The 121,896-nt window shown below is 37.4% G+C and overlaps 1 protein-coding gene and 2 pseudogenes across 1 annotated transcript; all 3 read left to right on the forward strand.

Moving 5' to 3' along the window:
* The first annotated feature begins 39,618 nt into the window (after window positions 1–39,618).
* On the forward strand, window positions 39,619–40,405 carry LOC101606530 (annotated as a pseudogene).
* Window positions 40,406–61,057: 20,652 nt separating this feature from the next.
* Window positions 61,058–61,527, forward strand: LOC101599425 (annotated as a pseudogene).
* Window positions 61,528–90,459: 28,932 nt separating this feature from the next.
* Window positions 90,460–110,164, forward strand: Cylc1 (cylicin 1). The gene is made up of 5 exons (XM_045139891.1): window positions 90,460–90,552; window positions 98,651–98,662; window positions 105,269–106,034; window positions 106,161–107,104; window positions 110,132–110,164. Exons 1-5 carry the CDS (start codon window positions 90,460–90,462, stop codon window positions 110,162–110,164), a joined length of 1,848 nt encoding a protein of 615 aa, XP_044995826.1.
* Window positions 110,165–121,896: the final 11,732 nt, after the last annotated feature.

Genomic DNA, 121,896 nt, shown 5'->3' on the forward strand with positions numbered 1-121,896 from the left:
TTTGGGGTTAAAGGTGTGTGCCACCATGTCTGGCGGTTGTTGGACTTTTTATTCTTTAGGTTTTTGAGTTCTTTGTAGGTTCTAAAAATTAGACAACTGTCTGATATGTATCAGGCAAAATTTTTCTCCCATTCTGTGGGTAATCTATTGGCTCTGCTTATGATATGTTTGTCTGTGACAAAGCTTTTCCACATCCTGAGATCCCAATGGCTGAGTGATTGTTTAATTTCTTGAGCTACTGGGGTTTTGTTCAGGAAGTCTTTTCCCACTCCTATATCATGGAAAGTTCCTCCTAATTTTTTCTTCCAGTAGAAGCAGAGTTTCTGGTATTATATTGAGGTCTTTGATCCATATGGACTTGATGTTTGTGCGTGGTGAAATGTGTGGATTTTCATTTTTCTGAATAATGTTATCCATTTTTTTCCAGCACCATTTGTTGAAGATGTTGTTTTTTCCAGTCTATGTTGTTAGGACCTTTTTCATATATCAAGTAGCTATAGTTACTTAACCCAAAGACCAGGTTCTTGACTCTGTTGCATTGGTCTATGTTTCTGTTTTTATGCCAGTAACATTTTGTTTTGTTTTGTTTTACTATGGTATTGTAGTATAGCTTTAGATCAGGTATGATGATACCTCCAGATTTGTTTCTTTTGCTGAGGATATGCTTGTATATCTGAGGCCCTCTGCCATTCCATATGAATTTTGAGATCATTTTTTTTCTATCTCTGTAAAGAAAGATATTGGGATTTTATTGGTATTGCATTAAATCTATATATTGCTTTTGGTAAGATTGCCATTTTCCCAATGTTAATTCTGCAAGTAGAGGAGCATGGGAGGTATCTCCATTTTCTCAAGTGTGCCTCAATTTCTTTCTTGAATATTTTTGTTTTCACTCTAAAGGACTTTCAGGTCCTTGGTTAGTGTCATTCAAATGTATTTTTATGGTATTAAAAATGGAAAAATGTCACTTATTTCTTTCTCTCTATCATTGTATTTTGCATATAGAAAGGCTGCTGAATTTTGTGCATTGATTGTGTATCCTGCTACTTTACTAAAGGAGTTAATCACCTAAAGGTGATTTAGTAAAGAGTTTTGAGATGGAGGTTCTCAGGTCACTTATGTATAGAAACATGTACTCTGCAAATAGGGCTAACTTAACTTCTCCTTTGCAATTTGTATCCATTTTATTTCTTTCTCTTGTATTATTGCTTGAGCCAGTATTTCAAGTACTATGCTGAAGAGCAGAGGTGAGAGTGGTTACCTTTCTCTTGTTCCTGATCTCAATGGGGATTTCTTCAATCTCTCCCCATTAAGTATTATTTGGGCTTTAGGATCTTTCTATATAGCCTTTATTATGTTGACATATAGACCAACCATGCCTATTCTCTCCAATGTTTTGATCATGAAGTGATGTTGTGTTTTGTCAAAGGCCTTTTCTGTATCTATCAAGATGATCATGTGGTTTTTGTGTTTAAGATTACTTATGTGGTATATGAAATTGGCAGATTTCCATATTTTGAACCATCCCTGTGTTCCTGGGATGAGGCCTACTTGATTCAGTTAGATAATGCTTTTTTTTTCTTTTTTTTTTAAATATTTTATTTATTTATTTATTTGAGAGCGACAGACACAGAGAGAAAGACAGATAGAGGGAGAGAGAGAGAATGGGCGCGCCAGGGCTTCCAGCCTCTGCAAACGAACTCCAGACGCGTGCGCCCCTTTGTGCATCTGGCTAACGTGGGACCTGGGGAACCGAGCCTCGAACCGGGGTCCTTAGGCTTCACAGGCAAGCGCTTAACCGCCAAGCCATCTCTCCAGCCCAGATAATGCTTTTGATGTGATGTTGAATTCAATTTGCAAGGATTATGTTCAGGATGTTTACATCTAAGTTTATCAGGGAAATAGGTCTGTAGTTTTCTTTTCTTGTGGCATCTCTGCCTGTTTTTGGTATTAGAATGATACAAGCCTCATAAAAGGAGATGGGGAGCTTTCCCTATTTTCTGATTGTGTGACACAATTTAACAAAAAATGGTTTCATTTCTTCCATGAAGTTTTGAGAGAATTCAGCTGAGAAGCCATTTGGTCCTGTACTCTTCTTTTTTTTTTTTTTTTTTTAAATATTTATTTGAGAGCGACAGACACAGAGAGAAAGACAGATAGAGGGAGAGGGAGAGAATGGGCGTGCCAGGGCTTCCAGCCGCTGCAAACGAACTCCAGACACGTGTGCCCCCTTGTGCATCTGACTAACATGGGACCTGGGGAACCGAGCCTCGAACCAGGGTCCTTAGGCTTCACAGGCAAGTGCTTAACCGCTAAGCCATCTCTCCAGCCCTGTACTCTTCTTTTTAGGGAGGTTTTGATTATCCTTTCAATCTTGGTTGTTATAGGTTTCTTTAGGAGATTAATCTGCTCTGAGCTTAGCTTTGGTAGGTGGTTTGTATCCAGGAATTTATCCGTTTCCTCCATATTATTTAATTTTGTGGAGTAGAGGTTTTTGAAGTAAGCCCTGATGATTCTCCCAATTTGACTTAGGTATTTTGTGATCTCTCCTTTTCCATTTCTAATTTTGTTAATTTGAAGCATCTCTTTTTTATTTTTTGCTTGATCAAATTTTCCAGGGGGTTATCAATCTTGTTTATTTTTTCAAAAGGCCAGATCTTTGCTTCATCAATTTTCTTAATTGTTTTCTTAGTTTCCAGTTCATTTATTTCCTCTCTGATCTTAATTATTTCTTTCTATCTGGAGTTTTTTGGGTCGGACACTTCTGATTTTTCCAGTGTTTTATGTGGGTGGTTTGGGTATTGATTTGGGGTCTTTCTGTCTTTGATATCAAGGCATTTAGCACAGTGAATTTTCCATTGAGGACTGCCTTAATTCTGTACCATAAGATTTGGTACTTTGTGTTCTCATTGTCATTCCTTTCTAAAAATTTTGCAATTTCAGTTTTAATTTCTTCCACTACCAATTTATTGTTTAAGAGTGTGTTCTTCAGTTTCTAGGAGTTGGTTGGGAACCAGGTTCATCTTTTGTTGTCATTTTCTACCAATACAGCATTGTGATCTGATATCATGCAGGAAATTATTTCGATCCTCCTAAATATATGGAGGCAGGCTTTATGAATCAGTATGTGATATATTTTAGAGAAGTTTCCATGGGCTGCTGAGAAGAAAATCTAATCTGTGGATTTGGGATAGAATGTTCTGTCGATGTCTGATAGGTCTAATTGATCTATGATGCTGTTGAGCTCTCTTGCTTTCTTGTTAATTTTCTGTTTGGATGATCTATCTATTGCTGATAGTTGAGTATTGAAGTTCCCAACTATGATGGTGTTGGTGTTTGTTGCAGTCATGTTCACATTGCTGGTAGAAATCACCCAACCAAGAGCAGCTTCTGGGGAAAAGAGGTTTATTTTGGCTTACATAGGGGGAAGCTCTATGTTGGCAGGGAAAATGATGGCACGAAAAGAGGGTAGACATCACCCCTGGCCAACATCAGGTGGACAATAGCAATAGGAGAGTGTGCCAAACACTGGTGAGAGAAACTGGCTATAAGACCCATAAGACTGCCCAAACAATATACTCCATACAGGAGGTAATAATTCCCAAATCTCCATCAGCTGGGAATGTAGCATTCAGCATACCTACATTTATGGGGGACACATGAAGCAAACCACCATATTCTGCCCCTGGCCCCCATAAACTGGTAACCATATGTAATGTAAAATGCAATACATTCATCCAACTTTAAAAGTCCCCATATTTTTAAAATCAATTCCAATGATGTTTATACATCCTCATAATCCAAGGTCTTTTAACTGATCTAAAATACCAAAAAAAAAAAAAAAAAAAAAAAAACCTTCAAAACCCATAATGACACAGAATAAACATTAACACTGCAAAAGATGGCATTGGGCATATCAAAGAAATACTCAAGCAATACATGATTTAAAGAGGGCAAAAACATATCTCTGTAGCTACACGTCCAACAAATCTAGCCAGTGATAAGTCTCCAAGTCCGTCAATTCTAACCAGATAGTCTATGGAGCTCCAATTCAGCCCCTCCAGCTAGGCTACTCAGAGACCTGGAAAACTTCATCTGTGGATGGCAACTTTCCTTGGTAGCCATCTCATAGTCCCAGCATCTCTACTGAGTCTCCACTGCAAACCACATATTATCCTCATGGACACATGGGGTCTCCATGCAGGCAACCATGCTTCACACTGCCCATGGCCATTTCCAAAAAGCAAGACCATGTTTCAAACTCAATGAATCACCCTTTCCTGCATTTCTTATACTCCACAATACCAGGTAGGGTGCCAGTTTGTTAATCCAGGGGGGTGTGGGTGGGGGGATAAAGCACACTTTGAAGAATAGGACACTCCTTGAGCAATCAGGTACTTCAAAAGAGTATACATTATTCCTGCGGCCCCAGAGCAGGTTATCTGGCTGAATCTCAATGACTGTAACCTCCCAAGCAATTTTCAAGTGAATGGGCAGCAGTTTAGGCCCAAAAATTTCATTTTCTTCTGTTCCCTCTCCCTCTGCTCACCTCAGTTCATTCATATGGGAAGCAACCCTGCACAACTTCTCAGGACATGGATATAACTGAAAGCTCATCACACAAACTTTCTCTAGCCCAGTCCAAGCAAAGCTGTTTCTCACCTTCATAAGGTAAACTTCACAGTCCATAGTTCTTACTGTATTCAGGTCTTTCAACTCTGGTCAAAATAATCCATCAAGCTGTACCTATAGCACTGTAAGGCATCTCGTAGGCCAAGGTTTCAAGTCCTTCCAAATTCCTCTTGAAAATCAGCTCCAAAAGGCCAAAGTCACACAGGTGTCTTGCAGTAATCCCACTCCTTGGTACCATTTTACTATTGCAGTCAGGTTTGCATTGCTGGCAGAAATCACCCAACCAAGAGCACCTTGTAGGAAAAAAAAAAAAAAAAAGAGGTTTATTTTAGCTTACAGGTTCTAGGGGGAAGCTCCATGATGGCAGGGAAAATGATCAGAGGGTGGACATCACCTCCTGACCAACATCAGGTGGACAATAGTAACAGGAGATTGTGCCAAACACTGACAAGGGAAAACTTGCTATACACCCATAAATCTGCCCCCAACAATACACTGCCTCCAGGAGGCATTAATTCCCAAATCTCTTTCAGCTTGGAACCTAGCGTTCAGAACACCTAAGTTTATTAGGAACACCTTAATCAAACCACCACAGTGGTTATGTCTGTTTCATTGTCAAGTAGGTTTTGTTTTATGAATTGAAGTGCACCTGTGTTTGGTACATAGATTAATGATTATGATATCTTCTTTTTGGATCATTCCTATGATAAGTAAGAAGTAGCCTTCTTTGCCATTTTTTATTAATTTTGGTTTAAAATCTATTTTATCTGATAAAAGTATTTCTACACCTGCTTTCTTCTTATTTATGTTTGCTTGGAATATCGTTTTCCACCCTGTCACCCTAAGGAGGTATCCATCTTTAGTGGTGAGGTGGGTTTCTTGAAAACAGCAGATTGAGGGATCTAATTTTCTGATCCACCCTGTTATCTTATGGCTCTAGATGGATGAATTAAGCCCATTAATATTTAGGGTAATAATTGTGGGGTTTGATTTAATACCTACCATTTTGTAATAATTTATGTGGTTTGGTGCTATATTTGTCTTTGTAGTTTTTGTGCCTTCTCTGAGTTTTGTTATTGTGATCTGCTTCCCATAGGCACTTGAAGTTGGTTATTTAAATATTGTGTGTGGAGTATTCCCTGAAGGAGTCTCTAGAGGTTTGGCTTTGTGTTCATGTAGTTGTAAAGCTTAGTTTTATTGTAGAAAGTTTTTCTTTCACCATCTATTATGAGGGATACTTTTGCTGGGTAGAGTAGTTTGGGTTGTAAGCCATAATTTCTTAGAGTTTGCGGTGTTCCATTCCAGGCCCTTCTGGCTTTTAGGGTTTCCATTGAGAAATCTGATGTAATTCTGATAGGGTTTCTTTTATATGTGACATATTGTCTCTCCCTAGCTGCTTTTAGGACTTTCTCTTTGTGATTCATGTTTAGAGTCTTAATAATAATATGTTATTTGGAGAATTTCTGCTTTGGTCCAGTCTTTTTGGAGTTCTGCTAGCTTCTTGTAACTTGATGGGACTTTCTTTTGAGAGAGTGGGATTGTATTCTTCAATAATTCTGTTGGGTAAGTTTTCCATGACACTTTGTTTTGTATTTCTCCCCTTCTTGTGGACTCACAGTTTCTTTTGTTTTGTCTTCATTTCTAATTCTAAGTTTTTATCCTCTGGGTGTGTGTGTGTTTCTATCTATCTATCTAGCTAGCTAGCTAGCTCTATATATTTGACAACTTCTTTACTTACATACAACAAACCATGGTATTTCCCTCCCCTCCCCCACTTTCCCATTCATAACTGCTTTTCATCATATCCACTCCCTCTCCCCATTAGCCTCTCTTTTAATTTGTTGTCATTATTTTTTCTCTTATTATGAGGGCCGTGTGTAGGTATTGCTAGGCACTGCAAGGTCATGGACATCGAGGCCAATTTCTGTCCAGACAGTTGTTTTAAGGAATGGTACCCTTCTTTTGGCTCTTACATTCTTTCCACCACCTCTTCCACAATGGACCCTGAGCCTTGGAGGGTGTGAGGTGTTTCAGTGCTGGACATTCCTCTGTCCCTTCTTCTCAGCAATATGTTGCCTTTTGGGTCATTCCAGTGGTCATTACTATCTGAAAAGAGAAGCTTCTCTAACCAGAAGTGAGATTACCTTCAGTATATGAATATGAACATTAAGTGTAGTGCATTCAGGGGAATTTGGTGAGAGTAATATATGCATTTATCCAGACAAGAGCAGACTTTATATTCCTAAGACTCATGACCTCCATTGCCATAGGTTATTCATCAGGTTTTCAGTACCAGGCATGTATTCCCTCCCATAGAGTGGGCCTACAGTCCAATTAGAGAGAAGATGGTTTCCCCCAGAGAAGACATGCCACTGTTGCACTCATTCAGTCATTTGGCATGTCTGGCCAAATTTGAGGCTTCAGTGTCCACTGTTTTCACTGCTGATGACTTCTGTCTCTCAGAAGATTGCATGCAGTACAGCTTTTTCCAGATTTCAGTTGGCTGGTCTACAGGGAGAAAGTTTTCTCCTCAGCACCAGCTTGATTTCTCAGTGACTTTGCCACTCAGGCATGTGAAGTCTTCAGCAATAGGGTGTTACTTCTCTTTGTCCTGGGAAACCAAGGGCCTTGGAAATAGCCTATAATGTTTTGGAGGCAATATAGAACTCCTTGGGCAACAACTCACTGGAAGGTATCCCATCTCTGGCACTGAAAATTTTCTAGTAAATTCTATGGCTTCTGGATGTGCCATTATTTAAAGAAAGTAGATTTTCATATGTCTTATTCAGAATATCTTGAAATTTGATTGACCCTCCCGCATACCCTTCTTTATACAATCTTTCCCCCTGACCTATCTTAGGCCTTTTCCCTCCATGTAATCTGTTCTTCTACTAATACATATACAATACCATCACCTTAAATATTTCCCTCTCCTCCCTCTATTATGGATTTTTTTCTAGCTTATGGGACTCTGCTACTGGCTTTTTGGTTCCAGCTCACACACAAGTCTATACATTTGCAGCTAGGAGCTACATATGGGAGAGAACATGCAATGTTTTCCTTTCTGGGCCTGGGTTACCTCATTTAGTAAAATCTTTCCAGATCCAACCATTTCCCTGTGAAGTTCATTTTTCTTTACTGCTGAATAAAACTCCATTGTATGAATGCACCATATCTTTATTATCATTTTTTTCTGTCGAGGGACATCTAGGCTGGTTCCATTTCCTAGCTATTGCGAATAAAGAAGCAAAAAGCATGGTTGTGTAAGCATCTCTAAGGTAGTGAGAAGAGTCATAAGGACATATGCCTAGGTGTGCTAATAGCTGGATCATACATTAAATCTATATTTAGCTCTCCCAATAACACGCACACTGATTTCCACAATGGGTGTACCAGATTACATTCCCACCAACAGTGGAGAAGGGTTCCCCATTTATCACATCCTTGCCATCACTTATTGTCATTTGTTTTCTTGATGTTATCCGTTCTGACAGAAGAGAGATGGAATCACAAGATAGTTTTAATTTGCATTTCCCTGATAACTAAGGATGTAGAATGTTTTTTTTTTTATATGTTTATATGCCATCTGTATTTCTTCCAGTGAGAACTCTCTATTTAGTTCCATAGCCCATTTTTTAATTGGGTTGTTTGATTTCTTATTGTTCTGTTTATTGAATTATTTGTATATTCTGGACATTAATCCCTGTCAAATGTGTAGCTGGCAAAGATTTTCTACCATTCTGTAGGTTGTGTTTGCTCTATTCATGTTGTCCTTTGCTGTACAAAAGCTTTGTAATTTCATGAGATCCCAGTAGTTGATTAGTGGTTTTATTTTCTGAGCAAAATTGGGGTTATATTCAGAAAGTCATTACATAAGCCAATATGTTGAAGGGTTTCTGCTACCTTTTCCTGTAGCAATTTCAGACTTTCAGGCCTGATATTAATAAGGTCCCTGATCCACTTGGATTTGATTCTTGTGCATGGGGAAAGATAAGGATCTATTTTCATCTTTCTACATATAGATATCCACTTTTCCCAGTACCACTTGTTGAAGAGGCTGTCTTTTCTCCAATGAATACTTTTGGTATTTTTGTCAATATTCAGATGGCTGTAGCTGCCTGGATTAACATCTAGGTCCTCTATTATGTTCTATTGATCTATATGTCTGTCTTTGTGCCAATACCATGCTGTTTTATCTTTTACAATGGCTTTATAGTATAGCTTAAAATCAGGTATGGCAATACCACTAGTCTTATTTTTGTTGGATACTGGGGGGGGGGGTTGCTTCCAAATGAATTTTATGGTTGTTTTTTCTATTTCTGTGAAAAATGCCATTGGAGCTTTAATGGGGATTGCATTAAATGTGTAGATTGCTTTTGGTAAGATTGACATTTTCACCATATTGATTTTTCCAATCAAAGAACATGGAATGTGTTTCCATTTCTTTGTGTCTTCTGTAATTTCTCACTTTAGTGCTTTAAAGTTCTCATTGTAGAGATCCTTCACTTCCTTGGTTAAGTTTATTCAAAGGTACTTTATTTATTTATTTTTTTTAGGCAATTGTGAATGGGAGAGATTTCCTGATTTCATCCTCTGCATGTTTGTTGTTAGTATACAGGAAAGCTACTTATTTCTTTGGATTTATTTTGTATCCTCCTACATTGCTAAAATTGTTTACTTCACTTAGAAATTGTCTTAAAGGTTCATCTGTGTTGTAATATGTAAAACTTTATTTCCTTTATAAGATTGAAGAACACCCCAATATACTTCATTCCTTGATGGTTGTTTGAATTCTTTCTACATTTTAAAGTATTGTACATGATTTTTATATGAACATTTATGTAAACTTTTTTTGAATTTCTGTCTTGAATTCTTTAAAAATTTTTATTTTTGTTTTAAATTATCAAATAATTATTATATGCAATGATATGTATGGTTTGAATGTAACTGGTTCCATAGTCTCAGGTAAGTACAATAGTGATGTTTCACTTCATATGCAGAATGTAGTCAAATCAATCAAGGTAAATGGTATTTTCATCTCCATGCCATTTCTTTATGTTTTGAATATGTGCACTATCATTTTCTAATTACTTATAAAATATACAACAATTTGTGTGAACTAAAGCTCCCAGAAAGAAGACACACCTGTGTTAAGCATTCAAGGCCAATTGATTAATTTAAATTTAAATGATTGTGTATATGTTGGTGTGCTCAAAGTCCATATCCCAATGATCTTTATGAAATGACCTAATAATGGGTTTACCAAAATGTATTATTACTAAGTGATTCATAACATTATAAACTGATTTGGTATTTGTACATTTTCCAAAAGGAGCTAAATTACTTCCTGGGAAATATTCTCAAATATTATGAGTTCTGGGGGACTCAAATGCTGCCAAAGTAATGCATAAACCCCAAAACAGTTTTTATCATTTAAAAACAAATTGTATTTATGTGAATAATATAGGAAAAATCATTCTTGCATTGTGGTACACAAACATGCATTTAATTATTTCCTTATAAAAGTAACTGTATTTTTAAAGAGTTAAATTTTTTTCTACCAAAGGAAAGGAATTATATTTCATTTGGTTAATATTTCATTATTGATTAGTTTCCTGAATGTAACACTACTATTTTAGAATGTATTTGTATCTATGCAGCTTGACGTGTAGAGGGAGATAACTTTCTATGAGAAAATGTATCTTAATTCATTTTCTTAAGTTTTGTATCTGTGTATTTTGTAAAGATGCTTAAGATCTCTATGTCTTGCCAATTTATCTATAAACTAATATAAGAGTAATAATAACACTTTCTTCATTGACTTGACAAAATAATTAGATAAGCTAATCCATATATAAGAAGTGATATTTTGCTACAAAATAAAAATGCACAGTACATGTTTATTATAATGCTCTCAGTGTTAAGTAGCTTATATGAGGACCTCTGATGTTTCCTGATCCAAGCAATTATACTCTAAAATAAAATTTCCTTTTGAATATGGTTGATTCTAGTAATTTACTTTTTATCCAACAGAATTTGTATTACAAACTACTATTTTTGTGCCATAATTACTTGGTCACTTATAGATAATATAGTCTCCATTCTCAGAAAGGAGGAAATACTGTATTGCCAAGATATGGCAGATATTGAACAAACACCTTATTCTTCTGCAAGCAAAACTCTGTGCTATGTTAATTTGCATCCATCATCTAGAATGAAAGCAAAAGGCTTTGAATTTAAAGTCTTCAAAGTTTCAAAGGTAGTGTCAGAATTATAGTTGAGATAGTTATCTTTAGTTGGATGTGATAGTGCATGCCTAAGATATCAACAATGGAGAGACAGACACAGGAGAATTGCTGTGAGATTGATGCCAGTCTGATTTACTTAGCAATATAATAATAGCCTGTCTCAAAACAACAACAAAAAAATGAAAAAGACTTTAAAGACTTTTTATTTCTTTTCACTATATGACATCTTTCAGTCTTCATTAACTAAACTATCAAGGCTAATGTATTGGTGTGAGTTGTATTTGTGGCAATTTTGTCTTAGAAGACAATTGTTTACTATTTCATTTTGTGTTGCCATACACTAGCATCTTTATTTATTCAACAAATGTTGAGATCATACTATGTAAGCAGTATTCCATAGTGAGTACAACAAAATATAAATATATACAACTATGAGGAAGAGAAAGATTTGTACACATGCACATCCATATATATAAGCTTGTTGTTATAAATGACATCAATATATTATATCAATAATATGTTTTAAAAATATATTAATTTATTAGTATGTGATCTGTGCATGAATGTTCTTATGTGTGTTCATGAATGTGTACATGCATAAATATCAGTATAGAGGGCAGAGTTCTGGTATTGAGTATCTTCTTAAATTCTCTCCATTTTACTTTTTCAGAAGCATCTCTTGCTGAACTGGAAGTTACCAATTTCGCTAGACTAGTGAGCCACCAAGCCTCAGGAGCCTTCCTGTGTTTGTCTCCCCAGGACTGAGATTACAGACACATGCCACTAGGCCTGGATTTTACATCAGTGCTAGAGATCATAACTCAAGTTTTTATGCTTGTGCAGTAAGCACTTTAACAATTGAGTCATACTTTTGGCTGCTTAATAATATGCTAATGTTGATTATATTTATTAATAAATTAAATTAAATATGCATGCACTAAATAATTTTTAATAGTTGTTCAATTTTGGTCTTTAATTGAGAAAGTTTTCTGGAATCTATTTTCTCTTGCTTGTGTTACTTTTATTCTCTTTAAATCAGTGTAGGTATATGCAGACACTTAAGACACATGTCCTACACTACACGACATTAAAATTCTACTATGTGCGTGTGCGTGTGTGTGTGTGTGCACGTGTGCGCGCATGCTCGCGCATGTGCCAGAATCTCCTGTAGCAACAGATGCTTGCATCACATTTTGCTTTTTTTCCATCTGACCCCTGTGGGTAACTTAGGAATTGAAGCCTGGACTGGCAGCTTTTGCAAGCAAGTACCTTTACCACTGAGCCGACTTTGAACCCTAAAACCTACTTTCAAAATGTGGTCTCTATGTTGCTTTGGTGATTGTTTTAGAAAATTTTTTAAGTTTTGAAACTTAATTTTCTAAGAAATGTACTTCCTATACTTGCCTTACCATACCTTAAACTACTAGAATTATATAGTACATTTTATTTAATACTTTTGTTATCATTAAATATCAATGTGTCTATACTGTAGTCAGTACAGAGGTATGAGTGACAGTTCATAACTTGTTCCTCAGATGCCCAATAGTGTACTAATTTAATCAAAGCAGATGTATCTCAGGAAGTCTTTTCTTCCTGTATTTAACACTGTCATAATCAACAAAGATATAAACAACAAAAATATATGAGCAGCTTTCTAAAGTTACAAGAACATTCCCAGCTGTTAAATACCTCCCCTTTTGCTTTGTAACTATTCAAGCTTAATCTCTTACTAATTTTAAATAATTATGTTTCCTCAGAACCATAGTGTTACTACATACACAGTTTAAGCACATTTTAAGTATCAAAATGGGTTTATTAAGTTGTTATAATTTTAATTATTATTGTCACCTTCTGAAGGCTTGTATTTGCTAAGTAATGAAGGAAAAAAGTAACATTAGGAAGATTTTTGTGAAGAATTTTTCTTGCCATCTCTTCTCTTTCCATAGTGCTAAAACAGAATGGGATAACTAAAAAAAAAAAAAAAACTTATTAGCTCCATGCTAATATGTATGGACAGAAACAGAATCCAAAAGCACACAACTTCCATTTTAAATTGAGTAGTTTTATACAACACACACACAAAATATTTCTAGATGTGGACTACAGTCTAGCCAATCAAAGGTAAATCAAGAAATATCAATGATAAAACATTAGCACAGTAAACCAAATTGTAGATCTGATCAATAGTAGTCATAACTAGTGAGTTAAAATGAAAATATACTTGGCAAAATAGTCATATCAGGGCTGGAAAGATGGTTCAGTGGGTAAAGTGCTTGCTGTACAAGCATGAGGACCTGAGTTTGGATCTCTTAGTATTTATGTAAAAATACCAAATGTGGTGGCATATACATGTAATCTCATCCCCAGTGAAGTAGAGAAAGGAGGATTCCTAAGGCTCATTGGCTAAGTAGTATACCCAACTTTTAGAACTCTAGAATAATCAAGAAAACCTTATCTCAAATAATAAAGTTAATAATGAATGGAAGACACACATATGCAAACCTGTAAACACACTTGTTCCCCAATGCACATACATACTATACAAACATACAGAAGATAAATATTCAGATCTAATACGGGCTAGAAACAATATTTTCAAGAAATTCTTCCAAAACTTGTTGGGAGCCACAGCTGCTCTTTTGACCTTGAGAGCTAAGGGTGTTCTCTTATTTCTTACAAAGGAGATCTCGTGATCTGCAGGTGCTCTTTGACCTTGGGAGCTAAGGGTGATCTCTAATCTCCTAATCCTAACCATTGTTTAGTATACAGCCTAGATAGAGTAAGCACCTGATCCTAACCATTGTTTAGCATAGAGCCTAGGTGGAGTGGGCGCCTGATACAGGGATTAACCTGGATTAACCCTGGTGAAACTGACCTTAGGAATGTATGCATTGTCAAAAAAGTTCTATCTTCTATATATAAGCGATGTTTGCCTGAATAAAGCCGAGCCTTGATCAGAACTTGTCTTGGCTCCATTCCTTGTGTTCTCATCTCAGGTTCATTCCCACTCCTACCTTTGAGGCCCGTTTCGAACTTTGTTCTGCAGGCCGGCACAAAAATTAAAATAAATAAGGGTTAAAGAAAAACAAAGAATGCCCATTAATATTTAAAAAAAAAAAAAACTTGCCTGACTTTGTAGATCATTTTGGGTAGAAAGGACATTGATTTTTCCAACCCATTGTACACAGGATGTCTTTCCATTTTTTTGTGTTCCACCTTTAAATTTTTCATGAATTTTTTATAATTTTATTAAAGAAAATTTATTCCTTGTCATATTTGGGTAGGTATTGCAACAATGTTGTTTTCTAATTGTATTTCAAATGAATTGCTAATAATATTTAGCAATACTGGTGATCTTTGTATTTTTATTTTATATCCTGTTGATTTGATAAATTTGTTTATAAGAGATAACAAATTTTGGTGTACTCTGTGGGTTTCTATGTATAAAATCATGCCTTCTGTAAACAGTGTCTAACTTGATGACTCTTATTTATTTTTCTTTTTTTCAAAGTATTTTTATTTTTATTTATTTATTTGAGAACGACAGACAGAGAAAGAGAGAGAGAGAGAGAGAATGGGTGTGCCAGGGCCTCTAGCCACTGCAAATGAACTAGAGACGCATGCACCCCCTTGTGCATCTGGCTAAGGTGGGTCATGGGGAATTGAGCCTCGAAGCAGGGTCCGTAGGCTTCACAGGCAAGTGCTTAACCACTAAGCCATCTCTCCAGCCCTCTTATTTCTTTTTCTTATTTGCTTGTTCTAGATAAAATATCCAATATTGTGTTAGATTAAAAAAAAGGTTTTAAAAAAAGCACATTTCTCTTAGTTATAAACTTTCCATCATTCTACATAATGTATAGCATTTCTTGTTGCCTTATTTTTTTAAAAAAAAATAGTTTCTATGTGCAGGTAACTTATTTGTATAACTTGCTCAATATTTTTATCATAAAATATTTAATTTTTCAAAGTTCATTCCTTTATCATTATAGTTAACATGATAACATTGGTTCCATATTTTGTTCTGTTTGTTTTACATTTATTCATTTGCATATGCTGAACCATACTTACTTCTCTGGCATTAATCCTTCTTGATTTATGGTAAATAAACTTTTTATTCTTTATTTATATGAGGGAGGGATAGAGAGAGAAAGCAAGAGATTATGATCATGCCAGGGACTCAGCCACTTAAACGAACTGCAGACATATGCACCACCTTGTGCATCTGGCTTATATGGGTCCTGGGGAATTGAACCTGAATCCTTTGGCTTTGCAGGCAAGTGCCTTAACACTAAGCCATTTCTACAGCCCAATAATCTTTTAACTGTGTTGTTGGATTCAGTATGCTAAATATTTAGTGCGTTATATTTGACATCTACATTCATCAAGATTATTGCCCTGTGGGTTTTTTGTTTTTGTGTTGTACTGTGTTTTGTTGTTTTGTATTTGTCCAGTTTCAATGTTAGTTGTCAGAGTGGTGCTGGTGTTAAAGAATGCAAATAGAAAAATTCATTCTTCTGTTTGTTTAGGAAGCAATTTAAGAAAAAATGATATTTGTTCTTTTGTAATATTTGGAAAAGCTCAACAATAAGGCTGTTAGATTTATGGCTTCTCTTTGATGGAAGAAAGTTTATTACAGAATCAAATCTCACCATATAACACTGCTTTATTCAGATTTTCTACCTTTTCATGATTCATTGTTGATTAATTTATATGTATAGGAATTTATGTTTTCATTCAAGAGTATGAAATTATGATGTATGTCCATTAAAACAATATCACAATTTTAATGTCTCCCTTTTCAGGTCTGGTTTTATTTATTTTATTCTTCATAGTTATTTCTTGTTAAGTCTCTTTTAAAGTATTTTCTGCTTTATGCAATGCTATCTTCATAAATAATTCTGTATTTCATAGATGTTTTTATATTACTTAGCTTTTATCTTGTTTAATTTCTTTCTTAGGTTGATTTTTCCACATATTTTGATATAGTTGCTACTTTCTTCTAGTCCATTTAGATGATATGATAAGTTAGGTATGTTATAATTTTCACAAAACTATAAACACATATGTAACAACATAATTTATAATAATAACACAAGAAAGCTGAAATGCCTGGAGAAAATATAAAAAGCAAAAGTTATTGCAATAGCTATCTTCAAAATATGCTACAAAACAATTGTTATCAAAACAGCATGGTTTGTGCATTAAAAAAGATACATAATCACTGGACTAGATTAGATAACCTAGAAGTAAGTACATGTGTCTAAAGCTACATGCCTTGTGATAAAGGCACTGTTGAATAGCAAATTTCTCTGAATTGAAATAATTATCCTAAAAGGAGGAAAGAGGTTAAGGTGACAGGAGATAAATTCTTGGAGAACTGAAACTGAAAATGTCACAAGACCACTCCCCAAGGTTATACAGCCAGTAAACAACTGTTGAAGGACAGGCTTTGACCAGTGCTGCATAACAATTTTCTCTCTCATGGGGATATGAGGACAGAGATTCAGGTCAACAAATCTGGGGAAATGTTTATAATACCCCTCCCTAAGTTTATATAAAGATGAAAGAACTGTATGGGAGAAGAATCTCTGAACATCTGAACAGCCTATAAGTGTGCTCCAGAAACGCAACTTCCCTGAGTTATCATCTATGCTATGGTGAGCTTTTTGGTGATAAACCTGCCTTTATGTTACTCATTGTTCTTCTATAAGTAAACCCATTAGACGAGTAGGTTCACCAAAGCTGGTTTTGGGGCATTTGCACTTTGGTCTGTAATATGTGCAATATATGGGGTGTATAGACACGTGTTCACAGCCCCTCAAAGGAAAAGTTTCATGAGACTGGCACTAACAACATACTCTGAATAAAGGGAACACTTTTCAATTAATTTTGCTGGGAAAACTAAGTTTTCATATGTAGAATGATACCAGACTCCTATTTCTCCATGTTACAAAAATAAGCTGAAAATGAATTACAGACATAAATGTAAGACTTAAATTAAAAACGTGCTAGAATAAAACATAGAAAGTGGTTCAGGGTGTTGACATGGGTTAGGATTTTCTGGAGAATATATAAAACACTAAGAAAATCAAAGTAAAAATAGGCAAATGGGATGTAATACTACAATATCTAGATAAAAGAAAATATTGCTCTTCTGGCCAAGATGGTGACTGTCTAATTGCACCGCACATCCCTGGGAAAGAAAGGGAAGGCACTAAAGGTTCACTGGGTCTTTTAGGGTAGAGCAATCTCTAATAGATCTCCAATGGGAGGGCACATAGGGGGAACAAAGGAATCCCTGATTCCCTCACTAGCGGGTAGCCCACCAGTTCCCCAAACCCCCAAAGCAGCCTCCGTACCCACAGTCCCAGTTACTCTTGCACTTCAGGTAGGAAAGTGGTCCTAGGCCAACATAGTTCCACTTGCCTCACAGCACAGGGGCGATCACCCTGCAACCCCTGCCCATGAGTGACCATGGGCAGGCTTCACCCACTGGCCTGCTGGAGCTCAGGCTTCTTCGGTCCATTTGCCTGCCACACGTGTGCTGCCGATCCTCGCTTGTGCAAGCTTAGCCTGCTCTTCCCATTTGTCCACTTACTGCTCCAGCCACCACCTGTCCATGCACGAGATCAGGCCCATTCCACCTGCCCATGCGAGCTCAGGCAAACTCTGCCTGTCCTCATGTTCAAGCTGAGGCACAATCCCCTGCCTGTCTGCCATGCAGTATGCCTGTAAATGTCCCAGGGTCCTGTAATACGAGTTTAGCCTGCTTTGGTGTTTGGTGCTTCAGCGCCCCTCCAAGCTTGAGCTAAGGCAGCTTTGGCGCATCACCACATGAGAGCTTAGGCAACTTTGGCACCCGTGCCATGGAGGAGATCAGGATGCTTTGGCATTCCACCAAGTGATAGCTCAGACTGCTTCAGCATCCAGCCTCAGGTTGCTTCAGCTTTCCACTGTGCTTGAGCTCAGGCTGATCCACCCACCCATGTGTTAGCTCAGGAACACTCAGCCCATCTGCATGCCTGCTAGCTAACTCAGGGCAGCTCACCCAAGAGGCACCACTTCCCCTGCCCATGGAGACCACAGACCTACTCTCCCTGCCCATACACTGTGATGGCCAGACCACAGCTTAAAAGAAATAACATGAAAAGTCAAATACAAGTAAATCCAGTTAGATCATCCAGTCCTGCAATGAACATCTCTAATTAAAACATAGAAGAGATATTAGGATCAGAACATCAAAATGAAGCTATGAGCAGAGCAACCCTGACCAAGCTAATGGTAGAACTTGCAGAAAAGCAACAAAGGACTGATAATCGTGTTGATGCTGTCATCACTAGGCTAGACTGAATAGATAAGAAAATGGAAGGGGTTCAAAGACAGTTAAGAGATATAAGGAGATTGAATAAAAAAAGATGACCTCAAAATCAGCTGGAAATGCTAAATGAAGACATAAAGACATACAAGGATGAATTCCAAGAAGGATCAAGAAAATCAGAAAATGATGTGAAAAGGGAACTTGACAGAGGGATGGAAACAATACACAAAAAAGTAGTAGAAAATTTAAACCTAATTGAACAGGTCCAAAACTCTCAAGAAGCTCTCAAGAATAGAGCCAGCCATGTGGAGGATAGAAACTCTGATCTGGAAGACAAGATGGAATGTGCCGACCCGTGGCACAGAGTCGAACAGTACCCGAGGGAAGGAGCGGGAATGAACCTGGGACAAGAACACAAGGAATGGAGCCAAGACAAGTTCTGATCAAGGCTCAAGTTTATTCAGGCAGCTGCAAGCTTTTAAGCATAAGCACCACCTCTTACAGACAATACCAGCAGTCATGCAATAGTCACAAGACATCCTTATCATAGCTAAAACTTTCCAAACAAGAACTTTATCACAGCCCAGGGCCATAGAGGACATACTGTGCCAGGAACATTGTATACATCAGCGCTTATGCATCTCTGGGCCTCAACCTTGAAGGCCAGCAGTCAAATATCAGTCACAGCTCCCAACAATGGAAGAAACAGTTCGAGAGTTCAAAAGTTTCAATAAGTTAAAAAAATTTTGTGAACAGAACATGAGGGAATTGGGGGATACCCTTAAACTTCCTAATACCCAGATCATTGGAATACTAGAAGGAGAAGAAATTCAGACCAAAGGCATGGGAACTTATTTAACAAAATAATCAAAGAAAACTTCCCAACACTTTCAAAAGAAAGGCTGCATGATATCAGATCACAATGCTATCATGTTAGAAATTAACAACAAAAGACCCACCAAAAATCCCATTGGCTCTTGGAAACTGAACAGCACACTTTTAAACAATAAACGGATAGTGGACAAAATAAAAAATGAAATTGCAAAATATTTAGACATGAATGACGAAGGGAACACATCATACCAAAACTTATGGGACACAATGAAGGTGATCCTCAGGGGAAAATTCATACCACTCAATGCCTTCATAAAAAAGACAGAAAGATCCCAAATCAATAACCTAGCCATACACCTAAAGGTACTGGCAAAACAAGAAAAATCCAACCCAGATAGCTCCACAAGGAAAGAAATAATTAAGATCAGAGCAGAAATTAATGAATTGGAAACTAAGAAAACAATTAAGAAAATTGACAAAACAAAGAGCTGGTTCTTTGAAAAACTAAACAAGATTAACAAACCCCTGTCCAATTTGATCAAACAAACAAACAAAAAAAAAGAGACACTTAAAATTAAAAAAAAAGTTGAAATGAAAAGGAGATCACAATGGACATAAATGACTTATTTCAAAAACCTCTAATACATATAACTGGGTAACGTGAAGAAAATGATTCAATTCCTGCACAAATAGCAACTATCAAAGCTAAACTCAAAAACAGATTAATCTCTGAAACAAACCTATCACTCTCATTGAGATTGAAAAAGTAATAAAAAATTCTCAGAAAGAAGAGTCCAGCACTAGATAGCTTCTCAGATGAATTCTATCAAACCTTTGTGGAAGAACTCAAACCAATCTTTCTCAAACTGTGTCACACAATTGGAGAACAGGGAAAGGTCCCCGAACTCCTTCTATTAATCTAGTATCACCCTAATTCCAAAACCAGGCAGAGATGCCACAAGAAAAGGAAACTACCAGCCTATTTCCCTGATGAACTTAGATGGAAAGATCCTAAACAAAATACTCGCAAACCGAATCCAACAACGCATCAAATGCATTATCCATCTTGATCAAATGGGATTTATCCAAGAAACACAGGGGTGGTTCAACATAAGGAAATCTGTCAATGTAATACACCACATAAACAAGGTTAAACACAAAAAAACACATAATCATTTCAATAGATGCAGAAAAAGGCCCTTGAAAAAATACAACATCACTTCATGATCAAAATATTGGAGAGAATTGGAATGGTTGGTTCATATCTTAACATAATAAAGGCAATATACAAAACTCCTAAGGCCCAAATAATGAAGGAATTCCCATTGATATCAGGAACAAGACAGGGTTGTCCACTCTCACCTCTGCTCTTCAATACAGTACTTGCAGTCCTAGCTCAAGCAATAAGACGGGAGAAAGAAATAAAAGGGATACAATTTGGAAAGGAAGTAGTTATTTGAGTTCTATTCGCTGATGACATGATTGTATACATGAGACCCAAGAGACTCCATCCCAAAACTCTTGAAGGTGATTGATTCCTATATCAAAGTAGCAGGATACAAAATCAATGTGCAAAAATCAGTAGCCTTTCTATATGCAAATGACAAAGACAGTGAGAAAGAAGGGACATGGTCCCATTTTCAATAGCAACAACAACTAAAAAAATGCATTGGAATAATGTTATCCAAGGAAGTGAAAGATTTATACAATGAAAACAAATAAACAAACAAACAAAAAAAACACTCAAAAAAGAAATTGAGGAGGACTTGATAAAATGGAATGACCTTCAATGCTCTTGGATAGGCAGAATTAACATTGTGAAGATGGCAATCCTACCAAAGGTAATATACAGATTTAATACAATTCCAATTAAAATCCCAACAGTGTTCTTCACAGAAATACAAAAAAAAAAAAAAATGATCTCAAATTTCATATGGAAAGGAAGAAGGCCTCGGATACCCAGACATAACTGCAGCAAAAGAAATACCTCTGCATGCATCACCATACCTGATCTAAAGCTATATTACAAAGCCATTGTAATAAAATCGGCATGGTACTGGCATAGAAATAGGAGTATAGACCAACGGAATAGACTTGAGGACCCAACTTTGGGTCAAGCAACTACAGCTACTTGATATTTGACAAAGGCCCTAACAATATAGGCTGGAATAAAAGACAGCATCTTCAACAAATGGACAAACTGGATAACCATATGCAGGAAATTGAAACATGATCCATATATCTCACCATGCACAACAATCATGTCCACATGGATCAAACACCTCAATATAAGACCAGAAACTGGGCTACTAAGGGAAGAAAATATAGGAGAAACTTTCTATGATATAGGAATGGAAAAAGACTTCCTGAACAAAACCCCAGTAGCACAGGATCTTAAACAGTCACTCAACCAAAGGGATCACATGAAGCTGGAGAGTTTCTGAACAGACAAGTCTACAATAAGCAAAGCCAATAGATTACCCACAGAATGGGAGAAAATATTTGCTGATTATCCAACTGACAGAGGCCTAATCCCTAGAATCTACAAAGGACTCAAAAACCTAAAGAAAGAAAAATTCAAATACCCAACTCGCAAAATTGGGCAAAGAGCTGGACAGGCAAATCACAAAGGAAGAAGTACAAATGGCAAAAACATATTTAACAAAATGTTCATCATGCCTAAACATCAGGGAAATGCAAGTTAAAACAACTATGAGATTCCACCTTATCCCAGTAAGGATAGCAAGCACAAAAAATCAAATGAAAATAAATGTTTGTGATGATGTGAAGAAATAGGAACCCTCATCCACTGTTGGTAGGAACATAATATGGTACAACCACTCTGGAAAATAGCTGACTATAGAGTTACTAACTGACCCAGTTATTCCCTTACTTGGCAGGTACCCTAAAACCTTTAAACCTCAGTTCAGAGAGATTTGTTTAACCATGTTTATAGTGGCTCAATTTGTAATAACTAAGAGCTGGAATCAACCCCCATGTCCATCATTAGAAGAATTGATAACTAAGATGTGGTAAAACTACTCAATGGAATTCTACACAACAGTAAGAAAAAAAATGACACAATGAAATTTGAAGAAAAATGGTTGAGCCTGGAAGAGATCACTCTTAGTGAACTTATCCAATCACAGAAAGATAATCGCCGCATATTCTCACTCGTCTACAGCACCTAACCTGAATCTACCCAAGGTGCCTTACATACGCAGCAAGCATCTTGAGGACTGGACAATATGGTGGGTTGGGAGGGATGGGAGGGCAAGGGATATGGTGGGAGGCATAAATCTAGACCCAAATGGCAATGGTATCATAACATTCTACTTACTATAAGACAGGCCAAATGTTTGAACTATCACCAGGTCCTTCGAAGGAACACCAGGTCCTTAGAAGGAACACCTGAGCTGCAAGGCACAGGAAAGGGTACAATAAACACTGACCTTAATCTTCTATAGCTTCTTTCTCTTTCTCTTTTTTTCTCTCTCTCTTTATTCTCTCTAACTCTTTTGTATTAGTTATGTTTTTCTTCCTTCTCTTAGTGGGCACTGACCTGTAACTCCCAGTACCAGCATGTGGCTACCATCCATAATGATCTTTTGATCAGAGAGACCTACGAGGATTGCAAAAAGAAAGACAGATTTCTGTCAGAGTACTTGATGACCCAGAAAAGGTTAGTTGTAAGACCTACTGCTTAAGACACCATATGCAGTTGACACATAAAATGGAATGGCATGGCTGGAAGCTGGAAGAGAGTCAATCCCCAGAAAGTCAGCACATCTAGTGTCAGAAGATACTACATGGGTGACTGAGGGAAATGACCAATATCTGTCCAAGCAACTCATGGTCTAACCTACTTAGCAGTACATAATCTGTAGTAATGCTCACACAAGTGCAATAGTGGTGCACAGCCATGGTAGGAAACCAACTGCTCATGATTTGGCTAACTGATCCACTCAGTGGAATGGGACCCATAGCTGGACCTGGGAAACAAGTCAGAATCATGTCCAAACATGAGCCCACTCTCCATTATCAAACAACCACCAATCATGGGCTACAAGAAGGCTGACACCTATTAAATTGTCTATAATAAAATGAGGGTTATCCCATTTGTCTGGTGCTAACTTTACTCTCCATTAGAAAATCTGCTTCACTTTTTCAGATAGACACAGATCCTAAGAAGAGAACCACTCCATCATACCTCAAAAGGGCCCCAGCTGAAACTAAGAATAATTGGCAAAACATGCAAGGGTGCTATTTTCTTGGTGAACTGGGTACTAGCACAAGGGTGAAGGAGATAAACAAAGAGAACAATGAGCTCCTACCAAATCAGATATCTAGAAACACAGATGCTCCCAATACTTCATCACTGAAGCAGACCAAAAATGAACCCAACATGGCTCAGGGAAATTTTGCAGAAAAGGGTGCAGAAAGAAGGTCAGAGCCACATGTTGGGTTATGATATGCAGAGGCATTTCTCCTACCCATAACTGTGGGCTAACTCTACAGTGCATGACCCATATACCTCAACAATAAGTGGCCAGGAGGAAAGGGTAGGACATGGATGAGCCTAACAATGGTACCAACTTGACTGTATTCACTGAGTACAAAACTAATTAGTAAAAATAAATAAATAAAGGAAAGAAAATATCAGCCAGGCGTGGTGGTGTACGCCTTTAATCCCAGCTCTCAGGAGGCAGAGGTAGAAGGATTGCCATGAGTTCGAGGCCACCCTGAGACTCCACAGTGAATTCCAGGTCAGCCTGGGCTAGGCTAGAGTGAGACCCCACCTCGAAAAAACAAAAAAAAAAAAGGAAAAGAAAATATCAACAGAGTGAAGTTCCAACCTAGAGAATAGGAAAAAAAAAAAAGCATATTTTCAATTTATACATCTGACTAGAGGATTAAGACCTATAAGATACAAGGGACTCCAAAAACTTAGTAACAATATAGCTATTTTATAAAGGGAAAGAGGGGCTTGAGTGATGGATTACCAGTTAAAATTCTTGCATGCAAAGCCAAAGAACCCAGGTTCAATTCCCCAGGACCCATGTTAGCAAGATGCACAAGGTGGCACATGTATGTAGAGTTCACCTGCAGCAGCTAAAGGCCCTGACATGCCCTCTCTTTCTCTCCATCTGCCTCTTTCTCTCTCCCTTTATCTTTTTTGTTTTCTTGCATAAATAAACAAAAATAAAATTTAAAAAGAGGTCTAAATGGACTTGTTTTTCAATTAAAGACATACATGTTGCAAACAGTTACTTAAAATACTTGGTACTACTACTAACCTGGGAAATTTAAATAAAAATTGAAACTTTAAAAAAAGTACCATTATACAAAAGATAAATATGTGTTGGCAAGGTTGTGAAGAAAGGGGAACTCAAGGACACTATTGGACAGAACATAAATTAATTTACAGTAAAGCCTATCTGTGAAACATGCCTAATACAATCTACATTTACTGCAAATGAATAGTGGGCATTTGAAAACTAAGATATAAAAGGACCCATAAATTTTCATATTGTTTTTATATGATGACAACTACATGATGAAGCTAGGTATAGAGTACAGAAAACCAACACAAAAATTATCTACCTATGTTCCAACACTATACTCAGAGACTGCGCAAGTCAGCTATTTTATGGAATCTACTGATGCCATATACCATTACTAACACAGGTCCCATCGTCTTTATAAAGCTCAACACTGTTCACAAGTGCAACATTTTTAGGTGTCTTGTGGCGGGAGGGGTACATAGGCATATAGGAAATGGTTTAGAGGAACACACAGTCTCTTTATATAATTCACCACAACACAAGGGCAAAAGATCATAAAAGCAGAGGCTGGGAAAGAAAAAGAAACAAAAAATTTTAAAAGTCTATCAGTCTTTTGTTTTGTGTGGGGGGTGGGCTTAATGGTGTGATCTGAACCCCTAGCCCTTATTACCATGGTAGGAGAGGGAGTAAGGAGACCAAACCCTATAAAACCTAGTCCCAGAGCCTTCTTAGCTGGACTGCCAGCTCTGGGCCACCTTCCATCCCAAAGGGAGCTTTTTGCTTTGCAATAATGTTTGCTAATTCTGCTTTTACTTTATGTCTAGGTTTGTCTTAATTTCTGGACCTTCCAAATCTTTGTGTCAAGAAAAAATGATAGCCCCAGACCATCTGACCATGGGGGGCAAAGGGTGGCATTTTTCTTGCAACATTTTGATGGCCTTTGGGGGGAGCTAAAGACCATTCCTCAAAGTAGGTACTACAGGCTGAACATCAAAAAAAGAGGGCTGAGGGCTGGAGAGACAGTTTAGCAATTAAGGCGCTTGCCTGTGAAGCCTAAGGACCCAGGTTCAATTCTACAGGTCCCACGTAAGCCAGATGCACATGGTGGAGCATTCATCTGGAGTTCGTTTGCAGTGGCTAGAGGCCTTGGTGGGCCCATTCTCTCTCTCTCTCTGTTTCTGTCTCTACTAAATAAATAAAAATAAATTTAAAAAAAAAAGAGGGCTGAAGCCTGACTGTGAGCATCCAGGACCTTGGGAAACCTCACAGAGTGAAGGGAACCCCAGCCACAAATAGCATGGAGAAATACCTCTGCCAGTACCTATCAGTCATTTCTTTGGGTGTTAGGAAGTATAGAGGGATTGATCTAAGGGGAACGGACACTTTAGACCTCATAGAGCTTGACAGAAAATTCTCTCCTATAATAGGGAAGGACCAGGGATGGGTTTTATACTGCTAGTCATAAGCTAAGAGGTAGAGTCTGTTCTCCCCTGAAGAAAGGGTAATAAACGAGGGAAGTAATATTCAGTCCTTTTTTTCTGTCCGTGCAGTTAATGGGACATCTTTTTTGTAAAGGTCTGCTCTGAGTCTATGCAAGAGATTCAGCTCCTCATGTGTCTCCTAGGATGCCAGGCTAATCCTTACCATTTCCCCTTTTACAGTTCTTTATATTCTTGGCTCATCTACCCTATACCTTTCTACCTCTTTCCTATATTTGTGCACCATCTTAGTTGTCACCTCCTGTGGTGGTTTATGCCCCCCATAGCCTCAGGTATTTTTTGATCAAGGTTAAACTGTCTGCCTAAGTCTCCATCATCCTGGCGGGAGGGGGCATGTCACTTAATGTGGATCTGATTCCAGCCAAAAAGATGTATGGAAAGCAGGTTTGAGTTCTGGGGGTTCCTGTCTGCTCTTTGTTGGTGTTTGCTTATTCCAGTTGTTCATTCTGTTTACTTGTATTGAAGTAAGCATCTTCTTCTATCATTGATGGAATTTCTCCTGGATCTGCAATCTTGAAATAAGTTCCTTTCTACTATAAACTGTGTTTGGTTGGATGTTTGTCCCAGAAACATGGAGCTGAATACAACACCCCTTAAAACTCAACTTTCTCTTTAAACACTTTCTCTTATAACTTCGTGACTTCTGGCAAAAGAAAGATATAATCACCATGGTATCCAACAGCTTTCTGGGCAATATACACCAGCTCTGCTAAGGACCCAATTTTCTTCCCAGATCATGGACATTTCATTTCCCAACTGTGTTTCAGATCTATCTCTTCAAGGCCAAAATACACTCCCTACCTCCTTGGAACTCTTTTGTCTCTTGATTATCTCTGAAGCCCTGAGAAAAATCAAATTGCATCTTTTCTATTTTGAAGAGTTGGAATCTCAAAGATATCTGGGGTATACAAAAAGTTATGGAAGACCCAGACCCAGGCTCCTGTGGGAAGGAGAGGGGGGGGGGGACCTCTCATTAAATAGGCAGAAAGAAAATAGGGAGTAGGAGATTGCCAAGCCACACTGAACCATTTTCTATGTTTTATTCTAGCAATTTTATAATTTCAGTCTTACATTTAAGCTACAGAAATCCCTACCTGGGTCTGTCTTATTCTGTGTTATTTATGTTATTAATTTGCCTTTACTTTCTTCATATTAATCTTTGATCCTTGTATCCTAATGTGTCTCACTGACTTCATCATGAGATGATTAGAGGTCTCCAAATTTCAGATGGTGGTCCAGATGGAACCACCTATGTCAATTCCCTCAAGCTTTTACTGCAGCCAGACTGTCCAGCACTCCTTTTCAAAGAGGATCCACTGGTGAAAGCTCCTTTTCTGCCGCCCTGTCAGCCTGAAAATGCTAGAACAGTCACCAACTTTACCCCTTCAGACAGAGGTCTGCTATTTTTTGAGAAGGGGGAAATGACCAGAGTTAGGAGGAAGCTTAGGACATAGGAAATGGGTAAGGAGAGTGTAGGCAGTCCATTTATACAATCAACCAATTCTACTAATCATTTAAAATTTTTATTATTAAAACAGTGAAATTACACGTGGTATTTTTCCCTTGATTTTGTTAGAGACTGGCCTACTACTTATTTTTGTTTTTAAAAATATTTTATTTATTTATTTATTTATTTATTTATTTATTTATTTATTACTGTGTGAAAGAAAGAGGCAGATAGAGAAAATGGGAATACCAGGGCCTCTAGCCACTGCAAATGAAATCCAGACACATGTACCACCTTGTGCATCTGGAGTATGTGGATACTGGGGAATCAAACCTGGGTCCTTAGGCTTTGCATGTGAGGCCTTCAACCACTAAGCCATCTCTCCAGCCCTAATTCAATTTTTGAACATTTTTAAACTTTAGTTATTTATTTATTCGTTTGAGAGAGAGAGAGAGAAAGAAAGAAAGAGAGGGAGGGAGGGAGGGAGGGAGGGAGGGAGGGAGGGAGGGAGGGAGGAAGGAAGGAAGGAAGGAAGGAAGGAAGGAAGGAAGGAAGGAAGGAAGGAGGAAAGAAAGGAAGAAAGAAAGAAAGAGGCAGAGAGAGGGAGAGAGAGAATGGGCAGGCCAGGGCCTCTAGCCACTACAAACGAACTCCAGATGCATGTACCCCCTTGTACATCTGGCTTACATGGGTCCTGGAGAATCGAACCGAGATCCTTTGGTTTTGCAGGCAAATGCTTTAACCATTAAGCCATCTCTCCAGCTGGAAAACAGTGTAAAGTTTACTGAAGATAAGTATTATTAATATAGTTAAATGGGATAACAGGCCAGCAATGTAATTTTAGCAATCTACTCTTTTTTGTTTGTTTGTTTTAAGGTAGGGTCTCACTCTAGCCCAGGCTGACCTGGAATTCACTATGGAATCTTGGGGTGGACTCAAACTCATGACAATCCCCCTACCACTGCCTCCCAAATTCTGGGATTAAAGGCATGCACCCCCACACCAGGCTCCAATCTACTTCTTAACTGATATTAATATTAATTACTTTCTACTCATTTTACATTATGTTCTGATATCTTTTATTTTGAAGAACTTCAAAAATTAAGAATGTTTTCCTTTTTCTTGGACATTCACTTTAAATGAAGCTATATCCACAGAAGCTTTTAGAATCAGAGAATTTTCTCCAGTTATGATAATCTTGCTAAAGGCACCATTTCTAAATGTTGTACTACATTCCCTAAAGGGGGAAAAACTTACCAAGTAAAGTACAGGAGAAAACAAGGCAATTTTGCCTAGATGTATCTCTTCTTTGCTCACTCATGAGATCTTATCACAGATAAACTAGGAATAATTCTGACGAATGCTCTCTTTAATAAAAGGGATAATCCCATGAATTTAACAACTGAAGAAATAAAAACTGAGTAGTAGAACAGGATCCAGTGTTCTCTTTACCTTTCACTTTGAGGGGAAAATAAAACAACAGTCCCTGACTAGCCATGTTTCAAATGAGTTGCTTTAGAAAAGTGAATTCCAAACCTCAAACCCTTGCTAACATCTATTAGAGAATTTCTGAATTATGAATGGAAGATAATCATTTCAATTATTTCACTTAAAATAGAATGGAACACAAAAAAATAGTGTTTTTCCCTTTTCCCAAGACATCAAAATGTTGTTTTGCTAATAAAAATGACAAGCTTAAAATTATGAATGAGAATCTTCATGAAAAGGATATTTTGAATACTTATTATTCAGAGGTTAGGGGTAAGTATGCCCCCTTCTTTGTGAACACAGGCCAATGTTTTATAAATTGCACATTGGGAATAATCTCTAAGACACAGTTTCACAATATTTTGCATTCACTTAAAAGTGAAGTGTATTTTATTTGTCTCCTTGCCAACATTTTGAAGTCTCCCTCCCAGGCTCCTCTCCTTTTACTAAGAGCCCCTTAGGACTGCTTTTGATGCTCCTCAAATGAAAAATTCTACACCCCAGAACACGTGAGTTTGTCAGAATTGGACTATTTCCCAGAATAACTTTGGATAAGTAACTTATTCCAGGTGAGTTTCAGTTTCAGGCTGTAAAATGAGGGTACTAACATATGCAATGTCAATCATATGGTTTGCTATTAGGATTCAATGTGAATGTGTTTATCTAATATATAAGTAATTATTATTATTTATATAGGAAACAAATTGTTTGATTTATGATGGCACATTAGATTTGTTCAAATGCTTTAACAAAATCAACTGAAATGGAGGAAATGTCTCTTTGAAATCAAATAATAAATTCTACCCAATTATCAGTTATTTTGGTATCTTGTCTATCTCAATGTATAACTGTTATTTACCCATTGGGCTACTCTGTATCATTTTAATCACCTGTACAACAGGGGATGTTTATCATCTGATTCACGAGTTGTGAAATGGTTTTTCTGAGGACATTACATGATTGATACCTAGGGATCAATTTGAAAAGTGAAAACTTTAAGTAAATCAACTAGAGATTTTGTTAATATGTCACTAGTGACAACAGGTTAGAGATTTGATGAAACTGATCACTTAATTGTTACTCTATAGAACATGGCGGGTAACATAGAGAAAGTATAAATATTAATTGTAATGACTAAATTTGTATTTTAGTTCTTATGCTCACTAGTAAATGTAAGACTGCCCTCTACTGTCTTCAAAGTAGGATCACATTCACTTTGGTTGAAGCAAGAAAAATTTCAGTTGTTGAAAAATCAATTATAAATTGAGATACTAGGAAACTTTTATGGTTCACATTTTAACCATTAGTTTTTAAATGTAAAACTTGTATTTAATTTTTATATTTAATACCTCAAACATTTTCATAATATATCTATTCACAAGTTTAGCATTTAATGCCAATTGCCCAATTTTCAGATGTAAAGAATTTTTAACCTTTATTTTTTAAACCAACGTTCATCTCACAAAATTTGAAACATCTTGATATCCTGTATGTTCCATCACATCCTGTTATTTGTTTAATTTATTCCTTTTCCTTGTAATTCATTTATTACTGACCCACAAAGTTTTACCTCCTATCAAAAATTTATCTATTTATTAGTACCTATTTCAAATTTCACATGCTCTCTAATATCTTCCTAGTCATTAGCATATATTTTTCTATAATTCCAGAGTTCTTTGAATATTGCCATACATTGATTTTAATTTCATTCGTATTATATGTAGGCATAAACACTTATCTCCTCTAAACTGTCAGCCTCTAGATAGAAAAGATAATGAAATATGACTTTCTGAAATTTTCACACTGAATCATACTCTAAGCTTCTAACACTGGTGAATTAAATTGTTGACTGAATATTGTAACTAGGTAAGTTTCTACATCCTTTTATTTAAATGACAGCCTAAATTTCTTTTTTGTAACCCAGGGTGACAGAGGCTACATACTATGGATTCATGGTGTTTGTTGTTGTTGTTGTGTTTCAAGATAGGATCTTACTCTAGCCCAAACTGATCTGGAATTCACTATGTAATTTTATGGTGGCCTTGTATTTATTATTGGATAAATGGATAGCCAAGATGTGTTATATCTACAAGATGGAATTCTACTGAGCAGTAAGAAAAAAAAGGACAATGAAATTTCTAGAGTAATGATTGAACTTGAAACAAATCATAGCGAGCACACACAATCACAGAAAGGCAATCATCACATGGTTTCATTCATCTGTGGTTCCTAACCTGGATCAGCCCGAGTTGCTGACATACCTGATAGGCATCTTGAGGCCTGGAAAATAGGGAGAGTAGGGCTTGGGGTAAGGGGAAATGTGGGGGGCACACAAAACTGAACGTAAATTCAACTGGTACCATTGAAACCTATATCCTGGAAGATAGAATAAAGGGTTGAGCCCTCAACAGGACTTTGGGAGAGTACCTGAATCAAAGGGCCCTGGAGAGAGTGTGATGAAGTCTAACCTTAAATTTCTCTTGTTCCTCTCTCTCATTTTTTATTTCTCTTTTATTGTTTCCCTTGGTGTTGGCCTATAACTCCCAGTACCAGGATGTAGTTAACACCCACAATGAGCTGTTGATTAGAGACACATACAAGGTCTCCCAAAATAAGACAGACTTCTGTCATAGCAATTGATTATCCAGCAGAGTTTAATGGGAATACCCCACTACTGAAGACAACATATGGTGTTGGCAGAGAGCATTGAGAGACCTGGCTGGAATCCGGGAGAGAGCCAGTCCCCACAGTTAGCTCTTCGGGTGCTAGAAAGTGCAACATGAGCTACTGGGAATACGTTGCCAACATCTGTCTAAGCAACTCGAGGTCTAAGCTATTTGGAAGCAAACAATGTGATGTGGTGCTCACACAAGTACAATAGTGGCACACAGCCATGGTGGGTAACCAACTGCTCTTGGATCGGCTAGCCGATCTGCTCAGTGGAAACAACTATATCTGGAATTTGGAAACATGTCAGAATCATATCCAGATAATGATTTTGCTTTCCAATATAAAGCTGGCACTAATGTTGGGCTTAAAGAGGGTCTACATCCATTACATTCTGTATAAATTAATAATGCTCATCCCATTTAACCCATGCTGCCTTCACTGTCCATTTGAGAATCTGCTTCTCTTTTTCAGATGGGATTGCAACCTGAGGAGATAAATGAACCATCTCACTTCATCCCAGCCCTAGCTGAAACTATAGAGGAATTGTGGAAATGAGCAAGAGTGCTGCTTTCTTGGTCAACCTGATATTAGCACAAAGGTGAATGAGATAGACACTGAGGTCACTCATCACCTACCAAAACAGAGATCCAGAGGCTTCTAATTGCCCATCACTGAAGTAGAGGTAAAGCACACACCCAACATGGTTCAGGGAATTTTGCAGATGAGGGGTCAGATAGATTGCTAGAGCCACAAGTTAGGACATTATGCACAGAGACATTGCCTCTTCCCCATAACTGGCTTCTGCCCTCACAATGCATGACTCATAATCCCCACTGGGATAACCTGCATCCCCAATGAGGCGGGCCCCTTTGGCAAAGAGCAGGGATGAAGGAAAGGATGGTACCAACATGTGTTGTTCACATACTAAGTATGTCCATAACTAATAAAAACAAATTTAAAAAAGAAAATAAGGTGTATATATATATATATATATATATATATATATATATATATATATATATGTGCAATAGATAGATTCAGCTTTTAAAAATCAAGGGCATCATGTCATTTATGACAATGTGAATAAAACCATTGACCATTTGTGATGTGAAATAAGATAGATTTACAAAGACAAATGTAACATTCAAAAATGTTTAAAAGAAGTAGACATGTAAGTTAGTTACCTGACGTGTTTCAGGATTAATTTGCTAAGAGAATTTTAGTTAAAAGATACAAATTTTCTATCTCTTTCACCATTGTGCTGATATAAGATTCACTAAGAAAGCAGCCCTCTTGTTCATTGCCCCAATTCATCTGTGGTTTCAGCTGGGGTGGGGTGTGCTGGGTCATTTACCTCCTCAGGTCACAATCCCATCTGAAAAAGAGAAGCAGATTCTCCAGCGGAGAATGCAGTCAGCACCATTTAAATGGGATAACCATTATTAATTTAGAAAGAATTTAAAGGGTGCAGATCTTCTTTCAGCCCAAGATTAGTGGGAGCTTGACAATGGAAAACAGAATCATTATCAGGATGTGATCCTGACTTGTTTCCCAGTTCCAGATATGGTTTCCTTTCCACTGCGTGGATCTGTTAGCCAATCAATCATCAGTTGGTTACCCACCATGGCTGTGTGCCACTATTGCACTTGTGTGAGCATCAGGTCAGGTTGTTTGCTTCTGAGTCACTTAGGCTTTGAGTTGCTTGGAGAGATGTGAGCTTCTTTCCCCTGGTAGCTCATGTAATGCCTTCCAGCACTAGATGGACTAATTTTCCTGGCACTGGCTCTCCTCTGGTTTCCAACCAGGTTTCTCCGTGGTCCAAGCCAATAGTGTTTAGTGTCTTCAGCAGTAGGGTCTTACTATTAACCTCTGGGGAGTAATTAAGTGCTTTGACAGAAGTCTGTCTTGTTTTTCTTTGGGGGGTGGGGGAAGATCTAGTAGGTGTCTCTGATCAACAGCTTACATTGTTTGAGGTGGCAGAAGAGACCCAGGAAAAGATATAAACTTTCTAATAGATAGATGAAATAATACCCAAGCTTCTTATTATATTCTGAAAAAGATTTAAAATGTTAAATGTTCTCACTAGAAATAATAATTTTGTGAAGCAATGTGTACATTACTACAGTTTGCCATTCTATGATTATGAATTTCAAAATATAATGGATGTGAAAAATATATGCAATTTTATTTAAAACCAGTTAAAATGGGGAAAATATTGATTTTTCAGGGTTAGTTGGAAAAATTCAAAACAAAGTGTAAAACAAATAATCAAAGCAAAACAATTAGCATATTTTAAAACTTTAAATCACATATTATCAACAATTTTGAACCTAAAAGTAGATGAGCCCATTAATATTGGCTGCAAGCAGATATATTTTGTAACATCATTGAAATGATACAACCACCTTATAGGAATTTGTTCCAATCACAGTCTGAAATTAACTAATTTGTTCCCACCAAGCTCTAGACAAAAAAGTTCTATTTCCTTTAATTTGGTATCTGTTAGGCATATATGTAAAAGTGCAATGAAGGAAGCAGGGTATAAGTTAATTTTAAAAATTGAATGTTTTAATACTTGTAGTGATTTCAGAATTTTCCAAATCAGAAATAAATCTTTGCCAAATGGATTTTGGAGAAAATATACGTGTGTGTGTGTGTGTGTAATCTGCAAGGAGAGAGAGAGAGAGAGAGAATATGGGTGCCAGGTACTCTAGATAGCCTTTCCAAACAAGCTCCAGATGCAAGCACCCCTTTGTTCATCTGGCCTTATGTGGGTACTAGGAAATCAAAACTAGGCTGTTTGGTTTTGCAAGCAAGTGCCTTAACCACTGAGCAGTCTCTCTAGCATGATATAACTTTTTTAATAGAACTGACACTTACAACATCTGAATTTCTACACATATGCAAAAATACTGCAGTTTTTGAACAGAATGGTTTTAGTTACAGTGTGAAATTGATGAGATAAAAGAATGTATATAGATAAATAGATAGTCTCCAATATAAGAGCTATGACCCAAAGAGTGATATAAAAGTGAAAAAGTAAAATTCAACTCTACCCTAATGGTGTTTATGCCATTACTATTCTTGGTGAATTATTTTCCACATCATAGATGTCTATTTATATTATGTGACCTAGAACAAGTCACTTAACCTCCTCCAAGCCTCAATCTCTTTTATGTTAATATACACATTATAATATTTCAACTATTTGTTATCAAAAAGTCCTTCAAAACATAATCAGAATTATGTGAAAGTGAGAAGAATTTCCTCTCTTTTTCAGGTGTGTACTAATAAAAGCTTTTATTTACTTTAGTAAATGTTTTATGTGCAAAAAATGTAGTTATTACTAAATTATCTGCAAGATCTTTTATTTTTTATTCACAAAATTTTATGTGTACCTGTTTTTTTTTTTTTTTTTTTTTTTTTTTTTTGGTTTTTCAAGGTAGGGTCTCACTCTAGCCCAGGCTGACCTGCAATTCACTATGTAGTCTCAGGGTGGCCTCGAACTCATGGCGATCCACCTACTTCTGTCTCCCAAGTGCTGGGATTAAAGGCATGCACCACCACTCCCGGCTTTATGTGTATCTTTAATACAAAGGCTTTTTGACCAGATTACTCTTAAAATTTTCAAAATTAACAATTTATACAATTTTAGAAGTGTTCAGGAACAATGGCGAACATTAGCCAGGGTGCCAAAGCATAGGATACTTGATAACTACCTGGCTGCTAGGCAAACATACCTTAAATCCCTTTGCAAATTTTCTTCTCTCACACACTTTTGGTTTATATAAAATCATATCTGGCTTTTTCTTAATTTTTTTTCAAGTTTAACTCACTCATAAGACACCCCAGAACAATAAAGCACGTTTTTAGTATTTTTCTTTATACTTATAAATATTATGAAGGCCAAAACAAAATAGAGAATGCTATCTAATCAACAGTCTGCTTTTACCAGTTAACTAAAGTTCTCAATGTGTTTTTTTTTTTTAGAAAAAATGTTACTTAATGCACCATTGTACTACAATGAAAACTACTCTTAAACATTTTATTTCTGAGTTACACACTCAAAGTGTGATCCTGAAACCTAAACTGCCACAAAGAAGCATCCTTAGGTCTACTTTGCCTATGAGAGGAAAGCACATATCCTGCAGCCTGGAAACTTCTGGGGATCTCAGGAAGAATCTGTGCACCAGGCAAGCAAGGAGCGAGAGGAGGGAAAGGAAAGGCTTAACCAAGGGATCAGATGGCGCTGCACATAATCTGAAAGTGCATTTGTATTATTTCAAAAGCTCATTTTAGGCACTGCTGAAGAACCGATATGTAATTAGTTGTGATTTGATTTATCCTGTTATCTAATGCTCTGGTGGCTTGAATGTGGGTGTATAACCCTCATAGCCTTGAGTATTTTTTTGTTTAGTTCATAAAGTAAGATATTTTAATGAGGAAAACACAACAAAAACAAATCTGTCTCATGTTTCTACCCAAAGATACTGAAAACTAGTTTTTCCCTGTCCCTTCCAACCACAATCTTGTGACAATGTAATAAAAGCCAGTTTAAACATTTTTTTTAAATGCTTAAACCACTTATCAGGCTAGCACAAAGGTATTCAATACACACACTTTCCTTATATCAAACAAACTAGCATTTCAGCACAGTGAAACTGTACAGAATATATATAATAGGCACATGGTCACAAAGATATCATTAGGCTTGGGACAGATTTGAAAAATATGATATTCACACCGGTTACAATAACTTTAAAATGATTGTAACATTGAAACAGCAATTAGTTGCGAAAATCACAAAATTATGTGTGTGTGTGTGTGTGTGTGTGTGCGCGCACGCGCGCGCGCCCGTGTGCACACGTGCAGTTATCAAGATCTATGGTTTCTATAAAATACTAATAGCCATATACTTATTTATAAAATGTGGAGTTCTGACATTCTATATATTTTTAAAAATCAAAACAAAATTCAAAACAATTTTTACTATTGTTGAAAGTTAAAAATACCAAGTAACGTAGTTAGCTATGGCCACTGTCACCAAGTAAATCTATCCTGAAAGATGATGACAGTGGCACAAAGCTGGTGAACTAGGGACTGGCAAAATTGAGTAGTTCATGAGAGGGGCAGAGAACATAAAACACCCATCCATGTAATTTAATTCACATTTTCCCCCAGCATTACTCTCTGGAAGGTTTAAAACCTGTCAGTTCCCAAAAAGAATATTGCAGGCAGGGTCAAACCCTCCCCAACATCTTTGTCGCCAGGCTATAGGCAAATGTTAAAGTATGTGCACTGAACAAGTGGTCACCACATGGCAGACTGCTTCAGTCTAGCAATCTACTTCTAGCTGGCTGTGGAGCTTGGTTTATATGTTACCCCTCCTGTTTCAGTCTCCAGAAGAATCCTCCTGTATCTATCTTTGGAGCTGAAAAAATGCATGGAACACTGCTCAGGGAGGGGTGGAAGGGAGGTGCCGGGGCAGGGCGCGGGGGGCAGGGGGCGCTGCGTGGCGCACGGGGTTCGGGGCGCGTGGGGGTGGGGGTATGGGGCATGCGGTGGGGCGGCGCGCTGTGGGGCGGCTAGGAGCACGGGGCGCGCGGGGGAGCGGGGCGCTCTGGTGGGCACGGGGGTGCTCTGGACTCGCGGGGGGGGGGGTGGGGGCGGGTCGCATGGGGGAGGTGTTCGCGGGTTGCACGGGGGACGCTGAGCATGCTGAGGTAAGACAGGGCGGGCGACGCCGCGGGACGCTGTGGGGCGCTCTGAATGCAGGGGGTGTGCACGGCACGCGGGGGGGTCTCAAGGCACACAGGGGTCGGGTGCGGGTGTCTCGGGGTGCGCGGGGGGCACGGAGCATGCCTGGGCTCCTGTGGCGCGGGACACTGCGGGGCACTCGGGGTGCTCCTGCCGCGTGTGGATAGGGAGCGTGGGGCACGCAATGGGGGGGACTCGAGGCGCGCGGGGGTGGGGCGCGGGGGTCCCGGGGCGTGCGGGGGTTCGCGGGTGTGAGGGGCACGCCTGGGCGGGGCGCTCGGGGCGCGCCTGCTGCGTGTGGATAGGGAGCGTGCCTCGCGGGGGGGGGAGGGGCACGCGGGGCCAAATGGGCGGGGGGTGGGGTGGCGCAGGGGTTGTGGGGGGCGCGGGGCGGTGGGGCGTGGGTTGCGGCGGAGGGTGTGTTTCTCTCTTTAACCCCAATCTGTGCCCTCCCTTTTGCAAAAAGTTTCTAAATTCCCTTGAATACTTGCCTTTTTTTTCCTTGTTGTCTGTAGTGCAGCTAGGCGGTCGCCATCTTGACCGGAAGTTTAATCTATATCTTAACTCTCATTTTATATGACAACTCATGTTTTATGGAAAATTCCTGCTCATTTAAATCCCTAAAAAACTGCTGCCAGCTTTATCAAAGCAACTGAGACAACTCAGGGGACATTCTCAAGACTGGGTCTTTTGACATTCCCCTATAAAAGAAGGAGCATGGCGGCTGGAAGATGTCTTAGCAGTTAAGCGCTTGCCTGTGAAGCCTAAGGACCTCGGTTCGAGGCTCGGTTCCCCAGGTCCCACGTTAGCCAGATGCACAAGGGGGCGCACGCGTCTGGAGTTCATTTGCAGAGGCTGGAAGCCCTGGCACGCCCATTCTCCCTCTTGCTCTCTGCCTCTCTCTCTGTTTCTCTGCAATAAATAAAAAAAATTAAAAGAAGGAGCACCCCCACCTGAGATCTCAGGTGCCCTCCTGTACTAGCTCTATGCATGACACTTCATGACCTCAATGTGAGATACAGTATACAGAGGATAAAAAATCAAGGGATGTTAAACTACTAAATAGTGATAATGGGATGAGACTTCTTGGTGCAGCTTCTCTGGGGCCTCCATGCTCTATAGGTAATCCCTCACCTTGAAGCTGAGGGAAAAGCATCCCTGTGGTTTTTCTCTACACAGGGAGTGCCAGGAACTCATGGGGAAGTCTCCACCTGTGCTGGGATGAGATTTCTTGGTGGTACAGCTACTTTGGAGGCTCCATATTCCTGAAAGTAACCCCTTACCCTGCTATGTAAGTAACTCCATTAAACTCATTGGTTCACCAAAGCCAATTTTGTCATAATTGTATTTTGGTCTTCCACCTGTGTCCTATCTGTGGTGAAAATCCATGTGTTCCTGTCTCTGCAGGGGAAAGGGGTTTCACACCGTAATTCAACTAAGATTGATCAAAGACCTTTCTTAAGAACTGATACTCTGCTCAGTCTCTTCCTCTGACCTCACTTAGGCCTTTTCACCCCATTAATCTGTTCTTATACTTACATATATCCTATACCTTCCTATTAAGTCCCTATATATCCCCTTTCTATCATACTGGCCTCTGTTACTGAGTTTTATTCCTACTCACCTAGAAAATCTGACACTGCTAGCAAAGGCAGGGACTTTTAGATACAGGTATACAACATGAACTTTCTGAAAAACACTTCAATGGCTCAGGAAAAAATGAGTAGCTGGGATTCATGAAATGCAAAAGCTTCTGCACAGCAGAGTGAAGAGACAGCCTCTAGAATGGAAGAAAATCTTTGGTAAACTTAAATCTGATTAATTTCTAGAGTCTATAAAGATCTTTATGTATTATACCTTTAAACATTCAAATCTCATCCATCCAATATATGGAGAAATAAATTTAACAGACTTTTTTTTAAAAAGAAAGTTAAATGTGCAATAAATATATGAGGAAATGCTCATCATCCTTAGCCATCAAGAAAATACAAATCAAAACTATATTAAAATTTTATCTTACCTAGCCAGTCACCATGGAAATCATAAAAAATCAAATAATGAGAAATGTTGCTATGATATGGGGGAATAGGAACCATTATACAATCACTTGTAGGAACATAAATTGGTGCAACCATTATAGATATGGACATGGAAATCCTTGAAAAAAGTAAATATAAAAATACTTTGTCAGCAGTTAAAGAGCTTGCTTCCAAACCTGACAGCCCAGGTTTGATTCTCCAATACCCACTTAAAGCCAGATGCAAAAGTCGTGCTTGAATCTGAAATTTGGTTGCACTGGCAGGAGGCCTTGATGGGCCCATATTTATCCTTTTTCTGTCTGTCTCTCTCTTAAATAAAACTCATTTAAAAATACAATATGGGAACCCTAATTCCTTCACGCACTGGAAGAAGAGAGCCTCTTTCCGTTCCCAGCGCAGCCATGGCTTGCGATCCCAAGAAGCACCTGAAGAGAGAAGCAGCTCCAAAACATTGGATGCTGGATAAATTGACTGGCATATTTGCTCCTCGTCCAGCCACTGGGCCCCCCACAAACTGAGAGAATGTTTGCCTCTGATCATTTTCTTAAGGAACAGACTTAAGTATGCCCTAACAGGAGATGAAGTAAAGAAAATTTGCATGCAGGGCTTCATTAAGATTGACGGCATAGTCAGGACTGACATAACCTACCTGGCTGGGTTTATGGATGTCATCAACATTGATATGACTGGAGAGAATTTCATCTGATCTATGATACTAAGGGTCACTTTGCTGTTCATCGTATTACTCCTGAGGAGGCCAAGTATAACTTGTGCAAAGTGAGAAAAATCTTTGTGGGCACAAAAGGAATCCCTCATCTGGTGACCCATGATGCTCGTACAATTCACTACCCTGATCCCCACCTTAAAGTGAATGACACCATTCAGATTGATTTGGAAACTGGCAAGATAACTGACTTCATCAAGTTTGACACCGGTAACCTTGGTATGGTGACTGGAGGTGCTAACCTGGGGAGAATTGGTGTGATCACTAACAGAGAAGGACATCCTGGCTCTTTTGATGTGGTTCATGTGAAAGATGCCAATTGCAACAGCTTTGCTACCCGGCTTTCCAACATCTTCGTTATTGGCAAAGGCAACAAAGCATAGATTTCTCTTCCTAGAGGAAAAGGAATCTGCCTCACCATTGCTGAACAGAGAGACAAGTTAAGAGGTGAGATCAAACAATAGCCATTAAATTTGGTAAGACTCAACTTTCAAGACATCAATATCACTAGAAATATATAGGAGTGATAGTTAAGTGGATAATGAACAAAAAAGAAAATGGTTTACTTCGTTATGATTATGAGTATTATTCATTTACTTGAAATGCTTTCCTTGATTTAATTATCTATCATTTAAGGTGAGGTACTTGATGAGAAAAATTAAGAATTATTTACATATCAATGCATCTTTCCACTTCTTTTCTGTCCTGCTATTGTTTTAGACATTTGTCCCAAAGAGGGTATATATTTATAAAACTTCTAAACAGCAAGCCAGGCATGGTGGGGCAGGCCTTAAATCCCAGCCCTTGGGAGGCTGAGGTAGGAGGATCACTTGGGGTTTAAGGCCAGCCTGAAACTAATTGCAGATCCCAGCTCAGCCTGGGCTAGACCAAGACCCTACCTCAAAAAAAAAAACCAAAAAACAAAAAACACCTTTCTTCTATGAGTTTACCATATACATTCTTTTGGGTTATAAAATGAAAAATTATATTGTTTTTGCTTATATGACATAAGTTAGTATAAGACTTCTGGTAGTTACATTAATTCTAGGCCTTATGTATTAAATTTTTTTTCAGTGGTAGAAAACTATTTAGACTGCTAAGACATAGTCTGCATATTAGATGCATCTGAGTCTTAGAATTTAATGAAGCAAATGATTCTCAGTCAATTACAAAGTTATGAGCTAGATGTTTCATGTGTTTGTAAACCACAATACATGCAATTATGTGCATTTTAAAAAAATTTTTTATTTATTTATTTGAGAGCGACAGACACAGAGAGAAAGACAGATAGAGGGAGAGAGAGAGAATGGGCGCGCCAGGGCTTCCAGCCTCTGCAAACGAACTCCAGACGCGTGCGCCCCCTTGTGCATCTGGCTAACGTGGGACCTGGGGAACCGAGCCTCGAACCAGGGTCCTTAGGCTTCACAGGCAAGCGCATAACCGCTAAACCATCTCTCCAGCCCAATTATGTGCATTTTCAATGAAAATTAATAAACAAAATCACCTCATGCTGGATTCAGTTATTTGTAATAAAGTAGAAGAAACTTGAAAGTCCATATTTTATTTATATATACTATATTCATCTGTAAATTCTGGTTGTTTGTAAAGGAAATGATGTTGTAGGAGAGTAAGAAGTGTAAAAATTTTTGTTTCCAGATTCTGAGGTTATCTTTCATCATATATTTATAAGGGTTCTCATAGATGATGATACTATTTTTCATCATTCTAACCTCACTTCAGAATTCATTTCTTTCTTTTTATGTGAAATGGGAAAATAATTTAAATTCATATTGTTTATGATCACAAGTATATTCATATTGAAGTATAAATATTAATAGCTTCATTTATGAAATACCTGCTATTCGGAAAGTGAATTAGATATTTTATATTTTTGTATAGTAATCTCTTAGTTTCAATTATCCTTTGAGGAGAGTCACAATTTTCCATGTTAGAAAACTGAGCAGAGAAAATCATAAAATAATGTGTCTAAGGGAATTCAAGCAGTTAAAGCAGATGTGGGAGCTGGAGAGATGGCTTCGTGATTAAGGTGCATGCCTGTGAAGCCTAAGGACCAATGTTCACTCTCCAGGTCCCATGTAAACAAGACATACAAAGTGACATAAGCACCCAAGATGGCACACACATCTTGAGTTCTACTTCTGTGACTAAAGGCCCTGGTGTGCCAATTCTCTCTCTCACACACATACATAAATAAGACTGGTCTGTTAGACTTACCTCAATAAAACAATAGTTAGAATTCACTTCTTAAGTTATCCATACCCTAGTGGTGGCCTGTCCTCTATACTAAATTTGTCTTGAATGCACCCTGGAAATTAAACAATATATACATATTATACATATATAAACATATATGTGTACACACACACACACACACACACACACACACACACACATATCCACTTATATTAAACTAGGTGCTTCTAGAAGCCATTTTTTTATTTAATATTGACAGGCATCCATGTCCTATTTATGAAATATAGAAAATAATAATAACAGAGCCAGGTGTGGTGGCGCACGCCTTTAATCCCAGCACTTGGGAGGAAGAGGTAGGAGGATCACCATGAGTTCGAGGCCACCCTGAGACTACAGAGTGAATTCCAGGTCAGCTTGGGCTAGAATGAAACACTACCTTGAAAAACAAAAAAAAGGGGGAAAATAATAATAACAAATATTATAATATGAAGAGGCATCTTTTGGCATTAATAAATCAATGACTGAATTTGTGCTAGTATTCCAAGACACCCATAGATGGAATATAAGACATCAGTCTATAAAACATGCTTCATAATAAATTTATTAACTAGTCATTAGATGTGGAAAGAATTCTCAATGAATACTAATTTTATGGAATATTTTAAAATATGTGTAGTTCTTCATGTGAATTATTTGTTCACTTTAAAAATATTTTTATTTATTTATTGCAGAGAGATTGGGGAGAGGAGGCAGATAAAAAGAATGGGTCCTCCAGGCCCACTAGCAACTTCAAATGAACTCCAGATGCATGTTCTACCTTGTGTATCTGTTTTATATGGGCACTGAGAAACTCAAACCTGGGTCTTTAGATTTCACAGGCAAATTCCTTAACTGCTAAACCCTCTCTCCTACCCATGTTCACTTGACTCAGCCCTTCAGATGTTATGTGAGAGATATTAAGAACATTATGACTTTACAAAGGCAATATATGTACATGAAAATTAGATTTTGTCTTTGTGTTTTCCTTTATACATTGGTTTCTTCTCTGCCTACAAAAAGATCTTTGCAAAGCCAAAAGGAAAGAATGAATCACATTAGAAGTTTTGCTTTACATAGCACTTTTCAGGAATGAATGATAGATAACATGAAGCTACATGATATTGGGTTTTGGCTTTCCTATAAACAATATGAATAAAATTATGCAGGGTATCTTATTTTGCTATGTAAAATATGTTAGGTGATTATTACTTACACTTTTGCTTTTGAAAAAATATTGTGGTTAGGGGTACAAGCAGACTTTTTAAAGAGGAAATTGAATTTAATGATAGAATTTGGTGGTAAAAATTACCAAAAATTGAATCTAGGTCTTAGAAACAGATAACAGACATACAATTATTTGTAATTTAATAGGTATAGTCACAACAGTTCGTTTTCATTCTAAAACCTATGTTATGCACAACAGTAATAATTATGGACACATTCAGTGTTAATAATGTCTGGAAAAATGTTTAGAATTTATGCAAGAGTATGTCTGTGCAAGTATATTTAACATTTTTTTTTTAATCATGGCATGGGAATTTTAATATATAGGAACATTTTAAACCTAAAGAAAATAAGATACAGAGTATAATGGCTCTTCTAATCATCAATTGCACCAATTGATATATTAGTTTTTCTTCACATAAGTAATAAGTATAATTAGCTTCCAAACTGATACATATCAATTAAATTATCTTTAACATTAAAAGTAAATATTTTGACAATTCAAGCTTTACTGTGTTGTCCTCTAGCATTGGCCTTTTCTCGCCTATCACTTTTTGTGAGAGTCATCACTGATTTTCTATGTGATATGTATAGTAGTTAATTTCTGTGATTGCATATTCTAAAACCTAAGAATGTTACTTAAAGATATGTACATTTTAATAACTTTCTTTTACGTGACCCTTATTAAGTCATCTAGCTCTTCTTTTTTTTTTTAATTTTATTTATTTATTTCTTTGAGAGCGACAGACACAGAGAGAAAGACAGATAGAGGGAGAGAGAGAATGGGCGCGCCAGGGCTTCCAGCCTCTGCAAACGAACTCCAGACGCGTGCGCCCCCTTGTGCATCTGGCTAACGTGGGACCTGGGGAACCGAGCCTCGAACCAGGGTCCTTAGGCTTCACAGGCAAGCGTTTAACCACTAAGCCATCTCTCCAGCCCAATCTAGCTCTTCTTAAAGCTTATACTTGTTCTCCAGAAGAATTTCTATGGGGAGACTTTGCATTTCATTTAACAGTGCTTTCTCATTTATCTCAAAATATGTTAAATTCTTGAGAAACAAAATGCTTTGCTTCAGAACACATAACAAACTAATTAAATTGCTGAGTCCCAGTCAGTTTCACTGCAATACAACCTTTTTTATCCTCTTTCCCTTGTCGCCATATACTTTATATTTTCTCATCATGTCATCTCTTAATTTTAGTAAGTCCTGTGTTAGCCAAGTGTTAAAAAATACTTGTTTATGTGGATATTTAACATGAATATATATATTTAAAATAGCATTTTTGGAAAATAATTTTAGAGAATTAACTTCGGATATTTATGTCAGAAAATGAAATGATTGTGAGATTTTTATTTTTGCTGTGAAGTCTTGCTTTTATTTTTCCACTCTAATTTTATAAAATGTTTCAAGTTTTGTATAAAGGACAATTAAATAAATTTCCAACTACTGTCAATGGTGGTTCAATAGAGTATCTAGCTCTCCATACACAGAAATGTAGCACTAAATATTTCACACATAAAACATGTCATATTAAGGAACAAAAAAATCTGTCTTTTGAGTTGGCTTTAAATTATACACTGCCCTCTGTAAATAATATATGGATAGTTTTGGTTGTTGAAGCTTGACATTTTTATATAGTTGAATCATTTCATACTTTAGGTTAACAAAAATGATAAATAATAAAAATGGGTCACCCAATAATTTTTGTATTGTTCAGATTTCAAAGGTTAACAGATTTTAATAAGTAGTAGTTAAGGCCATCTACTTCAATATAAGAATTAAGTTATATCTCTAGAAATTAAATTCAAATTAGTTATAAAATCCCAAAATGAACATAGAAACTTTGATTTGGTCATCTCAGATTACAGTTTGCCAGTTAAAATTTAAATTTTACAAAATTTACTGGTATTTTACAATATGCAAATATACTCAAAACTCTACAAGTTAAATATTTAAACATTAAAGACATTCTTAAGGTCCTAAATATCTCAACTTATTTAAAATGAGAAAATTAGTGGAGTTTTGTCTTTAGCTTATTTTTTGTCTTATACTGAAGAAATAATTTGCAATAGCTCATATATTCTGTATCATCTAATTCTTATGGAGAAGTTTCTTATTCTAAAATTTTGACAAGTATCTCTCGTAGAATTCCCAAGGCATCAAAAACTCCTCCTCATCACTTACTTCTGTGATTTTGTCTGTTTCTTTAGATTCCGTCCTTACACCTGATTTTGTATCAAAATATTAACTTTTTGGTCTAGAAAAATAAAAATGAATAAAGCCATTGTTTAGCATTTAGCTTATTTGTTTGGCATGCTTAATAAAGGTAATTTTGTTCAAAGTAATTCTTGGGAATATCTTAAAGGTTCTCTTAAATATTTAATTATTAAGACTCTAGATGAAAGAGTAAAAACTCTAGGATCTTTTTGTTTTTATATTTTACATACAGTATAAGATTGTCCATGCTTTACTTGTCATTAAACAGTTGTATTGACTGTAGTGACTTAAAATGTTTGTTTTGAAAATAGATGCAATTATTAAACGTGAAAGGATTCATCACTGATTAACACGATAATTACAACCTGCAACTCCTCTTCATCCCATCCTTTCTTTTATTTGGGTGATTGGTTTGTTCTTCAGTTCACCTACCATATTTATATACTCTAACGATGTCTTTCATAATAACTCCAGTCTTGTTATATCTAATAAGAAATATCTAGCATATTCCAATGGAAATGGAAGTTTTGCATGGAAATAAAGATTTATTGAGCATAGACAAAGTGTTAAATTTTTGTAAATTAATTTTTTTATTAATTAGTCTTATACTCAGTGAATACAGTCAAGTTGGTACCATTGTTAGGCTCGTCTAAGTCCTACCCCCTCCCCCTGGCCCCTCCCTGTTGAGGTATATGGGTCATGCATTGTGGAGTTAGCCCACAGTTATGGGTAGGAGAAATGTCTTTGTGTATCATGACCCAACGTGTGGCTCTGACATTCTTTCCACCCTCTGTTCTGCAAAATTTCTCTGAGCCATGTTGGGTTCATTTTTGGTCTGCTTCAGTGATGAGGTGTTGGGGGCCTCTGGGTCTCTGGATCTCTGATTTGGCAGGAGTTGATTTTTCTCTGTGTTGATCTCCTTCACCCTTGGGCTGGTATCTGGTTCATCAGGTAAACAGCACCCTTGCTTGTTTTGCCAATTATCCTTAGTTTCAGCTGGAGCCCTTTTGAGGTATGAGAAGGTGGTTCTCTCCTCAGGATCTGTGTCGATCTGAAAAAGAGAAGCAGATTCTCCAATGGCGAGTAAAGTTAGCCCCAGACAAATGGGATAACCCTTATTTTTTAATAGAGAATTTATTAGGTGTAGGCCCTCTTGTAGCCCATGATTGGTGGTAGCTTCATAATGGAGAGCAGGCTTATGTTTGGATATGGTTCTGACTTGTTTCACAGCTCCAGCTATGGGGCCCATTCCACTGAGAAGATCAGTTAGCCAAATCAAGAGCAGTTGGTTCCTCACCATGGCTGTGTGCCACTATTGCACTTGTGTGAGCATCATGACAGGTTATTTGCTGCAAAGTAGGTTAGACCATGAGTTGCTTGCACAGATATCGGTCATTTCCCTCAGTCGCCATGTAGCACCTTCTGGCACTAGAAGTGCTGATTGTTTGGGGATTGACTCTCTTCCAGATTCCAGCTTCCAACCATGCCATTCCATTTTACGTTTCAACTGCATATGGTATCTTCAGCAGTAGGGTCTTATCACTAACCTTTGTTGGGTCTTTCTTTGAGAGAAATCTGTCTTTCTTTTAGGAAACCATGTAGGTCTCTCTGATCAAAAGCTCATTGTGGATGATAGCCACATGCTGGTACTGGGAGTGACAGGTCAGTGCCCACTAAGAGAAGAAAGAAAAACACAACTAATATAAAAGAATTAGAGAGAAGAGAGAGAGAGAGAAGCTATAGAAGATTAAGGTCATACCCTCTCCAGTGTTCAGTGTTCAGTGTTCCAGTGCTCAGGTGTTCTCTCTAAGGGCCTTGTGAAGGTTCAAACATTTGGTCTGCCTTTTAGGATGTAGAATTTTATGGTACCATTGCCGTTTGGGTCTAGATTTGTGTCCTCCATCACCTTCTTTATCCTCCCCGCCCTCGCCACCCACCCCTCCCCCTGCGCATCCAGCGCCCCAGGGTGCCTCATCACGCCCCACCTCCCTCCACACCCCTCGCCCCCCTGCGCGACCCCATGAACCCCCCCGCGCGTCCATCGCACCCAGCGGTGTCCTGTGGCGTCCCGCACCCCGGTGTGCCATGCGCCCCCTCCCCCCAGCGCCCCTGCACCACCCCATGCGCCACACGCCCCTAGTTCCCCGCGCACAATAGTGTCCCACGCGTCCCGCGCCTCCCCCAGGCTCCCCCGTGCCCCCTGCGTGCCCCACAGCCCCCCACGGCCCCCAGGCACCCCATTGCCCCCCCTGTGCCCCACACACCACCCCTGCGTGCACCCATGGCGCACCCATCGCTCCCCCAGACCAACCAGAGTGCGCCACGCCACCCGCCCCACCAGGGCACCCCACCCCGTGTCCCCTGAGTCCTGCCACCTCCCACATGCCCCACCCTGATTGCCCAGTGCCCCAGCGCGCCACGCCACCCCACGCCGCGTGCCTCACTCGCTCCATCCATCCCGTCGCACCCTGCGCCCCCCGTCAGCCCACCCTCCCACGCACTCTCCGCATGTCCTGCGTGGCTGTGCTCTGATCGGGCACCCACCAGTCATGCCTGCCAGCCTGCTGCACTGAGGTTGAGACCTCCTACCTCGCCCTTGTTCTCTGATCCTGCGAGTAGACCAGCCACGTGGTGCTCAGTTCGCAGGCCTGTGGGGGCCACCCCTGCCGTGAATAGGTGGCTGCAAGATCTCCTGCTGCTGTGCTCACATCACTTGCCGCCGGTCAGCCTCTGCTGTGTCCTGATTCCGTACCCGCATCATCTGACTCTGAACTACAATTGCACATGCAGCGGGCCCACTCCCACATCAAGAGCCACACAAGTCCATACAGAGTCACTAGCGCCAGCGCAGGTGCCATCCCCTACCTGTACATCGCCACCCATCCCCCACTCCCCTGAGGCAGGAGAGTACACACAGTTTACAGACCCCAGTGTACCCAGCCAGAGTCTGGGCAACTTCAGGGCTTGCTACCTCAGTCCCCTTTCAAGCTCAAAGGCAGGCAGCTTAGGTGCATTACTGGGTGAGAATTTAGGCAACTTTGGTGCCCCTGTCAGGATATAGATAGGCGGCTTTGGCAAGAGTGAGCAAAAACTCAGGCTGCTTACAACTGCCCCAGGCTACCTTGGATTCGCAGTAAGCTAGATCCCAGGCTGCTCCACCCACCTACCTGCCCATACACTGACAGGGGTAGACCACAGCGCAAAAGAAATAAAACGAAAAATAAAATGGAAGAAAATCCAGACAGATCACCCAGTCCAACAAGGATCACAACTAACCAAAACATAGAAGAGTGTTTAGGATCAGAACATCAAGGGGAAGCAATGAACAATGCAACCCTGACCAAACTACTGCTAGAACTGACAGGAAAGCTACAAAGGATAGATAATCGTATGGATGCTACCATCACTAAGCTAGAGCAATATGATAAGACACTGGAAGGAATTCAAAGAGAGCTAAGAGAATTGAGGGAGAGTTAAAAAAAGAGGGCCTTAAAAATCAGCTGGACACACTAAATGAAAATATAAAGAAATGCAAGGATGATTTCCAAGAATCATCAAGAAAATCAGAAAATGAGACAAAAAGGGAGCTGGACAAAGCGATGGAAGTGATACATAGGAAAGTAGTAGAAAATGCAAACTTAATTGAACAAGTCCAAAACTCACTAGAGGCTCTCAAGAATGGAGTCACTGAAGTGGAAGATAGAAATTCTGATCTGGAAGACAGGATGGAGGAAACAGTTCGAGAGTCCAAAAATTTCAGTAAGTTCTAAAGTTCCTGTGAACAGAACATGAGAGAATTGTGGGATACACTTAAACGTCCTAATATCAGAATCATTGGAATACCAGAAGGAGAAGAATTTCAGACCAAAGGCATGGAGAACTTATTAAACACAATAATTGAAGAAAACTTCCCCCGTCTCTTAAAAGAAAGGCCCCTCAAGATTCAAGAAGCAAACAGAACTCCTAACCGACTAGACCAAAGGAGAAACTCCCCAAGACATATTATCATTAAGACTCTAAACATTGACACCAAGGAAAAAATCCTAAAAGCAGCTAGGGAAAAAAAGCACACCACTTTCAAAGGAAACCCCATCAGAATTACTTCAGACTTCTCAATGGAAACCCTGAAAGCTAGAAGGGCCTGGAATGAAACCCTCCAAACTCTAAGAAACTATGGCTTCCAACCCAAACTACTCTACCCAGCAAAAGTCTCCCATATAATAGATGGTAAAAGGAAAACTTTCCATGACAAAACTCAGCTTTGCAATTATATGAACACAAAACCAAACCTACAGAAAGTACTCCAGGAAATTCTCCACAGAGAAGAAACAAATAATCAAACACAAATGCCTACAAGAATCAGATCACAGCAACCAAACCCAGAGTAGATAGAGAAAAAAAAATAAATTCCATGGAAATACCAACACACCTCTACCACCACAACATGACAGGGATCAAATCAAATCTCACAGTCATCACCCTAAACATTAATGGCCTTAATTCACCCATCAAGTGACACAGGCTAACAGGGTGGATCAAAAAATTAGACCCCTCAATCTGTTGCCTTCAAGAAACCCACCTTACCACTAAAGACAGAAACCTCCTCAGGGTAAAAGGGTGGAAAACAATATTCCAGGCAAATGGGAATAAGAAACAAGCAGGTGTAGCTATATTAATATCAGATAAAGTTGACTTCAAACCAAAAACAATCAAAAAAGACAAAGAAGGCTACTTCCTACTTATAAAGGGAACAATCCATCAGGAGGATATTACAATCATAAATCTGTATGCACCAAACACAGGGGCCCCACAGTTCATAAAACAAAACCTACTTGACAATAAAATAGAAATAACCACCAACACCATCATAGCTGGGGACTTCAACAAACCATTATCAGTAATAGACAGATTATCCAAACAAAAGCTCAACAGGGAAGTAAGAGAGCTCAAAAAAACCATAGAGCACTTAGACCTAACAAACATCTACAGAACTTTCCATCCCAAATCCACAGACTACACATTCTTCTCAGCAGCCCATGGAACATTCTCTAAAATACACCATATACTGGGTCACAAAGATAGCCACCACATATTTAGGAAAATTGACATAATTCCCTGCATGATATCAGATCATAATGCTATATTCATAGAAATCAACAACAAAAAAACCAACAAGAACCCCAATGGCAACTGGAAACTGAATAGCGCACTCTTAAACAATAAATGGATAGTGGATGAAATAAAAAGTGAAATTGAAAAATTCCTGGAATTGAATGAAAATGAGAACACAACATACCAAAATTTATGGGACACTATGAAGGCAGTCCTCAGGGGAAAATACATAGCACTCAATGCCTTCATGAAAAAGACTGAAAGATCCCAAATCAATAGCCTAACCATCCACCTAAAGGCATTGGAAAAACAAGAAAAATCCATCCCAAAGAGCTCCAGAAGGAAAGAAATAATTAAAATCAGAGCAGAAATTAATGAATTGGAAACCAAGGAAACAATTAAGGCAATTGACAAAACAAAGAGCTGGTTCTTTGAAAAAATAAACAACATTGACAAACCTCTGGCCAATTTGATCAAGAAAAAAAAAGTAGAGACTCCAAATTAACAAAATTCAAAATGGAAAAGGAGAGATCACAACAGACACCCGTGAAATTGGCAGAATCATCAAGACTTATTTCAAAAACCTCTACTCCACACAACTGGAAAATGTGGAGGAGATGGATATATTCCTGGATGCATATCATCTACCAAAGCTAAACTCAGAGCAGATCAACCACCACAATGAACCCATCACACACATGGAGATCAAAAAAATAATAAAAAACTTCCCAAAAAAGAAGAGTCCAGGACCAGATGGATTCCCAGCCGAACTTTATCAAACCTTCATGGAAGAACTCAAACCAATCTTCCTAAAACTGTGCCACACAATTGAAGAAGAGGGAAAGCTACCCAACTCCTTCTATGAAGCTAGTATTACCCTAATCCCAAAACCAGGCAGAGATGCCACAAGAAAATAAAACTATCAGCCTATTTCCCTAATGAACATAGACGCAAAGATCCTCAACAAAATACTCTCAAACCGAATCCAACAACACATCAAAAGCATTATCCACCTTGACCAAGGGGGATTTATCCCAGGAACACAAGGGTGGTTCAACACACGAAAATCTGTCAATGTAATACACCACATAAACAAGCTTAAACATAAAAATCACATGATCATTTCGATAGATGCAGAAAAGGCCGTTGACAAGATATAACATCACTTCATGATCAAAACATTGGAGAGAATTGGCATGGCCAGTTCACATCTTACCATAATAAAGGCAATATACAAAGCTCCAAAAGCCCAAATAATACTTAATGGAGAGAGACTGGAGGAATACCCATTGAGATCAGGAACAAGACAGAGATGTCCTCTCTCACCTCTGCTTTTCAATATAGTTCTGGAATTCCTAGCCCAAGCAATAAGGCAGGAGAAGGAAATAAAAGGGATACAATTTGGAAAGGAAGAAGTTAAGTTAGCTCTATTTGCTGATGACATGATTGTATATGTAAGAGACCCGAGAGACTCCATCACAAAACTCCTGAAGGTGATTAACTCCTATATCAAAGTAGCAGGATACAAAATCAATGCACAAAAATCAGTAGCATTTCTGTATGCAAATGACAAAGACACAGAAAAAGAAATAAAGGACATAGTCCCATTTTCAATAGCAACAACAAAAAAATAAAATACCTTGGAATAACGTTAACCAAGGAAGTAAAAGATCTATACAACGAAAATATAAAAACTCTCAAAAAAGGAATTGAGGAGGACTTGAAAAGATGGAAAGACCTCCCATGCTCCTGGATAGGCAGAATTAACATTGTGAAGATGACAATTCTACCAAAGGCAATATATAGATTTAACGCAATTCCAATTAAAATCCCTACAGTGTTCTTCACAGAGATAGAAAAAATGATCTCAAATTTCATATGGAAAGGCAGAAGGCCTCGCATATCCAAACATATACTCAGCAAAAGAAATAACTCTGGTGGCATCACCATACCCGATATAAAGCTATATTACAAAGCCATAGTAATAAAAACAGCATGGTACTGGCATAAAAACAGGAGTATAGACCACTGGAATAGACTTGAGGACCCGGATTTTGGGCCAAGCAACTATAGCTACTTGATATTCGACAAAGGCCCAAACAATATAGACTGGAAAAAATATAGCATCTTCAAAAAATGGTGCTGGACAAACTGGATAACCACATGCAGGCAACTAAAACTTGATCCACACATTTCACCATGCACAACACTCAAATCCAAATGGATCAAAGACCTCAACATAAGAACAGAAACTCAAAAACTACTGGAAGAAAATTTAGGAAGTACTTTCCATGATATAGGGATGGAAAAAGACTTCCTGAATAAAATCCCAGTGGCTCAAGTTCTTAAACAGTCACTCAACCATTGGGATCATATGAAGCTGAAGAGTTTCTTTACAGACAAGCATATAATAAAATATTTGCAGGTTATCCAACTGATAGAGGCCTTATCTCTAGAATTTACAAAGAACTCAAAAGTCTAAACAATAAGAAGACAAATACCCCACTCACAAAATGGGGCACAGAGTTAAACAGGCAATTCACAGAGGAAGAGATACAAATGGCAAACACACACCTAAGAAAATGTTCATCATCCCTAATCATCAGAGAAATGCAAATTAAAACAACTATGAGATTCCACCTTACCCCAATAAGGATAGCCAACATCAAAAGGTGAAATGAAAATAAATGCTGGCGAGGATGTGGAGAAGCAGGAACACTAATTCACTGTTGTTGGGAATGCAGGATGGTACAACCACTTTGGAAAGCAATATGGAGACTCCTGAAAAAGCTGGCTATAGAAGTACCAACAGACCCAGTTATACCATTACTGGGCATCTACCCTAAAACCTTCAAACCAAAAGCCAGAGAGATTTGCTCAACCATGTTTGTAGCAGCTCAATTCGTAATAGCTAAAAGCTGGAATCTACCCAATTGTCCATCATTAGAAGAATGGATAACAAAGATGTGGTATATCTACACAATGGAATTCTATACAGCAGTAAGAAAAAACGACATAAAGAAATTTGAGGAAAAATGGTTGAACCTGTAACAGATCATTCTCAGCGAACTTACCCAATCACAGAAAAGAAATCGACACATAGTCTCACTCATCTGCAACACCTAACCTGAATCTGCCCAAGATGCCTTACATACCCAGCAAGCACCTCATGGACTAGACAATAAGATGGATGGGAGGGTGGGGTGGGAATCAAAGGGTGGAAAACAGTAACCCGGACACAAATGGCAATGGTACCATAAAATTCTACTTCCTAAAAGACAGACCAAATGGCTGAACCTTCACTAGACCCTTACAGGAAACACCTAAACCACAAGACACTGGAGAAGGTAGGATCAAAACTGACCTAAACCTCCTACATCTTCCCTCCCTCCCTCTCCCCCTCTCCCCTCTATCTCTCTCCTCTCTAACTCTTGTATATTAGTTATCTTTTTCCTCAATTTCTTAGTGGACACTGACCTGTAAACCCCACTTCCAGCTTGGGCGTACCATCCACAATGAGCTTTTGATCAGAGAAACCTACAAGGTTTCCCCAAACAATGACAGACTTCTGTCAGAGTACTTGATGACCCACCAAAGGCCAGTGGTAAGACCCTATTGCTGAAGACTCCATACACAGCTGACACGTAAAATGGAATGATATGGCTAGAAGCCAGGAGAGAGTCAGTCCCCAGACAGTCAGCGTATCTAGTGCCAGAAGGTGCTACATAGGCGACTAGGGGAAATGACCAAGGTCTGTCCAAGCAACACATTGTTTAACCTATTTAGCAACAAATGACCGGATGTGATGCCCACACAAGTGCAATAGTGGTACACAGCCATGGTGAGGAATCAATTGCTCTTGATTTGGCTAACTTATCCACTTAGTGGTACTAGACCCATAGCTGGAACTGGGAAACAAGTCAGAACCATACCCAAACACAAGCCCACTCTACAATATCAAGCTACCATCAATCACGGGGTATAAGAGGGCCTAAACCTACCATACTGTCTATCAAAAAAGTAAGTGTGATCTCAATTTTCCGGGTGCTAACTTACTCTCCATTGGAGAATCTGCTTCTCTTTTCCAGATAGATGCAGATCCTAAGAAGAGAGCTGCCCCAACATACCTCAAAAGGGGCCCAACTGAAACTAAGGACAATTGCAGAAACAAGCAAGGGTGATGTTTTCTGGTGAACCAGATACCAGCACAAAGGGGAAGGAGATCAACGCAGAGAAAAATCAACTCCTACCAAATCAGAGAGCCAGAGCCTCAGAGGCCCCCAATACCTCAGCACTGAAGCAGACCAAAAATGAACCCAACATGGCTCAGGGAAATTTTGCGGAAGAGGGGTGGAAAGAATGTCAGAGTCACATGTTGGGTCATGATATGCAGAGACATTTATCATACCAATAACTGGGGGCTAACTCCACAATGCACGACCCATTTCCATTAACTAGGAGGGTCTAATGGGAGGGGGAGATCACAGATGAGCCTAAATAATGGTACCAAACTGCCTGTATTTTCTGAAAAGAAAACTAATAAATTAAATTTTTTAAAAAAAGATCTAGATTCATCCTTGTACATATGAATATCCTGTTTTCCATAGAACTTTAGTTACGGAAGCTCTTAGATTTTCAATGTATGTTGTTGACACACTTATCAAAACTCAAGTAACTACAGCTGTGGGTCTAGTTTAATTTTATATCAGGTAATGTGATGATTCTAGCATTGATTTCTGTGATTAGGATTGTGTTAGCAAGTAGGAGAGTGATGGAGATAATGGGTGAGTGCAGGATATAATTGAGAAGTATAATCTATTAGAATTACTTATTCTCAAAGTAAGATATTAAGAGGTAAATATTTAAGAATGAATCCTATTTTGAAACATGACATCTGTGTCATTCACAGGATTATTTTTGACTTAACCATGTGGAACATAGGAGAAGATATGAGTAACAGAAGATCAAGAAAAAGATTATACTGAAGAGATATATATGAATTTCATAAGTTTATTGAGACAAACAATTATATGGAAGTGGCAGAAATCACCATCGTAGAATTGTATTTAGAGACATAGTATTTAAAATTTAGGGGATAACCTAGGTCATAACTTTGTGGATAAAGGATTTGCCACTCAAGCTTGGGTACCTGAATTCAATTCCCTATCCCCATGAAGAAAAGCTTCAAAACATTGCAAGCTTCTATAAACCCAGCGCACTTACAGCAAGATGGAAGGCAGAGACAGGAGAAATTCCTGGATGTTCAGAAGCTCAAGGGTAGTGCTTCAAAGAACGACAATAGCAATGACTGGGAGAATGAGAGAGAAACCCCTGCCTCAAAGCTTGAAGGTAAGGATGAAGCCCCTGATATTTATCTTCTGACCTTCACACATATGCCAAGGTACACATATGCATGAACACACACACACATCACATACATATATACAAAAAATAAATATTGGGGGTTTCTGATTCTTTTGATAAAACAATAGAACTTGTTTCAAAAAATTATAACTAAAAGCCAGGTGTGGTGGCACACACCTTTAATCCTAGCCCATGGGAGGCAGAGGTAGGAAGATCGCCATGAGTTTGTGGCCACACTGAGACTACATCATGAATTCCAGGTCATCCTGAGCTAGAGTGAGACTCTACCTTGAAAAACTAAAAAAGAAAAAGAAAATTCAAAAAATATAACTATAAGAAGAGAGCTGCCCCAACATACCTCAGAAGGGGCCCAACTGAAACTAAGGACAACTGGCGAAATAAGCAAGGGTGATGTTTTCCTGTGAACTGGATACCAGCACAAAGGGGAAGGAGATCAATGCAGAGAAAAATCAACTCCTACCAAATCAGAGAGCCAGAGCCTTAGAGGCCCCCAACACCTCAGCACTGAAGCAGACCAAAAATGAACCCAACATGGCTCAGGGAAATCTTGCGGAAGAAGGGGCGGAAAGAATGTCAGAGTTACATGTTGGGTCATGATTTTCAGAGACATTTATCATACTAATAACTGGGGGCTAACTCCACAATGCACGACCCATTTTCAATAACAAGGAGGGTCTAATGGGAGGGGGTAGATCACAGATGAGCCTAAATAATGGTACAAAACTGCCTGTATTTACTGAAAAGAAAACTAATAAATTAAATTTAAAAAAAAACATAACTAACCGGGCGTGGTGGCGCACGCCTTTAATCCCAGCACTTGGGAGGCAGAGGTTGGAGGATCATCATGAGTTTGAGGCCACCCTGAGACTCCATAGTGAATTCCAGGTCAGCCTGGATGAGAGTGAGACCCTACCTCAAAAAAAGAAAAACAAAAACAAAAAACAAAAAACAAAAAACAAAAAACAAAAAAAAAACATAACTAATACATGAAATAAGATAATTCTATATGTGAGAAATATGACATGATTTGTAAAGGAAGGTATAAGATATTAGAATGTTTTGAGGTGAAAAGAAGACAAATTTTCACTGGGCATGGCAGCAAATAGCAACACTCAGGAAGCTCAGGAGGCATGAGAATTGCTATTGGAGCCAGCCTGATCTGCATAGCAAAACCTTGTCTCAACGGGGGGGGGGGGGGGGGCGGGGGGGGGGAGAGAGAGAGAAAGAGAAAGACAGGAAAGCTAAGGATAGTCTAGAACCAAGAGGAAAAGTTGTGAAAACTTTTAGAAAGTTATAAATAAGTTTTGGAAAGGAATGAATAAAAATATTAAGCAAATTATACAGGACAATTCTTCTTTTTAAAATTTTATTTTCATTTATTTATTTGAGAGAGAGAGAGAGAGAGGAGAGAATGGGCATGCCAGGGCCTCCAGCCGCTGCAAATAAACTCCAGACGCATACGTCCCCTAGTGCATTTGGCTTATGTGGGTCCTGGAGAGTCTAACCGGGATCCTTGGGCTTTGCAGGCAAACACCTTAACTTCTAAGCCATCTCTTCAGCCCTACAGGACAATTCTTAATTTAATGGTGAGAAGAGCTACATATTATCTCAACAATGACTGTTGGCAATACAGATGGAATTTAAGGTAGCTGTGTAAGAATAATCAAAATTTATTGCAGAAGCTGGGGTGAATGATCAAGTTTTATAGAAAGCATCAATCATGGAGAAGAATGGAGAAAACTTGTCACATGAGGGACTATACCTTACAATTCCTTGTCCCTCCACATAGTATAGCTAGCAAGCATTAGGAGAAAACACTAAGCCATATCTGTGTTCTGAGTGGAAAGCAGTACCAAATTTATTAGAGTCTTATTTCCTTTTCTGTTTATTAACTAAAAAGAAAGATTTGGGCATGGCATGATGGTGCTTGCCTTTAATCCCAGCACTTGGGAGGCAAAGGTAGGAGGATCACTGTGAGATCAAGGCCAGCTGGGAATACAGAGTGAGATCCAGGTCATACTGGGCTAGAGTGAGACCCTACTTTGAAAGGCCAAAAAAAAAAAAAAAAAAAAAAAAAAAAAAAAAAACGAGAGAAAGATTTGGATATTCCCATAAAAAGCTATAAAATTCTGATTTTTAAACAGTTTGGTCTTTTTCTCTACCTATTATTAACAAATTTTTGGTAATGGTATTGGATGATTATTGATAAGAAACTTGAAACAATACTGTGTTGCTGCAATCTGACTCTTATCATGTAATTATCAGTTTTATTTTCTCAAAATGGCATCTGGTATAATACCAAAATAATAGGAGATATAAAATAATTAGCAATGAGTAAATTGAAGTAATGTATATATTGAAGACTGCTCTTTCTTTGAATTATAATCAATCATTCCACACAAGGTTATAGCTGTGAAAAACTTGCCAAAAGGAAAATTAGAATTGGAAGATAATTATTTCAAATAATCAAAACATCAAGCAAATATTTCATAAAGTACTGCTGACTGTGGACAAAATGGGAAGACATATTGTCAGTCTGGTTAAAGAGTAAGCAGATACATGTGAGGAAGTTTGGGCGAATGAGATTGCCTGTTTTCCCATCTCCTATTTTTCCTTCTTTAGGCCACATTATGTGCTTGATTATTGAAACTTAAATATAATACCCCTGCAGTGGTTCTTAGTGATTTCAACACGACAGGACATAGAATCACTTGTGAGGGATTGTCTAGATTAGATGAGCTTTTGGGCATGCCTATGGGGGGGTCTATCTTGACTAGGTTAATTGAGGTAGAAAAACTCACCTTAGCTGTGGACCAAACCATTCCATGGGTTGTAATCCTTGACAGCTGGCTGAATACCAGTGTGTTTGTCACTCTCTACTTCCTCCCTGTGTACTGAGGATCACCAGCTGCTTGATGCTCCTGCCCTCATGCCTTCCCCACCATGATAAGCTGTAAGCTGAAATAAACCTTTCCTTCCCTAAGTTGCTTCTGGTCAGGCATTTTGTCTCAGCAGTTAGAAAGTAATGAATACAGGGGCTGAAGAGATGGCTGAACAGTTGCACATGTGTCTGCAGTTTGTTTACAGTGGCTAGAATCCCAGGTGTGTTCATTCTCTCTAACTGCCTGTATTTTACTCTCTCTCATAAATAAATAAAAGCAAGAGTTTAATAAAAAGAAATTAATGACTACAAAAAATATATATAACTATGCCTATTTACATTTATTACCTTCATAATATAAGTATGTACTCTTGACCATATTATAGGCTTATAGACTCTAGCTTTAGGTCTACTGATGGCAAGAAAAGTGGGAATAGGAATAGTACATAATTCTGATAAACAAAAATTGTTACATATGAATTCTTATAAAATGCTAGAAACTACTCAGTAGTATATAGTGTGCCCTGTATTGAATATTATATTTAAGTAAAATGCCACTGATTACCATCAGATTATTTGACTGTCATAATCAGAGTCCAAGGCAAAAAAAAAATCTATAAAAGATCCATGCTTGTCTCTATCTGAATTTAAGACCAAAAGCAATACATTTCTTCTAAAATTTATAAAAGAACATAGTTATATTTTAGATTCTATGAAGCCTATTTGCTAATGTCTGGCTTGGACATATTTTTCCTGGTATGTTGAGTATTTTGCTTACTTTAATAAAATTTCTTTCCTTCCAAACAATATCTCAAAAACAGGTATAACTTTTATGCACTTAAAAATGTCCAGCTGGCCTTTAAATTATTGGTACAGAAACACTGAAGAAAGTAGAAATAAATCTCAGTCAGTACTCATTACCAAATATGTTATGCCAACTTATAAGCAGTAAGCTTGACCTTTGCATTAATATGAGAAATGAAAACTGTGAACATAAAAAATCTCATCTGTTAGGTATGTAAAAGCTACATTATGAATATGCCTCAGTGGATATAACTTTTAAAATTAAAACTGGTGGTTCATATGCAGACCATTTTTATTTTAAAATAATAATAATAGTATGACCAGGATGCTTGAAAATGGCAAATTTTGTATAACACTAATGCCTATTGCTAGAGGGATATATGAGTTCAAAATGCACAAAAGATAATGGGGTGGAAATTCTATAAATGTATAAGTTTTATAATATTGACTATTCTCGATATATTAAGTGTATGTAAAATGCATAGCAAATTATCTCAGTACATTAGATCTTAAACAAGAAAACTATAGCCAAGGAAATCATTCCAAATAATTAGTCATATTCTAGCTCATGCTTATAGACAATGCATTTAATGCAGAGCAGCTACTTTCAGACATTGACAGAATTTGCTAGAAAAAATTATATTGAGTCAAATTTGGCATTTCTATCACAAACTCATGTATTCTAAAGACAATATATTACTAAGTCTTTGATCAGCAAGTATGGTTTGACTTCATAATATACAGAAAAGAGCTAGTAAACCAGTGTCCCAAGTTGTTGGCATTCAAACAGTCACATAGACATTGGGAACATAACAGAAAATTCAAAAATAAACCCACACATTTATAGCAAACTATATAATAGTGTTATAATCACTATATGATTATAATCTCTGTATAATGGTTTTATAAAATAATAAGTTTAATGTTTTATTATGACATTTTTATTACTTTATTCATACTTTATTATTATAAGAATTGACTTTATTTTAGATTGAGAGAAGTAAACAGCAGAAATGAAAATTTCTTCAATAAATAATGCTGGAAAAATTTGATATCCACATGTAGAAACAAGCAAACACACAAAGCAAACTCATATCACTAACCACATACAAAAAAATCCCCTCAAAACAAATCACAGGTTCCTTCTCCTGCCGCTCCTGGTGCTGCTTATGCGTTCCTTCAGTGCGGACCTGGTACCTCTTTTGTGAAGCTGCTGCTGAGGAGACCCCGGCGCTTGCCATGGCCAACGAGAAACCCAAGGAAGGAGTCAAGAATGAGAACAACGATCATATTAATTTGATGGTTGCGGGGCAGGATGGTTCTGTGGTGCAGTTTAAGATTAAGAGGCATACACCACTTAGTAAACTAATGAAAGCCTATTGTGAACGACAGGGTTTGTCAACGAGGGAGATCAGAGTCTGATTTGACGGGCAGCCAATCAATGAAACAGACACACCTGCACAGCTGGAAATGGAAGATGAAGATACAATTGATGTGTTCCAGCAACAGACAGGAGGTGTCTACTAAAAGGGGAACCTGCTACTTTACTCCAGGATTTTTTTATAGACCAAGAATACATTCTCAATTAGAAAACTGCAATTTGGTTCCACCACATCCTGACTACTACAGTATAGTTTTCTCTATTCTTTCATTATCCCCTTCCCTATTCCTTTATTGTACATAAAGTAACTGGTGTATGTGCACAAGCATATTGCACTTTTCTTTTTCTTTTTAAACTAAATGGCCAATGTTTTGGTTGACATCAGATGGAGATGACATGTGGAAAAGTACTGGTTCTGTGAAAATAACCCCTCTCTCTATCCATAGCATGCTCATTCAGCTCTTATCTTTATATTCCAGTAAGTTATTTTTGTCTCCTTGTTTTAACAACAACAACAAAAAAAAACCCACAACAACATAAAAAAAAAATCCTTACATACTTTGTTTGATTGGAAAATTTTAATGTTTCTCATTTATCATTGTAAAACCAAGGACAGTTTTATAACATTTTTGTATGTAGCTGTTACATGTAGGACAATCTGTCTTTAAGTAGGGATAAATTATTCCAAGAAATGAATCCTAGATAGTTTTCCCTTCAAGTCAAGCATCTTGTTTAAATAAACTTCTTGTTTAAGAAAGAAACAAATCACAGTCTTACATGTACGACATGAAGCTAATGAAAAATAGATAGTAAATTGATATGGACAAAAATTTGTTGTACATAATCTCAAAACACATGAAACAAAAGCACACATTGAGAAATGTGACTACAGAGAATGTACAAAAAAGAAAAAAAACAATACAATTATACCATTTATATAGGGAGAAATATTGAAAACTGTTCATATTACAAAGAAATAACTTCTTCAATATAAATAGTACCTCAAATGGCAAATAATTCATTTAAAAATAGGTAAATTATCTAACATTCCTGAAAGTGGACCCATACAATGAGGACAAGTATATAAGGAGAAAAATTCAACATTATCAATTATCCAGGAAAAGAAAACAAAACCATGGTGAGATGTCATCTATTTTAATTAGCATAAAAAATGCTAAAAAATGAACAACATCTTGATGGCATGCATATATATATATATATATATATATATATATATATATATATATATATATTTCATATGCTGTTGATTAAAAAATGTGAGTCCATTCATTATTGAAAACAGTATGAGTATGAGGCTCATCAAAACATTAAAAATAAGACTCTGTACCAGAGGGTACACACAGCAAGGAGTGTATAGTCAAGAGTGCAGAGTTCCCCATCTCCTCCCAGTACCCTTGTCCCTGTAGATCCCCCTACAGCTTGCTTGTTGCTTCTTGGAACCTGCAAGTTTGCTGTGGAAGCAGGCCCCTTTCTCTGCCTTCCTGAAAGCAGTGCTCCTGGGTCCCTATTTCCCAGATACCCTGAGCCAGATGGTACACAAGGTGGAGAGTAAGTAGGCCAGAGCTCCTGGTTAGCCCCCATCCTCTACCCCTACTTCTGCCTTATGGAGGCCTTGACCCTCTATGGGCTATAAAAACAAGCCTTTTGTGTTGTTGGCTGGCCTTTTGCCTCTAGCTTTCCAGCTTCCTGGCTCCTGGTTCCCCAACCTGTGGTTCCCCCCTGTACTAAAGGGTATGTGCAAGTGTAGTGAGTAGGCCAGAGTTCCCAGGTCCCCAGGTACCTTTGATGTACCTGTAATCTCCACAGTCTTTCAATTTATGTTATACCTCCATCATACACCAGTTCACCAATCTGGCTAATATTTAAAACAGAAAACCCTCTGAAGATCCTACAAGGACAAAAACTTCCTTCCTCCTCAATAGAATAAACTGTGTCCCTAAGATATGTAGACCATAACACACACACACACACACACAAAAAAAAAAATGCCAAAGAAAGTCAGAAAATTGAGAGATATACACCAAGAATGCCTAGTCTTCCAATGGAAGACTCCAATGAAATCATAGAGAAATCAACAGAAATTCAATCCCAAAATGTAAAGTAAAGGCAACAACCAATGGAACCCTGATTAAAAGAATTGCTAAACTGGAAGCAACCCAATAATTGTATCAAAGAAATGGAACAGAATTGTCTCTAAGAGCTTTCAGCTTTTGACAGTAGGCTTAACTTGATTGAAAAAGATGTTAGAACCCTCAAAAGAGATACAAATGAATTGAAGGTGAGTCAAGAAATGGAAGACCATAATAACAAATTGAGCTTAATGGAGACTTGATCAAATTCAAGAATGAATTGCAGTAAGCATCAAGCAAATCAAAACTCGAACTGATATTGTACCTCAAAAAGAAATAGACACAATGCAAAATAACACAACTGAAGAAAAGATCAAATAGAATTTACAAAATAAAACCTCTCTAGAACCCCTCACTAACAGAGTTACTCATGTGGAAGACAGAACCTCTGACCTAGAAGAACAGACAGAATAAATTGATCAGGAGGCCAAAAACTTTTCTAAGTTCAAAATCAAGTTAACAGAATATGAGGGAACTGTGGGATACCCTAAAACGACCAAACATACAGGTCATGGGTATACTGGAAGGAGAGGAAATCTAAGCCAGATGCATAGAGAACATATTCAACAAAGTTATTGCAAACTTCCCAAATCTCCTGAAAAAGAGGCTCATCCAGATATAAGACACCCACAGAACACCAAACAGACAGGACCAAAGAAGTAACTCTCAAAGGTACAATGTAGTTAAGTCTCTTAACAATGAAAAAAAAAAAAAAGATAGAGTGCTAAAAAGCAGCAAGAAACAACTCTCTACATCCAAAGGTAATCCCACTAGAATTACCTCAGATTTCACAATGGAAATCCTGGAAGCCAGAAGGACCTGTAATGGAACACTTCAATGTCTAAAAAGTATGGTTTCCATGTCAAGCTACTCTACCCAGCAAAAGTATCCCTCATAATAGATGGTAAAGGAAAACTTTCCACAAAAAACTTCAAATATATGATTATATGAAAACAAAGCCAAATCCACAGAGAACACTTCAGAGAATACTCCACTCAGAAGAGTCAAGCAATCAATCTCAAGAGCCTACAAGAACACAGTAGCCAAAAATAGTCCAGGCTCAGAAAAGAACAAAACACAAGAAAGCACCAAACCCCATAAAGCACCTCATCATGGCAGGGATTAATGTGAACCTCACAATAATAACTTTAAATATTAATGGTCTTAACTCACCAATCTGGACCATTCTATCTTCTGTCATCAAGAAACCTACCTTGAGCCAGGCGTGGTGGTGCATGCCTTTAATCCCAGCACTAGGGAGGCAGAGGTAGGAGAATTGCCATGAGTTCAATGACACCCTGAGACTACAGAGTTAATTCCAGGTCAGCCTGGACCAGAGTGAGACCCTACCTCAAAAAAACCAAAAAAAAAAAAAGACAAAAGAAGCCTACTTCACCACTATAGATGCTTCCTCAAGGTGAGAATATGGAAAATTATATTCCAAACAAATGGAAATAAAAAAGTGGGTGTTTCTATATTATCATCAAATAAAATAGACTTTAAACTAAAAGTAATCAAAAAGGAAAAATAAGGCCATTTCTCACTCATCAAAGAAATAACTACCATGAAAACACCACAATCATAGATCTGTATGTGCCAAACACATACATCACAGTTTATAAAACAAAACCTACTTGACAAAAAAAGAAACAAACAACCATGCCATCATAGTTGGAGACTTCAATACTCCATTATCATCAATAGACAGATCATCCAAACAGAAAATCAACAGGGAAATTATCAAGCTGTATACCACCAAAGATCAAGTAGATCCAATAGACATCTACAGAACTATCCCATGCAACTCTACAGAATACACATTCTTCTCAGAAGCCCATGGAACCTTCTGCAAAATAGACCATATCTTAGGCCATAAAATGTGCCTCAAAAAATTCAGGAAAATTGAAGCAACTTCCTGCATCATATAGGACCATAATACTTTAATGCTAGAAATTAATGAGAGTCACATCAAGGATGCCACCAGCTACTGAAGACTAAGCAACACAATTTGAAACAATGAATGGGCTTTGGAAGAAATCAAAAAAGAAACTGCAAAATTCTAATAATATAATTATAATGAAAACCCAACATACCAAAAGTTATGGTGCACAATGAAATCAGTCCTAAGGTGAAAATCCATAGTGCTAAATGCACACCACTTTCAAAGGAAACACCATCAGAATTACTTCAGACTTCTCAATGGAAACCCTGAAAGCTAGAAGGGCCTGGAATAAAACTCTCCAAACTTTAAGAAACTATGGCTTCCAATCCAAACTACTCTACCCAGCAAAAGTCTCCCATATAATAGATGGTAAAAGGAAAACTTTCCATGACAAAACTCAGCTTTACAATTATATGAACACAAAACCAAACCTACAGAAAGTATTCCAGGAAATTCTCCACAGAGAAGAAACAAATAACCAAACACAAATGCCTACAAGAAGCAGATCACAACAACCAAACCCAGAGTAGACAGAAAAAATTTCAAATTCCATGGAGATGCCAACACACCTCTACCACCACAACATGGCAGGGATCAAATCAAATCTCACAGTCATCACCCTAAAAATTAATGGCCTTAATTCACCCATTAAGAGACACAGGCTAACAGGGTGGATCAAAAAATTAGACCCCTCAATCTGCTGCCTTCAAGAAACCCACCTTACCACTAAAGACAGAAACCTCCTCAGGGTGAAAGGGAGGAAAACAATATTCCAAGCAAATGGGAATAAGAAACAAGCAGGTGTAGCTATATTAATATCAGATAAAATTGACTTCAAACCAAAAACAATCAAAAAAGATAAAGAAGGCTACTTCCTACTTATAAAGGGAACAATCCATCAAGAGGATATTACAATCATAAATCTGTATGCACCAAACACAGGGGCACCACAGTTCATAAAACAAAACCTACTTGACAATAAAACAGAAATAACCACCAACACCATCATAGCTGGGGACTTTAACACACCATTATCAGTAATAGACAGATCATCCAAACAGAAGCTCAACAGGGAAGTAAGAGAGCTCAACAAAACCATAGATCACTTAGACCTAACAGACATCTACAGAACTTTCCATCCCAAATTCACAGTCTACACATTCTTCTCAGCAGCCCATGGAACATTCTCTAAAATAGACCATATACCGGGTCACAAAGACTGACTCCACATATTTAGGAAAATCGACATAATTCCCTGCATGATATCAGATCATAATGCTATATTCATAGAAATCAACAACAAAAAAACCAAGAAGAACCCCAACGGCAACTGGAAACTGAATAGCACACTCTTAAACAATAAATGGATAGGGGTGAAATTGCAAAATTCCTGGAATTGAATGACAATGAGAACACATCATACCAAAACTTATGGGACACAATGAAGGCAGTCCTCAGGGGAAAATTCATAGCACTCAATGCCTTCATAAAAAAGACAGAAAGATCCCAAATCAATGGCCTAATTCCTTTTATAAAGCTTCTACCACCTACATACCAAAACCAGACAGAGATGCAACAAGAAAAGAAAACTGTAGCCCTGTATCTCTGATGAATTTAGATGCAAATATCCTGAACAAATTCCTAGAAAACTGAATTCAACAACACATGAATAGCATTATACACCTTGGTCAAGTAGACTTAATCCTGGGCATGAAGGGATGGTTTAACATATGGAAATCAATCAACATAATACACCAAATAAATGAACCAAAAATTCGGCATAATCATCTCAAATGATACAGAGAAGGCCTCTAACAAAATGCAACACTACTTCATGATCAAAATACTAGAAAGAGTAGGCATGGAGAGTTTATATCTCAACAAAATAAAGGCTATATATAAAGGCATAAAGCCCAAATAATACTTAATATGTAAAATCTCAAAGAGTTCTGATTGAGATCAGGAACAAGTCATGGGTTCACATGCTCACAATTGCTCTTCAACATAGTACTAGAAGTTCTATCCCAACCGATAAGATAGGAGAAAGAAAAAAAGATTCAAATTAGAATGGAAGAAGGCAAGTTATCCCTATTTGCAGATGACATGAGCATATACACAAGTGATCTGTAAGTCTCCATTTTTTAAAGGTGATTAATTTTTCAACAAAGTGGCAGGATAGAAAATTAATGCACAAAAATCAGTAGCCTTTCTATATGTAAAGGAGAAATATACAGAGAAAGAAAGCGGTGATGCTGTCACAATTTCAATAGCAACAAAAAATTAAATACCTTGGAATAACACTAACCAAGGATGTGAAAGACCTATATAATGAAAAAAAAAAAAATCCTACCATGTGTCCAGGTTAGGTAGAATAAATTTTGTGAAAATAGCAAATCTACTCAAAACAATATACATATATAATGCAATACTAATAAGAATAAAAGCATCATTCTTCACAGAGATAGAAAAATATCATCTCAAAATTCATATGGAACTGCAGCATGTCTCAGATATCCAAACATATCCTCAGAAAAATGAAAGAAATCTTGAGGTATCACCATACCTAACTAAAAGCTATATTATAAAACTATAGTAATAAAAACAGTATGGTATTGGCATAAGAACAGAAGCATAGACCAATGGAACAGAATTGAAGACTCAGACCTTATGTCAAGTAACTAGAGCTGCTTGATCTTTGATAAAAGTGTCAGGAACGTAGACTGGAAAAAGACAGCATCTACAACAAATCATGTTGGACAAATTGGATGACCATGTGTAGAAAAATGAAACTAGACTCACTCATCTCTCCATACACAAAAATAAAGTCCAAATGGATTAAAGACTTCAATATAAGACCTGAAATTCTTCTCCTATTTGAAGTTATAAAAAATAGGATGCGTTCCACAATATAAGAGTGGGGAAAGACTTCCTGAACAAAACCCCAGTAACTCAGGAAAATAAACACTCAACCAATGGGATCTCGTGAAGCTTAAAAGCTTTTGCACAAACAAACAAACCATAATCAGAGCCAGTAGATTACCCACTGATTGGGAGAAAATCGTTGCAAAACTCAATAAAGTAATCAATAAAAAATCAAACAGCCTACTCCAAAAATGTGGCAGAGAACTAAATAAAGAGTTCTCAGAGGAAAAATTACAAATGGCTAACACTCACTTAAGAAAATGTTCAACATCCCTAGCCAATAGGGAAATACAAAGTAAAAAAAAAAAAAAATGAAATTCCACATTACTCCAGTAACAATGGCAATTATGCAATTATTAAAAATCTAACAACTAGCTGGGTGTGGTGGAGCACACCTTTAATCCTAGCACTCGGGAGGCAGAGGTAGGAGGAACACTGTGAGTTCAAGGCCAACTTGAGACTCCATAGTGAATTCCAGGTCATCCTGAGCCAGAGTGAGACCCTACCTTGAAAAACAACAACAAAAATATAACAACGACAAATGTTGTCAAGGAGGTAGGGAAAGAGAAACCCTTATCCACTGTCAGTGGGAATTTAAACTTGTACAACCCCTATGGACAACAATTTGGAGATTCCTCAAAAGGATGAACATAGAGCTACCCAGACCCAGTTATGCCCTTACTGGGCATGTGTACTAAAAACTCCATGTATCAATACTGAGAATATTTATAGCTGCTCAATTCATTATAGCTAAGAAATGGAATGAACCCAGGTGCCCATCATTGGATGAATAGATAATGAAAATGTGGTACATTTGCACAATGGAATTCTATTCAGCAGTAAGAAAAGATGATACAATGAAATCTGAAGAAAAATGGGCAGACTTGGAACAGATCATACTCAGCAAACTTACACAATCCAGAAAGACAAACACCTCATGGTGTTGCATATCTACAGTTCCTAACTTAGACCTCCTGGAGTTGTTGTCATACCTGATAGGCAAGGCAAGGCCCAGACAATAGAGATGGTAGGATTTTGTGGAAGGTGGAAGGCAGGGCAGGGGAAAAAAACACATAAAAAAATCCAAAATTAGCTGTTATCATATAAACAGTTATCCTTGGAGATAGCCTAAATATATAACCCTCAAAAGGAGTAAGGGGGACCACCTGTAAGGTAGGGCTGTAGTGAAGTCTAAACATAAAATAAATTTTTTCTGTTTCTGTTTTTGGTTGTTTGTTTGGTTTGTTTTATTTAGTATCTATTTATTTATTTTTTATTTTTTCTCTTCTAGTTTTTATTACATATATATGTTAGTTTTTACCTCAGTGAATACAGTCAAGTTGGTACCATTGTTAGCCTCCTTCCCCCTCCCCATGGGCCCTCCTTGTTGAGGTATAAGGGTCATTTATTTGTGAGGTTAGCCCTCAGTTGTGGGTAGGAGGAAATATCTCTGTGTATCATGACCCAACACATGGCTTACGTTCTTTTCACCATCTCTTCCTCAAATTTCCCTGAGCCATGTTGGGTTCATTTTAGGTCTGCTTCAGTGATGAGGTCTTGGGGGCCTCTGTGTCTCTGGATATCTGATTTGGTAGAACATGATCGTTCTCTGTGTCAATCTCCTTCACCCTTGTGCTGGTAGCAGGTTCTCCAAGAAAACAGCACCCTTTATTGTTTCACCAATTATTCTTAGTTTCAGCTGGGGCCCTTTTGAAGTATGATGGGGTGGTTCTCTCCTTAGGATCTGCATGTATCTGAAAAAGAGAAGCAGATTCTCCAATGGAAAGTAAAGTTAGCACAAGACGAATGGGATAACCCTTATTTCTTTTTAATTTAATTTAATTTTTATTAACATTTTCCATGATTATAAAATATATCCCATGGTAATTCCCTCCCTCCCCACCCCACACTTTCCCATTTGAAATTCCATTCTCCATCATATTACCTCCCCATTACAATCATTGTAATTACATATATACAATATCAACCTATTAAGTATCCTCCTCCCTTCCTTTCTCCACTCTTTATGTCTCCTTTTCAACTTACTGGCTACCCTTATTTTTTTTTAGAAAGAATTTAATAGATATAGACCCTCTTGTAGCCCATGATTGGTGGTAGTTTGATGATGGAGAGCCGCCTCATGTTTGGATATGGTTATGACTTGTTTCCCAGCACCAGCTATGGGTCCCATACCACTGAGTAGATCAGCTAGCCAAATCAAGAGCAGATGATTTCTTACCATGGCTGTGCACCACTATTGCACTTGTGTGGGCATCACGACATGTTATTTGCTGCTACATAAGTTAGACCATGAGTTACTTGGACAGATATTGGTCATTTTCCCCCAGTCACCCATGTAGCACCTTCTGGCACTAGACATGCTGACTGTCTGGGGACTGACTATCTTCCAGTTTCAAGCCATGTCATTCCATGTTACCTGTCCACCACATATGTTGTCTTTAGCAACAGGATCTTACCACTAATCTTTGGTGGGTCATCAAGTATTCTCACAGAAATCTGTCATTCTTTTAGGAAAACTTGTAGGTCTCTCTGATCAAAAGCACATTGTGAATGATAGCCACCTGCTAGTATTGGGAGTTACAGGTCAGTGTCAATGAAGAGAAGGGGGAAAAAAGATAAGTAATATAAAAGAGTTAGAAAAAGAGGGAGTTAGAGAGAGAGAAAGATAGAAACTGTCGAGGATTAAGGTCATTCTTCATTGTACCCTCTTCAAGGCCTTGAAACTCAGGTGTTCCCTCTAAGGGCTTATAGAAGGTTCACACATTTAGTCTGCCTTTTAGGATGTAGAAGTTTATGGTACCATTGCTATTTGGTTCCATATTTGTGTCCCCCATCCCTTCCCTTACCCTTTCTTCCTCTCTACCCACCCTACTGATCTGTCCTCAAGATGTTTGCTGGGTATGTCAGCATCTTGTGTACATTCAGATTAGGATCTATAGATGAGTGAGACTATGTGGCAATTATCTGTCTGTGATTGGGGAAGTTCACTGAGAATGATCTGTTCCAGGTTCAACCATTTTTCTTCAAATTTCATTGTGTTATATTTTTTCTTACTTCTGTGTAGAATTCCATTGTGCAGATATACCACATCTTAGTTATCCATTTATCTAGTGACAGATAACTGGGTTGATGCCAGCTCTTAGCTATTACAATTTGTGCCACTATAAACAAAGTTGAGCAAATCTCTCTGGACTGAGGCTTGAAGATTTTAGGGTCCATGCTCAGTAAGGGAATAACTGTGTGTTAACCTGAGAGTTAACCTGCCTAGTGTTGGAAAGTGCTACATGAGCTACTGGGGGAAAATGGCCAACCATGGTCTGAGAAACCAGATTTCTAAGCTACTCAGAAGCAATCACCATGACACAATATACGTTCCAGTGCAATAGTGACACACAGCCTCAGTAGGTAGCCAATATATTTTCTGATTGGCTAAGAGATCTTCCCAGCATAAAGGAACTCATATCTGGCATTAGAAACCAGATCAGAATCCTATGGCGACAAAGATTATGTTCTGCAGTGTCAAGCTCTTACTAGTGTTTGGCTAAAAGAGGAGTTATATACATCAAATTCTCTCTAAATTAATAATGATTATCCAATTTAAACTATGCTGACCTCACCCTACATTGGAAGATCTTTTCTTCTTTTTCAGAAGGTAGTGAGACTGGAGGAAATAAACTACCCCATGCACTTCAGCCAAACCACAGTTGAAACCACTGAGGGATTGGGAAAATGAGAAAAAGTGCTGCTTCCATGTTGTATCTGATAATCACTGCCAAGGTGTAGGAGACAGACCCTGAGGATACTCATCCCCTACTAAAGCAGAGATCCAGAGTCTCCTAAGGGCTCATCAGAAAAGTAGACTTAAAACTCACCCATAGCTCATGAAATTTTAAGAGAAGAGGGGTCTGAAAGATTGTAACAGCCATATGTTGAGACATCATGCCCAAAGGCATTCCTTTCTCATAAAAAAATAACTGACTACTGTTCCCACAGTGCATAAACAACAACCCCATGGGGAATATCTGCAACCCAACTGAGGAGTGTCTCCAATTGAATGTGGGAAGGGATGAGGGAGAAGAGGGTAACAACTCATGATGTAGCAATATAAAATATGTGGTTAATAAGAATAATAATAAACATTTGAAAACTGGGGAAGAGAACTGAATAGGGAGTTCTCAGTGGTAGAATTACAAATGGCTAACATATACTTAAGAAATACACTTAAGAAAATGTTCAACATCCCTAACCATTAGGGAAATGCAAATTAAAACAACTATGGGATTCCACCTTACCCCAGTAGGATAGCAACCATTAAAAGATCAAATGTTGGCAAGGATGTGGAGAAATAGGAACACTCTTTCACTTTTGGTGGGATGTAAGCTGATTCAACAACTCTGAGAACTTGAAAGGATGAACATAGAATTACTCACAGACCCTGCTATTCCCTTCCTGGGCATTTATCCTAAAAGGTCTACACATCAGTTCAGAGATATTTACTCAACCATGTTTATAGCTGCTCAGTACATAATAGCTAAGAACTGGAATCAGCCCAGGTGTCCATCATTGCATGAATGGATAACCAAGATGTGGTATATCTACATGATGGAATTCTACTCAGCAGTAAGAAAAAAATTACATGATAAAATTTGTAAAAAAAAAATGGCTGAACTTGGAAAAGATTATACTAAGCAAACTCACACAATCACAGAAAGACAGTTGTCACATGGTCTCACTCATCTGTGGTTTCTAACCTTGATCAGCCCAAGTTGCTGGTATTCCTAAATGACATCTCAAGGCTTGGACAATAGGGATGCTACAGATTGGTAGAAAGGGAAGGGTGGGGAATACAAAACTGAACCAAAAATGAACTGGTACTTAGACTCCTATATCCTGGAAGTTAGACTAAAAGGTTTAATACTCAACAGAATATTAGGGGGTGCACCTGAATCAAAGGGCCCTGGAAAGAGTGAGATGAAACCTAACTTTAAATACTAAATTTCTCCTGTTTCTCCTTCTTCGGTCTTTTTCTTTTTTCTTTTTCTTTTTCCTTGGTGCTGGCCTTTAATTATCTGTACCAAGATGTAGTTAACATCCACAACAAGCTGTTGGTAGGCGAGACCTACAAGGTCCCTCAAAACAAACAAAACAGATTTCTGTCAGAGCACTTGATTACCCACCAGAGGTTAATGGTAAGACCCTACTGCTGAAGACACCATATTCTGTTGGCCCAGACCATGGAGAGACCTGGTTGGAATCCAGAAGAGAGCCAGTCCCCAGAGAGTTAACCTATCTGGTACTGAAAGACACTACATTAGCTACTGGGGAAAAGTGGCCAACATCTGTCCAAGCAACTTAAAGTCTAAGCTACTCAGAACAACCTGATATGATGCTCACACAAGTGCAATAGTGGAACACAGTCATAGTGAGAAACCAACTGCTTTTGGATTGGCTAACAGAACCACTCAGTGGAAAGGAAACCAAGGGACACTGGGAAACAAGTCAGAATTACACTCAGATAATGATTTTCCTCTCCAATGTCAATCACCCATGGCCCTTGGGCTGTATATGGATCTACACCCTTTAAATTCTGTCTAAATTATAATGGCTATCCCATTTAACCCATGCTGACTTCACTCTCCACTGGAGGTTCTTCTCTTTTTCAGATAGGAGCAGTACCAAACAAGATAAGAGACCCCGAGCACTTCATCCTGGCTCCAGCTGAAACCACAGATGAAGTGGGAAAATGAGAAAGATTGCTGCATTCTCGGTGAACCTGATATCAGCAAAATGGTGATGGAGATAGACACCAAGGATAGTCATCACCTACCACACCAGAGATCCAGAATCTCTTAAGACTCCATCACTGAAGTAGACTTAAAATGCACCCAACACAGCTCAGGAAATTTTTTGGATGTGGGGGCAGAAAGAATGTTAGAGCCACAATTTGGGACATTATGCACAGAGACATTGCCTGTCCCACATAATTGACTGCTGCCCCCACAATGCATGACCCACAATCTCTATGGGTTTGGCCTTCATCCCCAATGAGGAGGGCCTCTTTGGAAAAGTGGCATGGTCTTGTGAAATGATGGTACCAACATGTGTTGTTTACATATTAAGTATATCCATATTTAATAAAAATAAATTTTTGAATAATAAAATAAAGTTATAAATATTATTACAGTACAATAAACCCACCAAACTCTATGTGTATGTCAAGCATAGACTCTGACAGTTATTATGTACCATTAACAATAGGCTGGACAGAGAATATTAACCATGACACTATGCATGGGCTGGATGAGTAGAACTCTATTATGCCAGAGGATCACTTTATCTATCAGGGATTTGTCTTAGAGCTTAATAATTGGTATATTAGCATAACAGAATCTTATTGAATCTGAAATAACCATATGGTACTGGGGTTTTGTTCAAGAAGTCTGTTGCCATTCCTATACAATGGAAAGTTCCTCCTAATTTTTTCTTCCAGTAGTAGCAGAGTTCCCAGTATTATATTGAGGTCTTTGATCCATTTGGATTTGATTTTTGTCCATTGTTAGATGTGTGGATCGAGTTTCATTTTCCTGAATATGGTTATCCAGTTTGTACAGCATCATTTGTTGGAGATGCTGTCTTTTATCCACTCAACATTGTTAGAGCCTTTGTCCAATATCAAGTAGCTATAGTTACTTGACCTAAAGTCTGGGTCCTCTGTTTTGTTCCATTGCTCTATGTTCCTGTTTTTATACCAGTAGCACATTGTTTTTGTTCTATGGCTTTGTAATATAGCTTTAGGGGAGGTATGTTGTTGCCTTAAGAGGTGATTCTTTTGCTGAGCATGTGCTTGGAAATACAAGATCTTCTGGCATTCCATATGAATTTTAAGATCATTTTTCTATGTCTGTGAAGAAAAATGTGGGGATTTTTATTGGTATTTCATTGAATCTGTATATTGCATTTGGTAATATTGCCATTTTCACAATATTAATTCTGCCTATCCAGAAGCATGGGAGGTCTTTCCATTTTTGCAAGTCCTCCTCAACTTCTTTCTTGAGTGTTTCAAATGTTTTTATTATATAAGTATTTCACATCGTTGGTTAATGTTATTCCAAGGTATTTTGTTGTTGTTGTTGCTATTGAAAATGGGACAATGTCATTAATTTCTTTCTCTGTATCTTTGTCTTTCACATATAGAAAGGCTACTGATTTTTGTGTGTTGTTTTATATCCTGATAATTTGCTGAAGGAATTAATCATCATTAAGAGTTTTGAGATGGAGGTATATGAGTCTCTTAGGTATAGAAACAGGTCATCTGCAAATAGGGCTAACTTAACTTCTTCCTTTCCAATTTGCATCCTTTTATTTATTTCACCTGTCTTATTTCTTGAGCTAGGACTTCTAGTACTATGTGGAATAGTGGAATTGAGAGTAGACACCCCTGCCTTGTTGCTGATCTCAATGACAATTCCTTCAGTCTCTCCCCATTAAGTATTATTTGGGCTTTAGGAGCTTTATGTATAGCCTTTATTATGTTGAGATATTAACTGTCCATGCCAATTCTCCCCAATGTTTTCATCACGAAATGACATGAAATGATGTCATATTTTGTCAAAGGACATTTTTGCATCTATTGAAATGATCATGATGTTTCTGTGTTTAAGCTTATATATGTAGTGTGTTACATTGACAGATTTCAGTATGTTGTACCACCCCTGTGTTCCTGGAATAAAGACTACTTGATCAAGGTGGATAATACTTTTGATGTGTTATTGAATTCAGTTTGTGAAGATTTTGTTCAGGATTTTTTCATCTAAGTTCATCATGGAAATAGACCTATAGTTTTCTTTTTTGTGGCATGTCTGCCTGATTTTAGTATTAGGGTGATAGATGGGGAGCTTTAGTATTAGGGTGATAGTTGGGGAGCTTTCACTGTTCTGTGATTATGTGGCACAGTTTGAGAAAAACTGGTTTCAGTTCTTCCATGAATGTTTGATAGAATTCAGTTGAGAAGCCATCTGGTCCTGGACTCTTCTTTTGGGGGAGTTTTATGATTTCAATCTCAATGGATGCTTTAGGTTTATTTCGGAGATTAATCTGCCCTGACTTTAGCTTTTGTTGGTGGTATGTGTCCAGAAATTCATCCACTTTTTTCATATTATCCAGTTGTTCAGAGTAGAGGTTCTTGAAAAAATGTCCTCATGATTCTCCCAATTTAATTTATGTATATTGTGATCTCTCCTTTTTGTTAATTTGAAGTCTCTCTATTTCTCTTTCTCTCACTCTCTCCTTGATCAGTTTGGACAGGTTTTTATCAATCTTGTTTATTTTTTCCAAGAACCAGCTCTTTGTTTCATCAATTTTCTTAATTGTTTTCTTAGTTTCCAGTTCATTAATTTCTGTTCTGATCTTAGTTATTTCTTTATGTGTGGAGCATTTAGGGTTGTATTCTTCTTGTTTTTCCAATGCCTTAGGTGGATGGTTAGGTTGTTGATTTGTGATCTCTCTGTCTTTGCTATGAAAGGATTTTAGTTCTATGATTTTTCTGCTAAGGACTTCCTTCATTGAGTCCCATAAGTTTTGATATGAAGTGTTATAATCGTCATTCACGTCTAGAAATTTTGCTATTTAATTTTATATTTCATTGACTACACACTTATTGTTTAATAGTGTGCTGTTCAGTTTCCAGGAACTGTTGGGATTCCTGGAACATCTTTGCTGTTAATTTTTAGCAATACAACATTGTGACCTGATATCATGCAGGGTATTATGCCTGTCTTCCTAAATATATGGAGGCAGGCTTTATGGCCCAGTGTATGACCTATTTTAGAGATGATCCCATGGTGTGCTGAGAAGAATGTGTATTTTGTGTATTTGGGGTAGAATGTTCTAATGGATCTATGGTGTTGTTGGCCTCTCTCACTTCCTAGTTAATTTTCTGTTTCTATGGTCCATCTATTGCTGATAGTAGAGTATTGAATTCCCCAACTATGATGTTATTGATTTATGTTTTGTTGTAAAGATAGTTTTTTGTTTTATGGATTGTCATGCCCTTGTGTTTGGTGTGTAAAGATTGTTGTTTGTGATATCTTCTTGTTGGATCATTCCCTTGATCAGTAAGAAGTAGTATTCTTTGGCTTCTTTGATTACTTTTGGTTTTGGTTGCTTGCCTCTTATTTCCTTTCCATTTACTTGGATTTTATTTTCTACCCTTTCACCCTGAGGAGTTGTCTGCCTTTATTGATGAGGTGAGTTTCTTGAAGACAGCAGATTGAGGGGTCTAACATTCTGATCCACCCTGTTAGTTTATGTCTCTTGATGGGGGAATTAAGGCCATTAATGTTTAGGGTAGTAACTGTGGGGTTTTATTTAATCCCTGCCATATTTTAGTGTTTTATGGGATTTGGTGTTTTCTTGGACGTTGCAGTTTTTTTTTTTTTTTTTTTGTGCCTTCTCTGAGTTTGGTTATTGTGTTCTGCTTCTTATAGGCCCTTGAGGGTGGTTATTTGACTCTTCTTTGTGGAGAATTCCCTGAAGTATTCTCTGTAGGTTTGGCTTTGTGTTCATATAGTTGTAAAGCTGAGATTTTTTTGTGGAGAGTTTTTCTTTCACCATCTATATTGAGGGATACTTTTTCTGGGTTGAGTAGTTTGGCTTGGAAACCATAAGTTCTTAGACTTTGCAGTGTTCCATTCCAGGCCCTTCTGGCTTTCAGGGTTTCCATTGAGAAGTCTGAAGTAATTCTGATGATGTTACCTTTATATGTAATGTGTTGTTTCTCCCTAGCTGCTTTTAGGACTTTCTTTTTGGTATTGAAGTTTAGAGTCTTAATGATAATATGTCTTGAAGAGTTTCCCCTTTGGTCCAATCTCTTTGGAGTTCTGTTAGCTTCTTGTAACTTGACGGGACTTTCTTTTGAGAGGGTGGGAAATTTTGTTCGATCATTTTATTGAATAAGTTCTCCATGTCTTTTGTCTGAATTTCTTCCCCTCTTGGTATTCCCATGGTCCAAATGTTGGGACATTTAAGGGTATCCCACAACTCCCTCATGTTCTGTTCACAAAAATTTTTGCACTTATTCAAACTTTTAGACTCATGAACTGTTTCTTCTGTTTTGTCTTCCAGTTCTGAATTTCTATCCCCCACATGAATGACTCTATTCTTGAGAGCTTCTATAGAGTTTTGGACTTCTTCATTTTAATTTGTGGGGTATTTTTAATGACTTTTTATGTATAATATCCATCCCTCTGTTGAGTTTCCTTTTCACATCATTTTTTGATTTTCTTAATGCTCCTTGGAATTCATATGTGCATTTATTTATGTCTTCATTATGCTTAGCCAGCTCATTTTTGAGGTCCTCTTTTTCTTTTTTGCTCTCCTTCAGATCATTTAACTGTCTTTGGAACCATTCCTGGTTCTGTTCTACTAGGTCTAATCTAGCAAGGACACCATTCATACAATTACTGTAACTTTTTTTGATTTTCTGCTAATTCTCCTAATTGCTTGGCCAGGTCTGCATAGCTTGTATCTTCATTTTGGGATTCTGATCCTGTTGTCTCTTCTATGTTTTGATTAGAGACTTCCATTGTGGGACTAGGTGACCTTGTTGGATTTATGGGCATTTGATTTTTAATGTTATTCCTTTTGTACTGTTGTCTGCACATTACAGTGTAGGAATCTTATTTAATTTATAGTTTGCCCTTAAAGTGTCTTATTTGATAATTTCCTATTATATTTGCCTCAATTAGGCTTCTGATGGCAATGGGTCCTGTCTGCCCAGATTGAAAGAGCCTGAAAGGCTCTGTTGTGGGCCTGAGGACCTGCTTGTTGGTTGATGATTGGGGTATGAGACTGTGTCTCAGTTGGCCCTAGGGAACAGGGAGTAAGAGGGGATGGAACAAAGCAGATTGGCATTGCAGTGGGATGATGGAGGGGTAGGATGGGTTTGTGGGGTCCTGTTATGCTGAGGCATGAGGAGATGGAACAAGGGGCTGCATTGGGTATGTGGAGCAGGGGGGTGGATGGGACTTCTGAGTCCTGTGACATGGCGAGGCAGGGATATGTGACTGCTGCATTTCAGGTGATGTGGAGGGATGGGCAGTAGTCCTGGTGGCAGGAAGTGGGGGGCCACAGGAGGGAGGGTGAAAGCTAGCTTTCTGGCGTGGTTCTGAGTAGCCTACAGAAAATGCAGGAGGACCTGGTTTGCATATAGCAGGGTGGCTGGTGATACAGCAGAGGTTGCAGTGAGATCTGGGTGGTGGGAAATTCATGGGAAAGTGGGGGAATGCTAGCCTAATGGCCTGGGCCTGAATAGCCTGCTGGTATTGCAGGAGGAACCTGGTCCACTCACAGTGGGGCAGCAGCTGGGATGGCGCAGGGGGGATCTTAGTGGAGGAAAACTGCTGGGATGGAGGGGGAATACTATCCTCTGGCCTGGGACCAGGTAGCCTGCTGGTACTGCAGGAGGGACCTAGTGGCAGGGCAGCTGGGAAGGCTGCTTGTGGAGTTTGGGGGACTGGTGGGCTACCCGAGAGCATGGGAATCAGCAGCTAGCCTACTATGCTCCTCTGCAGCCTATCACTGGAGTTCTACTAAGATCTACAACCCCTAAGAAGCCAAAGATCTTGACTTTCCTTCCTCGTGAGATGAAGCGTGGTTAAGTAAATTCCATCTTGACTGGAAGTCTACATATTGTTTTTTATCAGATGAATGCATTTTGTAAATATTCACTCCCTTTCTGCTAGTGTTTTCTTAACTCAGATGATAATTACCTTTACTGTGCTGAAATACTTAACTGAATGTAATTCCATTTGTCTATTTTTCTTTCTCTTGCATATGCCCCTAGGATCCTTTAAAAATATTTGTACACAGTGTTTTTTTTATTAATTAGTTTTGTATTCAGCAAATACAGTCAGTTTGGTACCATTATTAGGCTCATCCATGACCTATACCCTCCCCTTGGCCCCTCCTTGTTGAGGCATATGGGTCATGCATTGTGGGGTTAGCCCACACTTATGGGTAAGATAAATGTCTCTGCATATCCTGACCCAACATGTGGCTCTAACATTCTTTCTGCCCCCTTCTTCCACAAAATTTCCCTGAGCCATTTTGGGTTCCTTTTAGGTCTACCTCAGTGATGAGGTGTTGTGGCCTCTGGGTCTCTGGCCTTCTTATTTGGTAAGAGTTGATTTTTCTCTGTGTTGATCTCCTTCACCCTTGTGCTGGTATCTGGTTCACCAGGAAAACAGGACCCTTGCTTGTTTTGCCAATTTTTCTTAGTTTCAGCCAGGGCCCTTTTGAGATATGATAGGGTGGCTGTCTCCTTAGGATCTACATCTATCTAAAAAAGAGAAGCAGATTCTCCAATGGAAAGTAAGTTAGCACCAGGACAAATTAGATAACCCTTACTTTTTTATAGAGAATTTAATAGGTGTAGGCCCTCTTGTAGCCCACAATTGATGGTAGCTTGATAATGGAGAGCAGGCTTATGTTTGGATATGGTTCTGACTTGTTTCCCAGCTTCAGCTATGGGTCCCGTACCACTGAGGGAATCAGTTAGCCGAATCAAGAGCAGTTGGTTCCCCACCATGGCTGTGTGCCACTATTGCACTTGTGTGGGCATCACAACAGGTTATTTGCTGCTAAATAGGTTAGACCATGAGCTGCTTGGAGAGATATTGGTCATTTTCCCCCAGTCACCCATGTAGCACACCTAAGAAAATGTTCATCATACCTAATCATCAGAGAAATGCAAATTAAAACAACTATGAGATTCCACCTTACCCCAATAAGGATGGCCATCATCAAAAGGTCAAATGAAAATAAATACTGGCGAGGATATGGAGAAGCAGGGACACTCATTCACTGTTGGTGGGAATGCAGGATGGTACAACCAGTTTGGAAAGCAATATGGAAACTCCTAAAAAAGCTGACTATAGAAATACCAACAGACCCAGTTATACCATTGCTGGGCATGTACCCTAAAACCTTCAAACCAAAAGCCAGAGAGATTTGCTCAACCATGTTTGTAGCAGCTCAATTCGTAATAGCTAAAAGCTGGAATCAACCCAGATGTCCATCATTAGAAGAATGGATAACAAAGATGTGGTATATCTACACAATGGAATTCTATACAGCAGTAAGAAAAAACGACATAAAGAAATTTGAGGAAAAATGGTTGAACCTGGAACAGATCATTCTCAGTGAACTTACCCAATCACAGAAAAAAAATCGACACATAGTCTCACTCATCTGCAACACCTAACCTGAATCTGCCCAAGATGCCTTACATACCCACCAAGCACCTCATGGACTAGACAATAAGGTGGATGGGAGGGCAGGGAGGGAATCAAAGGGTGGAAAACAGTAATCCGGACCCAAACAGCAATGGTACCATAAAATTCTACTTCCTAAAAGACAGACCAAATGGCTGAACCTTCACTAGACCCTTACAGGAAACACCTGAACCACAAGACACTGGAGAGGGTAGGATCAAAACTGACCTAAAACTCCTACATCTTCCCTCCCTCCCTCTCCCCCTCTCCCCTCTATCTCTCTCCTCTCTAACTCTTGTATATTAGTTATCTTTTTCCTCAATTTCTTAGTGGACACTGACCTGTAACCCCCACTTCCAGCTTGGGCCTACCATCCACAATGAGCTTTTGATCAGAGAAACATACAAGGTTTCCCAAAACAATGACAGACTTCTGTCAGAGTACTTGATGACCCACCAAAGGCCAGTGATAAGACCCTATTGCTGAATACTCCATACACAGCTGACGCGTAAAATGGAATGACATGGCTGGAAGCCAGGAGAGAGTCAGTCCCCAGACAGTCAGCATGTCTAGTGCCAGAAGGCGCTACATAGGCAACTGGGGGAAATGACCAAGATCTGTCCAAGCAACACATTGTTTAACCTAATTAGCAACAAATAACTGGATGTGATGCCCACACAAGTGCAATAGTGGTACACAGCCATGGTGAGGAATCAATTGCTCTTGATTTGGCTAACTGATCCACTCAGTGGTACTAGACCCTTAGCTGGAGCTGGGAAACAAGTCAGAACCATACCCAAACACAAGCCCACTCTACAATATCAAGCTACCATCAATCACGGGGTATAAGAGGGCCTACACCTATCAAACTGTCTATCAAAAAAGTAAGTGTTATCTCAATTTTCTGGGTGCTAACTTACTCTCCGTTGGAGAATCTGCTTCTCTTTTCCAGATAGATGCAGATCCTAAGAAGAGAGCTGCCCCAACATACCTCAAAAGGGGCCCAACTGAAACTAAGGACAAGTGGCGAAATAAGCAAGGGTGATGTTTTCCTGTGAACCGGATACCAGCACAAAGGGGAAGGAGATCAATGCAGAGAAAAATCAACTCCTACCAAATCAGAGAGCCAGAGCCTTAGAGGCCCCCAACACCTCAGCACTGAAGCAGACCAAAAATGAACCCAACATGGCTCAGGGAAATCTTGCGGAAGAAGGGGCGGAAAGAATGTCAGAGTTACATGTTGGGTCATGATTTTCAGAGACATTTATCATACTAATAACTGGGGGCTAACTCCACAATGCACGACCCATTTTCAATAACAAGGAGGGTCTAATGGGAGGGGGTAGATCACAGATGAGCCTAAACAATGGTACCAAACTGCCTGTATTCACTGAAATGAAAACTAATAAATTAAATTTAAAAAAACAACAACAAAAAAACCAATAAAATGGAAATTTAATGGTGAGCTATTGCTTTTCTACTAAAGCTAGTCCTAATGAAATATTTTGTTAGCTTACTTTAAGCTGCAGAATATTTCTGAGATAGATAGTATATTGAATAGTTGAAGTGTAAACTCTCTTGGCTACTTGTTCACATTTGTCTATCACTTCCTAAGACTATTTTAAGTACTGCATAATAACAATATAAAATTACACAATTTAAATAATTAAAAATTGAAAGATCAGAACTAATAGTATAGCCATACCTCCAGAAGCCCAATTTTTATTGACAGTAACTCTTTTATCTAATATTTTTATTTATTTATTTGCAAGCAAACGGAGAGAGACAGAGAGAATGGGCATATCAAGACCTCCAACCACTGCACATGAACTTTTTAGGCATGTTCTACTTTGTGCATCTGGCTTTATGTGGGTACTATGAAATCATACCTGGATTGTTATACTTTTCAGGCAAGTGCCTTAACTGTTGAGACAACTATACAACCCAGTATTCACTCTTAGAGAGCTTGAGCACACATCCACCTATAGCCCCATGCACATAATGCTATTGTTGCCACTGGTGAAGACAATTTTACATGAAAGTTCACTTCAAAGACTAGACTCTTCCCAGGTATTGTATGCGCCCCAAATATGATTGCTGCCAACTCCACAGGTTGTTTTGCCCTTAGAGCTTATGGACATGAGTGACACACATAATTTGAGCCCTCACTGACAACATTATTCAATAGCCTTGTTTCTATTAGCAGTCATGTTTAGAAGACCCAAGTAAGTGCTTACATGTAATTCATTTTCCTGGTCCTGCAACTGCTGTTATATGTGGCCTCATTGTAATTGGAAATTGATGTTTGACAACAGCCCAGGACCGGATGTAAGGTACCACTGATGGCTCATGTCCACTGAAGTTGTGCTAGTACCTTCATAAATACTTCACAATCTACTCCATTAAGACATTCACAGACATGGCTGACATTGACTATAAAGAAATATCATGGCAGCTATACTCCAAAGTAAATTTGAACCAAATTCAAAACTTCTATCTACCTGACAACCTATGAACTATCCAGAGGAAAGTCTTCCATGAGAAAAGTTGCTCAGTAAAATTATAATAGCTGACTCAGGTCAGATCACAGACATCAATAGAGATAAATGAAGCATGAAAATTTAAGGATGATGAGACCTCCAAGGAACAAAATAATTCTGCTGAAACAGAGTTAAAAGAAAAGGAAATTCATAAAGTATCTGAAAATAAATTGTTAAAATTTTATCCTCATTATATCATTAATATGTCAAAAAAGACAAATCAATGAAATGGGAGAAAACTTATGAGTGTCAAATTCAGAACACAGATATATATTACAAAAAAGGAGCAAACAGAAATATTGAAAATAAAAATTACAACTTAAATAAAAATACAAGTAATAAATTCAAAATCTTAGTAGTCTACACAAACAAAATATCTGAAATGTAAGATAGAACATTTGGAATAACACAGTCATATAAAAAGAAAAGTAAAATAATTAGTCTCCATAACTTACGGAAGACATGGAGGAGAATATATTTTTTGCATTTTGGCTGTTCTAGAGATGAAAAAAGTGTATTAATGAAATAACATCTAAGATATTCTCAAGCTGGACATGATGCTGCATGCCTTTAATCCCAGCACTCAGGAGGCAAAGGTAGGAGGATCACTATGAGTTTGAGGCCGTTCTGGGACTGCAGAATAAGTTCCCGATCAGCCTGGGCTAGAATGAGACACTAAGACACTACTTCAAATAATTATAACTACATATATATATATATATATATATATATATATATATATATATATTTCTCAGTACTTGAAAGAGATATAAACATTCAGCTCTAAAGAGAGCAAATGACCTGAAGTAGACTTAGCCCATAAAAGTCATAACCAAATTATATTAGTCACTCAGCCAATAATTTAAAGAGTCCCTATTATACTAGCATCAGATTACTTAATAGAAATCTTTTAAACCAGGAAATAATAGGATGATATATTAAAAGTTTCAATGCTATAGCTTTCAACGCTCTTTCAGAAAAAAAGAAAAACAATGAAAATTAAGTTTATCTGAACAAACAAAAACTGAGGGAATCCTTCAAAGTAGAATAGCCCTATAAGAAATAGGCTAGAGCTATATTTAGATTTTAAAGTATGGTAAGTACCATTACAAGAATATATGAAAAATAAAACTAAATTTCAAAACAAAAAAATGAACAAGAAAAAATACCCTGAACTTTTCTTGATAGAAATAACCCACCACAAAGACAAGCAATATGAAAAGAGGAACAAATAATGTGCAAAGCAATCAGGACATATTTTCTAAAATGCCAAGAGCACATCCTTACGTATTAATGATAACCTAGAATGTAAGCGGGTTAAATTCCTCAGCAGAAAGATACATATAAGATTGAAATACTAAGAAACAAGACCCCATTATATGCTGCGAAAGGGAAGTTCACTTTATCAACACTGACACAAATCCATTGGAAACAAAGGATTAAAAATACATTAAATGGGAACAGAAACCAAAAATAGAGATGACTGTTGATTTATGTTGCATCTAGATCCTCCCCAAAGGACCAAGTGTTGAAGAACTAGACTTGGCCTGTAGAGAGATTGGGAAACTATGGAGATTTTAGGACAGTTCTTCAGGTAATCAGAAAAATACCCTCAAAGTGGTTAGCAGGATCTAATCACTATAACAAGATAACTGGCAGGGAAAAAAAAAAAAAGACTTAAGAGAAGAAAGCTTTATTTTTGCTGATGGTTTCAGAAACCATGGCAGAGAAAGCAAGGCATAACAACCCCATAGCAGTATGTTACTTCTATCACAGTGGACCAGGAAGCAGAAAATTCTAGATCAGAACCCAGAACAGTGTAAACTTCACAGGTATTTCTCAAGTGACTTAATTTCACCATCCAGGCTATACCTACTAACGGTTCCACAGTTTTCCAAATAGTGTTACAAGTAGCGGACCAAGCAATCAAAACATTAACCTGTAGGGGACATTTTGTTTATTTTTATTATATAAACATTCATAGCATGTTTATTGAAGACCTAGCCATCCTAGAGACTGCTTGGATATTGTTTGCCTTTGCTTTTACTTTTTATTATTGAAAAAATACCAAAATACACACAGGAAAGAACAAGCAACAAGGCTTCACATATTGTCACATCAGCTAGAAAGAAGCAGCAAGTGGCTAGTTATTAAAGAGATATTACAAACTTTGCCCTGGAGCAAATAGGAAAGGTGCCCTGAGCTTGAGACCTCTCCCATCAAAGGCCCCAGGGTCTTTGGATTTGTTAAAATACAAATTAATTTAAAAGACATAGAAAGAAAGTACCTTAAAAGAATCTCATAGGTGTCCTCCTCTAGTTTGGTCTCCCAGGAAAAACTTTTCCTATTTCAGCTACACAGGCACTCACAGACTGACTATTGCAGCCATGGTCCAGTGGGAACTGGGTACCTCTTGAGCTGGTAACAGAAAAAGGGTCATCCACATGGTGCCAATTTTTCAGGAATTGGTTTTGTTTGAATGTAAGATGTGCCTTATAGCCTTTGTGTTTGGCATTATGCCTCATACTTGATCCCCAGCTGGTGGAGTCTAGAGGAGATGTATCATTGGTGTCAGGCCTTAGAATTTTGTAATCTATACCTGCTTACCAGTGCTTTCCACTCCTTTTACAGTTAGGCATATCTTGACAAGATAGGGAAATAAATATTAATCAACAAAGAAAACTATAGCTACATCTGGTTAACTGTGTCTCTTGCTAGGTTTTTCCTGCCATATCAGACATTAAGGTGCTAGAGCATTTTAAGAACAAGCATACATGTTCATCAATGAATGTCCCAATAAACAGGGAAGGTATCTTGACCTCAAAACATGTATGTCATAGTAGGAAGAAATGAAAGTAGTATGGAATGGGAAAATATAACAATGATATCAGAAGAGTTAGGGGAACTTTTTAAAAATACCACAATACAGAACCTAATGGACTAGTACACTCTTTTCTGATCAGCCAGCTTCAATCTTTCTCTAAAGTGTACTTTGTCTGGTTTTTTTTTTTTTTTGGTTTGTTTGTTTTTTTGTTTTTGTTTTTGTTTTTGTTTTTTTTTTTTGCTAAATAAACTTTCTTTTAAATTCGCTGTATCTCTTAGCTGATGTTTTCCTTCAAGATGGGAATACCCAAGGAGAGCATTTGTCCAGTAACATCTTTATGGCTCTATGACTTAGATAAAAATGCAAGAGCAACTTGGAAAACTCTCCCCTCTATAGATTCCTTCTACTTAAATCTTATGGTTGCAGTATTCATTCTGACTTTTACTCAGATTCATTTTCTGTTGTGTTTTTAAGGATTCAGTTTCATCTTAGCAGTGGTCTTTAAAAGGAAACTCCTTGGGCTATAGATTCCAAGGTCAGGCTGCTGCTTCATACCATTGCCATTGTTCCAGGCAATAGTTACAAGCCCTTCTTGGACTGGGCCCTTGATCTTGTAATGTCAAACTTTATCACATGATCAGACTCCTAATTCACTGTAATGTTGGAACTACCATCCCCCCAAGGTTGAATGTATGCAGTTTATTTCAGCCTAGACCAACTCTTTTTTTATTTTTTAAGTTTATTTATTTTAGAGAGCTATATAAAGAGGCGAAGAGAAAGAGAGATACAGAGAAAGAGAATGGGTGCACAAGGGTCTTCAGCCACTGTAAACGAACTCCACACGCATGAACCACCTTGTGCAGCTGGCTTATGTGGGTCCTGAGGAATCGAACCTGAGTCCTTCGGCTTCACAGGCAAATGCCTTCCTTAATTGTTAAGTCATCTTTCCAGTCCTAGACCACCTCTTAAGTTGGAGGACATTAAAGGATTTCTCAAGGTCTGACTTCCCATCTGGCCCACTTGCTATGGCTATCTTTGGGTGGGCACCCTTATATCCTGCTGTGTTCTATGTGATACTTACCTAAAGGGCAATATAATAAATAATAATTAAAGGGTTAATATTGAGCAAATTCCTCATCTTTGGGAATATAACCTAGTCCTTGTCCCAGTAGCACAGAACACTAAAATTGTACAGAACAAAACCCCAGAAGGGAGGCTTAATGACCACAGATGACTTATCTTCACAGGTTAACAGAACAAGTGCATTGAGGCTATAATGCTAAAGTTGTCCCAAAATCCTCACAGACACTGGCTATACCTAGCTAGCTGTCTGGTTAAAAGAAAATACAGAGAATATTGCTTTATGTCTAACCTGTCACCTATGAACTTTACCCCCAACCCAGTCTTCTAGAAATAGTAGACATTTGTTGTCACCTTATGGAAAAATAACTTTTGAAACTTTAGCTGCAATCATATGACTAATATCAAATGTTTGGCACTTTGTGTATTTTCTATCCTTTCACCTTTTCTTGTTAAGATAGTTTTGTTGGGCTGGAGAGATGGATTAGCGGTTAAGCGCTTGCCTGTGAAGCCTAAGGACCCCGGTTCGAGGCTCGGTTCCCCAGGTCCCACGTTAGCCAGATGCACAAGGGGGCACACGCGTCTGGAGTTCGTTTGCAGAGGCTGGAAGCCCTGGTGTGCCCATTCTCTCTCTCTCCCTCTATCTGTCTTTCTCTCTGTGTCTGTCGCTCTCAAATAAAAATAAATAAAAATTTTAAAAAAAAAAGATAGTTTTGTTGTCCAATATCATTTGAATCTTTGTTGCTTTGGTACCATTCTATAACTCTTAGATTTACATGACACCAAGAAAAAATAAATGTAAAAGGTCTTTTATTTTTTATATAATCCAGGAAGCAATAAGGTGTAACTAGACTTTAAATAGGTGACAGCCTTGTGGTTTAGCAATATGTGAGCAGCTCATTTTAATTTGCTTCAGTCTTTGATAAATCTAACATCAATTAAAGTCCCTTTAATAAGTTAGTAATTGTATTCATAATGCTGCTCTGTCTCATTGTATCAAAGATTGAAACAAGGTAAAAAGAAACCAATAACAAGTATGAGAGACAGATGTAAAGAAGGATATAAATATAAAGATATCTATTTGGTAAAGAATATTTTAAAAAAAGAAAATGTGATTAAATCCTATCTCTGGATCCTTCATCATAGGCTATTGGGGAACTCTATCCTTCAGGCATAATTAAGCCATTGCCATCTTGAGTCCACAGCAACTGTGATTAACCTGTAGGAGGCCTACAGAAGAATGAGCCCATTAATACTCCCCATCAAGGAAAGAGGGATACAGGGAGAGAGGGAAGGAGAGATGGTGGGAGGAAGGAAGGTGCTCATGGAGATCCTCCCATTCCAAATATATATAGGCAGTTAACAGTTGGTAGGGGGAGGCTTTCATGAGGTCACAATCTTCCATGAGGATTTATAGGCAGTTAACAGTTTCTCAGAGGATAGGGCTCAGGAGCCTTCACCCTTCTCTAAAGAGTTATAGGCAGTTAACAGTTGTTCAGGGGGGAGGGGCTCATGAAGCTTCACTCTTCCATGAGAATTTCTAGGCAATTAACAGTTACCAGGAAAGAGAGAGACAATTTATATATATCAATATATATATATCATTTGAGAGAGAGGCAGATAGAGAGAGAGAACAGACTTTCCAGGGCCTTTAGCCTCTGCAAACTCCAGACACATGCACCCCCTTGTGCATCTGGCTTGTATGGGTCCTAGGGAGTCAAACCTGGGTCCTTTGGCTTTGCAAGCAGGAGCCTGAACTGCAAAGCCATCTTCCAGCCCAAGAGAGACAGTTTGGTTTTTTTTAAATATTCATTTATTTGAGAGAGAGATTGAGAATGGGTGCAGCAGGACCTCCAGCCACTGCAAACAAACACCAGATACATGCACCATCTTGTGCATCTGGCTTTCATGGGTACCGGGGAACCAAACTTACGTCATTTGGCTTTGCAGGCAAGCAACTTAACTACTACGTCATCTCTGAAGCCCCAAGAGAGACATTTTATTCAGTGGCATTGCTACTCTTTTGTTGCCCATGATCCTGTTAACTACCCCCAATAAACTCACTGGCACACCAAACTAGAGTTCAGTGTAACTATTTATTTTGGTCTATCATGGGTTCCCTATCTGAGGAGAATCGATCTTTTTCTCCACAGGAAAGGTTCACACAACACTTAATGACTAATGATGGAATACAACACAACAAAAGATGAGTGCTATAGAAAACCTTTGATAAAATTGATAAAACTTCTCATGCTATACTGAACATTGCTAACATGTATTTTTGTTGTTGTGATGGTGGTGGTGGTGGTGGTTGTGGTTGTTTTAAGTGTTCTCATGTGTTGCTGATTCCTGTAATCAACTAGAATTCTAGAATATGTTTGACATATTGGGTAGTATTCAGGAATCCTTCCAACCCTTTATAAAAAAAGGTTTTATTTCATAAATATATAATGCTAGCCTTTGAGTGCTTTCAGATTTAGAAAAGCATTTGCACACGTAGAGGAGCAAGAATGGGAAATCAGTTCACACAAAATACAAGGACCAAGCACATGTATAAAATTCTTGGAAACTCTGCGGTTGGGCAAGACAGAGATGACATACAGGTAAATGTGAAAAATTCTCTATCAGCTTGTGTCTGTAAATGTCAAAATCATGATAAAAGCCTTTGAATGAAGATAATATGCATATGTAAGAAAAGATAGTCCCCAAATTCATAAGGTTATTATATGAAAACTCCAGTGCCAGAGATGGTATATCTCTCTATAAACTGTTGGCCATGGAAGCTGGTGAGCTTCTCCCCCACTAAACAATACAGGCTGTTGCAACATTGGTTAATTACCCACCATAACTAGATTTTATTGCTAAAAATGTACACTTCAATACCAGGACATAGAAAAGTCAAGCTGGGTTTAACCTGGAAGCTTCCTTTGTGTTGGCTACTTTTCATAGTGGTGAAAGGTATTAAGTATGCTTCTGAGGGAAAATTGCTATAAATAATCCTCAGCTATGGACCCTGTGTGGTACACTACTAACAAGCCAGGCAATATATACTCTCTGGTATAATGGCAGCAGACTGTGTTGAGTATAATGACCTGCTTTCTGTTTGGATTTAAGGCCTTCTGCCCAAGAAGTAATTCACGTCCAGTACTATAAATGTAGCCAAAGTGTATGGGTAGAGATGTCATAGGCCTTACAGGTGAAGTGACTGCTGTTTTCATAAATGGGCACGATGTGTCTGTCAAATTAACTTCTAAATATTGATGCTTATGTCCATTTATTAGTGCTACTTATAGCTTTGGTCATTGAAGCATCCTTTGGCAATGGATGGTGGTAATTGTAGATTCATAACTGATCAAAGTGCTAACTAATGAGTGCTCAGCACTAAGTAAGATATCTATATTACTATATTACTCCACGCCCCCAACCTAAGGCTGAGAAAAACAGAGGGAGGAATGAATACAAAATAAGAGGAAGGGAAGGAGTGTGCTTGAACACTGTCTTCCAGAAATGACATTTCATTCATGAACTCACAGCAGCCATGTATACCTGAACCAGACCTGCACAAGATTGGACCCATCACCATTCCATTATGGATTAGGAAGGTATTTATGAGGCTGCACCCATTCCTAATGATTTATAGGTAGTTAATGATTGATGTAGACAAAAAGAGGCATTTTCTTAAATGATGTACCTATGTTGAAGTTGCTCAATGTTGGCATCATCACCTGCTGATGCCAACTGACTTTGTATCCAGGTCCTGAAAGATCAGTGCTAAGGAACTGAAGCTGAGACTGGGGTGAGTCAACATAACCAGGCCACACAAAGCTGTACTGGCTAAGAGCATTGATGCAATAACTTGTAGAATTTTTATTAGAATAGTTCTGTGAACAAGGTTCATACAGAGTTTTATGCAGACAATGGCTTAACCAAAACAAAGTACATGACAACTTCCCTATCTCAGAAGCAGGAGACCTTCTGGCTATGCTTGACACTATAGATGAATATTATACCTCCCTAATAACTGGAGAGCAGACACCACAAACACTTTTGCCAGCATTCCTGGATCAAGCACAGGTGTCCTTGTTCTGAAAACATAGTGTCAGCAGAATCGTAGAGTGTTCTGCAAACAGAATGCTTTTAATTAGACAAGCTAAATCTACCTACAGGTCATGCTCATTCCCATGTAAGTAATCCCTCATGCATGCTTCTATAAGTAGTCCCAATGAACTCAGGGGTTCACCAAGCTAGCCTTGTATAGAATCATTTCTTTGGGCTGTCATTGGTGCCCTGAAGTAAATAGGTATTGGTTCATCTCCCCACAACATGTTTATAGAACAGCTACTGAGGGTAAAGCACACAATAAAGATCAGTTCAGTCTGAAGCTACCCAGGGAGAAGGATGTCTCACTCAAAGGCATATGAGAAGAGAATATTTTTCTTATCTGGATGGGAAGCCAAACACTTATGTCCCAGGACTCACCCAGTGGTGGCATCTGAAAATCCTGAACAAATTTCAAATACTCTCACTTACTTTCTCCACAAAACATCTTGATCACAATAAAAGCGTTGGAAGAAGGAAATGTGGCTTGAGAGTAGGAATTGAAATTTTAACATCTTCCAACTGGTTCTCTCTTGCCACAACCTGGATAAATGGCAAAAGTCACATATGTTCTTACCTTTATGACCCTGACCTTTTAGGAATTGGCTGTGTTCCACTGAAGCTTATAAAAATAAACCAATGGAAGCCAGGCATGGTGGCACATACCTTGAATCCCAGCACCGGGGAGGGCAGAGGTAGGAGGACCGATGTGAGCTTGAGGCCAACCTGAGACTACATACTGAATCCCAGGTCAGCCTGAGCTAGTGTGAGACCCTACCTCAAAAAAAAAAATGGGCCCCCTAGAAGCTTCCATGTTTGATGAACAACTCTGAAGCTCTCAGACTTCATCTGGAACCAAAGGAAACAAGTCCCCACCCCTTCACAGATCTATCTGACTACCTTTTCCTTAAATACTCTATCACCCTACTTGGGACTGTTCAACAAGCCCAAGGTTTGTCAAGTACAGGTGAAAAGCCCTGCAGACCAACCAGTAAGAGTTCAAGTTCCTTTCTGTATGTAGGTCCTACCCACTACAGATAAAATAAGAACTAGGCACATTTTCAGTTGACCCAGAAAGTTTTATTGGTGATTTTCAAAAGCCCACAGTTGCTGAACATGAGGTCGCATACCTATTATCTCAGCACCTGGAGGCTGAGATAGGAAGATTGTCATGAGCTTAAGGCCCTTAGAACTACCTAATGAGTTCCTGGTCAGTATGGGCTAGAGTAAGCTCTGCCAAAAAAAAAAAAAAAAAAAAAAAAAAAAAGCCAACAGTCACCATTGCCCTCAGCTGGAAGAATATAAGTATTTTTTTCCACTGAACTACTTTTTAGATAAAACAGATGCCATAGTGAGGCAGTAGTCTACACATGACAGATGACAATTACCCATTAGGGGCTACTGCCATTTTCCAGCAGGAATGAAACTGAAGTAACAACACTCCAGAGGGAATTTGGGCATGAATTCACATGCCCAGGTGTCTAAATGTGGGGATGAGGGAAAACCAAATTAAACAAGTAAATTATAATGAAGCCATAAACCAGGCTGCTAATGTAACCACATCTGAGGAGGAAGTGAATCTTAAAGATCATTTTATTAGTCAATTAGTACTGGAAATCATAAAAAAATACAAAAAAAGCTATGGGTGCTAACATGTCAATTACACATCTTCTCAGGAATGAAAAGAGCAATAGAGAAGAAGAGAGCCACAATATTTGTAGCTCACTGTCATCATCTTTACAAACCTTGAAGAGACTGAGTTAATTGTAGAATATGTAGATAATTATTTTACCACAGGCTATTTAACAGTAATTTTGAGTGGACAAGTGTGTGAAAGTTTTTTGAGCAGGGAAGAAAATAGAAGAATATAATAAAAATTCCTTATTGAAAAGAGAAGCTATAATCCACTACATTTTCTTTACATTCAAGGTCTTTTCTCTATAAATGTTTTGTATGTTTGTAATAATATACTTTTCAAAATATATTTAATCTTGGACATTTAAATTCAGCAAAGGGAAAATGTCTATTAAATTGGCACTGATGTCTGGCTTATGTAAATAGCTGGAGAATGGATCCTGGGTGGGCAGGCTTTCAAGGAGGCATCTTCAGTCTCTTCAAGGTTTATAAAGACTGTGAGTGCATCCATACTTTTAAAATAAATTTCATATGTATTTACACACTGTAAAATATAACTAATCTGTACTTTCCCTTTAAATATCTCTATCTCACTAGAGAGGCACATGTGAGTCCAGTAACAAATAAGAATTTTATGATGTCTCTTTATGATGTCATCACTCAACCTTACCAATTTGAACACACCAGTGCAGATGTCTGACAACATATAAGCAGAGATGTCTCCTTCAAGAACGTAAGACCTCTTTTAAAAATAATTTTCAGTACTTTTAATGATTAACATGACCAATTTGGTTACATAGTTATATATTTATTGGTAAAGAACATTTATTTAATGGTCACTATTTTTATAGACTAAAAGTTTTAGCTTAAATAGATAGGAATTTTTCTCTTTATCTTAGGTACTTTCTTTTTTTGAATGTAGCAAATTCAGACACATATGTATGATGTATGACCATGAATGTTTTCTGTGTTTGAGTATCAATTATAACCACATACTGTTTTGAGAGAATGGGATGAATTAATACATGTGTAGGTGCTTATGGATGTAGTGTTATTATAATGTACTTAACAATTAATAAGCTTAATTTTATGAATAAGAAAAGCTAGCTAATTCTATAATTCTGATAAAATACTTTATGATCAACAAAATGATTTTATATTAATTTTATTTTGTAAAGAATCTAGTATATAAAAAGTTAATAAGGAATTAGCAATAATACCTTTTAAATGTTTATTGGTTATATCTTTCGGTATTGGTTTTTTGTTCATTTGTTTGTTTTCAAGATAGGGTATTACTCTAGCCCAGATGAAGCTAGAATTCACAGTTCACTATGTAGTCTTAGACTGGCCTTGAACTCACAGCAGTCCTCTTTCTTCAGCCTCCCCAGTGCTGAGATTAAAGACATGTGTCACTACACCGTAGAGAGAGAGAAAGAGAGTGCATGAGAGAGAAGCAAGAAGGGAATGGGCACAACAGGGGCTCTAGCCATTGTGGACAAACTCCAGATGCATCTGGCTTAATGTGGGTACCAAGGAATCAAATTCTGATCATAACCTTAATGAGCAAGTGCCTTAACCACTAAACAATCTCTCCAACCCTCACTATTAGTTTTTAACAATCTTATAAAATGTGTCGTTGCAAGTATTTCAAATATTAGGGTTAGATAAGGCACAATAGCTTGGGGCTACCAGCTAATATACATTTTGTTATGTTGAAACATCTGAAGGGTAAATACTCAACGATTTCTTCACTATTCTTCAATAGGAATTTCTTATGGTACAATCTAATGTAAAATACTATAGAAAACCAAAATGAAAGTAGTATGGCATAAGAGCCAGGATATATTAATAAGTAATTTATAGAAAAAGGCATGTAAATGTGTATAAACTTAAAAATAAAAATATGGATTTTGAAAATTACTTCACACAAGATTAAATTATTTGGTATTTTACTGTGTAAATGACATATTTTTAGAATATTTATTTTTTTCTCGGTAAGTATTACTTATAGAAAATAAGATTGAATATGTTTGGAGATAAACAAAACTGTATTACCTATAAGTAAGTTCCCCAAATTAGCTTCTCCAATCACTAGGAATTTTTACAAAGACGTGTTTAGCTTGATAATGACTATATCTAATCACCCTTCTTAACATCACAAAGGCTTCATATCTGTATCATAATTGGACACTTTTGCAACACATTGCTATCAGCAAATCTCTCTAGTTTGGGCGTCCTGTATGAATAATATATCCACTCTCTTTCCCAATTTGAAACTTGGATCTCTATCAAATATATTCTATTTCATGTAGCCTTCTTGGGTGGATGATGCTTTCATAGCTGCATACACATCTATCACTGGACTCACATGTGTATGTCTGTTTTGTTCCCCAGTACCACTTACAAATCATTCACTTTCCTTGCTTCTAAAAACTAGTCAGCTTTGAACACCATGCTAATAAAGGTTAACACCTGTATTTTCCGTTATGTTTATCATGTGACTCCAAGGTCACTTTTCATTTTTGTCATGATTTTTACAACTATTTTTATTTTATTTTAATTTGATAATTTTATATGCATATAATGTATTTTGATCATATTCATTTTCATTACACTCTCTTGTCCCTTTAACACTTCTATTCAACTTCTTTTTCCAGCTAATCTCTTTATTACTTTCATATTGTGTGTGTCTGTGTGTGTTTCTTAATATAAATTTTTGTATTAAATTAGGATTGCTTGCATGAGCATGGGTGGAGTTTATTTACTGGAGCATGCACAATTTACCAGTGTACACTGTTTGGTGTCTAGTTCTGATGGGCAAATAGAGCAGTGGCAAAAGCCTATATGTTTAAGGGCCCTTATAGCTTCCTTGAGTAGCACTTCATTATGAGCTATCTCTAGTACCTGGGTTTTTGACTAATAATTTATATCCTCTGGGAGCAGATTTATCCACCAATGTAGAAGTCCTTCATTAAAACTCTTTAAAATTAGCCTGGCATGTTAGCACATGCCTTTAATCCCAGCACTCATGAGGTAGAGATAGGAGGATCACCATGAGTTCAAGGCCATTCTGAGACTACATAGCGAATTCCAGGTCAGCCTGAACTAGAGTGAGATCCTACCTTGAAAAACAAAAGCAACAACAAATAAATAAATAAAACTCTTTAAAATTATATTTTAATTATCTTACAAAGTAGTTTGTTTCCACATGGTATTTTCATTCCTGTTCGTCCTACTATTATGCCATCCAGTACTGCTCATATTTAGTCCTTCTGGCTTTCCTATGTGTCTGGTCATTCTCAGTCTTAACATTTTTTGAGCTTCTTTTTGTCAATTACCTTGTATAGATCCTACCTCAGAGTCTCATTTCCACATAACATCTCAATTTCAAACACAGATTATAGAAAATATCAATTAGTCCAGATGCCAAATCTCTTTAGTACTAGTAAATACTGTCTATTTGCACTGTTGACATTCTTTCCAGGGAGCATTTTCCTGTCAATGACCTCTGAATATTAGCAAATTTAGAAATTTAGATGAGAATTTTCCAAGTGTTTAAAATGCAATGCCTTTTGGGCAGTAGTTCTGTCCTTGATTTTCTTTCTTTCCTTTTAAATTTTACTATAAGTAGCAATGAGAAACCATACCACACATCTAATGCTTGCTTGAAAATCTCCTGAACTCTATTTACTATTATCAGTTACAACCTGTACTTTCCATATAGCTACACAACACAATTTAGCTCAGTTTCTATTAGAGGATTCCCATGTATTCCAGTCTGTAATAATCTGTTTTTGTTTTCTCCAGAGAATTCATGGGCAGTGTGTTTAATGTTTATAGTTTTACCGATATTCCCTTTATGATTTAGGCAGGTTCACTTTTTGTTCACCACTGTGTTCACCAAGCTGGCTGGCCCATAAGCTTCCAAGGGATTATGCTGCCTCAACCTCCCTTTCCATTGTAGCTGCTAGGATTATAGATATTGACACATCTATAAGTGCCTGGTTTTATGTAGGTTCTGGGGATACAAAATCAGGTACACTTGTGTGACAAGTGCTTTATCCATAGAGCCATCACCCCACCCCCTACAACTTTGTATTCCTTATCCTGTCCCTTTGGTTGTTTTGTGCCACTATTACATTAGCTTAATTATTTTGACATTAAGATAAATCAATATATCAACTGCATTATATATTTTAATACATGTTTTCTCCAAATTTTTCTTATATATTTTCACTCCTTTTCACATCAAATTAAGAGCTATCTGGTCAGTACAAAAAAATAAAATGAATATATTGAGATTACATGGAATTAATATGTTGATTTAAAGAGAACTGCTATATTTATTTTTGAGCCTTCCAAACTCTTCAGATGGTATAAACATCCATTTATTTAGATCTTATTTTATTTTTCTTAATATTGCTTTCTAAATTTTACTGCAAAGGTATTGCACATCAGTGATTTGGAGTCACTATGACATATTTGAAATTTAGATATAAAAAGAGTATTAGTTCTTATTTTACAATTAGTTACTCAGTAGTGTATTGAAAAAGCTATTTAAATTTCCATTTATCTCAATCTTATTAAATTTGTTTTCAATTATAATAATTTCTCAGTATTTTGAATTTTATACATTAAACCGTTATGTTGCCTAATAAATAATTACACTTTCATTTGTTCTGTGTTCTAACAGTATTATTTTCTCTTGATTTATCATTTTTGTCTCTTAGTTAGGCCAAGATGTCCTAAACAATGTTAAATCAAAGTTGTAAAAATGGACATGCTTCTTCTATTACAACTTTTCACCACTAAGGATCACCTTTGTTATGTCTTCTATGTAATTAATGTCATTAAATTAGGATACTGTTTTATTCTTTGTGTGCTATAAATTTTATCAGGAATGTTTGAGCTTTTACCACATGATTTTATGTATTGGTATGATACCATAATCTTTTCTCTTTATTCTAGTGCCTTAATGTGGTAAGTTTCAAATGTTTTCAACCTGAAATTAGATTTTCTTAGTTGTGATATAATATCCCTCCTATGTGGAAAAGCATCCAAAACTGTTTAAGGATTTTTATAATTATGTTTATAAGATATAATTCTGGGATATTACTGTTAATGATTTAATCAGGTTTTGGTATCATGGCTATGCTATCCTTATAAAATTTGATAAATGTTCAAATATTTTCTATTTCTTGAAGAAATTTTGAATAATTCTTATTTATTCTTTAGGAGTTTGAAAAGGTCAAACAGTGATGACATTCAGGACTGGAGTGCTATGTGTCGGTTAGTATTTTAGTTATTAACCAATATCATTAGTGTGTTAAAGATTATTTTAAGTTTTCTGTTTGTCCTCATTTCAGTTTGTTTTCTTTTCCAAGTAACTATTTTGATTAAATTTTCAAATTGACAAGCTTTTATATTAGCTTTAATTACTCTGTTACTTTTACTTTATTTTATTCCTACGTATTTTGAATTCAAGTTGCTGTTTCAAGTCTAGTTCATCTTTTAAACTTTCCTTGAAATTTTAAAATTCAGAAATCCATAAAATCATAAAATTATTCACCAATCAGTGATCCTTGCTTTTCTGTTTTTATTAACTTGTTTTAAACAATTTTGTACATTGATGTAATGCATTTTGATCATATTCAACCCTATTATTTCCTATATTCCCCTACCACTCCCTCTGAACTTTTCAACTAGTTCTGCATCTACTTTGGTGTGTGTGTGTGTATGTGTGTGTGTGTGTGTGTGTGTGCGTGCGCGCGCGTGCGCACTTTGAATTAAGGTATCTGCATGATTATGAGTTGAGGGTTATTTACGACAGCTCAGGCAATTTAACCATCTTTACTTCACTAGAGAAAATGTCTCCCTCCCCTCAGCAACCATAAACTATCAGTAGCTCCATGGGAGAGTGAGGACTCATGAAAACTTCCCCCATCCATGATGGAACATTGACTGGCCCTATCTTGTATAGGTTTTCTTCAGGTAAAGACAGTTATTATGAGTTCATGAATCCAATAGTCAAGACATATGTAGAAAATAGCTCTTTAAGGCACTCTGCTTTAACCTTTGGATCATAGTCTTTCTTCTCCCTATCCTTCCATGTTCCCTAAACCTTGAAATGGATAATATAGATGCCTCATTTAAGGTTGAGCAAATATTCTCAGCACTTTGACCTGTTATGAGTCATTTTAGTAGCCACCACTTACTGCACAAAAAATGTTTCTCTGAGCAATGCTGAAAGCAACACGAATCTATGAGTATAAACAAATATTTATGAGAAAGTTTTACAATATGTACATTTAGCAAAACAAGAGCAATAATTTGCCTCCTAGGTCTTATGACTTCCCCAACCACAAGTACCTGTCATGAATTCCCTTCTGTGAAACATGGCTCAAATCCAGTCAGAAACATTTGGATAGTCCCATAACAGCTATGCCACTGTTATGCCACTGGGTACATCTTACCTAACAGGTCAATTGTGTAATATATAGGGTCTACAATTAAATAAGACTGTTGTGAGAGATTTTCCATACAGCAGCGTGCATAGCACCTTTCAATATTTGAAAGGTATCCAGCAGGGAGGAAACTTCCAGCTCAGTTCTGATTTGATTTCTCTATGTCCTGCAAGCAAATTTGGTGGTATATTCATAAATAAGGTCTTCCCATCTACTTATGATGAGCATCCAAGAGCAGTTGCAATAGTCTTTGTTATTTGGGGGCTTCAGAAGCCTATCTTGCATTATGCTTTCTAATATAAGTCTTACAGTAGATTATGAGTTATATATATATCATAGAGTGTTTACATGCTTAAAGTTAATTACTTATACAAGTTTTTGAAAAGAAACAAGAAAACATAACTAGACTGTAGAAAATAAGTCAAAATCAATGCAGGTGCAAAATCCTTCTCCAACAGTGAAAGTAACTACCCAGTAAGTACAGCAGTCTCCAAAAATATTATAGTTCCAGAGATGCAGCTCATCATATCTTCTAGTCACACTACCAAATTAATGTACTCTAACCACAGACTAATAGATACATTTCATATGAAAAACAAAAATGTTCAGGTTGGAACATTTCAGAAATATATGATATTTTATATCATATATATGATATAAATATATATCATAAATATATGAAATATATGATATTTCAGAAATATATGATAATTTGCTTTCAAGAATACTAGTAGTGTTTATTAACCAAATTTCAGTATCTCAGTCTTACTGATTGTCCAATTCCAGAGATAAATCATAGTTTGCAGGTCAATACTCAGGCAAATTTCTGTGTTTTTTAATATTCCAAATTAACTCAATACTTACTTCTAGTTGGAGGTAAACAACTGGATTACATTATTTTCCACATATCTTTAAGTATTTTACAATGATAGTAGTTATTTAGAATGAATGTGGGCCAGGATTTGTTCTGATATTAGACCTTTACTTAAAAAGTAAAAATAGTTTTGTAATGCATCTCACTATTTGATTTATTTTATATTTAATAATGATTATAAGAGAGAACGCAGAAGAGTAATCATAGTCTTACTGGTGATTATTCAGGATGATGATGATTCATACTATAGAAATAATTAAATATTTTCTTGATTTGTTTTTGCAGAGAAGGAGTAACCATCAGTACCTTTACGAGTTTCCTTTTGTGTAAGACTTTATTCTTTGAAATTTATTGATTTTTTGTTTTTTACTTTTGTAAACAACCAGTTACTAGTATCCACTATTAAATGTAAGAACACAAGCATTGCCATGTATGTCTGGTACAATGTTGACATATGTATATCTACATGCATGTATGCAGATATGTGTGTGAAATATTTCTCATATATAAATATAATTTATATATAACATATATTATAATAAAATATATTATATATATTAGGTGCTTTAAGATGAAAAATATACTTTGTTCTTCCTTACTTGAATAAATTGCTCTTGAGTTCAAAATCTAAATTTCCAAAGTCCAAAGCAGAAAGGGTAAATAAAGCTAGAGAAATGAAAGTAGCTTGTAAACAGTCCATTTATTGAATATTTGCAACTTTAGAAAAGTTCTCCTTAATATATTGAGCTGAAATCTGCCTACCATGCTGTCTGTTTTGCCTATTATTTCCAGCTTTCCCCTCAGGAAACATAAAGAGGCTGCAACGTTGCGGTCAAGAATGTAGATTCTTGGTCCAAACTATGTATGAATGTTAGCTCTGCTATTTACTGGCTTTGTGATTGGACCAAGGAATTTGACCTGTGTCATGTCAGTGCTTCCTTTATGCACATTTTTAAAATATCATAATTATATGATCTAATTTTAAAACGTTTTTCAAGGATTAAGTGTGTTGACAACCATGAAGTGCTTAGAACACAATCTGGCACATGGTAAGCACTAAACTGCTGGCAGTTTCAGCTGTGCTATTATCATTACAAATCTCTCACTACACAATTCATCTCTAGGACATCTTTGTAGCAGCTCAATGTGTAATAGCTAAGAGCTGGAATCAACTCAGATGTCCATCACAAGAAGAATGGATAACTAAGAGGTGGTATATCTATACAATGGAATTCTACACAGCAGTCAGAAAAAACGACACAATGAAATTTGAAGAAAAATGGTTGAACCTGGAACAGATCATTCTCAGTGAACTTACCCAATCACAGAAAGGAAATCAGCACATAGTCTCACTCATCTATAGCACCTAACCTGAATCTACCCAAGATGCCTTACATACCCAGCAAGCATCTTGTGGACTAGACAATAGGGAGAGAGGGGAGGGCAATGGAGGGGGTGGGAAACACATATCTATACCCAAACGGCAATGGTACCATAAAATTCTACAGCCTAAAAGGCAGACCAAATGGCTGAACCTTCACCAGGCCCTTAGAGGGAACACCTGAGCCACAAGACACTGGAGAGGGTATGATGAAGACTGACCTTAATCCTCTGCAGCTTCTCTCTCTCTCTCTCTGTCTCTCTCTGTCTCTAACTCTTTTGTATTAGTTATCTTTTTCTTCCTTTTCTTAGTGGGAACTGACCTATTATTCCCAATTATTTTTTACTTTCCAGATTGTTTGTCTGAAGACTCTCTAGTATGTATAGGCCATTCTACATAAAGTCTTTCTAAGGGAAAGTAGTACTTGGTTCTATGACACTAATTTCTGTGGCTTGGGAAGGCCATTAAATTTAGAGGGGTAAATCTAATGACAGCCTTTGGAACAATGGAAAGTTATACTGATCATGCTTAGCATTGTGTTAGTTACTGTAGAAGTTATAGGATTAATCATATGGTCTACCACCTAACCCAAGTGACATAAAAGAAATCAAAACAAATAAGAAAATGGCAGCCTTTGAAAGGACACAGTGAATCTCTATTTTCCATTCATATTGTTTCATAATATTGCACTTATTTGGATAACTATCTGGGAAAATTGATTGAATGTTAAAATTTAAAATGGTTTTACGACATAGATTCAATTCTAAATGGGAAACTTCACTTTTGTTTCCCCTACCTTCTGTACAAATAAACTGAAAGTTGAAAGGAGGAGAGCTATGCTTTGAGTTATAACTTAGTTTTATTCAAATAACATATTATTTATTCAAGAATGTATAAAATCTGATGCAAGTCTGGCTATTAACTCCAATTTTGTATTGTCCTCCCTCGTTTCAGTCTGTAAACATAATAATACATGGAATGATGACTGTTTTACTTTGTCATTTTCCAAATCATCTAAGCCAGGTGGTAAAAAAAGACAAAGAAGACTGCCAAAAGTAAGTATTGCAAAAGTCACATTCCCACTAAATAGTATTCCAGATATCATTGATTTTTACTACTATCTAGCAAAATTTTTAAGTGTATAATTTGCTGTAGAATAAATTGACCCCATTTCAAATTAAACTCTTATTTGTAGAGGGTACTTCACATCAAAATCATTATGAGCCTCTATGTTGGATAAGACGAAGAGCATAATTTCACAACTGGTGGTACCCCAGGAAAAGTGTACCAGTCGAAAATATATAAACTTTGAATCTCAGAGACGATGCCTATCTTAAAGTTTCAGGACTGTCTTCTTTTCTTCCATTTAGAGTTCATTATTCTTTTTTTTTTAATTTTTTTATTTATTTGAGAGCGACAGACACAGAGAGAAAGACAGATAGAGGGAGAGAGATAGAATGGGCGCGCCAGGGCTTCCAGCCTCTGCAAACGAACTCCAGACGTGTGCGCCCCCTTGTGCATCTGGCTAACGTGGGACCTGGGGAACCGAGCCTCGAACTGGGGTCCTTAGCTTCACAGGCAAGCGCTTAACCGCTAAGCCATCTCTCCAGCCCTAGAGTTCATTATTCTTGAAAGCAATTTTTCCCAGATAGTCTATTGCTTCTGTTAAGTGGAGTTATCCCATCCCATCAATCAGAAAACAGAAAAACTTAGATCCATAGATTACCCATTTTCAGATGAGAACAAGCAGTTACATTTATTGAAAGGCTTTATTACATATAGTGATACAAGTTTTATACTTCCCCATCATGGTTATCATTTAATATTATATGTTCATTTGATTTTTGGGACTTCTGCTGAATAACTGAAGCAATATAATAATATATCTATAATAAACCTTTGTAGCCACTTTTTACAATCACATTTGTCAAATGTGCCAGGGAGAGTTAAAAATAAATTATAATTCTCTACTATACATTTCAATTAAATATTTGTTTATTTATATTATCTTTTAAATTTTATTTATCCATTTTGGGAGAGCAAGAGAGAGAGAGAGAGAAGCAGATAGAAAGACAGAAAGGGTGTGCCAGGGCCTCCAGCCACTGCAAACAATCTCCAGATGCATGTGCTCCCTTGTGCATCTGGCTTACATGGGTCCTAGAAAATCGAACTGGGATTCTTTGCATTTGTAGGCAAACGTCTTACCTGCTAAGCCATCACTCTAGCCCTATATTATTATTATTTAGGGTTTTTTTTTGTTTTTTTGAGGTAGGATTTTCACTCTAGTCCAGGCTGACCTGGAATTCACTCTGTATTCTCAGGGTGGCCTTGAACTCACTGTGATCCTCCTAACTCTGCTTCTTGAGTGCTGGGATTAAAGGCACATGCTACCATGCCTGGCTTCCTATATACGTTTTTTTAATAACCCAGGTTCTAAAGTTGGCCAGACATATTGAAAACAAGAATATAAGCTAGGCACATAGACTGCAACTATCACAAGAATTTTCATGACAAACCTAAGCAGATCATCTTATTTCTAGCTAACTTGGAGAAGAATGGTATCCAAAATGTTCCAAATAAAGGAACTAAAAGAAGTCACTGTTAATTGTAAGGGAAAGCCCTAGATTATCCTGAGTCATTGAGGATTTACACCATTCCAAATATAACTTACTAAGCTTTCCCTGAAATCCTTTTACTTTCACAATAGAATCTCTCTCTCTGTGTGTGTCTCCTACACACAGTATTGAAAATATAAAAGAAGTACAATTTTTAGCAGATGAATGATAAAAAGATAAACTATTTTCAGGTTGCAAAGTGAAAATATCTAGCTCATTTACAAATGCTGATGATTATTATAATCTTTTCAGGAGGATGCCAAGTTAAGAGTAGAGGAAAGTCACAAGTCCCCTGCTATGTGGAAAAGCCACATTTTAAGAGAAGCTTTCAAAAAGTCATCTATTTTCCAAAATCTCATACAACAGACTCCACTCAGACATCTTTATAATCCCAGAAACCGTTATATACAGGAAAACCCTAAAGAATCCAAAACTGATGAAATAAATTCAATGTTTCAGAAAACATTCAAGAAATTGATGATGTTAGATGCAATAAATCTGGAATCCAAGATAATAGCAAATGATCATAAACTTGCAAGAAAATGTAAATCACATAAAGTTCTAACAAAGCCATCACATAAAAGGGAACCATTTAGAAAGTCAAATTCCCCACCAGACACAAACCTAGGGTCCAGTGATTCTAAGGTAAGCTTAAAAAGTGACTCACATGAAGATAAGAAAGACTCAAAAAATTCCAAGACATATACTAAATTCCCGTATATAATGAACAATCCAAAGATTGATTCGAAGATGATTCTTAAGGAAAATCCTGGTGAAAATTCAAAGACTTGTTCAGCAAATAGTTTGTATTTGGACTCATTAATGCATATAAAGCTACCTCATCTTAAGCACACATGTTTTGATAAACAGTTAATGAATTACTCACATAACAATGCAAAAAAGTCTGGAAAGAGCTCTGGTGCTGAATCTGGAGGCTCAAAAGATTCAAAGAAGAGTAAGAAAGGTTCGAAGAAAGATAGTAAGAAAAAAAGTGGAAAGAAGGATGCAGAATCTTCAGGTGGTGAATCTGGAGACTCAAAAGATGCAAAGAAAGGCTCAAGGAAGTCTAAGAAAGGTTCAAAGAAAGATAGTAAGAAAAAAGGTGGAAAGAAGGATGCAGAATCTTCAGGTGGTGAATCTGGAGACTCAAAAGATGCAAAGAAAGGCTCAAAGAAGGCTAAGAAAGGTTCAAAGAAAGATAGTAAGAAAAAAGGTGGAAAGAAGGATGCAGAATCTTCAGGTGGTGAATCTGGAGACTCAAAAGATGCAAAGAAAGGCTCAAAGAAGGCTAAGAAAGGTTCAAAGAAAGATAGTAAGAAAAAAGGAGGAAAGAAGGATGCAGAATCTTCAGGTGGTGAATCTGGAGACTCAAAAGATGTGACAAAAGATAGCAAGAAGGATAAGACAGGGAGTAAGAAAGGTGGCAAGAAGAAAGATTCAAAAAAAGGTGCTGTCTCTACTGACTCAGAATCTGAAAGGGGATCCAAGAAGGGTAAGAAAGATGAAAAGGAGAAGAAAGGTAGCAAAAAAAACCCTATCAAAAAAGAAGGAGCGTCTACTGATGCTGATTCTGAATCTGAAGGTGATTCAAAAACAGGCAAGAAAGGTTTAAAGAAGAGTAAGAAAGAGTCAAAGAAAGGAGAAAAAAAGAAGACTGAAATGAAGGCTGCAGAGTCTACTGAAAGTGAGTCTGAGGCAAACATAATAAAGGAAAAGAAGCGTTCAAAGAAGAAAAGGAATGATTCAAAGAAAGAGGCTAAGAAGGATGCAAAGAAGGACACAGAGACAACTGCTTCTGAATCCGAGGTGTCTTCCAAGGCAGGCACAATGAAGCTCACAAAGACCAAACGTACAGATACTGAATCTGACACCACATCTATAGATGTGAAAAAGACAGGATTTAGAATGTCAAGCAAAAAGACTACTTTCAGTGAGAAAGGGCAAAAACCTATGATGGGAAGAGTCCCTCCATCAAGAGAAAGACCACCACTTCCTCCATGTGAGCCTTATATTCTATCACCAAAGGTCAGACGAGTCTGTCGGTGCAACATACCTCCACTACCTCCAAAACCAAGATATGCTCCTTTGGTATGTTTACTCTTATTTCATTGTTTAGGAAAAATTGGATTTTAAAGTAAAAGTCTGAATATATGTGGACACTAATTCTCTTTTCTTGTAATATTGGCCAAATTTGTGTATTATATGTAAGGATGGTAGAGACAAATAGTACCCCAAAACAACTCAACCAAGTTGCCAAACAAGCTTTAAACATTTAAGAAATACACACACACACACACACACACACACACACACACACAGATATATAGATATATAGATAGATAGATAGATAGATAGATAGATAGATAGATAGATAGATATAGATATAGATATAGATATAGATATAGATATAGATATAGATATAGATATAGATATAGATATAGATATAGATATAGATATAGATATAGATAGATATAGATATAGATATAGATATAGATATAGATATAGATATAGATATAGATATAGATATAGATATGTAGGTAGGTAGGTATAGGTATAGGTATAGGTATAAGTATAGGTATAGGTATAGGTTATATGTATGTATATATATATATATATATATATATATATATATATATATATATATATATATATATATAGGTTAAAGTAACTTCTGACTTAAGGAAACATTTTATTTACTTACAAATAAGGTCATTGCTCAAAAATGGCTAACTACCAACAAAAGAAAACTAACTAAAATTCCAAAGGTAGATTTAAGTGAAACATAACAGTATCTTCTGGGAAGTTGCTGAATACAGTAAATGATCAATGAAACCAAATGCAAGCATAGCATGTAACATATCAAGATTTGGATGTGCAAAGTTTGAGTTATTTCATCAACACTGAAACTGACCTTTTAAAGAATACTTGTCCTTAAAGACAATGGAAAATAAAATTTAACTTTATAGAGACAACTAAACCTTCTCTGGTTTCTAACAATCTCCTGTAGGTTAACTATATCTTCTTGTGAGTAAACACTTTGTCACTGTAGAATATCTCCCTTTCTTAAACAGGAGATTACCTCATCTGTCGCTCTTTCCCAGCTAGTCTGATTTAACAGCAAATATAAATATACATTACTTTGGAAACATCTGCTGATGATTTGCACATTTTATTTTAAATTTTAATGTGATTGATTGACTTGTTTCCAGAATTTCTGTTTGGCTCATTTTTTTTTCTTTTTTTAGAATCTCAATTTCATTGCTGAACTTTTTCTCCTTATTCTTAAATTTCTCACCAAACTTCCTGACCTTTTTATCCACTTAAACTAACTTTGTTATCTATGTCTTAAATTTATTTACTTACTGCAAATATCTGCTTATTTAAATACTCAAGTGGTCATGGATAATTTTTAACAGTGGAAATCTGCATGAATTTATTAAACATGGATTCAGGATATTGTTAAATGTTTTAGAATTTCCATTTCAAATACCTCTCCCAAATCACAATTTATGAAAATAATTTGTTCCAGTTATATTTAACACTAGAGGCACCTAGTACTTTGTCCTAATTATTTTGAAGGCATAATGATGTAGGAAAAATATAAAACTATGCTTCAAAAATGCCAGTGCAAAGATATATTTCTCAGAATGAAATCAAGATCCTTTTAAAAAGAAGCAAGAAACAAGAGCAGATAATTTATACATGAGAGAGTACACATAAGAATTAAAATCATGAAAAATACTGACGACAGATAGAAATGAAAGTAACACTGTGAGATTATTTACTATCTAATAATGAAGCAAAATGTATCATAAATATATGTGTCACTTATTCATTATATAAACACATCAAATATAATTTTATATGCATTATCTAGGTAAGATACATCTGATAGCTACTGAGCCTTCTGTGACAGTGATATATTTATTCAGTACTGATTGCAGAAGGAGACCAACAAAGTCCTTTCACCTTGATCTAAGTCCATGTGGAAATATGTAGGAAGAGCCATAAATGAGACAAGGCTAGTTTACTAAGAAATTCCACTCTTAAACATGTAATAAACGGGGCTGAAGACATAGCTTAATGCTTAAGTGCTCTTCTGCACAAACATGAGGGCCTGAGGGGCCCTGAAACAACTCCAGTTTGAATCTCCAGAAGCCACATAAAACACCTGGACATGGCCATAAGTGCTTGTAACCCCTGCCCCACAAAAGGGAGCAAAAATCAGCAAGTTCCAGTATCAGTAAGAAACCAGCTCAAACAAGAATAGGAAAGACAGCAATGAAGTGGAATATCTGACATTTCTACTAGAGATGAGTGCCCCTCACTACAGGAGCAGAAGAGCAAGGGGCAATGCATAGGCACATGTACATGCATATACCACACACACTACACCACACACACTGCATTACACCCACACATAAACAAGCAAAAAATGTAAAAAGTGTTTGATAGAAGAAAAAACAAGCTGCATAATCATGGAGAGTATACTACTGTTTAGAATACTAGAACTTCAGGATTAAATTTATAAAATTATGGCTTTTGCAAAACATGATAAACAATAATTGGTGATGCCTGCAAATTTAGAAAGAAAATACAATTCTGTTTAGTGAAAGAAAAAATACCATAAGATCACAACTAAGAAAATCAATAAACTTTGTGTTGGACAAAGATTATACAGTAATAAAACACATGTAAAAATATTTGTACTACTTTTGTGGAATTCAGAATTAGTATCAGTTAGTACATGCTTATATTTTCAATTATAAAAGTTCTAATTTATAAAAGTAGTTAATAATAAAAACAATAACAGACAAAGAATATAACTTTTATGGACTGTGATTTCTATACAAAAATGGCAACTGTACAAATATTTATGAATTGCACCTTTCAGTGATCATTAGAGTTATTCAGACACTTGATATACATATCAGTGGAGTCCATCTTCAAAGACTGGAGTTAGTAGATTTGTGGTGAAGTCCAGGGAGGGATCTGCAATTTTAAGAGAAAATATTTCCAAGTTCTCTTCTATATATGTTTTGCTATATTCCCTATAATCAGAGATTCTTTATAATTAATGAAATTTTATATTTTATTTTTATATTCCATCTTTAGCCTGGAGTGGAATGGATTCATAAGCTGCTCTGAAGAACAGCTGAAAACTCAGTTTCATGGAATGGCCTTACCAAAACAAATGTGCTTCTCTGTTTCTATGGAACTGTAATAAACAAAAGCAAGTGCTACAAGTAACTGAATACCAAATGATGTTATGAGGAGTGTGTGTGTGTGTGTGTGTGTGTGTGTGTATGTGTGTTTGTTACATATAATTTTAAAAGTAATAATATATAGAGATATAGCTTTCATTTGCTAAAAGCTTGCACAACTCAGAACAAAATAATGTAGTGTTTTATCCCATGCTCTGAAGCTTCAATCTGGAATGAATTTTGAGCTTATATTTAAATACAGCAACTGATAGTTTGATGCCATTGCCACATTTGTTACATTTTTGGTTACATATCATATTAAAATTGTAGCAAAGAATAAAAGCAATCAAATACTTCTACATCTTTAAATTTAAAAAGAGAACTATATGTATATGGTAACTCCTGACAAAGATACTTTTCTTTGTGTGTGTGTGTGTGTGTGTGTGTGTGTGTGTGTGTGTGTGTGTGTGTATACATGTGTGTACATGAGTGTAGAGGCCAGAGATCAACATCAGGTGCATGCAATAACCACTCTCCAACTTTTCTTTTTCTTTCTTTCTTTCTTTTTCTTTTTTTCTTTTTTGGTTTTTCAAGGCAGGGTCTTGCTAATCCAGGCTGACCTGGAATTCACTATATAGTCTCAGCAGGGTGGCCTCAAACTCATAGAAATCCTCCTACCTCTGCTTCCTGAGTACTGGGATTAAATGTGTGTGCCACCATGCCTGGCTTTTTTCAACTATTTTTTTATTAATTAGTTTTATATTCAGCAAATACAGTAAGTTTGGTACCATTATTAGGCTCATCCGTGACCTGCCCCCTCCTCTTGGCCCCTCCTTGTTGAGGTATATGGGTCATGGGTGCTGCTTTCTTGATGAACCTGATTTTCAACTTTTTTTGAGGCAGGGTCTCTAACTGAATGTGGAACTCACCCATTCAACTAGACTAGCTATTCAGTGAGCACCAGGGATTCACTGCCTTCACTTTTCCAGAGCCAGAATTATAAGTGCATGCCACCATCAGCAGTTATGTGGGTGCTGGAGATCAAATGCAAGTCCTCATGCTTGTTTGGGAAGCATTTTACCCACCTTGTCATCAACCCAGCTACCAAATATTCTTTGAATGATCAAACATTGGCTCAGCTCCTGAACTTTTCCCCAAGTCTATCAAATAACTGTCTTGAAAAATAGGGTTGAAAAGCTGGGCATGGTAGCGCACGCCTTGAGCCCCAGCACTCAGGAAGCAGAGGTTCACCATGAGTTCAAGGTCATCCTGAGACTGTGAATTCCAGGTCAGCCTGAGCTAGAGTGAGACCTTACATTAAAAAAACAAGTATATATATATATATATATATATATATATATATATATATATATATATATATATATGTGTGTGTGTGTGTGTGTGTGTGTGTGTGTGTGTGTGTGTGTGTGTGTGTGTGTGTTTGAAGCAAGCATCCTGCTAGGTCAGTTTATCAAGACTCTACAGCTCAGATTTGATCATCCTCTATATATGACCAAGTTCATCATTTTGTGTCATCCCCCAGATGATCTCTGATTTCCCTAGAATCTTGTTATATCAGTTTATTCAGAATCCTTCCTTATTCTTTTTTTTAATATTTTTGTTCATTTATTTATTTATTTATTTGAGAGTGACAGACACAGAGAGAAAGACAGATAGAGGGAGAGAGAGAGAATGGGAGAGCCAGGGCTTCCAGCCACTGCAAACGAACTCCAGATGTGTGCGCCCCCTTGTGCATCTGGCTAACGTGGGACCTGGGGAACCGAGCCTCGAACCGGGGTCCTTAGGCTTCACAGGCAAGTGCTTAACTGCTAAGCCATCTCTCCATCCCTTTCCTTACTCTTAATATTTCCTTTTTAATATTTTCCACACACCAATAACCAATTCCTTTTCCCTAATTCATGTTTACAAATTCTGAATTTCAAATTAAGAATAATCTGTATCCTCCATTAAAAGGTCTCAACACTGTGATCCTTATACTTATCACAATAGTCTCTTCTTGAGTAAAGTCTGCTTAAAATTTTAATGGAGTCACTGAGTAGTTTTTCTGAAGCATCTTATCCCCCTGACACATTAGAAATTCTCTAAGTTTAATCAGTTACCTGTCTAGTTATTCCACTTTACTGATTTATTTATTGATAAATGGCAAATGGTCATGAGAGATCACGTTCAAAATTTTACCACTTTACATATTTATATGAATATGCTTGTCATATTCTGTCCTAAGAATAGAATATTGGTAAGGAAAGAATAAATAGACATAGATTGTGTTGGTTTTCTTTTAATTTAGCAAAATAAATTAGGTAGATAACTCAGACTGGGAAGGTTTATTCTGTGTCACAATTTGAGAGCTTTGGGGCCATAATCATGTGAATCACTTGATTCTAGGCCCTTCTAGGGTTTACCACATGCTACTGAAATTATATCATGTGGAAAAATCATTCATATAAGTTACCATATGAGAGGAGGAATAAGAGGCCAGAATTACATCATGTCCTACAGGATACTTGGCAATGACTGGAAAACTTCACAACACTCACAGGTTGATTTTCCTTTGCCCATGTACTATTTCTTCATATGTTACTGTTTCTCTCTGTTCAATAATAACACCAATGGGCACATATCAATGGAAGCTATAGCTGCAGAAACATCAGCATAGTGGCAGCAGCAGAAAGAGCAGGTTCTCCCTTAATTTAAATGATGCCAAGGCTCAGTTTTCCTTCTTTCTGGCTTTGTTCCAGAAGAAGCTAGCCCAATCATGGAAATACTAAAATCTTTCAGGGAAAACATTAAACCATAATTCTACATGTCCAGCATCCAGGGAACATCATAGCTGATGAGGGCTCCTAAGGGGTTGGGCATACCTAATCTCTAAGGCTTTGGTGCTTACAAAGCCTAATGGCACAGGTCCAATTCCCCACTACCCATGAAAAGCCAAATGCACAAAGTACTGCACGAATCTGGAGTTCATCTACTACTGCAAATGAAAAGAGGCCCTTGCACATCCATACACTGCCTTTCTTAGATAAATAAATAAAATAAAAAATTTTTAAAGGAAAAGAAAATGTATCCCAAGCAAATGGAACCAAGAAAAAAGACAGGTGTCACTTTTCTAATATCTAACAAAGTGTACTTCAGATGAAAACTATTTACTAGAAAAAAAGACGGGTACTTCATACTAATTAAGGAAACAATTCACCAAGAGGACATTATAATCCTAAATATGTATGCATTAATTACTGGAGCATTTACATCATAAAACAAATACTAGTAGACATGAAGCCATAGATTAACCCCAACATAGTTATGATAGGTGACTTCACACCACTCTCTCCAAGAGACAGGCTATCCAGATAAAAATCATAGAAATACCAGAGTTAAATGAAACATCAGCTCAAAATGACTTAATACATGTGTACATACCATTCCACCTAAACACTATAGAATGAATCTTTACAGTAGTCCATGGGACTTACTTTAAAATAGATCACATATTAGAACATAATGCCAGTCTCAACAAATGGTCTTACATTGGTTTGGTTAACTATTATCAGAAGGACAAAATATAAATGTTATCAAGAGTGTAAATAAAAGGAAACTGATACATTTTTTGGTGCTGAATGCAAAATCATACATTTGATACTGAAAATAAGAGAGAGGTTCCTCAATATCAGAATCTAGATCTACAATGTGATCCAGCTATCCTACTTCTGGGTATGCATGCAAAGTCCACAAAATAAGAATCTCAGACAGATGCCTGTACTGCCATGTTCACTGCACCATTGAGAAAAGCCTATATATTTAAACTTCCCAAGTGTCCATTAGTGAAGAGATGAATAAATAAAATATGACATATGTAGAATACTACTATTAAGCTAAAGTAAAGAATGATCCCCTGACATATGTGACAGTTTGAATGAATTAGCTTGTAGTCCAGTATGCAAAATGAAATAACCTCGACTCAAAAAGACAAATACATTATACTTTCTACTATATGTGGAATATTCAAAATATGAAAATTATAGAAGTGGAGAAAGGACTACTCTTTCCAGAGGCCAAGGATGTATGTTGGGATTGGGAGCAAGAGGAAAAGAGTATGAGAGAGGAAAATAAAGATAAAGGAGGAACAGAAATAGAAAGGAGAGACAGGGTAAAAGAGGTACTATGAGTGTTAAAATTCATGTGTTCCCATTTGGTCAGACTCGACAGCTTTTCTTCAAAACAAAAGAGCTCTGTGGTTCACATGATATCACTCAGAGATTTCATTGAAATCATGAGCCCATTAATGTTTTAAAACTTAATCAGATATTTAGCTGAGTAATTTTGTCACTACATCCATGATGATTTGGGGCCACATTTTGAATAAAAAAAGCCAAGAAAATGGTATTTTACAAAATAAATCAGTTATGACCCTGATTGCTTATTCATTTCTGCTTAAAATACATTATATAATTCATTAAAGTACCTTTAAAACTCATTAATTTTATCTCCATAAGGCTTATAATTTATTTCTGTTAGAGAATTAAGCTTAGTAGTAACTCTTAGAATATTAGGAAGTTTTCATTTGGCCTGTAGCAGTAAAAATATTTATTTACATTCATTAATTGGAAATACAATTAATCATGTCTGACATGAGGATATTTTTAACTATAAATTTGATGGCTCTAAACCATCTTCAAACTTTATTGGACATCCTTTCCAGGTGTTCACAATAATTCTGACTTTAAAAAGTATATTTTTTCAGGAAAACAAAGCTTGTTATGACATTGCAAAAAGACAAAAAAGTGTATTTCCTGTGTAAACATGCATTCTGAATTTAACTTCAATGAAATTGATGGAAATGTGACTGATGACTATGTGAAAAATTGATTGTAGACATGAAATAGTGGAGGCAAGCTAGTTAAATATTTATAAAACTAGGCTAGAACAATGAGGGTAAAATGGAAAATAAGTAAAGCTTAGCCTACATACATAGGTCTCTGAAATGTGAAGATAGCACAAACAGATGACGAGAACAATAATTAAAAGAGTAATGGAAATGATATATGTCCTAAGATGCACCTATTGTATTGCTGAAATCCATAACCTCATTCCCAACAGTGTCTACTTTATACCAGCATTCTGAAGTGATCATATGTTTTCCTTGCAATAGAGAACTCTAAACAACCTACGTCATATCATTTCAAAATAGAGTTACCACTCTGTATTGTCAGATTCCATATCTGCAGATTCCAACAATTGGAAGCTGAAAATATGTTAAGGCTGTGGTTAAGATGGATGACTAGAAATGCATAGCACTAATTTTTACAACAACAACAAAAACAGGGTTGGAAAGATGTCTTAGGGGTTAAGGCACTTGCCTGCAAAGCCTAAGGACCCAGGTTTGACCCTGCAGAATCCACAGAAGCCAGATGCACATTGTGGCACATGTGTCTGGAGTTTGTTTGCAGTGGCTATAGGCCCTGGTGTGCCCATTCTCTCCTTCCCTACCCCTTCTCTCTCAAATAAATAAATAAACAAATCAATAAATGTATAGATACATGTTTGAGGAAGGGGGTTGTGGGAGAACATTATAAGTCAGCAGGAGAAAAAGGTAAACCTTGTGAGATACCATGATTTCGGTACAGTAGCATAGCAAGAGAAAAGACATACCCTGCACCTCTCATTCCAACTCAACAGCTAAGGAAGGAGTCTACTCTCTGTGTAGGTAAGGGTGAAAGAGAAAATTACAGTAAACGGTTTCAGCAAAGATACTGACAATCATAGTCAGGTTTGTAACATAACTTAAATTGAAACACCATCTTTTCATTGGAAAGGATTTCATATTAAATTAACTTCCAAATTTTTGGTTCAAGTTTTTTTTTAAGATCTATTTTTATTTACTTATTTAGTAGAGACAGAGAGAGAGAGAGTGGGAATGGGCACACCAAGGCCTCTAGCTACTGCAAACGGACTCCAGGCACATGCACTACCATGTGCATCTGGCTTATGTAGGACCTGGAGAATCGGACCTGGGTCCTTAGGCTTCGCAGACATGCACCTTAACTGCTAAGCCATTTCTCCAGCCCTTGGTTAAAGTTTTATAGTTTTAGGTACAATATATTTTTCCAAAATATTTACTCATATGCAAACAAATAATGAGTTAATCACTTTCTCATGAGTATTTTGTACACTTCCACTTTATATGTTGTGACAATATTGGAATCATATATATCCATAGCTATTGAACTATACTTATTGTTATGCAATAATCTTCATACAGAATAAATCTACACTTTTCATGATTTCAAACAATTGCATCATATGTTAAAACTTTGCTCCTACTTTCACTACCCACTTTGGAGTGTTTTATATGTTTTATTTTGCACTTCAAGTGATTTTCATTGAGGTATGCATAAGGGATCCTTAAAATGGCACCCAGGTTCAGTAATTTGCTCAAATTCATAGAATTCAATATTTAGCTTCAATTACTGTTGTCTTGCTTAGACCATGATTTCCTCATCCCAATGAGACTTCCCCTTAAAAGTGTAAGCTGAAACCAGGTCTGGTTGTACATCCCAGCACTTGGGAGGCAAAGGTAGGATGATCACCGTGAGTTCAAGGCCACTCTGAAACTACACAGTGAATTCCAGGTCAACCTGGGCTAGAGAGAGACCCTACTTATTAAAAAAACAAAAAGAAAGAAAGAAAGAAAAGAAATATGTAACCTAAAATAAACCCTTTCATCCCATAAGTGGCTTCTAGTTGATGTTTTGCCCCAGCAATAAAAAATAGATGCTACATAAAATCGGTACCAGAAGTGGAAGTGTTACATCAATGGTCCTGATCATGTAATTTTTCGTCTTTTATGTTTTTTTGCTTTTACTTTTTTTTTATTAAGAACATATCTGCAATGGACATATGTGTTCATACCATTTTATCCTTTCTCCCTTCCCCCATTCTGCTGAGGGCCCTCCTCAGTAGAGTTGCTCATATTCCCCATAGGGTTGTGAGTTGTGCATTATGAGAGCAGCAAACTGACTTTCTTAACCTTTCACCATTCAGTCCAAAAGCCTAAATATCATTCTTTAAGGTTGCATGTATTACTCTAGGGATTGTGGATTATGCATTGTGGAAGCAGCAGTCAATTATTGGAGGGAGGTAATGCCTCTGAGTAGGATATCCCAACCTGTGGCTCTTACAATTTTTCTGCACCCTCTTCCACGATATTCCTTGAGCCTTGATGGGTGTGTTTTAAGTCTCCTTTATTTATGAGCTCTTATAAGCCTCTGGATTTCTGCCTTGGTATGGGTTGAGTATCCTCAGTGTCTGTCTCCTTTAACTTGACCCTGCTTGTCAGACTTACCATGAAGACAGCATCCTTGCTGGTCTCCCCAATTCCTCTGTGGTTTCTCCTGGACCTTGACTAAGATGTGAAGAGTGGTTTATCTCACTACATTTTGAAAAAGAAAAACAAATTCTCCATCAGATAGCCCTTGTTTTATCCAAAGACTAGTGAGGGCTCATACCTGGTTCCTAGTTCCAGATATGGGTTGCTTTCCACTGAGTGGATCTCTTGGCTGTTGGCAAAGCTATTGGTTAACCAGCAAGGCTGTGTACCACTATTGAACTTGTGTAGATCTTGTCAGGGTGTTTGATTCTGAGGAGCTTAGACCCCTGGTTGGTTATGTCATTATTGTTCACTTTCCCCCAGTAGCTCATGTAGCCTTTTCCAGCACTAGAGGGGCTAACTGTCTGGGGACTGGCTCTCTTCTGGATTCCAGCCAGGTCTCTCTGTGCTCTGTGTCTGCAGCATATGGTGCATTAGCAATAGGGTCTTGCCTTTTACCTAAGATGGGTAATCAAGTTCTTGGACAAAAGAACTGTTCTGTACTGAGACCATGTAGGTCTCTCTGATGAACATGACAATGTGGATAGCACCTATTTCAAAATACATAATTCTTTTTTTTTAACATTTTTTAATTTATGTATTTGAGAGCGACAGACACAGAGAGAAAGACAGATAGAGGGAGAGAGAGAGAATGGGCGCGCCAGGGTTTCCAGCCTCTGCAAATGAACTCCAGATGCGTGCGCCCCCTTGTGCATCTGGCTAATGTGGGACCTGGGGAACCGAGCCTCGAACCAGGGTCCTTAGGCTCCACAGGCAAGTGCTTAACCGCTAAGCCATCTCTACAGCCCACATAATGCTTTTGATGTGTTGTTGAATTTTGTTTGGAATGATTATGTTCAGGCTCTTTGCAGTTCATAAGGTATATAGGCCTATAGTTTTCTTCTTGTATCTCTGTCTAGTTTTGCTATTAGGGAGATGCTAGCTTCATAAAAGGAGGTGAGGAGGATTCCCAGCTCTCTGATTAGGCAAAACAGTTTGCAAAACATTGGTTTAAGTTCTTCAATGAAGTTTGATAGAATTCAGCTGAGAAGCCATTCAGTCATGGACTTTTGTTTTGGGGAAGGATTTTGATAAACTTTTCAATCTCAATGAATGTGATAGGTTTGTTTAGGATATTTATCTGCTCTGATTTTAGTTTTGGTATATAGTATGTGTCTATGAATTCACCCATTTCTTCCAAATTATCCAATTTTGTGAAACGAAGATTTTGGAAGTATGTCCTGATGATTCTTCCAATTTCATTGATGTCTGTTGTGACCTCTCCCTTTTCATTTCTGATTTTGTTAATTTGACATTTCCCTTTTCTTGCTTGATCAATTTGAGCAGGGTTTATCAATCTTGTTTTGCTTTTCAAAGAACCAAGTGTTCTTTACTTTGATTTTTTAATTGTTTTCATAGTTTCCAATTCATTAATTTCTGCTCTGATCTTTATTATTTCTAACTGGAGCTCTTAGGGTTTAATTCTTCTTGCTTTTTTACCATTGTTAGCCTCTTCCCTGCCCTCCCTTCCCACAGGGACCTTCCTTGGGGTATATGGGTCGTGCATTGTGGAGTTAGCCTTTAGTTTCATGAGAAAATGTCTCTGCATGTCATGACCCAAAGTGTGGCTCTGACATTCTTTCCACCACCTCTTCTGCAAATTTCCCTGAACCATGTTGGGTTCATATTAGGTCTGCTTCCATGTTGAGATCTTGGTTGACACTGTGTCTCTGAATATCTATTTGGTTGGGGTTGATTGTTCTCTGTGTCTATCTCCTTCACTATTGTGCTGGTCCCTGGTTCTGCAAGAAAACAGCATTCTTGCATGTTTCCCCAGTTATTCTTAGTTTCAGCTGGGGTCCTTTTAAGGTATGATGGGGTGGTTCTTTCCTTAGGATCTGCATCTATCTGAGAAAGAGAAGCAGATGCTCCAACATAGAGTAAAGTTAGCACCAAATAGATGTGATAACCATTGATTTTTAGGGAGAGTTTAGTGGAGAGTGGCTCATTTTTGGATATGGTTCTGACTTGTTTTCCAGCTCCAGCTTGAGTTCTGTTCCACTGAGCAAATCAGTTAGCCAAATCGAGAGCAGTTGGTTTCCCACCATAGCTATGTGCCACTATTGCACTTGTATGAGCATCATGTCAGGTTGTTTGCTGGTAAGCAAGTTAGACCATGTGTTGCTTAGGCATATATTGGACTTCTTGTTTTTCCTATGCCTTTAGGTGGACAGTTATATTATTAATTTGGGATTTCTCTGTCTTTTGTATGAAGGCATTTAGCTCTATGAATTTTCCCCTTAGGACATCCTTCATTGTGTCCCATAAGTTTTGGAAAGTTGTATTTTCAATATCATTAAATTCTAGGAATTTTACAATTTCTATTTTGATTTCTTCCAAACCCATTCATTTTTTTTTTTTTTTTGAGGTAGGGTCTCACTCTAGCTCAAATAAACTGGAATTTCAGTAATCTCAAAGTGGCCTTGAACTCACAGCAATCCTCCTACCTCTGACTGCCGAATGCTGGGATTATCCATTTTTGAAAACTGTTTTGTTCATGGCTAGAGAGATGGCTTATTGGTTATGATGCTTGCCTGAAAAGCTTATGGACCTATATTTGCTCTCCCTCCAGATCCCACGTAAGCCAGATGCACAAATGGTGAGGTAAGTATAAGGTTCCATATGCCTACTAGTTGGAGTAATTTTTGGAGTTCCATTACAGTGCCTGAGGCCCTGACATATGCTAGTTGTCACGCTCCCCCCTCCCCCACACACACATACATTACTCTGTCTAAAAATGTGTGTTTTTCAGTCTCCAGGATCTGGTAGAATTCCTGATATGTCTTTTGTTAATTTCTACCATTAAAACATTATTATCTGCTTGACACAGGAAGTTGCATCAATTTTCCTAAATTTATATAGGCATGCTTTATGGCCTAATATATAATCTATTTTGGAGAAGGTTCCATAGGCTGCTGAGAAGAATATGTATTCTGTAGGATTGAGATGGAATGTTCTTTAGATGTCCATTAGGTCTACTTGATCAATAATGTTGTTGAGCTCTATAGTTTCCCTGTTGATTTCCTGCTTGGATGACCTGTCTATTCATGATAGTGCAGTACTGAAGTTCCCAACTATGATGGTTTTGGTTTACATTTCTGTTTTGTTGTCAAGTAGGTTTTGTTTTATAAACTGTGGTGCACCTGCCTTTGGTGCATATAGATTTGTGATGGTGATGTTTTCATATTGGATCATTCCTTTGATGAGTGAGAAGTGGCCTTATTTCTCATTTTTATTACTTTTGGTTTGAAGTATATCTTATTAGAGATCAATATAGCAACACCTGCTTGTTTATTACTTCCATTTGCTTGAAATATCATTTTCTATCCTTTAACCTTGAGGAGGTGTCTGTTTTTAGTGGTGAGATGGGTTTCTTGAAGACAGGAGAGATAAGGGTCTATTTTTCTGATCCACCTTATTAACATGTGTGAGTTAAGACGATTAATATTTAATTTAATTTAATTTAAACTGTGAGGTTTAATTTAATCCATGCCATGATGGGGTGCTATATGAAGTTTTGTTTTTCCTTGGTCTTTGCAATTTTTTGAGCCTGATCAAGTTTTGATTATTGTAATATTCTAGTTACAGGCTCTTGAGATTGGTTGCTTGACTCTTCTGTGTGGAGTATTCCCTGTAGGATTGACTTCCTGTTCATATAATCATAGAGTTGACTTTTTTCGTGGGAAGTTTTCCATTCACTATCTATTATGAGGGATACTGTCACTGGGTACAGTAGCTTGGTTTGGAAACCATGAATTTTATACTTTCAAGTGTTCCATTCCAGCCCCTTCAGCCTTTCAGGGTTTCCATTGAGAAATCTGACATAATTCTGATGGGATTGACTTTGTATGTTATGAGTTGTGTCTCTTGCTGCTTTTAGTATTTTCTTTGTTTTCATTGTTAAGAGTTTTAACTGTGACATGCCTTGGAGAGTTTCTTATTTGATCCCATCTGTTTGGTGTTGAGTTTCTTGGATCTGGTTGGGCCTCTCTTTTTTTTTTTTTAAGGTAGGGTCTCACTCTGGCCCAGGCTGACCTGGAATTAACTCTGTAGTCTCAGGGTGGCCTTGAACTCACAGTGATCCTCCTACCTCTGCCTCCTAAGTGCTGGGATTAAAGGCCTGCGCCACCACGCCCAGCTGGTTGGGCCTCTCTTTTGCAAGATTGGGAAAAGTTTCTTCAATAATTTTGTTAAATATGTTCTCTATGCCTCTGGCCTGGATTTCTTCA

The sequence above is a fragment of the Jaculus jaculus genome, chromosome X, assembly GCF_020740685.1.
Source record: "Jaculus jaculus isolate mJacJac1 chromosome X, mJacJac1.mat.Y.cur, whole genome shotgun sequence".
Taxonomy (NCBI): Eukaryota; Metazoa; Chordata; class Mammalia; order Rodentia; family Dipodidae; genus Jaculus; species Jaculus jaculus.

Bases quoted from the DNA above. Each gene is read 5' to 3' on its own strand.
- Cylc1 (XM_045139891.1), top strand. From the start codon at position 90,460: ATGGGAAATCAGTTCACACAAAATACAAGGACCAAGCACATGTATAAA. The intron at 106,035-106,160 runs GTGGTGAATCTG...GTGAATCTGGAG, and splicing joins GAAGGATGCAGAATCTTCAG to ACTCAAAAGATGCAAAGAAA. The intron at 107,105-110,131 runs GTATGTTTACTC...TTCCATCTTTAG, and splicing joins AACCAAGATATGCTCCTTTG to CCTGGAGTGGAATGGATTCA.